Source organism: Ceratotherium simum, unplaced genomic scaffold (genome assembly GCF_057802395.1).
Source record: "Ceratotherium simum simum isolate JZ-2026a unplaced genomic scaffold, ASM5780239v1 HiC_scaffold_45, whole genome shotgun sequence".
NCBI lineage: Eukaryota > Metazoa > Chordata > Mammalia > Perissodactyla > Rhinocerotidae > Ceratotherium > Ceratotherium simum.
In genome coordinates this window covers 232145-358943 of record NW_028261261.1, presented here as the reverse complement: position 1 = coordinate 358943, position 126799 = coordinate 232145, and the positions used below count along the sequence as shown (strand labels likewise).

Sequence of the window (126799 nt, the reverse complement as noted above, 5' to 3'; positions counted from 1 at the left end):
ACAAAATAACTAAACAGACAGACTGCCCCTGTTTGATTTAGTCTTAGTGGGAGGAAAGAGATAATAAATGGCAAAGGATGTATAACATGCCATGTAGAAATCACTGCTGTGATGAACAATAAGGCAGAGAGTGAAAGTTTGAGCTTCAGCACATTTTCAAATTACTTGTGTTTGTGTGTGTGTGTGTGAGCGCTCATGTGTGTTGCCTGGATGGGAAGAGTTGCTTCCTCCTGCGGGGTTGGAGGAGCCTCCTATGCCTTGGGAAATGTCCTCCATGTGCACTTAATATGCACTTTGTTATCCATGTGTATTAGTCAGGATTCTCTAGAGAAATAGAACCATAGAATATATATAAACATATAGAAGTGGAGATTTATTGTAGGAATTGGCTCACAAGGTTATGGAGTTGAGAAGTCCCACAATCTGCCATCTGCAAGCTGGAGAACAAGAAAAACCAGTGATATAATTCAGTCAAAGTCTGAAGGCCTGACAGCCAAGACCTTTGATGTCCAAGTGCAGGAAAAGATGGATATCCCAGGTCAGGAAGAGACAGTGGACTCAGCCTTTCTTTGCTTTTTGTTCTATTGAGCCCTCAACAGATTAGATGATGCCCACCCACACTAGTGAGGGTGGGTTTGTTTATGTAGACCATGGAATCAAATGCTAATCTCTTCCAGAAACCTCCTCACAGACACACCCAGAAATAATGCTTCACAGTCCAGCTGGGCACCCCTGCAGCCAGTCAAGCTGACACCTAAAATTAACCATCACATCATGGCTTTATCCAACCAAGACCAACAGAGATATCACAATGTGACCTATGTCATTTCAATTTTCCAGAACACATGTTAAAGAAAGTAAATACAAACAGATGAAACTGGATTTTATAACAGTTTTATTTAACCCAAGAAATCTAAATATTATCATTTCAAAAGCTAGTCCACATCAGTACAAAGAACAAGATACTCTGGTTTTATGCTCCCTCTGTCTTACTGTTGAGTTTTAATGAATACTGGCTCCTCATATAACTTAATATGATCCAATTTATAATTTTCTCCTATCTATTTTAGCTTTATTGTATCAAAAGGAAATCATTTTCTCCTTATTGTCAAACTGCTCTGCTATCTCTTTTTTAAAAAATTAAAGCTATATATTGTGTTTATGTTAGAAATGAAATTAAAAAATTAAGTAATTAAGAAGGAATTGATTCCAGCAAAAGGCTGGTTTACTAAAACGGAAGACTGTTCTAGAGCAAATCTTCCAAGAAAACCACTGGGTCAATGACATTGGAAAACTCAGGGTAGAATTAGAATACACAAGGGATGTGATTAAAAGGGGAGTAGTGAGAATGTGGAGAGGAATTGATATCAGAAGTGAAAATACACAAGCATGTTTCAAGTTGATGAAAGACATCAATCCACAGATTCAATTAATTCAACATTCCCTAAGCAGAGTGCATACACAGGAAATATTAATGAACTAAACTATGGTCTAAAAACCAAAGTTAATGTAAAGGATTTTAGGGACTATAGATGCCAAATAAGCAAGAAAAAGGCCAATTGGTGATTTCTAACCATAAATAAAATAAGATAGACATGAACAGAGCAGGATTTTTTAAATGCTAAAAGAAATCTCATGTCAAACCAGAATTCTACATCCAGCAGCAACAGTGCCCCAAATAAAGATGTCCTAGAAAAACTTAAAGTGAAACTTTTGATTATCAGCAGCCTTGAATTAGACAAAATACTAGAGTGAGTTATCACACCCAAAGGAATATAATCTCAGGTAGAAAACTAGGAAAGGAGGAAGGACTGAAGAGGAAAGGAAAGGATAATTAATAGATAAATATAAATGAATTTTATTTTTTGAAGTAATTCTAGAAATCTCTCATGGAGATTAAAATATATGTAGAATAAAATGCATGAAAACAGTAATACGTCAGGAAGATTAAAAATAGAATTGAAAGTGTTTAAGTTATTAGCATTTGGGGGAGGTGGTAAAAGTAATTATTCTCTTTAGACTGTATTAAGGATTCAGGATTTAGCCATTCGTGCAATTAAACAAAGATTTCTATATGATTCAACTAATAAGTTTATAGAGGAAATAATGGAATAATAAAAGAGTTAAGTCAACATCAGTGAAGTAAAGAGAGTAAAGGAACGTTAATTATTCAGGTCAAAGGGAAGGGAAAGAGTAAGACGGTTGAAATAATTACAAGTTTACTGGTAATTACCTGAGATGTAAATGCACAAAGTACTAATTTATTTTTAATGGCTGTGTGATCTATTCTAGAGACTTATTAATAAATATTTTGGACATTCTTTTATTGATAAATGTTTAGATATTCTCTATTTTTTCCTATTAAAACATAAGTTGTATGGACATTTTTGTACATATAAACTTCCATTTCTATTTTTACTGAAAATATCTATAGTGGAAGACAAAGGAAATATTAAAATGTTGATAGAAACTGCAAATATCACCTCCCCACACAACTGTATTAAATTTTTTCATATACCAACAGTATCTGACAGTGTCAATAACCCAACATTTCTCTGCTTAGGTATAAAGCTTTAGGAATCGTTCAAATCCCATTGATAAGAGACAGGAAGTCTCCTCTGGATTATCCACTGATTGGATTATCCACTCCCTTCCTCCATAAAAGGGGAATCAGAGGCAGAACTCACTGCATTTTCCAGCATTCCACGGGCTGTCTGCACATCAGGAGTGGGGTCAGCAGAACAACTCTGCAGCCATGGAGGAACCTGCATCAGCCTGTTTTCCAAGCCAGCCTATTCTGGTGAGTGTGGAATCCATATGGACAGCAAGAGTGTCCATTTGTACACTTTGTCCTTCTGTGAAACCTCTTTAAGTGAGCAGGCAGTAGCTGTTACTACAAGAAGATACCTTATTGAAAGTTGTTTCCCAGGTGTCAATGTTTGTTAAGTAATGTTCAAGGTATTGTACTTATTTGTATAGAGAGCTTTCTTGGGATAATAGGCCAGACCTTTGTTTTGTTTTGTTTTTACCCAACAACATCACTGGGATGTGGAAGTAGTATTCGGCTCTGCACTGTGTACATTGTTCCCTTCTCTGGAAAAATTTTTACCCACAATGTGATTGGTCTTTTTTAAAAAATATTCAGTTCTGTGCGCAAATATCACCTCATCAGTTAGTCCTTCCCTAACCTCTTCATCATCAATAATTGTAGGTGGGCTGGGCCCGTGGTGTAGGGGTTAAGTTTGCGCACTCTGCTGCTGGCAACCTGGGTTTGGATCCCGAGCGCGCACCAAGGCCCCACTTGCCAGGCCATGCTGTGGTGGCGTCCCAGATAAAGTTGAGGAAGATGGGCACAGATGATGGCACAGGGCTAGTTTTCCTCAGCGAAAAAAAAAAAAGAGATGGATTGGCATGGATGTTAGCTCAGGGCTGATGTTCCTCACAAAAAAATAAATTAATAAAATAATTGTAGGTAATTTCCTTCCCCCTTTATCCCTCCTTACTGTTCTTCCTCCAACTCTCCCTCCGTCTCTCCGTCTCTGCATAGCCCTTACTGTTTATCACAGGATCTAATTATACCTAACACTATATTAGACATTCATTAGTCTCTTCATTAACTCATTCCTCTCACTAAGCATCAAATAAACAGAGGCAGTCATGTTTTTAAGTTAAATTCTGGATCATGAGTTTTAGTATATAACTTGGCTTATAATAGGTGCTCTATAAATGGGAGGATCAAATAATTTTCCCTCCAAACTGGGACATGTTGGAGAGTAAAAGGGATGGTATTAATAATTATGGCAGGACAATAGGAATGAAGTGAGATTTATGACTTCACTTTTAAAAAGTATCTGAAGACAGAAATGAGTGATTGTAAAGGAAAGTTGCACTGATTAGCTTTACATTTCAAATAGATTATTGTGACTAGAGTTTTATAATGGATTACAGAGAGAAAGGATTTGCAATCGTAGTGATAATTTATTGCAGTATATCACAAAAGAGATTATATGCTTGTATAATTGTAGTTGAGGGAATTTGTTTGAAAACTTTAGAAAGTTTCTTTTGGAGTTTGAATAATTTCTTTCGATAAATATATTGAGTGTCTTCTAAGGGCAAAGCAATGAGTGAATACGGCAGTGTAACACATTACAGTCCACATTAGTCTTCAGTTCATGGAGTATCCAATTTAGTGAGAAAAACACTATGAGAGAAATAGATGATAATACACATACAATTAAAAATTTAAAAAATTAACAGAGAGAAAATGTGATATTAATTTTGATGGCTGGATCAGGAAAGGTCACTCTGTGGAAATGTATTTTGTAGGAATCTGAAACGTGCTCAGGAATTATTCAAAAGTGGAGAATATTTAGCTGGATTTAGGAGGGTGGATGGATGGTTCATTGATGTACGAGTGTTGGGTGGCAGGGTGTCCAGAATGACACTTAGGTGTAGACAGGATATTAGCACCAACAAGTGAGATTAGGGGACCCTGAGATATGGATCATTATTTGGAGAACTGGTTGGATCAACTTGGTACCTGCTCATTGCAAGCTGGTCATTGAGTTAGCACTGATGTGGTGAGTGGGCAGATGGGTATTTGGGTCTCAGGGTTGAAGCCAGATCTGTCTGATTCTATGGGCATTTCGAGTTCATTAATGGTATGTGAAGCCAGGGAAATTGATGGGCTGGCCTAGAAGAGGGTGTGGATGTGTAACAAATGTGAGAGCAGGATTGACTTCTAAGAAGCATCAATTGTGTTAAGTCAGATGGTGGAGACCAGATTAACAGGGAGGAGTAGGAGCAGAGAGGAAGAGTCAGGGGAGGAAAAATGGTTATTTACAGTGGATAGAACTGTGGGATGGGAATATGGCGTGTGTGAGTTATTTACGTATGTACAGGAGAATATTTGAGTGAAGATGGGACATGGGTGTGCAAGTGAAGTGAGCATCAAATTGTTGAGAGGAACATGATTTCATTAGAGATGAGGCACTAAATTACTATGCTCTGGGCACACAAGCATCTAAAAATAGTCCTTTCTGTCCGTGACTCATATCAGTTTGGCGTCCCAGAATCTAGTTCTCAGTGTGTGGTGCCTGTGCCGGCAGCATCAGCATCATCCGGGAACACTTAGAAGTGCAAATTCTTGGCCATCCGCAGGCCTACTTGGGTTGAGGTCCAGCAATCTGTGTTTTAACAACCCTCCAGACGATTGTGATGCACAGGGTAGTTTGAGAGATATTTCTCCAAATACAAGAGGGTGGAAGATCCAAATGAGGTGAGAAAATTCTCCATGACTGGCAGTCTGCATCCCACATTTTATTCAAATTTCACATTTCATTTTGTTTTCAAAGGGAAAGCTCAAAAGAAATATGATTCCCCAGACCGCAGAGAAGAAAAGACAGGTCCATTTAGCCAAGACCAAGCGGAGACATCGGGAAAGGTCTGCACTTCCTATAAGACTCACCAGCTGCATTTTCAAGAGGCCAGTTACAAGGATAACTTCCCACCCTGGCAATAAGGTCAGGTACAGTCAACGGGAGGAGACCTTGCAGAAGCCCCAGCAAGTCTGGGCATACAGGAGACTGCAGGGACTCCAGGCCTGCAGCAGTGAAGGAGAACTTTTAAGTACTTTTGATATCACAAATACCTTAAATATAATTGCACCAGGTGGTCCAGGTGAATCCCTGGGCTGTGCTGGTGCTGGGTCTCTAAACCCCAGCCTCAAGCCAACGGGCACACAGTCTTCAGACTGGGCAGAGACGATACCAGGAGTGGGTCTCGGTCTCCCCCACCCACTCTACAGACAGCCCGTAACTTATGGGGACATCCGCAGACAGAGTCAGAAAGTGAAAAAAGCAAGGGAGAGACTGGCTGAGGCCCTGAGGGCAGCCAGGTTTGCCAGGGAGGCAGAGAGAGCAAGGAGCCAAGAATGATGTTCTGAGACCTGATGGAAAATAGGAGAAGGTCATGCTGAAGAAGCCAAGAAGTGTGGCCCTGGGGAAGTGGTTCCCCATGAACAGGCCCTGTTTTTAACTCGCCTCATTTAACGTCAACCTCACTTCTTGCTCTGGACTGTGATGCTTTGTCATTTTATGATTGTACTTTATTAAACTCTTTTGAGAGACATAAATGTGTAGAGTAGACTGTTGTGTGGGTGAGAGATCGTGTTTCATGTGACAGGAAAGAAGATCTTTACTTGTCCTTGTATACTGCAATTTCTGCTTACCATGATACTTATTCACTTCTATATTAAAGGTAATTTGGCCTAAGGGATCATTTAGTGTTTTTAGTTATATTTTTTTAGAATACTTGCACTCAGGAAAAGATGATACCTATTGTAAAGAGCTTATTTTTTAACGTTAAATTAATTTGATTCCATAAAAGTCTTACTTTACTAAGCGTGATTTTATATCTCATTCTAACATAAGTTGTATCCTTTTTTGTCCCAAATACTAACTCAAATATAAGACATTTTTATATAATTTAAGTAGTCCTTAGACTACCTGTTACAGCCTTATCTGTTACCTAAAATTACCTCGGTGATTTTTTAAAATAGAGTTCACCTTAGATTCTTAACAAGGAAAATGTTGTTTGGGAGCATTTAGCACTGAGAGAATCTTGGCAGCAGGCTTGCTGCCTTCGCGTTGACACTAGGTCCTGAGTCGACGAAACTTGTCCACCTGCTCACAGAGTAGGGCACATCGTAATTATTCAACAAATATGTGATGAACAATATTTGGTGGAAAAAAGGGTCAAGTTACAGTAGTCAGATGGTAGGACTCTTACTGGGTCAGGAGGGGAAAGGACTGATGTGGTTTTGGAAGGATCTGGAATTTTCTGGACTTTCTTGAAGACCTTTGATAGAGCAGTCTTAGCAGTCATGGGGAAGGAAGCCTATTTCAGAGGGTCAAAGAGTGACTGAGAAACGGAAGGGCAGAGAGGGAGTGGAGGTGGACAGCTGTGCTTTGTGCCTCCTGACAACGGCCTCTGGATTTAACACAGTGATGGCTCCCTCCCAGAGCACACAGCTTGGTGTGGGGCTGACTCCTCCCTAGGACTAGGGTGTTCTAACTCCTCAGTGTGAGCTAATCTGCATATTCCAAACCACCCCAGATGTCCTAGGACAGGGGGTGTCAGATGGCCCTCTCTGACCCTACAAGATACAGGCATAGGACCCTTTATGGAACAGGAAGAGGATCCGGGTATACACGGGGTTCTTACCTGTCAGACCTGGAGTTATGGGGAGTGGAGCTGAGTGAGGTCACAGCGTAGGAGCCGCTGACAGGGTCTGAGTCCACCTGGGAGGAGAGCAGAGTAGGGATGGGCATGGGGGACGGTCAGGACAAGACCTGCCTCCTCATTTGTATGCTGCATCTGTGTGCTTGGTCACAATCTACTCCTCAAGTCTCATTAACATGAGCTGATTTCTTCCCTCATTGCATCTTTTCTTCCATTGTACATTCTGTTAAATTGTTTTAGGTTAACGTCAGTTGGGTTTTTGCTCTCATACCTTTAAATTATTCCTGACGAATTAGTAGATGTAGACCATGATTTCAGTGAGTTACATTGAAAAATGAAGGTGTTCACATGTGATAATTGCAGACCTGAGAAATTTAAATGATGGCATCGGGTGTGGTCCATGATCTTCAGGACATCCATATGAGCCATGTGACAATCAGAATTTTTAAGACAAGGTACCATTAGGTTTTGATGGTTTGAGTGAGAACAAAGAGGAGCCCTACAATTGATTCACAGTTTATCAACAGCAGAGAATCCTCCCTCACCTCTTACAGCTCCTGGTGGTACCTGCTTCCCTGTCTTGTGGCAGCAGATCTCCAATCTCTGCCTACGTCTTTCACGTGATCTTCTTCCCTCCACGTCTCTGTGTCCTCTCTTCTTCTTATAAGGACACCAGTCGTTGAATTGAGGGCCCCCCCTAAATCCAGGATGAGTTCATCTGCGGATCTTTAATCACATCTGCAAAGACCCTGTTTCCAAATAAGGTCACATTCTAAGGTTCCGGGTGAACTTGAATCTTTGGGAGACGTTATTCAACCGACTACCTCATCTACCCTCAAGTTGAGGTTGGGAGCTGGCTCAGGCAGATCTGAATATTAACAATATTAGAGGAGTTGTGTTCACCAACATATTGGAGTTGTTTTCCTCAAAAGTACTTGATTCAATGTAATAAACTTAAAAATCATAATTATTTGAAATCGTGATGGTGATTCTTAAATCATATGGAAAAGAAAGTTTACAAAATGAAAGAAGAATTTTTGAGAACCAACCACCAAACAAAATAAACAAGATTGAGAAAAAGGACAAAGTGACATATCAAAACATTTCCCTAGTTCCGTTAAGAAAATCGGCAAATTAACGTACTCACAGAACCAGTCTCTCCACTGAAGCAACCATTCAGTTGAACGAAACTTGACAGAATCAAGTGTTTCAGAAATCGGAAATATAATGAAAAACTTACAGCATCCAGAGGAGTGATTAATGAAGGAAAATGGGGCTGAAGTTGGGTAAGAAAGCATTGTGGTGTTTTTGGTTAATGCCTACCCGCTGCCATTCCCTTGTACCGCGGAGGATGTGAGGATGGGAGGAAAGATACCTTGCACGGCTCCCTCATGCCAGATGACAAATACTAACCTGCTTCTTCAAATAGGGTGATTGTGTGACCGGGTGGTAGTGATCTGTCTTTTGGGTCCCTGAGGGACCAGTGCAGAAGGTGACAGGTATTTCTCCCCCTCAGGCTGGAGGGAGTTTCCAGGTGGTGTAATTGTCTGATGAAACATTTAAAGGTCAATGCTACTGGTAGATGTCTGGGCGAGGGATGATGGCTGGGGCAGGAGAGAGACATGAAAATCTGGAAAGGAGGCATCTGAGTAGGAAGTTTATTGGGGAATCAAGGCTTAGAACGGCCACTGCATGTACCAGGGAAGCAGAGTGCAATGTGCACGCCCAGGATTGCATGTGTGCTCAGAGAAATACTGAGAAGTCCTGGGCTTGCACCTCTGGCAGATCTGTGGGCTCCATGAAGGTGAAGTCTAAGGAAGAGCTACAGGGGGCCCAGCTGCAAAGACTGGAGATATTTTGGGGCCGGCCCAGTGGCGCAGGCAGTTAAGTGCACGCGCTCTGCTTTGGCGGCTCAGGGTTCGCAGGTTCAGATCCCAGGCGCACACCGATGCATCACTTGTCAAGCTATGTTGTGGCGGTGTCCCATATAAAGCAGAGGAAGATGGTCAGGGATGTTAGCCCAGGGTCAGTCTTCCTCAGCAAAAAAAAAAAAGAGGATTATTGGCAATGGATGTTAGCTCAGGGCTGAACTTCCTCACACACACACAAAAAAGACTGGAGATATTTTAATTTTTTCTTTTTTTAAAATGTGTTCTTTTGGATCCTTGCATTTAAAGAAATCTCTGTCAGGTCTCTAGCTGATTGTTAAGACAACTGAAAAGAGATTTCAGTGACCACACACATCAAAGAACACAGCCTTTGCAAAAATAGTTTGAAAAGTCACTAAACAAAAGGATGACTGCAGCTCATAAAAAGCCACAACAGCAAAACCTGGAGAGAGAGAAGAATCTGATTCTCACAAAGACCACATTCTAATACACAAAATGTCCAGTTACCACTACAAAATTACAAATGATATGAAGCTGGAGGAAAGTATACCCGGTTGACAGAAGTTTTTTCTTGAGGACGCCCAGGCATTGGACTCATGAGACAAAGACTTTAAAACAACTCTCTTATATATGCTCAAAAGGTAGTTGTGTTCTATAAAGTCACGATGAACACTGAACTATTGCTTCTAGGGGAATGTAGGGGAACTAGTGTGCCCTTTAAGAGCCACGTGTCTTGTCTGGGCTACATGCCAGCACTCATGATGATCACAATCCTGGGCTTGGCCGACCCAGCTGTTTCTCATGGGACAGTTAGCTCAAAGGCCGTCATGGTCTGAGGGAACATGGAGGCCCTCTGGGGGGAGCTCTGGTCCTTGGAATGCAGGTCGTACATGGACAGTCCCCCTCGGCAAGCACGCAGCCTTTGTTCCTCTGCCTGCTTAAGCAAGCTTCTCTCGGGGGCAGGAGCAGGTGCACACTTCCGTCCAGCCGGCCAACACTGGACGTTCCCTTTAAGTAATTCCCAATAAACCCACGTGTCTCACTCACCATCTTTGGGTCTTTTCTTCAGTCTCTCTGCAACCTATCCCACACTGCTCACCCAACTGGGCTTGTGGCCAAACTGGGAATCACTGGATTAGGATCCTGCAAGTCTCTAGTTACAGCATTTTCATCAACTAATCCATACATAGCTTTGTGTTGTGTGTGTTTCTGTTTAAAAACACCCCATTTGATATGTATTAATGATCCATTAACATTGAACCCAGGGCCAACAGCACTACAACTCATGCCTGAATGAAGCTTATCTAACACACGCATTTTCTCTGTAAGTCACGTCACAGCCCCCTTGCACTTAAGAACACTAGACACCAGCACCTCAGCACTATGCCTGGGGGCCAATGTAAACAGTGAAGGCACAAAAGCACAAAAATGTGACACACGTGGCACTAAATAGACCATGACGATGACATGTTTGTGGTCTGAGAGCTGAAACTAGAAGGGAGAGCGTTGCCTTGTTTGACATGAGCTGGGAAGGAGCGTGCAGATGACTCAAATTTTTCACTGCTCTGTGCATGTCTGCGAATGGCCTAGGACATCCCACCAGTATTGATTTGGGGATTGCAAATAAATTTTAGCAAGTAGGTGAATTCTCAGATATAGTCTTTGTGAATGATGACGATCAACTGTACACACATACACACACACACACACACACACACACACAGAATCTCAAGTGCCTGTGTGTATCCACCACACAACATAAGCAATAAAAACGTGACAGACACATGGGAAGCTCTCTGTGGATCCTCCCCTGAGAGGATTGTGATGCTGAATTTGGGGTGTTTTTACATGGGGAAATCACAGTTTTTCCAGGACACTGCACCTCCTTCTGGCTCTGCTGAAACGAGCAGCTGCATCCGTTCTTTAGTCTGGAGGTCCCCACTCCCCAGAGATGCTGATTCGCTTGACCTGGGGTGTGGCCTGAGCATCACATTTTTAAAAATTTCCAGCTCACTCTACTGTGTATTCCTTGCTGAGAACCACTGATTACTCGAGCCGTCTTGCCACAAACCCTGGAGAACACACAGGAATGTTGTATTAATCATATCTTTTTATTCTGTATTTTTGATGCTTTGGCGTCTTGGGGACTTGCTCGGAGAGACTGCTCCTCCCAGGACTAGCTAATTCCTAGAGACAGCAAACAACTGACCTGTGAGTGCACCTTTCATGTGCAAACCAACCAATGCAGAGCCCACACCTCAACCCTCTCCTTCATGGAGCTCTTATACTCATGGCCACTGTCCACTTACTAGATCACCCAGGGGCCAGGTACCAGACAACTAGGGACAGTGCCTACACCCCAGAGTCTGCTGAAGTGATTTACACTAGACAATCCTAAGCCTGCTAACCCTGCCTCACCCATTTTTTCCGTGGAAACCAGAATAAAGGCTGTTGCTCACGTTTTCCTCTCTCTCCCTCTGCCTCCTGACTGACCCTGGTGCCTCCCCATGTGACCCCCACGGCATGGTGTGCCACCTCCTCTTGGGAACCGTAAGAAATAGGGTATCTTCTCAATGGTAATCATCTCCTTACCTGTTGGCCTCACCATACCTGAATAATAATAAACCTACATTTTAAAACAGATTCCTTGGGAGCTGGCCCTGTGGTCGAGTGGTTAAGTTCAGCATGCTCTGCTTCAGCAGTCGAGTCTCAGTTCCAGGGTGTGGACCTACACCACTCATCAGTCATGCTGTGGCAGCAACCCACATACAAAATAGAGGAAAACTGGCACAGATGTTAGCTCAGGGCAAATCTTCCCAGCAATAAAAGAAAAAAGAAAAGAAGAGAAGAGAGGAGAAAAGAAAAGAAAAGAAAAGAACCACTTAAATATGAATAAAATAAAACAGACCTCTTCTCCCATTCTTCTCATGCAGAACTCTCCATGGTTTTCAATGGTCTGGTGCTTTTCAGTCATCCATGCAAATATTCCCTCCTCCATTCCTGTGGTCAGTTAAGAACTGAGCATAATTGTTTTCTCATGCTCTGCTGGGGCAAATGTTAGATGTAGGGCACCTGACTCCCACTGCTGTTAATATTCTCTGCAGTTGAAAGAGGAAGCCAGAAGAGGCCTCCCCTGGGACCTCCATCCCTTGACAATTAGCTCGTCACTGCTCGGGTGGAGAAGGTGCTGGTAGGCTAACCAGGGCGTGACACATTCCAGGGAGGTGTCCTCAGGAGTCATTGTGAGATGGGGAGAGCTGATGGGCATCTCTCACTGGGTCTGCTCATGGCCCTGGATCCACAGACTTAAGAGCAAGGGAAAGGACCTACAGAAGATATGTGTCTCTCGCCTTTGTCTTGTGCAAACAGGATGCATAGCACTGTGCAAATCTAGGGTCTGTTTTTCCAGCCTGTAGACCAAGTATCTGGATATTTCACATCATCTTTCTACTTTAAGTCCACAGCAGTGTGTGTGTTTGGTGAGGCAGGCTCTCCAGATATGATGGAACCAGTGCTACCCCTGTGAGTTTCCTCGCACAAATGTGTATGCAGGTGTTGCTGGTATCAGCAGGTGAGTTTCGGGCAGGAGTGGTGGTGAGAGACTGAGTCTTCTTCTTTTCTTTTTGTTTTGGAACCCAAAACTCTCTGTATTTATGTAAATCTTCTCTCGAAACTTTCAAACACACGATGTTTTCTATCAATTTAATTTTCTTGAAGAAACCTCTATTGGAGCCTTCTGACCTGCTTCAGGCTGAACTAGCTGACAGCTGCCATCCTAGGATCCCCCTTCACCATTATCCTATAGATTCCATTTTGGGTTGAATCCTCTGTTTCCTATAGTCTGTATTTTCTCTTTATGTTTATGCCCCATTGAGGTGGCACACGTGCTCCCTGAGAAAGAGTCAATGGAGACACACTTTTTGAAAATACCATCAGGTCTAAAGATGTCTTTATTCTTTTTGTGTGTGTGTGTGAGGAAGATCAGCCTTGAGCTAACATCCATGCTAATCCTCCTCTTTTTGCTGAGGAAGACTGGCTCTGAGATAACATCTGTTGTCAATCCTCCTCCCTTTTTTTTTTTTCCCAAAGCCCCAGAAGATAGTTGTACATCATAGTTGCACATCCTTCTAGTTGCTGTATGTGGGACGTGGCATCAGCATGGCCGGAGAAGCAGTGCGTTGGTGCACGTCCAGGATCCGAACATGGGCCGCCAGTAGCAGAGCACATGCACTTAACCACTAAGCCATGGGGCCGGCCCAAAAGATGTCTTTATTCTATTCTCACACTTAAATGGTTATTTGACCAGCTATAGAATCCTGGGTTGGAATTAATTTTCCTTGAGCATTTTGAAGAGATCACTCCATTGCCTTCTAGTATTTTTTGTTCCTGTTGAAAAGTTCCAGGGCATTCTTATTTTTGAGTTTTGTAGGAAAGGTGTTTTATCTCTCTGGAAGCTTATAGGATATATTATTTTTGTCTACTCTGCTGAGCAATTTTCAATCTTGAAATTCACAACTTCCATTCTGGAAAATTTTCTTGCATTATTTCTTTGAATTTTTCTGTTTTTTTCTTCTCATATTTCCATACATCTGAAATGCCTGTTGTTTCTTTGTTGGGCCATCTGTGATGATTCTTTGACTTATTCATCATTTTTCTACTATTTTTCTCTTTGTTCTTTTGTGATGTCTTCCTAAATTTTATATTTCAACACTTCTATTGAGTTTTTCATGTCTCCTATCATTAAAAACATTCTAAAAGATTTTTTTTGTTATTTAAAGTAAAGATAAAATCCTTTGTTTCATGGATATTATCTTTGTAGTTATATCTCTGAGTTCTATTCAGTTATATTTCTAATATTACTAAGAATTTCTTTTTAATTTCTTCTTCCCTCAAAGTCTGTTTCCTCCAAAGTGCCTTTATTTTCAGAATGACTGTTTCGGTCTCTGTCCCTTGTATGAGATGTTTTTGGTTAATTGGGTAAAAGAGTTGATGGGAAGCTCTATGCACATGTGTTAGCCTGTTGACTTGGTTTTCTATTTAGGGTGACCTGGCTGGGCTGTTTCCTTGGGGATTCCGTAGTGGTAGCTTTTTCTTTCTTTTTGGGACTGGTTGATTCTCAGAGAAGAATCTCTTATATAGATGTCAGTTCATTGGGTAACCCCCTGAAAGGCTGGAATGTTGGACAAATTCTCCAATTCTTTCCCTCCTCAAGGAGAAGCCAGGACTGGGGGTTTTTAGCTCACTTGCCTTGTGCTGACATGGGGAAAGGTCTATGGCCGGGGAGTGCACACTAGTCTAAACCATCACCTTTGTTCTCAGTGGCTCCCAACCTGGGCCACTTTCCCATCAGTGCTCAGACTCAGGCAAGACAGAAACCAGTCCTTCAGGCAGCCCCTCAAAATGCTAGAATATGGGATGTGTAGTACAGCGCTTTCCTTCCTTTCTCAGGGAGAATCTGGGAGCTGGGGGTTTCCTCCTGGATTGTGTGGTGCTATGATGGGGGAGGAATTATGGTGAGATGGTGTCGTGTATTTTCCTGCTGGCTTCAATGCAGCTGATCTCATGCTCAGCTGAGGTGCAGGAGCCTTTCAACTGGTCTCTGGATTTCACAAAGGGAAATAATCCATGTATTGTTAAATCAGTATGTCCATGTTGGGGAAAGAAGTCTGGGGCTTCCCATTCCACCATTTTGCTTACATTATCCCTGCTCTCTTCGTATAAGGTCATGAGTCATATTGGATTAGATCCCATCCGAATGACCTCATTTTCACGTAATTACCTCTTTAATGACTCTATCTGTAAATACAGCTGGGTTCTCTGCTCCTGCGGGGTTAAAATTTCAACATATGAATTTTGAAGAGATATAACTCAGCCTACAACAATGCTACAACATGGATGAACCTCTAAAACATTATAATAAGTAAAAGAATTCAGACAAAAGAGGTCACATACTGTATGATTCTATTTATATGAAATATCCACCATAGGTAAATCTGTGGGTACAGACGGCAGATAGGTGGCTGCCAGATGCCGGGGGATTGATAATGGGAGTTAGCTACTTAATAAATATAGAGTCTTCTTTGGGGTGATGGAAAATTTTGGGAACTAGATAAAGGTTATGATTGCACAACCTTGTGAATATACTAAATACCATGGAATTATACACTTTAAAATGGTTAATTTTATGTTAGGTGTATTTCGCGTCACATGAATTTGTGAATTTGATGTTATGTGAAAGTGAGTGTGGTTGTGTGTTTATATGTATGTAAAGCGAGAAAGCCATGTGGCAAAAGAGTAACAATTAGTTAAGGGTACATGGTTGTTCCTTCCACTTTTCTGTAGGTTTAAAAGTTTTCATGTAAAAAGTTAGAAACCCTGAGAAAAGACTTGGTGTTATTTTTTTCAGCCATTTCCATCATTTTACGCTTATCTTTTCCAAAGGCTAATGGTGATGACTTGTCAGCATAAAAGAGGAAATTAAGTAAATTCTAAAAAAACAACTAAAAGTGAGTGATTAAAGAAAAACACAGGTATATTCCACAGACTATCTCCCTGTTTAAACTTTTCCTAGTAGAATGCAAAAATGTCTTGTTAATGCCCAAACTTCATAAAATGTGTCTGTCTCTCAATATAATGTTTTCTGGCCCATAGTTACAGAGGAAAAGTTGACATTGACACCAAGCTAAGTACAAGACTTTAAACAAAACAGTGTATAGAAAAAGTGTCCCAAGTGGTAACAAAGGAGAGTGTGCGTCTCAGGTATTACTGGTGCCGAGAGGTTATGACAACATCACACTCAATGTGAGTCATTCTCTGCTGTTATGTGCTTGTCATGAACTTGTTTCCTCAAGGACCGTCTACATTTTGACAAAAGCAAAGGTTAGTGTTGTCCAATGATTCCCCCAAAAGTTGAGAGAGTGAAGAAAATCTTGGAAAAGGAAGCAATGGAAAAGAAATATGACTTCACACTGTTAATAGCTCTGTTCATTTCTCAGTCAACAGGAAGCAATGTTTTAAGTATGTCATATCCCAGCATGATAGCTTGTTACTGATACGTAAGCATTTCACTGGTTTTAGCTATATTTCAGGAGATTGGTTGAGAGTTTGGGGTTGATGTAAAATACAACTTTTCCCATTTAAATAATGGAATATAGGGTTCCAATAGACAGTTTTGTGTGCATCTGCTTTTCAAGAGTGGACAACTGACATTAAGCAGGAGATACCTGTATTGAGAAAACGTTAGTGTGGATGGAACATGGAAATGGCAAAATTATGAAGGTGGTATGCAAGGACAAATATTTGAGGCACACACCAAGACTACTAACAATTTCTTTTTCATCTTTATTTTTCTTCATCTGTTCCTTAGAACAACATGACTCAGCCACAAATAACTTGAATCATGGCTTGTTCTATCCATTCCTACACCCTTCCATCCACCCACCTGCCTATCCACCCATCCATCCATCTTTGATGCAAGTCAACATGCTAGGTGTTGAGGATCCAAGATCCCCTGCCCAATTCTCCATATCCTGATTTCTCTTTCCAAACTCCTGTCTGTTCCATCCCTGTCTGTTCAACAAACATTGAAGTGTCCAGGTACCTTGGGTAACAGTTACACAGAAATGAATAATAGCAGGATACTTCCTGTCCAGGATCTCATGGTCTATGGCAGTGCTATGTAAAGTGTGGTCCATGAGCTCTTATTGGCCCTTGAGGGGGAAATGACTTTGGGATGGACTGTCAATCAACAGCATCACTAACCTTTAGTTCAACTGACATTTCTTCCAGAACAAGACTTTCTCAACAAAGGAAGCAGTGTGTGGAATAACTTTCTGGTACAAGCTCTTTATCTCCATGCAGACTATCCCAACTGCTTTGAGTCCTGGTCTAGAATCTGCTTGGAAAGAAGATTTCATGATGAATGTCAAATCCAATTTGTAAGCTCTGGCTGTATGGCGTGCTAGGTTGGGAAGCTCCATCTAAGGTCAGAGGTAGAAAACAATGAGATCAATGACTAACATCTGCCATGCACTTGGGAGTAGAGAGTGGTGGCATGGTACAAGGAATTTGCTAATAGTTACTACTATAAATAAAGTCCTTAGCATATGTCACTTGTTCCTGCTTCTGTCTTGGTTACACCTTGTTGCCACCTGTCTGACTCAGCTTTGGTTTGAGCAGAGCTCTGGGTAAATCACTCTGCTTTGGCCTTGCCTGTGACTTTCTGCAGAGGGCAACTTTGTTGAGGATAGCCTGGCTCTCTGGTCTCTGCCCTTTCCTTTGGCTCTGGTTGTGGACACATAATAAGTTCATGGGCACTAGAGTCATCTATCTCTAGACCATTGCATCTCCTGAGACTTGCAGGCTCCTCAAGAATGGAAGATGAAGAAATGTCTCAAGCCAGTGAAGCTGCCTCCTAGCTGTTCCACCACCATCACTGCCTCATTATTTAACTCAGAAGAAGTCTCCTGGACATCAGAATTGGTTTTGTTTTTGAGCATGGGTCCATTTGCAATAATGGATTCCCTCATCTCCTCTTCCTAATTGGATCTAAACAAAAAGACTTGGATGTTTGTCGCATTCAATTATCCACATCAGTGCTGCTCATCCTTCTGTGGTTGTGAGATGAGTAAATGTTATTCCATGATCCTCCAGCGACAATCCAAACATAAAGGGCTCTAGGCTCCCATTGCAACCAATTTTCTCTCCAGCAGAAAGGTAGACCCAGAGGGGTTTCTGATGCAACAGCTCTCCCTGGAGCTTCCATACCCAGGCGATGACAACTATCTCTGCACAGACAGAGGCAGCACTGGTTAAGCCCAGGATGCTGGAATCCAGGGAGGTTTTATCTGAGACTGTCTTGGAATGAGGGGGTTGACATGCTCATGGGGTGTTGAGAAAGGTCCCTCACTCCACACACAGACCATGGTAAGTGGGGGAAAGACCTTGGAACCCAGCCTTGTGGAGATCTTGGGCGTCTAGGCATGATTGAGAGACTAGACATTCATGGCAGGATGAATCCAAAGAACTGCTCATGTTGTTTCCCACAAACGTGCTGAGTTGAGTCTGAGTTGTGCTTGTTCTTTCCCTGTCTGTCTTCATCGCTGTGAACCCAAGAAGGCCAGGCCTCTAGACAGCAGGAAGTCATCTATGTTGATGTTCAATCCATCTTGAAGGTCAACCCATGCTGACCTTCCATAAAAGCTGTTGGAAGCAGCCAGGCATGGGCACGTGACCTTGGTCATGAGGCTGGTACCAGAACAAACTTTCTAGCATGGGTTGGGGGCACCTTCAGCTCACCTTCTGAGGACTGGCCATCCACAACTGTGATCCCCTAGGGGAGTTCTCAGTTCTGGCCTCCTGGGCAGAAGAGCTGAGCATTAACTCCAGGAAAGAAGCAACATCCAGTGTTGAGAGAACTTATGATTTGGAATCAGACAGATGGGAGTTCAAATCCTAGTCTGCCCTCTTAGTAGCTGTGTGACTTTAGGTAAGTCACATCCACTCTCTCAGCCAATTTGTCATTAAAATTAGTTCCAACCAAAATAGTGTTTCCCTTGCAGAATATATTCATTCAACAACTGTTTATTGAGTGAGCTCTGCTGTGGATCCTTAAGCTGTGCTAATGGATTGTGAGGCTTAAATAAATAATATAAATGACAGTGTCCTGCAAAATGTCATTTGATTATTAAGATGATCAAGGGTCCATTTCATGCCTGGCCATCGTGGAGAGATGTGAGAGTTTTACTGGCAACAAGAAGGGAAATAATGCTGGTGTCTTCACCCTGGTCACTCAGTGTCAACAAAGGGGTCCTCAGACCCAAATTTTGGCATCCTTAATGAAAATGGGGAAAGAAAGAGGTAAAACCACACTTGGAAAGTTGCTGAAGGGGCTTCTCTTCAACCCAAATGAGAAGTATTGATTTAGGAGTCACAGTGTGATAATCCAGCCCGGATTCAAGTGAGTCATGGCTAACTCTGCCAGCTCTGGCTGTGTGACTGGCAGGGCAGGGGTTGGGGAGGTTGGGTGGGTGGAAACATCTTTTCCAAAAGAGGTCTTGGGGGGGAAAGAGTTTGACAAAAGCTCATGACACTAGGGGACCACAACCAGAATTGCTAGCCTCTGAGGAACTGCTGGTTAGAGATTCCAAATATCCAGGGCTTTGCATTTTTTAAAAGATGCATCAAGAACAGTGGGACCCTCTGGGCACCTTGGAAGGAAAGGTGAGTTTGAGGGCTCACAGGACAGAGTGTGTGCGTGTGTGTGTGTAAAAACTCCTGAAATATATATTACAGTGTTTTTTTTTTTTTGGAGGCGGGGTGTAGAATGCCAAGATAAAAATAGGGACTTTGAAATCAAATCCCTATTTGTTCAAATCTTGGCTCTATTACTTCCTTGCTGGGTGATACTGGATAAGTCTCTATGCTTCTCTCAACCTCTATCTTATCCAAAAAAAAAAAAAAAACACCACATATAAATAACAATACATACAGGCACTCTTTTATTTTATTGTGATAAAACATACATAACACAATTTACCATTTTAACCACTTCTAAGTGCACTGTTCATGGCATTAAGTGTATTCACATTGTTGTGCAACCATCTCCACCATCCATCTCCAGGACTTGAGGATTAAAGCATTAAGCACGTAAAACAGCCAGATGACTGCTACACAGTCAGCACTCAGTCAGTGTCAGCTCCTTTCAGGGTGAGGACATGTGAGTGGACAGAGCAAGATCAGATTTATTTGGACACTTAAATAGCCCTGGACAGGAGTCTGCAGTAGAAGCCCTTTACCAGCTGGGGTACTGGTGACTGGGGGGATTGATTGGCTATAAGTTGACTGAAAGGTGTGAGTAGGCTCATTCTACTTCCTGGGGACATTTGGCCATGTGTGGAGGCATTTTTGGTTTTCCTGACTAGATGGTGAGAGGGAAGTGCTGCTGGCATCAAGTAGGTTGAGGCCAGGGATGCTGCTAAACTTCATGCAATGCACAGGACAGCTCCCCACAACAGAGAATTATCTGTCCACAAATAATGCCAAGGTGGAAAAACCCTGTTGTAAGCCAGTGGGGTTGGGAATGAGTGAATTTTTAAAGACTCTGCTAAGGGATCTCAGAGGCCAGAGAAGGAGCAGGTGGGTTTCTACCCAGTAAGGACAAGGGCATCACAGAGCAGCACTCATGAGGATGAACTGGACAAGGTCAGGCTTGACCATGGAAGGGGTCATGATGTTGAATAATAATAACAGGAGTCGACATTGACAAGAATGTCCTATGTGCCTGGCACCATGCTAAGTGCAGATCATCCAGCCAGAGCTCTTTAATGCTTTCCCCTTCCAGAGAATTGTGCACTCTTTAAGTGCACAATTTATTGAGCACTTGCTGTGTGGCAGGTACTAAGCTCTTAACATTCATGCTTTGATATAATCTTTACAACAATGCCTGTGACCCAAATTATCACCATCCATTTTATGGATGAAAAAACTGAGGTTGAGTAGCTGCTCAAGGTCATGTTGATACAAAGTATTTGAGCTGGGATCCAAGCTCCTGGGTACACTCTCCTAACCACCAATCCATATAGCTCATGTGATCTATTTCTTCTGCTTGGAACAACTTTCCCTCCCCTAGCTGCCTGGAAAATTCCTACTTGATCTTCAAAACTCAGTTCCAATGCCTCCTCCTCTGTGAAGTCTTCCCTGTCCCCACCCCAGGCAGAGTTTGATTCTCTGGGTACCCAAAGCATCAAGCATGTGTCTCTATTACATTTCTGATTAGACTATTCTGAAACTATGTGAACAATGCTTGTTTTCCCTCTCAAACTCTGAATTCTATAATCACAGAACTAACTTATCTTACTTCCTTACATCATGGACTGACTTTGGAAAATGCTGCCAATGAGGCAGCCCATTCCATTTTTGTTTGGATATCACTGTTAGAAAGTTCTTCATTAGGGTGAACCGCACAGCCAGCCTCACTAAAATCCACTTCCAGGTAGCAGGAAGCAGTTGGTTCTAGGGCATCAGTAGCCCGGGGTCGGGGCCGCCTCCGCCGAGCCGCGCCGCCGGATTTGCAGCGGCCGAGGCCGCGCGCCCCTCCGGGGGCTGATTCAAGGAGCCTCCCGGGCGGGGGCTGCGACCCGAGGGCCACGGGCGTGGAAGAAAAGGACACGCCCCCAGCGCCCCTCGGGCGGCCACTTCGGAGCATGACCCTCGCGGGCCAGCGCCGCGCGCTCTGATCCGTCGGGACCCCAGCCATGGGCGCCGGGGGCGGGCGGGGGGCGGCGCCGCGCCGCTGCTGGTGGCCGTGGCCGCGCTGCTGTTGGGCGCCGCGGGCCACCTGTACCCCGGAGAGGGTGAGTCTGGGGTCCGGGAGTGGGCGGGGAGTCGTGCGGTGGGGAGGCGATCCCTCGCCAAAATGGAGCCCCAGCTGTGGACCAAGAGCCCTCCCGGGTGGGGAGGCGGGTGGCCGGGGCGGTCACTCTGGTCCCGCTGGGGGCGGGAAGCCGCTGACCTTGGTCTTTGCCCGCCTGGGCTCACGTCTCCGCGCCCCGTGTGCCGGCCCCGGGCTGGAGCAACCTTGCGCCAGTGCCTGCTCTGCCGCGGGCGCCTCTCCGGAGCGCGCCTCGGACCCGTGCCTGGCTCTCTCCGACCCCAAGTCGCTCCGGAGAGGGGACACACATCCTCTCTGGGTCGCCTCCGAGAAGTGGGGTCCCTGGGTCCGGGCGGCCACGGACAGCCAAATGCGCGGGGCGCACACGGTTAGGAGCCAGAGTCGAGGGTGACAGACCAGGGGGGTCCCTTGGGGTCGCTGCTGCTAGGTGACGCTGCCCGGGGCGGGGAACTGTAGAATCCCTCCATTCCCTTCCTGGGATCGAGGCCCGTGGCTACCCCGGACTTCAGGTCCATGTTTACACTTTGGGATTCTGTTTCCAGATGTCCGGAGGCAAACTCCGGCGCCTTGGGAACAGCACAGTTATAGTAGCAGAAGGAGTGGACGTTTTTATCATGATTATTATAGTGGGTGTCACCGAATGCCACGGGCTGCGCCATCCTATCTCTCTGGACCCTCAGAATGGCCCCTAAAGGCTGATGCTGTTGTTCGCCCATTTCATAAAGGAGTAAACTGAGGCTCAGAGAGGACGCATAACTTATTGCCCCAAGTCAGTGCCAGAGGGAGGGCTGGAACCTCTCTGTGTGGTGCCCGCCCAAGGCTCTGGACTGCTGCCGGGGCTCCTTGCTAACCTCCCCCTCCAGCTTCGCCCGTCATGAAGCGGTCTTTTGCCGTCAGACTTGGGAGGTCTCTAACCTTGGATGAGCCTCTCATATGCCCTAACCCCATGGGCCTCCCTCCTGCGTGTCCCTGTGTGGCAGCAGACAGAGGCCAACCCCAACCCCAGCATGCTTCTGGGGCTTGACAGCAGGCCTTTCTGGTTGTGGGACAAGGACTGAAGAATTGTTTAAGAGAAGATGGCTGGAGATTCCCACCGTGGTGTCTGAGGCTGTGCTTTAAAAATATCTGTTGGGTTACTTCAGATTTCTCCATAAAAGGAAATCAGTCATGATGAGGAAGGGGTTGGGGAGGAAAGGAAGAGACTCCTTGAGTTCCCTGATGGTGAGTGAGGTGTGGGAGAAAGCATACACAGGCTCAGGAGTTGAAAACCAGGTTTGCTGAGCACCTCTGCCAATTACGCAATGTCTTGATGCCCCCGTATGCCTGGTGTACAGTGAGCGCTCAATGAAGGAAGGATGGCAATTGGTTTAGGTTCTTGTTAAGAAAATCCAAGACAAGTTGTCAGACCTACACCAGGCTTTGTGGTTGTGTGTGTGTATGCATTTGTGTACGTGTGGTTCCCTGTTCCTCTGTTCCTTGTGGATTTGGTAATTAATTGTGGATTTACACCTGGGCTTCCAGGAGTGAACAGATGGATTTACCACTTCGTTACACATTTACAGTTCCCACAAGGGCAGAGGCTTATGTGTATTTCATTCACTGCGACATTTCTAGAGCCTAGAACGGTGCCTGGCACATAGTAGGCATCTGGTAAATATTTCTTCTTGATTCAACTCTTTTCCTTCATGTCCTCACCAGTCCTCCAAGCCACTGCTCCTTTATTCTCCAGATAATACCTAACTAACAAGAATAAAAGGAAACACTCAGTGGGAGCTGTGCCATATGCTTTGCATATATAATCTCAGTTAATTCTCACCATGACCCTATGAGGTAGAGTCTGCCCTCCCTTTTTGTAGGCGAGCAACTTGACCTGGTTACAGAGCTGGAATTAGAGCCCCAGCTTGTCTGGCTGCAGAGCACTGGCTTCTCAATAAAAGGTTGTTCATTGGGGTCCCAGCCTCCCCATCCCTACCCTGCGGTAATGGTTAACAAAATCCTATCAAATACATAAGATGTGAGGCCCCTCAGAGGTTTGGAGAGGGGCGAGAAAGTTTACAGATCATTAATCTCTTACATTAACTGACACGACATTTTGGCGGGGCTGGGCGGTGGAGGGAGATCAATGTGATTTTTCAGGAATGAAGGACTCTTTCTTGGAGATGTTGTATGGGATGTTCCACCCTGGTTCATTCTCCTGTGGCGTCTCTGTTGCTTTGCTGAAGAGGGCAATGGCTTTCCCCACCATTTCTCCTTGGATTGGCTGGCTCTGGCCTGAGATTACTTGGGCGTGGGGTGGGGGGATTGCAAAGCCAGAGAGTGAAGGCAGTGTGGGATTAATTAAAATGAAAACCCACAGAGTTTTAGGGGGGTCCAGTGAGTTGAATAATTGACGTATGAGATGCTCGCTTCCAGAGCCCCCTCATTTCTCAGATCCCCCTCATTTCTGGAGGATGGCATGAGATGTTTCTCTTGTGTGTTCTCTTGTGTGTCCTGGGACCTTTGGAGCAGAACTTCTGCCTGCTCAGTCACCTCCCTGGGGTTACTCCTAACCTCTGCTTCTCTCCTGGAGACTTGCCATTCATCCCTGCCCCACTGACTTATGGAGGTTATGGGGTTGAGCCCCCTGGGGTCTCCACCTCACCCAACTCCATCGTTGACTTCCATTCTTTTTTTTTTTAACAGTTTTATTTATTTATTTATTTTTTGGTGAGGAAGATCAGCCCTGAGCTAACAGCCGTGCTAATCCTCCTCTTTTTGCTGAGGAAGACCAGCTCTGAGCTAACATCTATTGCCAGTCCTCCTCCTTTTTTTTTCCCCCAAAGCCCCAGTAGATAGTTGTATGTCATAGTTGCACATCCTTCTAGTTGCTGTTGACTTCCATTCTTAATTTGGTTTAGAGCAGAACCTCTCAGGCTCGGTGCTCCTGGCATTTGGGGTTGGATACTTCTTGGTTGTGGGGGGCTATCCTGTGCATTGGAGGATGTTGAGTAGCATCCCTGGTCTCTACCCACTAAGATGCCAGTGGCCCCTCCCCTCTCCAAGTCATGACAACCAACAGTGTCTCCAGACATTGCTAGCGGTCCCCAGTTGAGAACCACTGCATTCGGGGAGATAACTTTTTCCCTGTCTAGAACTCCTACCCAGCTGGGTCTCTGCTCCCTCCTCTCTGTTCGGGGATGTCCATGCACCCAGAAGCCTTTCTCTTTTCAGCCTATAAACACTAAGTACTCTCCCAAACCCCATTACCCACCACTCCCCTCCAGCCTTCTCCTGCCAAGCCTCCCCCTGGCAGGTCCTCACCACCCTCGATCTCTCACCTTTCACTCACTGCTCTGCCCATAGCAACTGGCTTGTGTCTCCATCACTTCACCAATGGCTCTAATGAAGGTAATCCCTCACCTCCCAGCTGCGTCTCTGCAGCCTCACCCTAGTTGACCTCTTTGAGTTTGCCACTGCCCACTTCCTCCCACTGGAAGGCGCAGTCTCCTGGCAAGTTTTCACCATGCCTGGCTTCCTCCTGGTCCTCTCTCTTCCCTTCCTCTGTTCCCTTCCTGGGCTAAGATGTTAGCTCTGTCTTTCATAGAGGACCAATCCCTACTCTGACCCTCTCTTGGCCCACTTTTTTATTTACACACAGTCAACCTCCTTCATCTAGAACAGGGGCCAGCAAACCACAGCCAGTGGGCCAAACCCTGCCCACCCATGCCTATTTTTGTAAATAAAGTTTTATTGGCACGCAGCCACACTCTTTCCTTTATGCATCATCCGTGGCTGCTTTTCTGCTCTAACATTGGAGTTAAATAGTTGCGATCACTCGACCCCCAAAATATTTATACTTTGGCCCTTTCCAGAGAAAGCTGGCTGACTCCTGATTTAGAGCAAACTCCTTGAGGATCATGACGACATGCCTGATAGCTTGCGTGGTCCCTGGTATAACATGCATGAATCAAGTTAAATGAAATGCCCAGGGATGTTGCGTTTTCCCCTTTACAGAGAAAGCCATATTAAAGAAATTTCTACTATTTGCTGTGCTGAATATATGGGTTCCGATGGTGAGAAAATAACAGTGATGTTCCCTCATAAACTGTGTGTGTGATCTTAGGATTTATTTATTTAAACTGACATCTTGACATTGAATGAGGATTCCTTGCCGTTGGTCCTGTCTAGAACCCAAAAGAAAGTGGTGTCTGCTAGGAAATTTTCTCTCAAGATCCCCTTGTGTTAATTTCTATTAAGAATACATCAGAGATGGCTCGGTTTATGTTTTGTGATTGGTCTTTATGTTTTGTTAAGTTAAAATAACAAGTAATGCATTTTCATTGCAAAAAAAAAATTACAAAAATATAGAGAGGGAAAAACAAAAGTTCTCCTGCAACAATTTATACCTAAAACCATTTCATTTCTATCCTGGGAGGTGACTGTGCTATCAGTTTGTCTTTTAAAAAAATTTTTACTTTTTAGACCATACAGTGAAATTGAATTTTTTGGTGCACAGTTTTATGAATTTTAACCCATGCATAGAGTCGTGTGGCCATCCCCACAATTAGGACACAGAACAGTCCCATCACTGCCCAAGCCCTCTCTGGACGCCCCTTAATTATTAGACCATCCCCACCCCTAATCCCTGGCAACACCGATCTGTTCTCCATTCCTAGTTTTCCCTCTAGACTTTAAAAAATATCTTATAATTGGATTAATATTCTTAAAATTGAAGTGTTTAATTTAAGCACTCATACGATCCTCATTATTCACGGATTCCATATTTGCGAACTCGCCTAGTCGCTAAAATTTATTTGTGACTCCAAAATCAACACTCCAACCACTTTTGTGGTCTTTCCTGGACATGCGCAGAGCAGCAAAGAACTCGAATCGCCCACCAGCACGTTCCCAGCTGAGGGCAGACACGGCCGTGCTTTGCCGTCTTGTGAAGGCTGGTGTCTTGTGAATTCCACAATCCTCAAGGATGAAAACAAGTGTCCTTTTTCGCGATATATTGAGTGCCATGTTTTCTGCTGTTTAAAATGGCCTCTGCCCATTGCTGAAGTGCCCATCTGGTGTTAGTACAAGAATAATGCCAAGAAGGCTGTAAGGCAGGTGCCTCATGGAGAAAGTAAGTGTGTTAGATAAGCTTCGCTCAGCCACGAGCTAGTGCTTGGTGCTGCTGATCGTGACTTCCAAGTTAATGAATCAACAATGTATGACGTAAGGTATCCTAAAACAGAAACACACATAAGACAGGCTTATGTATTGATCAAGTGATGAAAGTATTGTGGCCAGAGGGTTGCAGGAACCTAACCCTGTATTCCCGCTGGGGACAGTGGTGCAGTATTTTCTAATTCAGTGTTTGAGGAGACTTTATAGAACATAACTACTGCAAACAATGAGAATCAGCTGCCCGTAGTTTCCTATCACTGTGGTTTAAAAGTTGTGAATTTGGGTTTGTCAGTGCCCGCGTAGAATCCTTTGGAATGCATTCGCCCTGTTTTTCCTATTTTCATCTGTGCACAAGTCCTTGGTTACCTCTTGGAAAGTTCATGAGATGGCACCAAACCCCTGGCTCGTGTTTCAAGGAGGGGTCTCTCATGTTTTGCTGACCCTAGGGGCCAGGGGGTGCCCTCTGGCCTTCGGGACTTTAGAAGCGTATTTTGCTCCCAGCAGAGCAAGATTTGCTGTTCTGTATCCAGTCTGCCCAGTGCAGACTGGATATGAGTTCCTGTTGGAGGTCAAGGCAGACTTGGGGGGATTAAAATTTGGTTTCCAATCTGGGGTTTTCTTCCAATCCATCAAGGTGAGGGTGTCACATCACGGTTTACGTAGAAGCCTCTGCTGTGTGTTCAGGAATAGCAGCCTGCTACCAGGAGACTCTTGCTTCTCTCCTGTGCCTTTGTGGAAAGGTGGAAAACACAGGTGCTTTCCAAAAACTGCATTTGTCGACAGTGCAGAAACAAGGGTTGGACCCAAAAGGATAAAGAGAGTAGGGCTACAGTTGTTTTCTGACAGCTTTTCTATGATTTCTTGTCGCCAGTCTGTTTTCAAAGATGTATCCTGTTTCCCTGCAGAAGATCAGAAAAGGGGTGAGTTCTGAGATGTTCCTTCCCCGATTACATCCAGTTGCATTGTATCAAAGTCACATGCTACTTTTTTCTTTTTACAAAGTGTCTTTCCATCTTGCAAGACTCCTCTTGGTTTTTGTTTTTACTGTGTCTTCTGTGGCACTCTGCGTCTCTGTGTGTGTACATGAGGAGGTGGGACTCCATAGATGGCACGGAAGCCCCTTATGATCCTGTGATTTGATGTGCAATGTCCTGAGGGTTACAAAACTATGGACTCGACTGGGGGAATTAACCTAGAGGTTCCAGAGCTTTCAGACAGGCTTATAGAAGGTGTGGGTGTCAGGGTGGCTGTGGGTCTTTGGTCCTCTCTCTAGTTCCCCATCCTTAAATGTTGGGTTCTCCAGAACCTCCCCCTTTCCATCCATTTCTCCTCTCGGTTGCCCTGACTTCTCCGGCTGTATCACCTGTTGTCACACTTCCACCAGGATCCACCCCTCTTCCCAAGCTCCAGACCCACATCTTCCCAAAGCCCACCGGACCCACATCCGGGAGAATCTCAAAGTCCTCACAGACTCAACATGCCCCAAACTGAGCCAGTTCTCTGTGCCACCCCAAACTGGTCCTATCTCAGTCTCTCCACGTTCGCTAGCAACTGCCCCTCACTGCTCCCTCCTCTCCTCCACCTTCCTGGGGACCAAGTCCCGATGATGCTAATTCCCTACTGTCCCTACGGCCTCGCTCCTTTTCTTGTACCCATCTCCTCAATCAGCTCCCAGGCCATGCCATATATAGGGATGGTTCCAGCATGCCCCATTCAGTATCGTCTCCACTCTGCTGCCCAATGGGTTTTTCTACTTCCTACTTTGGTCCTTCTGCAGATGCCAGCTAACTCCCTTCCCCTGGCATCTGAGCCTGGCCGCAGCTGTGTGCAGTCGCACTTCTCCAAGCTCATGGCTGCAATTCCTTAGGGTTCCCTCTTCTTCATGCCTCTGCATTTTTGCATGTGCTTCCTGTGCCCCAAGCACACTTCTTCCCCCCTTTTGCCCGTGGATGCCTGCTTTTTCCTCACAGAACCAGGTCAGAGGCTTCCTTCCTTCCCTCTCTGGCTTCATCATCCGTGCCTTCTCCTCTTTCAATACAGACTGGCTGTATCCTTCTGGGTCCCCTGCGTTTGTATCCATTGGAGATGTGTTCTAGTGGATCGTTGGCTACATGGATAAATGAAATCACGCTCCAAGTGTGGGTCGGGGAAGGCATATTTGATGGCATATTTGTGAAAGCAGGAAGCGAAGTCTCACCCAGCGTGGGCAGGTCCTAGAGGGGATGGGATGGCTTGAAGTTAGGAGCAGAAAGTTTGGCTGGAAAAGAACTGCTGTGGACTGAATTGCGCCCCCCCATTCATATGTTGAAACGCTAGCCCCCAAGGTGACTGTATTTGGAGATGGAGCTTTTAGGAGATAATTAAGGTTAAATGAGGTCATCAGAGTAGGGCCCTAATCCAACAGGATTGGTGGCCTTGTAAGAAGAGAGAGATCTTTCTCCGTGCACGCACCAAGGAAATAGCATGTGAGGGCACAGGGAGAAGGCAGCCGTCTGCAAGCCAGGAAGAGAGCCCTCATGAGAAACCGACCATGTGGCACCTTGATCTTGGACTTCTAGCCTCCAGAACTGTGAGAAATAGATGTCCGTTGTTTACCACCCAGTCTATGATATTTTGTTGTGGCCGCCTGAGCTGATTAAGACAAGAACTGAGATCAGAATTGGCTTTGAAACACAGCAGCTAGGGACCCTGACAGATAAAACAGATGTGGGTCCAGCTTTCTTTGAAATTCCCGGGGGCCAGTCCACCGTGCTTATGGGGTTCCTTCTAGTGACAATCCACAGCCCCAAAGAAGGCATCTGATGGTGTTGATCCTGGGGAAAAGTGCTTAGTGGAATGGGTGGGGCTGAAGCCTGGGGGCTGGCAGGGGTCCTGCTGGAGAGGTGGGCTGGGTTGGGTAGATGGTATGTCTGTCCTACTCGAGTCCCCTCCACATCCTTGGGGACTTTGTTTAAAATGCAGATTCTTGGGTCTGGATCCCAGAGATATTGATTCATTTGGTCTAAAGCTAGCCCCCCTCCCCGTGATTCTGATGCTGATGGTCCACAGAACACACTTTGAGAATGCGTGTGTGATGGCTAAGGGCACGGGTACTGGTGTCCTAGGGACCTGTGTGTGATAGGCTGAATTATGTCCCCGCAAAATTCATGTGTTGGAGTCCTAACCCCCAGCACCTCAGAATGTGACTGTCTTTGGAGACGGGCCTTTAAAAAATTAAGTTAAAATGAGGTCATTAGGGTGGGCCCTGATCCAACGTGACTGGTGTCCTTATAAGAAGAGGAGATTAGGACACAGACACGCACAGATGGAAGACCATGTGAGGACACGGGGAGAAGACGGCTGTCTGCAAGCCAAAGAGAGGCACCTCAGAAGGAACCAACCCTGCCGACGCCTTGATCTTGGACTTCTAGCCTCCAGAATAGGGAGAAAATAAATGCCTATTGCGTAAGCCACACAGTCTGTGGTTCTGTGTTATGGCAGCCCGAGCAAACTAATACACTGGGTTCAAATCCCAGGTCTGTCTCATCCTTGCTCTGTGAACTTGAGGAGGACACGGTCCTCTCTGAGCCTCTCTTTCCTTCCTCTTCTAGAAAGTCTGTCTTGGTGACATGCATACAGTGTTTTGCCTGTTGCCTGTGCCCCAGCCTTGTGCACTCCCACCCCTCAGGGTATTTACTGCCCCTCTGTGTCCAGCAATTTCCGGTGGAGTCCGTTTCATCCTCTACGGCTGTCTTTTCTTCCTGATGTGGCTTTCTTGTGGTTACCCACTCGAATCCTGTTTTTTCGAGCTCATCTCCTCTGGCAGATCCGAGGTCTGTAGAATTTGTGGGTCTCTTCTGGCTTTTTAATGTCCCTGCCTTGTGAACATCACGGGTCAGGCGTCTGCCTTTCTCACCCGAGGAGAGAGAACCCCACGGGGACACCTTCGGTTACATCTTTCCCAGGGCTTTCTTTGACTTTCTCATCTCCCACAGCTCCTTGCTGGCTCTTGGTTTGTTCAAAAGATCCGCTTGGTACACCCTCCAAGATTGATGACATTGTGCCAAGGTTCCAGAAAGATTATGGTCTGGATGGTGAAGGTCCCATCATGGACCTCTTTTACCTCTGGGCCACAGATTACACTATTTTCTTCCTCTGTTCTCCATCTTTGATGGTCAACTGTTCTCACCTGCATCCCTCTGTTCTCAAGTACCCAAGCATTCACCTCAGGGCCCCTGTCCCTACTTGACTGACCTCTATGGAGGCAGGAGGAACCTCCTTTCTACTCGACTATCATCCCTTCATCTGGGCTGAAGACCCAGTCTCCTCAGGTCTCCTCTCTGTGGGCTATTACTTCTCTCACCAACATTTTTATTGAGAATTTTCAGGGAAATGCGTCAGCCTCCCACCTCCCATCCATCCATACACCTCCCTCAAGCCAAACCCCTCCACCAGCCACACTGGCTCCTTCCTTTCACGAGGCTCCTGGAAAGAATATCCTGCAGCCTCACTTCCTCACCTCTTATTCATCTTTATTTCCCTTTAATTTTTTTCTGACTTTTTGATTATGTGATCCGGTCCCAGATCCAAAATTCACAGCTCTGAAGGGTGCTGGCGGTGAAATTCTTTTTCTCTTCTTGTCTTTTGCCTACTCATTTCCTCTCCCCAGAAACCACCAGTGTTGCACTTTTTTCTTTTTGGTGCATGTTTACCCTCCTAGAAAATAGCGTTTGCATATTTAAGCTAATATGTATATCTATTGCCTGCCCCCCATTTTTACATAAGTAATAGCATATCACACAGACTTATCATCTTGCACTTTACTATTAACAACATATCCTGGAGATCTTTCCATATCACCCATTAGGAACTTGTTCTTTTTTATAGCTGCATAGTATTCCACTGCATCAGATGTCAGGGAAACTATGGCCCATGGGCCAAGTCTTTGTACCTGCTTTTGTACAGCCCCAGAGCTCAGGATGGTGTTCACATTTTTAAATGGTTGGACAAAAATTCCAATTATTATATCATGACACATGACAATTATATGGAATTCAAATTTCAGTGTCTCTAAATAAAGTTTTATTGGAGCACAACCATGCTGTGTTGTCATGGTTTTAGTGCTACAAAGATAGAGTTGCGACTGAGACTGTATTACCCACAAAATGGAAAATATTTGCTATCTGGCCCTTCCTAGGAGAAGTTTGCTGACCCCTGCATTATATCATTGGTTCTTGGACCTCAGCCTGCATCAAGATCTGCTGGAGGGTGTGGTAAAATGCAGATTCCTGGGCCCCATTCCCAGAGTTTCCAATCCAGGAGGATCAGAATGTCTAACAGGTTCTCAGGAGATGCTGATAATGCCGGTCCAGGGACCACCCCTTTGAGAACCACTGCATCACGTGGATGAACCGTAATTGATTTAACTGATCCCCTTTTGATGAACAGCTATGTTGCTTCTGGTCTTGGGCCATTATGGACAGTGCTGTATTGAATGACTCAGCATCAGAGTCGTATTGCATGTGTGAACCTACTTGTAGCAGATTTCCAGAACAGGAATATCTGGGTGCTGTAGGGCTTCAACCTTGCCTATCTTGATAGTCCCCATGCCCAGCATGATGCCTGGCACATCGGGATGCTCAGCACACATTTGTTGAATGAATAAAGGAGTGATTTCCACATGGCTGACTTGCTGGTTCCAGATCCCGCGTTAGCATCCAGGTCTCCCGATGCTGCCACCTGCCGCAGCTCCTCCATTTCTCCTTTTTTGCAGAAGTCGATTTTAAGAGCCACTCTTACAGGCAGATGCAGAATCTTAAGGGTGTCTGATACCTCGGTGTGCCCAAGTTCTAATTTCTGAAGGTAATAAATCTGAGAATTGGTCCTACATATCTCAGAGTGGAGAATTAACAGGCACATGGGTCCAGACCGCAGTCCTCATCCATTCTTCACAGCTTTTGATCATGCAATTGTCATAATTTTCAGTGAGGAAACCGTGGCACCCAGAGACTGAGGGTGTGGCCCAGCATTACGCAGCTGGCAGGTGCCAGCTCTGGAGTAGGAAGCCAGATCTGTTGGGTTGCTAGTGTGCCCCAAAATTGGTACAGGTAGTGGCCTGACACCCGAACTCAAGGCTTGGTGGCGCTGGACCCCTGAATTTTGGAGGACGTGGTGTTAAGGCTAGAAAGAATGCAGAATGGAACATGTGGCCCCAGACTAGGTCACCAGGGAGCGTTTGAAGAATGCTGAGGCTAAGGAATGAGTACATTCACGAGTGAAAGCAGAAAGTATGAAATTCTTAGCATTGTAAAGGAGTTTCAGAATCTTCTAGATACCTCTTTCCTGCCCCTCACACTCCTCTTTTGCTGCTTTCATAGTGGAGAGAAAACCAGGAGGGAGGAAACACTTTCCAAGACATCTCTCATGCTAGCCTTCTCTCCTTCTGGAAGATTCTCAGATTCCTCTGGTCGAGGGAGAAATTCTAGACCAGCATTGTCCAATAGAACGTTCTGCTTTGACGGAAATGTTCTATATCTTGCTATCCAATATGGCGGCCACTGACCACATGGGGCTCTTGAAATTGTGGCCAGCGCAACTGATTTTTACTTTACTTTAATTTAATTAATTTAAGTGTGAATGTAAAGTTTCATTTAACTTCAGTTCATTTAAATGTTTAAAAAAATCAGTGCTTGATTCTGTTATTGGAAAACTCTTTATTCTGTTTGGAACAACTTGGGGATATGAATCTACATTTCCAATGATTCATGTTATGAAATCTGCATAGACAGACAGAGTATTTCTGATGAAAATTTAGCATCTGAATTGAGACACGCTTCAAGTGTAAAACACATGGCATTTCGGAGGCACAGTGGTAAAAAAAATCTTGTAGAGTATCTCATTAATAATTTTTTGGTATTGCTTCCATGTTGAAGTGAAATTTTTGGATCCATTGGATTAAATAAAATGTATTTCATTTCCTCTGTTTCTTTTTATCTTTTTAGAGAAAATTTAAAATGCCATCTGTGACTCACATTATACTCATATCAGATAGCGCTTGCTCTAGACCCTACAAACCCTGGTGACCCACAGTGACAAGCTATAGTTTGTCATCGCCCTTGACCTTACAACAAAGTAGGCAGAACTGAATAATTCTTTTATTTATTTATTTATTTGGTGAGGAAGATCAGCCCCGAGTTAACATCTGTTGCCAATCCTCCTCTTTTTGCTGAGGAAGATTGGCCCTGGGCTAACATCTGTGATCATCTTCCTCTACTTTGTGTGTGGAATGCCCGCCACAGCATGGCTTGATAAGCGGTGTGTAGGTCTGCGCCCGGGATACGAACCCACAAAACCCGGGCTGCTGAAGCGGAGCACGTGAACTTAACCACTACGCTACCAGGCCGGCCCCAGAATAATTCTTATTGCACTGTTTGTGGAGGTTTTAGTAGTGGCGTCACCTCCTCTGGGAAGCCCTCCTTGATTGTTCCAGACTGAGTCAAAAAGCTTGTTTTTATGATCTCTTCTAACCCCTTGATGGGTGGATATTTGCTGAAAAGTTTCTTTTTGTAAGGTGCACTCACTCGATTCTTCGTTGGGCATCTATCTGAAAGAACGCAGATGGTAAAACTGAAACCTAGCATTAAAGCATAGAATTGCATTTGACCGCCAGGTTGTATCCTAGCACCACCACTTAAAACTCAGCTTGTGTGAGTCGCAATTTGATCATCACAAAATAGGCATGAAACTGGCATCTCCTCTAGGCGTTCTTCTTAGAACTCAGCGAGAGAACGTGAGTGCCAGAGAATGGACCAAGTGCTTTACGTAGTAGGTGTTCAGAAAATATTAGCTGTGTCAACGAGGTCCCCCTCCTCCCTCTCCTTCTCATCATCCTTCCCTACCTGTGTGTAGAGCGGCTATTAGCCAGGTGCCACTTATTAAGAACTTGAAGCATCCTTTGGTTCCCACCCAGAGATACTAAAAGCCAGCAGAAGCCTCTACCTCTATTTTTGGCACCATTTCTAACATCCTCTGGGTATTTTCTGTCCCAACAGTATTGCTCTATTGTCTTAGACTTATAGGGACACATATGGCTTTAATGAGTTGAGTTAGATTCATTGGAGATTTAAAAAAAAAAGCAATTCTTCATTGTCCCCTACTATTACCATCGTTAATTTTTTATAACAACTTTATTGAGATATAATTCAATACCGTACAATTCGCCCATTTAAAGTTTACAATTCACTGGTTCTTAGGACATTCACAGGGTTGTGCAACCATCACTACAATCAATTTTAGAACATGTTCATCACCCTCAAAAGAAATCTTGTCCTTCAGCCATCACTCTCATTACCCCTCCCCCAGCCCCTGGCAACCACTAATCTGTTTTTTGTCTCTGGATTTGTCTGTTCTGCACATTTCATGTAAGTGGAATCATACCACATGTGGTCTTTTGTGTCTGGCTTCTTTCACCAAGCATGTTTTCAAGATTCATCCATGTTGTAGCATGTATCGATACTTCATTCCTTCTGATGGCTGAATAATATTCCATCATATGGATGTGCCACATTTTGCCTATCCATTCATCAGTTGATGGACACTTGGGTGGTTTCCACTTTTTGGCTATTATGAATCATGCTGCTATGGGCATTCATATACAAGTTTCCGTGTGTATGTATGTTTTCATTTCTCTTGGGTATCTACCTCGGAGTAGGATTGCTGGGTCAGATGGTAACTCTTTGCTTAGCCTTTTGAGGACCTGCCAGACTATTTTCCACAGCAGCTGCACCATTTTCCATTTCCACCAGTAATGTGTCAGGGTTCCAATGTCTCTACTCCTCGCCAACACTTGTTATTGTCTGTGGTTATGATTGTAGCCACCCTAGTGGGGGTGAAGTGGTACCTCATTGTGGTTTGGATTTGCATTTTCCTAATGTCCGACAGCTGGTTAATCTCTGAACGCACCTTCATATCTGATTTTGGTCCTGCCATAGCCTGGGGAGGATGGCGGGCAGGTGTTGATTGCATTTGCACCAATTTCGTGTGTGTGTGTGTGTGTGTGTGTGTGTGAAATATAGAGTGTTAAGGTCAAACTTGAGAAGTACAGAGCTGTGGCCAAATCTAAGCCCTATGTTGCCAGATGAAAGACAGGACATCCAGTTATCAGAATTTCATATCAATAACGAACAATTTTTAAGGATAAGTATGTCCCAAACTTATCCTAAAAAAGTACGGGTTGCTTATCTGAAATTCAAATCTAACTGGGCGTCCTGCATTTTTATTTGCCAAATCTGGTGACCCTGCCTGTCACTGGTGGGCCGTGTGTCCTCGGGTGATTGGCTTTGCCTCTGGGAGGTCCAGTTATCTCATCTGTAGGGTGGGGATGGGGCTTACCGGGAGGCATCAATGGCGTGGTTCCTGTGGAGACCTCTGTCTGTGGACGCTGTGGATGTGACTATGGCCGGAAGCCTCAGACCGGGCTTTGGGTGGCATGAGCGTGTGGGAACGGAACTGGCATCCCAGTCCCCTCAAAGCTGCTCCCAGCTTCCCAGTGAGTGTGTGTGCGTTTTCCCCTGATTGAGTCTAATCTGTACGGAATGTGACCCAGGAACATTGCTGCTTTGTTTGCTGTGCTGTTTTCTCTCTAATTTGTGCTTCTTTTGCAAGTTATTCTCAGGGTGGATTTTTAAGAGGCTTTACTACTATTCTTTAGAACAACCTGTTTGCCTCAAAGATGCTGGGGGAAGGGTTAGTGTCTTGGAATAAAAGAAGTGGGGGTTGCAAACTGAGCCTTCCATTCCAGGTGCTGAGGGCTGTGGTGTGTGTGTGTTTTGACAAGGAGAAGCTGCCTAAAGATTTTGATTTTGATGAACGTTAACTGAGTGTAAGGGACACAGGAGAAGGGAAAGATCCAAATATGTATACGGAGGAAAGGAAATCAGAGGAGGCTTCCTGGAGGAGGCGGCATTCGAACTGGATCTTGAAGGATGGTGGACTGGATTTAGAAAGAATGAGCTAAGGCATAAAGGGCTTTGACGGCCAATGGGGCTATGGCTACCCTGTCCGGTACAGTAGCCATTAGCCACGTGTGTCTATTTCCATTGAAATTAACTCAAGTGAAATGAAACATTCAGTCCCTCAGGCTTATTTGTCACATTTCAAGTGCTCGAGAGCCACAAATGGCTGGTGGCTTCCACTGTGGACGGCACAGGTACAGAACATTTCCATCATTGTGGAAAGTTCTGTTGGACAGTCTTGCTGTAGAACAAGAATCGCCAAGCAACACCCCTAGGGCAAAACTCCAGTTCACCTCACCGCCTGTTTTTGTAAATAAAGCTTTATTGGAACACAGCCACAGACACTCATTCACATATTGTCTCTGGCTGCTTTCCAGCTACAAGGGCAGAGTGGAGTCGCCTCGATGGAGACCATCTGACCACAAAGCTGAAAATATTTACTATCTGAGCCTTTATAGAAAATGGTTGCCCACCTCCGGTCTGGGGAAATGAAGGCACAGAGCCTGAGGATGGCTGTGATATTTTTTGGGAGAAATAAACAACAATAAGATAGTTGACATTAATTGAGCACCTACTGTAGTTGACATTAATTGAGCACCTACTGTGTACCAGGCTCTGTTTGAGTGCCTGCATGATTTCACTCACTCCTCCTCATAGGTCATGTTAGAGGGGAGGACACAGCCTCAGAGTTGTACGAGAGGTGTGGGCAAGCCTGTTTAGCATGGTGAAGGGGATGGAGAAGCGGAACCCCAAAGGCTGTGAAAGAGAAGTGCAGGGTCATGGGGAGCCATGGAGGGTGTCAGAGCCCGGAAGGGACCACCTTCAGGAGAATGGGCACGCAGGGTGTTTGTGCTGGGGAGCTCAGACTTGCTGGGAAGCCCTTGTCACACCCAGATAAAAGGTAATTAGGCCTTGGCTGTCTGCCTGGAAGGAAGGTGGGTTGGGAAGGAGAGTCAGTGAAGTGGGAGAATGGACCAAACATTCAGCTCTCCTGGCCCCACTTCTGATGTGGGCACCTTGATCCCCATAAATCCATTTCCTGAGGATCTCCAACGCTGACTCACTGGGGATGGCTCCCCTTTCTCCCGCCCCTGCCGCATTACTCAATCCCCTGTGATCCCAGTGTCTCCATTGCATCATATTTGATGTGCTGATTTTAAAGCTTCTAACAGGTACTGCCAAAGGAATTACTTTCTTTGCCTTTCGAAAGTAATGACTTAGGCACGGACACTCTACAGAGAAAGCCACTCATCAGGGCTGGCTATAGAATTTGTGGAGCCCAGTGCAGAATGAAAATGTGGGGCCGGTTGCTTAAAAATGATTAAGGATTTCAAGACTTACGGAAGAGCGTTAAGCCAAGTCCCCTTCTGAGTGAGCGTGGGACTCAGGTCGCACGTCCACGAAGCTGGCCCTGCCACTAATTCTTATAACCCATTCACGGTGTGTTTGCTCACCTGCCTTGCTTCCTCCTTGTTTTCACTTTAGTGTGCCCCGGCATGGATATCCGGAACAACCTCACGAGGCTGCACGAGTTGGCCAACGGCTCCGTCATTGAAGGACATTTGCAGATACTGTTGATGTTTAAAACGAGGCCTGAGGATTTCCGAGACCTCAGTTTCCCCAAACTCATCATGATCACTGATTACTTGCTGCTTTTCCGGGTCTACGGGCTGGAGAGCCTGAAGGACCTGTTCCCTAACCTCACGGTTATCCGGGGCTCACGCCTCTTCTTCAACTACACGCTGGTCATCTTTGAGATGGTTCACCTGAAGGAGCTTGGCCTCTACAGCTTGATGAACATCACGCGGGGCTCCGTCCGCATCGAGAAGAACAATGAACTCTGCTCCCTGGCCACCATCGACTGGTCGCGCATTCTGGATTCTGTGGAAGATAATTACATCGTGCTGAACAAGGATGACAATGAGGAGTGTGGGGACATTTGTCCAGGCACTGCCAAGGGCAAGACCAACTGCCCTGCCACCGTCATCAACGGGCAGTTTGTCGAGCGGTGCTGGACTCACAGCCACTGCCAGAAAGGTACGCTGGGGTGTGAAGGGCTCTTAGCCATTTCTCATATTTATTAGAGAGACACTAGAGGCATTCACTAGACCAGGAGGTGGCAAAACTTTTCCTGCAAAGCCTCAGGTATTAAACACTTTAGTCTTTGCAGGCTATATGATCTCTGTTGCAACTGAGCATTGCCATTGTAGCAGGAAAGGCAGCCACAGGCAACACAGAAATGAGTGAACATGGCTGTGTTTCAATAAAACTTTATTTACAAAGCCAAGTGGTGGGCCAGATTTTGCCAACTCCTGTGCTAGACAGTTGAATGTTCCTCTTGCTTGAGAGACAGGTAGGAGTGGATGGGTATGGACTTTGTTGTAGAGAAATAAGTTTGTTTCTTATCTGATTGTAGAAGTAAGATTGATCATGGTAGATGTTTGGAAAAAGGAATGTGTAAAGGAAAAAAGCAAAACAGTAATTTTTTCTTCCACAATTATTGGGAGTACTTCCTTCTAGTGGTTCTGTTGCATCTTAATTTACTTAACTTTCCCTGTGGTTGGCCATTTAGATTATTTCCAGTTTTCACAAAGAGAGGGAGGAACATTTTTGGGTCAAAGCTTTCTCGAGCATTTGTTTCTCTAGGTCTTGCTTTTCCAGAAGTGAAATTTCTGGGTCAAAGGTTCTTGATGCCCTTGCCAAATGGCTTTCCGGAAATGTTGTACCAACGGGCTCTCCTCCTAGCTTTGGCCAAGAGGGAGCACCTTGGCAGCTTCGAGTGTTGTTTGAAAAATCTTTCAGAATTTACTGGAGGGCGGAGCTGATGTGTCGTCACTGTTTCTGTTTGTATTTCTTTGATTGCTATCGGGGTTGAACCTTTTAAAACATGTTTGTTTATCATTTGGCTTTTCTCTTCCTGTTCATATCCTTTGTCTGTTTATCTTTTAGTACCTTAGTGGTTTTTGAAATATTCATCTGTATACAGTTACCATAGGTGAAGGCATCTAACCCTCTGCCAATTACATCCTCTGACATTTTTGTTCAGTGGTGAAAATGCTCTGAATATCAGTTGCAGAGAAACTTAAAACGTTCATGGAGTTCCGAGCTGCATTTTTGCTTGCCTCTCATGTGACTTATGCTGAGAAAGTCCCTTCCTAGCCATAGAACCAATATTTCTTTCCAAATTTTCTATTTCAATTTTAATTATTATCATTTTTTTGTGTGTGTGAGGAGGACTAGCCCTGCCTGAGCTAACATCCGTTGCCAATCCTCCTCTTTTTGCTGAGGAAGACTGGCCCTGGGCTAACATCCGTACCCATCTTCCTCCACTTTATATGGGACGCCGCCACAGCATGGCCTGACAAGCGGTGCGTCGGTGCGCAACCGGGATCGGAACCTGCAAACCCCGGGCCGCCGAACTGGAGAGCGCGCACTTAACCACTACACCACCGGACCGGCCCCTAATTATTATCGTTTTTTAAAAACACATTCGTCATGGACATTTGGAAGCTATTTGTGTGCACGATTCAAAGGAGTATCCATTTTTCTCCAAATAACTAGTTGGAGTCTTGCACCATTTAGCGCAGAAATCTACTCCTTTGTCATTGATTTCGGGTCTGTTTCTGGGTATCCGTGTCTGTCTCTCTTTGCACCAGGGCTGTGACTGGTCTAATCACTGGAGTTTTATAATGTTTTGATATCTAGTAAGGCAAGTTCCACACACACGCTCGTGACTTGTTTATTGTGTTGTCGACTCTTTCACATGTTGTGGAATTCCCTGGGGAGAATTAGTGAACATGAGATTGGGGTGGGAGAGAGTGTGTGGGTGGTTTAAGGGTTGTATCACAAAAGATAGGGGAAGGGAGAAAGGAGGGTCTTCTCACCTGAGCCCAAATCTACTGGGAAGCCATACGGGGTGAGTTCCAAATAGAATCCATGCAATTGTCGGGGAGGACTTCATCGGAGCCCCAGGGAGGAGCCCTTCCATGGCGCAGATGTTGGATGGTAGGAAACAGGAGGTGAGAGAGTTGAGAGAGTGGAGACCACACCTCTTTGGAGAGGCTGGGTAGTGAAGGTAAAGAGAACCTGATTGTTTGTGGATGGGGAGGGGATGATGCTTATTATGTTGTGGAAAAATCTAGAGCATGTTGGTAGGCCAGGGACAGAGAGAAACTAAACCACACCAAGACGGAGGGTCAAGGTTGGGGCAAAGTCTTAGTGGAAGTAGAGAGACCACCTGTGGGTTTGGAATTATGTGGAAGAACAAGGAAACTTCTGACGTGAGGGTGGGGTGATTAAGCTGGGTGGCAGTGACGATCTAGGTGAATTTCCAGATGGGGTTGTCATTCACTGATGGTGAGAGGAGGAGAGACTGTGTAGGATCTACTACGTTATGAGGGCGTGTAGCTCCCAGGGGAGCTCTGTTATCCTTGTTTTAGAAACCAGAGAGGTTACTTAACTGGCCTAAGGCCACACAGCTAATAAAAGACAGCTGGGGTTGGAGCCAAGTCTGAGACACAAATAAAGCGTGTGTGTGTGTTTTGGGAGGAGTGTCTCCTCTGTTTAGGAACTGGAGAGCCATTCCTGGCTGGGGCACCAAGGAAAACAGTGAACGCTCTCTTATTCCAGGGCTGAGTTCTCCAAATTTAGATGCTTGTTTGAAATGCTCCGGGCTCACGCGTCTTGAGATACAATTTAAGATGTTCCTCTGTGGATTTATTTCTGTATTCGTTTTTGTCAAAGTGTGGAGGACGGTATTATCTGCAGAAATGTCCCCGATATTTCCAGCAGGTTTTAAAAAAAAATCTTTTGCTCCTGAGAACGGGGCTGGTTTTTCCAGCCTGGGGGTTTCGTCACTGTGGGAAGGTGCGGCTCCGCGTGTATGGCTGTGACGGACACCTGCCAGGCTTCCGGGTTCCTGGCATCTGGCATCTGGCATCTGGCCTCGATTTCAGCTGCTCTTGGTTCGTAATCAGTGGTCAGGTGAAGCGTTGTCTTGTCCTGGTAACAGATGTCCAGAAACGATTGTTCCTTGAACTGACGCTTTTGTCTGTTGAGTGCAACTCAGCTTTGGTTTTTCTTTTTTCCTCAATTTCTTTTATGGTGGAAAAATACAAGTGACATAAAATTGACCATCCTAATCATTTTAAGTGCACAGCTCAGTGGCATTAAGCACATTCACATTGTTTTGCAACCATCACCACTGTCCATCTCCAGAACTTTCCATCTTCCCAAACTGAAACTCTGTCCTCATTAAACACTGACATCCCCTCCCCCTCCCCCAGCCCCTGGCCCCTCCCGCCTACATTCTGTCTCTATGGATAGGACTCCTCTAGAGACCTCCTATGAGTGGGATCACACAGTATTTGTCTTTTTGTAACTGGCTTCTTTCACTTAGCCTGATGCCCTCAAGGTTCATCTACATTGTAGCGTGAGTGAGAATTTCCTTCCTCTTTAAGGCTGAATAATATTCTGTTGTATGGATGGACCACATTGTGTATCCATAGATGGACACTTGGGTTGCTTCCACATTTTAGCTATTGTGAATAATGCCACCATGAACATGTGTGTGCATCTCCGACTTTCTAAATGCTTATGTTCCCTTGTTGCTGTGGCTTTAGAAGGCTTATTTAACATTGTATGGGATTTTTTTTTAACATAAAACAGACTGAAATGAGCCTTTCGAGGATACTCTGCTATCTTAGTAGACAGATCCAGACCTGCAAAAACTACCTGTCAACTCCTCCATTCCCCTGGAATCCCCTCAAGTGCTTCCTCAAGCATCCATAGCCATTGTCTTTTTCTTGCATGATTGCTGGGTTCCAGAAGCTTCCGGGGTCCAGTCAGCATTTGGGATGAAGGTGTTGGGCTGGCCTCTGGACCCAGTTTCAACATTCTCTACAAAGTCCCTTCTTCCACCTGTCACCCATGCAGTGATGCTTTTGGCAGAGAGAGCAAAGGAAGATTCTCAGTGGTTAAGGTAATGAAAAGGAAGATGCTTCCTTTTAGGAAATGCTTCCTCTCCATCACTTTGTCCACAGATTTGGGGTGAAGATGCCAGGAGAGGCCAAATGCCAGGAGCCCTGGATGGGCAGAGAGGAGATGGAGTCTATGTGAGCGGGGTCATGGAATAGCATTTATCAACGGGCCTACGATGTGTTGGGCATTGGAGTTCTGGGGTCACAAGAGGGACCAGCTCCTGCCACCAGGAGAGGACCTCCTGGTGGCAAATAAATCTGTGACTAAGTACACTTTGGGGGGGGCAGTTAGAAGAGGGAGATCTCTGTGGGTGAAAGCTTGGGTTGAAGCCCTAAACTAGTCTTCGGAGTCAGAGAATATCTCCCCCAAATCGGCGTGTCATTAAGACCCCAAATGTCGACCTCACTGGACCCGTTTCCAAGTGGTTACAAGAATTGTTTGGACTCCAGCAGGACTGTCTTGGAGTCCTGTTTGGCCGTTCACTGGTTAGGACCTGGATCAAGCCTCAGTTTCTCGATCTGAAAAATGGGGATAATTGTGGGACCTGCTTGTGAGGGTTGTGGTTTGGGGGTTATGAGACAGTGTGTGTGGGGGGCACTTAGCCCAGCTCCTGGCACTCTATGAGTGTTCTGGAAGCTTCTCATAAGTGCTGTGGGTCCACGACCCTCTCTGGACAGATGAGCCGCTGGGTGAATACCTGCCAAGGCTTGGCTCCATTTCTGATTTTGGTCTTGGGGCAGGCAGAGGAAAGCCCACCATGTGACCTGCTGATGAGAGGTGGGTGCTGGGCCTACAGACCCACAGGGAAGACCATTCTGCTCACCTGTTGCCTTCAGATGCTCTAGAGACCACCAGCTCTGGAGCTTTGGGGGGGACCAGAAACCCCAGGGCTTGCTTGACCAGCTGCTGTGGCCAAACCCACTGGCATTTATTTTCTGGGAGGCCACCCCAGCTGCTCACTGCCAGTCAGAGGGGTGCGTGAGGCTGGGGCATGCCAGGTGCCAGCAAACTGGCTGGCGATGCCACATACAGACATCAGCAAGAAAGTAGGAGCAGGAGGCAGAAGGAGGCAAGTGTCTCCTCCCTGAGTTTGCCTTTCCATCTGTGTTTCAGATTCTCTGAAAGTTGGGGTGCCCTCTTTATATTAAATGTTAAATGCTTAAATGCACGCACAGTCACACTCTGGAAGGGTTTATTTTTCAGCAGAGGTTTTAGCTTCCTAGTGAAACTTTTTTTTCTTCTTCCATTTCTTTAACTCTGCCTCTGATAATCAGAATCATCTTGGCAGCAAATGGTTATTTTGTGCCAGACACTGTTCTAAGCGCTTTGCTTCTGACACTGCATGGAGTCCTCCCAGCCATTTCTTCTTACAGATGAGGCCCCGAGAGGTTAACCCAATTCTCCCAGGTCACATTGCCAGTAAATAGTAGAGATGGGATTCAAACCCAAAACGTGGGTATTCTGGCTCAGAATCTGAGCTCTTAACCATTGAACCATTGTGCTTTCCTGTGTTCATTGTGGAAAGTCGAAGTGCAGACAACAAAGAGATGGGGGAGGATCCCTTAGAATTTGCCCCTGCCAACACTCTGGCTCCCTACTCTCTCTCTTTTTTTTTTTTTTGAGGAAGATCAGCCCTGAGTTAACATCCATGCTAATCCTCCTCTTTTTGCTGAGGAAGACCTGCTCTGAGCTGACATCTATTGCCAATCTTCCTCCTTTTTTTTTCCCCAAAGCCCCAGTAGATAGTTGTATGTCATAGCTGCACATCCTTCTAGTTGCTGTATGTGGGACGTGGCCTCAGCATGGCCGGAGAAGCGGTGCGTCGGTGCGCGCCCGGGATCCGAACCCGGGCCGCCAGCAGCGGAGCGCGCGCACTTAACCACTAAGCCACGGGGCCGGCCCTGGCTGCCTACTCTTATGGCCCTCCTCATCTGTCTTAAATTCACTACCTCTTCCATCAGGCAGTTCTCTTGAATACAGGGACGGTGGCATTTCTTGCATCCCCAGCACCTGTCATGTAGATAAACAATGGTGTCTTTGACAGGTCATTTCTAGCTAGTGTTTATTGAGCGCTTACCCTGTACCAGGCTCTGTGCTAAGAATTCGACCGGTGCTGCCTCATGGAATCCACACCACAGCCTGTGAGAAGATGTTACTCCCATTTCACAGAAGGAGACACTGAGGCTTAGATAGGAATTAAGAAACTTACTCTAGGAGACCTTGTTGGGAAATGCTTTGACCTCAAGTTTGTCTGGTAAAGCCCTTCATCAGAAGTCAGCAAAGCATGACCTACTGGTGATTTTTGTATGGCCTGGGAGTTAAGAATGCTTTTTATACTTTAAAAAAAGCTAGATGAGGGGCCGGCCCCGTGGTGTAGTGGTAAAGTTCGTGCGCTCCGCTTGGGTGGCCAGGGGTTCGCAGGTTCGGATCCCGGGCCCAGACCTGTGTGCCACTTATCAAGCCATGCTGTGGCGGCGTCCCATATGAAGTGGAGGAAGATGGGCACAGACGTTAGCCCAGGGCCAGTCTTCCTCAGAAAAAGAGGAGGGTTGGCAATGGATGTTAGCTCAGGGCTGATCTTCCTCACCGCCCCCCCCCAAAAAAAAGCTGGGGGAACAAGTCTAAAGGATACTATTTTGTGAGAGGTGGAAATGATAGGAAATTAACATTTCAGTGTCCCTAAATAAAGTATCAGTGGAATGCGGCCGTGCTCATTCATTTATTCGTTTACGTATTGCCCATGCCTGCTTTTTAGTGCTGTAAGGAGAGAGCTGAGTAGTTGCGACAGACTGCGTGATCCTTCATTAAAAAAAATTGGCTGACCCCTATTCTTGGCTGCATACCTTATAAAGATGAGGGGGCCATTTGGGGGTAGAAGCTGTTTCCAGTGGAATTGGAAGCATCCCAGCACCAAGCCAGTATAATCTCTCTGCCCCTTGTTGGCAGCGAGGGAGGGGGTTACAAAGTATGAGATGTCGTCCTTGCTGCTCTGGAGCTCCTGGTTTGGCTGGGGAGGTAAAAGGCAGGAGGGAATTCACCACACAAAACAGCCCATCCAGGAGGAGACATCATGAGGCAAAGTAGGCACCCCCTGTCCCTCCCAAATGAGTCATCGGACCTGTGGTTCTAGACATGTTTGGGGCTGAAGCACATGGAAATCACGATGTTCTCTAGATAACACGGCAGAATATTGATAAATAAATTCCTTCGTGCCTATGTCACTGTAGTCCATGCAGAAAATAGGAAAGTCTAGCCTGTGCACACGAGTATTGAATAATAATAATAATAATAATAATAAAAGATGATAGATGGTGTAGCATGAAACGGCCATTTGAGTTTTTTGTTCATATTTATTCCTTTTTGTTTTGTCAAAGATCTTTAAAAAAATCTAGGAGAGAATTAAAAGCACCATACTGAAACAATTCCGTGATCATCGTAAGTTCTTTATCGCTGCGATCGTTGGAATTTTTTAATTGATCTTTTACTTTTGAAGATGATTGGATTTTCTATAGCAGGAAAAACAACTATGCTAGAGAGTATGTTTCTGAGCTCTCCCCAGCTCGCCCAAATTGATGTTAAATTGCCATTGGCATTTGTGGAAGGAGAGAGATGTTCCGGATTGGAGTGGTTAAAAAGATGAGGTTTGGTTTGGATGTTGAATAATGCTTGGAAAGAGAGTAAGAGGGGAGGGTGTTCTAGATGGGTGGAATGGCAATGACAAAGGCACAGAGGTCTTTTGTGGGCAAGAGTAGGGAGGCTGCCTCGTGTTTCGAAGGGAGGCTTGGCCCATCATGCGCTCTGAATGCCACACGTTTTCCTGCAGGTGCAATGGAGAGATCATGAAGGTTACATTGGGGCTGTGTACAGGATGGGCTGTTTCCACTGCTATTGAGTGGCCAGCTGTGCTGAGCCAGGCATGTTGCTGGGACCCCAAAGTCCGTGCCGAGTTGGGGGGAAAGTCAAAGAAATAATCATATGCTTACAAGCCAGGTAGCCAGGAAGTGTTTTGGTATGCTCAAAGATGCACTGAAGAAAGGTAGACCAGTTGGCCGTATGAGCATACACCTCTTTAGTAATGATAATGCAAACCTATAGTTCTGTCAGGTGTCTGGCTTCTTGGAGGGGGCTTAGGGATACCAATTTACCTACCTTTTCTCCTAGAGAAATAAATCGGCCCAATCCTTTGGAATAAGGTGGCATAGAATTAAATACATAATTATGCAAAGGTGGCTCCCCTGATGGTAACTGGTCTGATGAGTTTTTCTTTTTCTCCCTCCTACTTGATGAAATTCATTGACCAGTTATATCCCACCGTGTCACCAGACCCTTTGTCAGAATTCAGATCTGTTCTTTATGACTGAACACTTGAAATGCCCCAGGGAGATCCTGGGGACCTCGGCTCCTGTCAGGCTGGGAAGTCACGTGCTCCCTGTGGTCAGTTCTCTCTGCACGCACCTGTGCCTGATAGAACGTTCTTTCCCAGTAAAGAGAACTGATGCGGGTGCTGCGATTTCAAAATTGCATCCCTTATCTCCTCTCTCTCTCCTCTCTTTCCCCTCTCTCTATCTTGGGCTTAGAGTCTGTGCTAGCTCAGACTACATGGCTGCTCACACTTAGAGATAAATAATGTCGACAGTGGGAAATGAAAGAATTGCTTTCCTTTGGGCCCCCCTTTCCTGTCATGGGTGGGGCCACATGAGTAGCAGCACATCGGGCTACTTTCTTCCAATTCCGTGTTTGGGAAGTGGATCAAGATCTCCCAAGCCAGCCCTAAGCCACAGGACACAGAGGCAGGGGATGGAGTCAGGTAATGAAATTGGCACTGGGAGGCACGTGGGAGACAAACCCCACAATCATCGAGTGTCTGGAGGGTTTTGGGTGAGGAAGATTGGTCCTGAGCTAATATCTGTTGCCAGTCTTCCCCTTTTTTGCTGAGGAAGACTGGCCTTGAGCTAACATCTGTGCCCATCTTCCTCTATTTTTTTGTATGTGGGACGCTCCCTCAGCATGGCTTGATAAGCGGTGTGTATGTCCGCAGCCAGGATCTGAACCGTCGAACCCCGGGCTGCTGAAGCAGAGCGCATGAACTTAACTGCTGCGCCACCGGGCCGGCCCCGAGGGTTGACCTTTTTATTATAGAAGTTCTTTGCTTCTTGTTTGAGAGTCTTGGGTCTTTAAAGACTCTCAGGCTCATTGGCTGCAGTCTAGGGAGGGCTTTGTCTACGGAGTGTTTCCATTTGCTCAGCTATGAAGGAAACCGTTCTTGTTGGAAGATCTGATAAAGGCAGGGTTTCAAGCGTCGATACCTGGCCCTGTTGGCACAGATGGGCGCAGCACCGGCGTTGTTTATCGAGTACCTGCAATGCTTGTCCGTGGGCTCACGGGACTCCTGTCACAGGCTGCCTCATTAGTGGTGATGAGGGTAAGGTTTCCACATATGCAAAGAAATTGGATATCAGAGCAGGAGGTACGCAAAGCGAGACAGGCTTGATCTGAAGCATTCAAGATTTCTCTTCTTTAAAACAACGTTTTTTTTTTTTTAAAGAACACGTAAGATTTGCCATCAGTGACATTTAGCACATTCACAGGACTGTGCAATCATCACCACTATCTGGTTCCAGAACATTTCATCACCCCACAAAGAAACATTGTGCCCGTTCGCAGCCACTTCCCATTCCCTGCTCCCGCCATTCTCTGGCAACCGTTAATCTACTTTCTATCTCTGTGGCTTTACCTATTCTGGATGTTTCGTATAAATGGCATCATACGATATGTGACTTTTATGTCTTGCTTCTTTCACTATGCATGATTTCAAGGTTCATCCACCTTGTAGCGTGTATCAGGACTTCATTTCTTTTTCTTGCTGAATGACATTCCATTGTGTGGACAGACTGTGTCCAGTTTATCCATCTACCAATTGATGGACATATGAGTTGTTTCCACCGTTTGGCTGTTGTGAGCAGCGCTGCCACAGCATTCCTGTCCAAGCTTTAGTTTGAACACCTATTTTCAATTCTCTCGAGGGATTATACCTCGGAGTGGAATTGCTGGGTCATTTGGATTTTCCATGTTTAACTCACCGAGTGAAGGTTTCTTTTTCTTTTCTCCTTTTTTGCTTTTGGTTTTACTGTTTTAAAAACCATTTTATCATCAAAGAAAACACAGATGCAGAAAACCACACAAAAGAAATGTGTAGCCTCATGAATTACTCTAAGGTGAACAACCTTATAACCCCCCACCCTGGTTGAGAAATAGCACTTTGCCAGCATCCCCACCTCCGGACGCCCTTCCGTGGACCCCATCCCAGTCAGAGCCCCCTCCCTCCCCCCAAAATGAGAACTGTCCTGTCTTTTGTACTGGTCACTTCCTCCTTTCTGTATGGTTTTATCACTCAAGTGTGAATCTCCCGACAATATAGTTTAGCCTTGCCCATTAAAAAAAAATGGCACGTCTCTTTGGATCTACAGCGATGAGTCTCAAGTGGGGGCGATTCTGCCCTCCGGGGGACATTGGGCAATGTCCGGAGACATTTCTGGTTGTCACAACTTGGGGGGAGGTGCTACTGGCGTAGAGCGGGTAGAGGCCAGAGATGTTGCTCAAAATCCTGCAATGCAGAGAAAGCTCTTACCACCCAGAATGATCCGGTTCCCAGTGTCGATGGTGTCAGGGTGAGAAACCCTAGTCTACAGGTTGTCCCTATATCCTTTTTTTTTCCCTTACACTCTCCCTGTTGGAGAGCTGGGCTGCTGGGCTGGGGGCGCGTCCCCCAGTCTGAGTGTTGCTGACTGCACTCTCATGGCACAGCTCAGCCTGGCCCTCTCCGCTGGACCCGAACCACCAGACTCAGGTTCTGTCCCTTCAGTGGACTTTATTTAACATGTACCACCCCCACCCCAGCACTGTTTGCAATAAGCCATTTTCAAAGGTGGTCATTCTGGCTGCCTCTTCCCTTGAGCATGACTGTGGATGATGTGTACTCTTTGATCATTTTTTTCTTTTTTGAAATCCGAAAATTTTGTTATGCCGTCAGACGATGCTCATCGGCCTCCCTTCATTAGTTTATGATAAACAAGGCACAGACTGAACTTTGTAACAAAACTTTGTGTTCTTTACGAAGGCGAGTTTTGCTAAGAAAATTATTTTTATAAGCCAGCGAGGTATGAGGGTCATTTGCAAAGGAATTTTACAAGGGCGAGAAAAAAAAAACAAGTTGATCTTAGGATTCCTGGTTGGGCGGAGGCCAGAGTGGACAGAAGACCTCGAGACACGTGTCAGAAGGAAAACAATAGATGGATCCAAGAAAGGAAAGATGTTCCACGTGGGGATGAGTTTGATGAAGGAAAAAAAGTTGGAGAATTGTCTTAAAGACGCCCATGTGGTTCAGAGGAGGGCATAATTCTTCACGGGCTTCCTTCACAGTTTTGAAAGGGACTCACAAGCCTGGTGAACTGCTTCACTTGATTTTGGGACTTCTGGCTGTTGGAAGCATTGTATTTACAAGTGTCTCCTGTTGGGGATTGCAAATAACAGCAACGGGCATTTGGTAGAATGAAAAATAGAAGTTGGGGGAGGTGAGAAGGTGAAGGACACCTTGGCACGTTGGCCCTGAGGTCTTGGGAGGAGGGATAAAGGAAGCTAAAGCAGACCCAGGTCATAAGAGTTACAAATTTAGAATCCAAGAAATTAGAAAAATGATACTGATCATTTTCCCCTTGACCCGCAGTGTGAATGTTGCCAACACAGAGGCGAACAAATTTCTGTTTTTCTCGACTCTTCGAAGGAGATCTTGAAAAGGGTCTAGCCAGCCAGGAATGGTCAATGAGTATCAGTTCTTTAGGACCTGTTCTTGCTAACGGAATAAGTGTCAAAGGCATGGGTTGTCTAATTAAATAAAATTAAACATTTGTTTCTTGGTCGCATTCACTACATTTAGACAATGCAGACCTAGAGCATGTCCGTCATCGCAGAAAGGTCTCTTGGGCAGGAGCTGTTCTGGAGCATTTCACTTCGTGGTTAAAGGTAACTCTGGAGTCAGACCTGGATTTGAATCCTGTATCTGCTGTGTGACGTTGGACAGGTGGTCTAGCGCTTCTCTGCCTCCATTTCCTCATTATAGATGAGGAACCAGTCTCAAAGATTTTTCCTCAACTTTTAACTGATATCCCCTCTTTTGATTAAAATAAAAATCCCATTCCTCTTCTCTACTTTGAGTTTGATTTTTTCGCCTTAAATATAAACTGTAACTGATGCTTTTTTTCAACCTCTGTAACCCTTTGAGAGTCCCTGGAACAGAGGAAGGAGTGGCTTGGGAAAGTTGGACATAACAAAGGGGCTATTATAGGTACTTCTGAGAGAGAAGAGGAACAAGGAAGGGGTAGGTGTGTTGACAGGGGCTGAGAGTGTCATCATGTCTGTGGGTGACCAAGAATGAGGAATGTGTCAGCTCCTTCCTGGCCCCTCTTCTCTGGGGAACAGGGAACAGAGTGCTTTCAACGCAAGCAGAATAGAATGGGTGTGGTAGAGAGGAAGGAGACTTAAGATGGGGAAGAGACCCTCAGGGAGGGAGGGAACCTCAGTTTGTTTGTCTTCCTGGCTCAGCATTGAGCATCTCAGTCAACTCATGGTTACTGCTAATGGGAATCTACTCAGATTAACTTAAACCACAGGGGGGCGCTTTATTGGGAGGACATAGGGTCTTCTCTTGGCAATTGTATCAGTTATCTTTTGCTGTGTAACAGACCACCCCAAAACATAATTTTTACACTATTGTCATTTATTTCACTCATGGTTCTGTGGGTTAGCTGGGCAGGTTTTCTGGGCCGACCCACCACTTGACCACAGACACAGGCTCAGCTCTCTCCCATGTGTGGGATTGGTTGGTGGGGTGGCTGGTGGCTGGGTGATCTAGCATGGCCTCACTCGCATGCTGGTGGTTGGTGCTGGCTGTCCGCTGAGATGGTGTGGTTTTCCTCCCTGTGGCCCCTCATCCTGCAGTAGGCTAGCTTGGACTTGGATCCGTGACGGTCTCCAGGTTCTGAGTGCGTCAAAGAGTGCATCCAAGAGATCAATCCCCAGTGCACAAGGGCTTCTCAAGTCTCTGTTTGCATCATGTATGCTAGTGTCCCATTGGTCAGAGCAAGTCACATGGCTAAGACCGGCTTGAAGGAAGAGAGGATATAGCCTCCACGTGTTGATTGGAGGGGCAGAATCTGTGGCCATTTTTGCCATCCACCACAGAACCCCAGGGTGGGAAACACAAGGGGGCTCATGAAACATTTTAGCCAGGACTTAGAGCTCCAGCAAACACCCACAACTGTGGACGGTGTAACTGAGAACCTAAATCGCTTTTCCCGAGCAGTTATTTAATTTCCTGAATTCCAGTTGTTGAATAATCAATTCCCTTTTCAATGACTCGATGTTTTCTTTATCATTTATTAAATTCAACCCAAAACCATGGTCTGCTTCTGGGACGTCAATTCTATTTTATTCATCTGTGCCTATTCTTACCCCTGTACCATACTGATTTCATTATTATAGATTTAGAACATGTTTTATTAATGATAGATCCAGTTTTTTCCTATTACACTTTTGCAAAGTGTTTAGTTTTCTTGTTAAGCTTAAGAATCTCCAAATCTACGTTCTCCAGCACACATAAAACCCCTTGAGATTTTCATGAAAAAATTGTATTGAATCTGTAAATTAATTTGAGAAATCAATACCTTAATCTTTTTCTTTTCTGTACCAGTGTGTGATTAGTTTCTCCATTTGTTCAAATATTTTCATATTGTGCTTTTTAAAAATATTTATCCCACATATTTCTTGCTGCAATGATTCCTGATTGCTCTGTCACACAATTTTGGTTGTTAGTCGTTGCTAGTAAATAAGCATATTTATCTTGAATTCAGATCCATTAGTGAAATTGATTAGTAGATTTTTGTTAATTCATTGCATGCAATTTTATCCTCTGCAAACTTTGGTCATTTTTTTGATCCTGTCTAAATGTTGCACTTCTCATTTCAGTTTTAAATCTTATGCTGTTGACTAGGGCTTCAAGACTGATATTAAATATTTAACAATGGTATTACCCAACATCCATATTTAATAGATTTCCTAATATAAAATCATCCTTGCTTTCCTGCAGTAAACCCTACTTGGTTGTGATGAATTATTCTTTGAGCATAATGTTGAATTTGATTTGCTAGGTTTGCTTTATTTTGTTTTTTTGGACTTTTGCCATGCGTTCGTGAGTGAAATTGTGCTGTGTTTTTAGTCTGTTCTATTTTGCAATCTCTTCATCAGGTTTTATTATCTAATATTCTAGCCACATAAAATGAACTAGGCAAGTTTCCATTTTAAATGTTTTAGAATTATGGCATCAGGACTAACACTTCCTTGAAAAACCGATTATTTGTTGGAAAAATCATATGGTGCTATAACTTTTGGGGGAAGTAATTCTTTGATAACTTTTAAAAAATTTCATACTAAGTTGTTAGAGAATTCAGCTTAAAAATTTTTTTTAACCTCTGGTAAGGTCTTTTGAGTCGACTTTTGTGATTTGTAGTTTTTTTTAGCAATCATTTCATTGAGATTTTCAGATTTAATAGCATGCTATTATGCTTGCTATAATCTTATTTGTATATTCTCCTTTATGGCTGTTTAGATTTGCCACTTTTGCTTATTTTTTTCCTCAGAAAAGCAGATCTTGGATTTATTGATCAATTCCTTTTTTCCCACAGTGTATTAGTTACTGTTATAATCTTAGTTCTTTTCATTTTTAGGTTATTTTAGATTATTAGTTTTAGATTATTCTGCTTTTGGCTTTTGCATTTTTTTTTCCTGGTGTGAAATGTTTAGATGATTCACCAGCTACCTAAATCCTTTTTGAAATAAATTGGGGAATGAATGAATGAATGAAGAATTTAATACCATTCTTTTAACACAATTAAGGCTTTTGTCTGTGTGTGTGTGTGTGTGTGTGAGGAAGGTTAGCCCTGAGCTAACATCTGTTGCCAATCTTCCTCTTTTTGCTGAGGAAGATTGGCCCTGGGTTAACATCCATGCCCATTTTCCTCTACCTTATATGGGATGCTGCCACAGCATGGCTTGATAAGTGGTGCACTGGTCTGCACCCGGGATCCACACCTACCAATCCCGGGCCGCTGAAGCGGAGCACGTGAACTTAACCACTATGCCACTAGGCCGGCCCTACAATTAAGGCTTTCAAGGCCATGAATTCACCCCTGAACACAGCTTTGGATGCCCTTCCAGGTTTTGGCTATATAACATTCTTGTTTTCATTGTTTTCTCAAGAGTTTGTGAAGATAATTTTGACTTGTTATTTTTGATAATCGTTATCATGAAAGCCACTATTGAATGCTTACTATGTTTCAATCACTTTATATAAATTATCTCATTTAATCTTCACAACCACCCCAGGAATTATCCTTATTTTACCACCTGTTTTAGCGACAGATGAAACCAAGCTCTTAGAGAGGTTAAGTGACTTGCCCAAGGTCACACAGATAATGGGGCAGGGGTGGGACTAGAGTTTAGACCTTGGTCTGTTTTGATTCTAAAGCATGTGCCTTTTTTGACTACGCTACACTGCCTCTCCAGTTGAGTGAGTTTTAATCACTAGTTGTTAGGGTTTAAAAAATATTAACTTTTCATTCTAATGGGTTGTCTAAATCTTGAGTTGATGGGGTTTAAAGAAAAATTAACTTCTCGTGACCTGTAGAGTTTCTGCATTTTATAATGCCTTGTGGCCTCTTGTAGCTGAGTGACTGTTTGATGGGCTTCTGTAAATGTTGCATGGAAGCTAGAAGAGTCGGCAAATTTAGAGTCAGAGCTCAGAATCTACAGTTCTGCAAAGAAGAATTTCCCCTGGGACCCACGTGCACGTGGAGTGTGACAATGAAGACTTAACTTTCTCTGCCCTACCAGAGTTAGGAATTGTTTCTGGAGAGTTCTTATTCTATGCTCCCTCTGTTATCCCTCTGCCCTGCCTCCTAGGACAGCTGGAACTAGTTTTTTCCAAACGCACTTTCTCTCTCCTTCCCTCATCATGTGCTTATGGTTTTGTGATGCTGGCTTGAAAGAGCGAGGGCTGGGCCAGGGCTGAACTTGACCTGTGGGCTGACCTGCCGTTTTGGCCTTCATTTCTATTTCTGGATCTTGGTCTCAGCCCGAGGATGCTGCAAGTAACTGTGGCTTGCTGTGGTGTAACTCAGTCAAACCTTTCCTTTAAAATGGTCTGTGATTCATCTTTATTTTTATGGGGCTGTATCACGTTAGAACTATTACAGTAGGAGTTTTTGTTTGAAATCTAATAAAGGTTTTAATCTGCCATCTGGAGTCTGTGTTCCTTACACTTTTTTATTGTTCATGACTAAGAGTGGTGTTGGCGGGTGGGGGGGATGGGTTTGGCGATAGTATTAACATCCGCCCAGAGGGATCAGGTCCATAAACCAAAACCTTGTTTACTCTGTCTTGGCTGCAGCCAGAGGCTCAGAGTGTGGTGCTGATCCTTTTTCTTTTTTTGGACCCAAACCTTTTATGTTTAATAGCTTCTGAGATGCACAACATGCAAATGTTTTCAGTGTCACAATTTTTCATCATAAGTTTTGTCTTAACAGAGAATCATAGATAGGTTTGAACAATGTTTTTGTTGTTGTTGTTGAGGAAGATTCTCCCTGAGCTAACATCTGTGCCAATCTTCCTCTATTTCGTATGTGGGTTGCTGCCACAGCATGGCCGCCATCAAGTGGTGTAGGTCTGCTCCCGGGAACCAAACCCGGGCCGCTGAAGCAGAGCACACTGAACTTAATCACTGGGCCATGGGGCTGGCCCCTAAACAATTTTTTAAATTAAATATTGAACACAGAAAGAAGAACAAAGTGGATAAGGACTATTTGTTTTCTAAAGTAATTAACAATGAGAAAATTGTTAATTTTTACTTACACTGGTAGTGAATAAAAGTCACCAGTTTTTCCGACATCTTTCCTCCAAATTAATAATGTCAGACTTTCTAGTTTGGGTCAGAGTGGAGGGTATGGAAGGATATGTCACTGTGGTCTTAACATGATTTTCTTGATCCCTCAGAAAGTTGTTCACCTGTTAATATGTTTATCGACCATTCATATTGTCTTCTGTAGTGCCTTCTTTTTTAAAGGTAATGAGTTCAGGGTGGGTTTCTCAACCTCAACACTACTGACATTTTGGGCTGAATCTCTTGTTCGCCCTGGAGAGGAATTCTCTGTATACACGTGTGTGTGGATGCCACACACATCTGCCTGCCCCCCTTTTGCACAAACACACTTTCTTCACTCCTCTGCACCTTGGCTCTCTCCCTTAATAACAATGTTTGGAAGCTGTCTGAATCATTTTCTTCTGTGGCCACATTCATTTGTAATGTATTTATCCAGTCTGCAATCAGTGGACATTTTCAGCCCTCTGTTATTATAAACGGGGAAGCGGTTGACTGTCCTCCTACTTGAAATGCACAGGAGTTTTGTTTTGGGGGTGCAGTCCCTGAGTGCTGAGAGCATCGCAGACCTTGCTGTTGAATTGAAGGAGGATGGATGAAGTGGTACACAAAGATGGGTGTGGTGCAGAACATTCTGTATTTTAACCTGTAAGATATTCACATCCTATTTTTATCCTCAAACCCACATGGGGCTTTTCTGGAGTGAAATACACGACTTTTACAGAGTTGATCTCAATATTTGCATACATTTAAGAGCGGAAGCCGGAGGTTTCAAGTAAATGTCTGGCCTATGCAGGCTGCTGGGGGTGAGATGTGAGTTTTACATCCATCGCTGTCTGCAAGCCATGCTTGGAGGAATTTTTAAGCCTTAATTTATTATTAAGGTGATGCCCAGGCGCATGCTGAGACCCACACGGGCCTCAGCTGGGTTATGCGTCCAAGCTCCAGGGATGGGCCATTCCCCTCAACGCTCCCACCTGGTCTCACCCATTTTTGAGGTTGTACAGTCAGCCCTGCTCTAATGCTCATTTGAAGACTCAACACAATGGCAGGACAAGGGAACAATTTGAGCACGATGCAAATTTTGCATGATCTTGTCTCCAAGAAACAGTAGGTGAACCCAACTCAGAAAACTGCCCCCAGCAGAACCAAGCTGTGTACACATCCACGAGACAGGTGCAGGCCTGTCAAAGCTCTGCCTCCCTCAGACCCCCTCGTGGGCTATGAGCTGCCACTATCCACCTCTGGGGTTCCGACTTTCCATCGATTTCGGACAACCCTGCCTCCACCTCCTCACAATCACTCACACGCTGCAACCCTCTGACACCCACTTCCACACAAGCAAACTTCGGGCCCTTTTCAAGGTCAGGCCCCTTATTTTTTGTGTGTGTGTGAGGAAGACCAGCCCTGAGCTAATATCCGTTGCCAAACCTCTTTTTGCTGAGGAAGATTGGCCCTGGGCTGACATCCGTGCCCATCTTCCTCCACTTTATACGTGGGACGCCGCCATAGCATGGCTTGATAAGTGGTGCGTACGTCCGCCCCTGGGATCCAAACCTGCAAACCCCGGGCTGCTGAAGTGGAGCGTGTGAACTTAACCACTATACCACCGGGCCAGCCCTGGCCTGGTGCTTTTTAAGGAAAAGATTTTTACTGCGTGGTTATTCTGTGCCAGGATCGAGGCACGGAATGAACCTTGTAGCAACTCTACAAAGTAGGTGCCCTGATGATCTTCCATTTTACAAAAGGGGAAACTGAGGCTGAGAGAAGCTAAGACACTTGCCCAAGAGCTCAGAGTCCAGGATTGGCAGATTCCACCTGGGATCTTATTCTCTGGCCTTAGTTTCTAACCACTGGCATGCCCCACCCTAAATGGAATACCAAGTGAGATGTAAAGACACTGCTACCTCACATCCGTCCGTTAGACCATCCTCGCTCAGCTTGGCAGCTGCCTCCTCCGTCTCTCTTGGAGGAGCCTCTGGCTCCGGCACCAGTGGGCCAGCGCTTATCTCGGCCACCCCCTCTCCACCCATGTTTCCATGCCTCTGGCTCTTGGTTTCTCACACGTGTGAGAATTGTCCTCTGAAGCCAGTCAAAGTCCCGACGCTTGTGTGCGTGCTTGTGTGCACGCGGGTGACCCCCTTTTTCTAATGCAAAGTTTCTATTTGGGTATCTGCTGTTTAATTTTCCAAGGTTGTTTTTTTTTTTGGGTTGCTAGGGAAAAGTGCGTTAAATTTTATCTTTGCATCCTGTGGAACTCTTTGTGAATAATGGGTGGCCCAGGGTGAGGATTACCAAGGAAACATATAGGAAGGAAATTCACAGGGAATGTCTGTGAGGACCAAGACACACCTTGATCTTCAAAGTGGGAAACTCGAGGTGGGAGTAGGGATTAGAATGTGCCCGAGAGGGCCAAACTCGAAGTTCCTCCTGGAGGCCACACAAGGGTTACGTGGCACAGGATCAGTGACATCTCAGAGGGGGTTGTCATCTTTGCTGTAGACCAGTTCCAGGAAGCAGAAGTTTGTGAGCCAAACCAGCTGGTTTTCTGGGGGTACCAAGGCAGGAAGGGAGGGGGGGCTGGTCTTCATCAGAAATCCCTTTCACGTCCAAGGCCGAGATCCTTAACAAGTCTTCTTTCTCCTTGAGGTGGAGAGACATAACTGGGTGGACCCATGTTTTAAATGTTGAGATTGTAGCTTTATTTCTCTGCATGAGAATGTCTTTCTTTCTGACCTCTTTGTGCCCCATCCAGCTTTCTCTCGGCTTCTGTGTGTGCCTGAAGGGACTCAGCTGCATCTCTCGCTTTTGAGTCTTACTCATTTTTGTTTGAGCCCAAAGTCGCTCAAGGCCCAATTCTCAACCTTTCTCAGCATTCCATAATCACAGGCCTTGGGGAGGAATGCACCCAATAGCCCTCCAATTATGGTTTCCTTAGGAGGCTATTAAATCTTGATTTCTGAGAGGAAAATTGGGCATCTTGTGTTTTCCCTTTCAGTCCTGCTACTGTGGAGGAGCTCTTCTGGAAACTTCCAAAGGTCATTTAGGTATGATCAGAAAGTGTGGTTATTTTACGATATAGTTGGGCTTTAGAAAGAGCACGTCGCGTGTTTTATTTAGGTCCCTGGGCTATTCTTTTAGGCTGTTTCCTTTAGTGGAAGAGGTGAGAATGGGGTTGATGGGAGCATGGAGAGATCGTGGATTTGGATCCGAGTGGACACGCAGGAGTGTCCAGCTGGGCCCTGTCTGTACTCGGTCGTGGGAATCCTGGAAGGCAGGGACAGCCCTTGTCTCCCGTGCATCTGTCTCCCGTGCCGGGCCTGGGGCTACCTGGCACAGAGTGAGTATCTATTTGCATTTGTTGAATTGAATGGAACACAGTGACAGCTGGATGTCCAGGATCAGCCATCAGTTCAGGGTCACCAGCGATACCAAGTCTCAATCTGCGCGCCCTCCCTCATACCTGGCAGGTTTGAGAGCAACACGCAGAAGTGGGGATGAACACAGTCTCCCCAAGAATGCCTCAAGGGGAAGGAAAGGAAAGTTTCTTGGGGGCACGCTTTCAATTTGGTCATTTAAGCCATCCAACATTCCCCCAACCCCCTTGCCCTAGCATGTAGGAGGTTATTATTGCTATTTTGTGGAGGAGTCTAAGGCTGAGATGAGACACTTGAAATTGTTGCTGGTGCTGTGCTGAGCATATTTTGTGCGTTATCCCATCTGATCCTCATGACAGCCCAAGATACTATTACCGTCTCCGTGTACACATGGGGAAACTGAGGCACAGAAAGCGGAATCACGTGACCAGGAAGTGGATGGGTTTACTCCAAGCTCAGGTCTGCCTGACTTCCTATGTCTTTGCATTCTACACTCTGGTGATTTGAAGCCGTGGATCTCAGGTCTGAAGGCAGAGACCTGAGAGCAGATTTGGACAATGCAGAGTCTCTTCGAGCCCATCATACTGTCCGTATCCCAGCCTTGGTGGCTGAGGGGGTGGGATGCTAGCCCGGTTGTCCCTATGTCCCAGTTTGATGGAGAGGGCAGCTGGGGGGACTCAGATAAGGCAGAGGGTTCAGCCAGCAGAGGGCATCTGCCCCTCTGGCTGTTCAATGCAGGAAAGAAGCACTTTAGCTTTTACAGAATAACCTTCTGAGGAAATTAACAGGCCAGGCATGTTACAGCGGCCTGTGAACTTGCTTGGAGTATCAGTACAATTTGTAACTAAATGTTCTTGATTTGTAACTAAATGTTCTTGTGCTGCTGAGCTGAGTTCTGTCTGTTTCCCCAGGAGGCAGTGGAACGTGTTTGTTCTATTCACCAGCTTGTGTCCAGACCTTAGGATGGTGCCTGCCATTCAGTGGGAGCTCAGATCTGCTGACTGGGGGTACTAGAAGGAAGATTGGCAAGAGGATGTGTTTTGCAGCCTAGTAAACTTTTTAATTAAGAAACGAAGAGTTCGTAGTCTGAGAGCCTGTCCGTAAAGGTTGAAGGGGTTTCTAGGGCATCTCCAGGGAGCAGAAAACAATCCACCTGTGAATAAATACGGGCCGGAGAGTGAGGGTGTGGATGTTGTTGATCCTGGTGGGGAAACAATTCCTCCGTGGTTGTAGTGTGCATGTAAGAGAGGCTTTTTTTTACCAATTAGCTTTCTTTCTGTCAGGAGACTTAGTTTGGGTGTTGAAATGCTACACATCTTTCTTAGATCTCTGTTAGCTGACACCCACCGCATCCAGTGTGATGGGGGAAGCATTTGCATGGTCTTATTTTCTTCATGCATTTTCTCCAAGTGTGTGCTGGGGCTCAGCAGCGTAAATAGAGGTAGAGCCAGGAAGTTCCAGGTGTATGGGCTTTTTGCTCAGGTAGACGGAGGGCTCTGCAAAGTGTATCCGAACAGCCAGTGAAGTCTGAGGATCCAGTGGCAAAGGGGCAAACTCATTCTTTTCTCTAGTCGAAATAAACATGGGCAGGAACTGGGTTTCCCCGCTTATCAGAGAACTTTGTCTTTTTCTAGTAGAATAGCAGTGTCTGAGGGGTTCACATAAGAGTGTCCCAAGAAGAGCCACGGGGCTCCTGGCACAGAGATGACTCGTGGAGCTTCTCATCTCTTTGGAAAATAAAGCAGCCAGACTGGCTTTAGTAACCAACTCAGTAAGGAAACAAGCCAAATGTTGTCTCCCTTTGGTCACGATGGAATTTGCAATGGGTGTATTTTCATTCCGACGAATGATTCTATTTCATGGTGTCTCTGCAGAAATTCAGTGCATTGTGCTGTTTACTTTCGTCCTTCAGGAATTGAGGACATTTTGTCCATTGACTGTCACTGTGCCTAAACTCTGCTAGCTCGTGGGTGTAGCAGTTCCCAGGAAACTGGCTTCCATCGACCTGTACGCATTCAAGACCACTGCGTATTTGTTATTGAAAAGCCATCGGTTATGTGGGCGGGCCTTTTTATGGTCGAGATTGTCCCCAGGGAAACCCTTCTTGCAATTCAGAGCTTTCCCAGCAACAGATTTCAAACTCTGACATTCTCCTTTCTGACTCCCTTGTTCCCATGGACGCCGTGGTTTCCCCTCTTTCTTTCTCTTCCCCACCACTAGAAGATGCTTACACCTAATTCCAAAAGTGACACAGAACAACGAAACACGTGTGTAAATATGAACAGAGAAAAATATGCAAGGAATTCAAAGCCCAAGGCATTACTAGGGCGAAAAGGAAAGAGGTTTTGCATTGCGTGAAGGGACAATCCTTAATGAGGGTCAACTAGCATAGAACCAGACTTGAGACAGCAAATTGTAGGAAATACAAAGAGAATTGAGAAACCTCGGAGGAGACTCAAACACAGCCTTGAGCATGTAGATAAACCTCAATTAGGCAACCGGGAGTTTGAATAATATGGTTAATAAGATCGTGGTAACAGATATGGACTGAACTTTGTACTCTGAAAACAATATGCATCTTAAAATGCTCTTGGATTATTTAGAAAAATTAATCATCTGTTAAATCTCAAAAAAAAAAACAAACCCAAACTCCAATACATTTCAAAAAAGTAGACATTGCACTGGCCCTAATTTCTTGCTGTAAGTAAATGTAACTGGAAATTAATTTTTAAAAGCTTAACCAAACAAGCATGCAAGACAAACTCCTACCATGTGACAATTAAAAACAAAACATAACTCATAACTTTGGTCAATGACCATCTCAACACAGCAAGGATAGACTCTTAGAAGACAGTGGAGATGTGGCTGCAGAGACAAATGCAGAGCTTTAACGATTATCTAGAGAAATCACAAAGATGAGACAATGAATAATGAAACAAATCTATACAGGAAGAAGGACATAATAAACTAGCAGGGACTAACTGATTCAAAAACAAATAGAACTAACAAATTCAAGAGCTGGATCTGTTAGATCTGCAATGCCCAGTAAGGTAGCCACTAGCCACAGGAAAATTAATTCAGTTTCTCAGTCACACTAGTCAGATTTCCAGCACTCGTTGGCTACATGTGGCTAGTGATTACTGAACTGGACAGCACAGATAGAATTTTTCTGTCAACGCAGAAAGTTTATAGCACAATGCTGTTTCAGAAGAAAGTTTCTATAAAGTAGTGTAATTAAGAAAAAGGGGGAGTGAGAACAAATATTATATATAAAATTACTGAAAATGGAGATGTAATTTAAAATCCACTAAAAATCATAAAGACAGCTCTGGTAATACTTTTGGAAATATTATTAAAATAACTTCACTTACTGATTGAAGGGCCTATTTTATGCAGATTAGTCATTACCTTTTGGAAGAAATTAAGGCTGTGAATTTGCCCACGAGAACAGCTATGCCTGCATCTCATAAGTGTTGCTCTCTCGCCATCATTAATTTCTAAGTAGCCTGTAAAACTTACATGGGCTCAATAAGCAGAAAACCAGAGTAGGCTGAAACTCGACAACTTTTAAAAAGTTATTGCTGTAGTTAATTGCCTAAAATGTGTATGTATTACAGACATAAATGAGGGGAAACTTAAAAAAAGTCCACAAAAAACAAACAAACAGGGGTCCATGCACCTTAGCAAGAGTGATTTGCAGGAGCAGGCTGGGGTGATTTGAGGAGTGACTTAGCAACCACAAACACAATGCAGAAGCCCTGACATCTTGGATTCCACACCTCAAACCCAAATGTTTTGAGCACCTAGCTTTCCTGTCTGTAGTTCCTCTCGTGAGTCGGGTCCACCTGCCCAAGGTGGAAACTTGGGAGGCATCCAGGAGATAAGTCCACCTCCCTGATGGCTTCAGACGCCAGCCTCTTCCTCTGTGTTCCTTCTGCCCTCGCCTTCCTCAGCTATCCACCAGAGAGCCAGTAAATTGGCCCCCAAACGTGGATCTGTCTGGTGGTGACCATTCTGCTTGAAGCTCTTCTTTGGCTCCTCTGGTGGCATCAAGTCCAAGCCCCTCAGCTCCGTATCCTCCTGTCTGGCCTGATCTCCCATGCCTCTTCCCCTGTACTTTGCCCTTCATCAACTCTGAACTGTTTATGGTTCCCTGAAGGCAGCCCTGATGATTCATGCATTTGCATGCGCTGTCCCTCTCCTGCTGGGATAAAGCCAGTCACCAGATCCACCCCCCCTTTTTTTCCTATGAGCTTTATTGTGCGCCTACTGTGTACATGGTTGCAGTAATAAGACAGATAAGGTCCTCTCCTTTACGGGGCTTCCTTGTCTCTTGTGTATCCTGGGAGAGCAGAGACAGTGTCTCCATCCATTTCTGCATCTCAGTGCCTAGAAGGGGCCAGATCCGGTCGGCCAGGGTGGGGAACAGGTGAATAAAACCCACAGTGTAACCCTGATGCCACACCCAGTCCCAGTATCCCTGGGAGCCCCAGGTTCGAGTTTTGGCCCTGCTGCTTGCTCACTGTGCTGGCATTAGCAAAGCAGCCCTTCTGTGCCTCACTCTCCCCATCTGTAATGGAGATGGTTGTTTGAATTATTATTCAAATAAGAGCTTATTAACTGATATGGGTTGAACGTTGTGTTCTGCAGACGGAATATACATTTTAAAGTGTATTCCTGGGGGAGGAGGAGGCGATAGAATGAAGTCCATTCTCTGCCTCAGTTTACTGGAATTGCAAATACACGTGGAGCACAGAGGTTTGATGTCTTCAAATGCAGGGGGAATATTGGCTGGAGGGCACCCCAAAAAGTAGCTTGTACGTTTTCTTAAGAATGTACTTTCCGAGTACGGTGCTTGGTGTTCTGGGCGAGTGGTAGGTGGAAACTTTGGGGGCAAGGTCCGAGAGCGCACCCCCTAATTTGGGGGATTTTGCTGTGTGACCCAGGCGAACCGCTGCCCCTCTCTGGGCCCCTCCCGAGTGAGGCCTGGGGTCAGGGCGCCCCTCGGCCGTCCCGGGCGCTGCCACGCGGTGACCCGATCTCCTCCCGGGCACACGCCCAGCTCCGCGCGCGGCCCACGCCGCCCGGTGGGCGCTCCGGGCGGCCCGCGCCCTCGGCCTCTCCTTGTCTCCACTGTTCCCAGCCCCGTCCTTGCAGGCGCGCCCCGCAGGGTCTGCAGCCTCGAGAGGCCCTCCCCCGGGGCCCCCGGCGCGCACCGCCCGGCGGCGGTCACCGCCCGAGCGCCAGGCCGGCGAGCGGAGCCCCGCGCGCCCGGGGGCGGGGCCAGCGCCCGGCAGCACGCCCGCCCATTGGCTGAGCGCGAGGGCGGTGCTGCGGCCGCCGCCACCGCCCGGCCCGGATTCCGCGGAGCGGAGCGCGCCGCGGGCTTTGTGCGGCGCGGATGCCCCTGGCTCCGGGGCGGGCGGGGGCGGGGGATCACCGCCCGCCCCGGGCCCGCCACCCGCCCCAACTCACAATACTGACACAGAGGCCTGGAACCGACCAATCCCGAGCCTGCCTTAGCGGGGAGGCCCCCTTGGGACTCCGCCCCCTTCCTGGCCTGCGCGCGCCGTATATCTCTGAAGAGATGCGCAAGTCGATGCCAAACGCATCTGGAAAGCGAATCCCTCGCGCGCTTGGGGGCCGCATCGTCAGAGAAGGGGAGAGGGAGCTCGCTTCCCTGCTTCAAGGACATGAGGTCCTGCGGTCGCCGCTTCTCGGGGAGCGCAGAGTCGAAAGGGCGTCTGTTGACCACCCAGCTCAAAAGTTCACCCCCTGCCTCCCAGCCCATCATTAAATCATTTACTAGATTCCAAAGGGAGGAATTTCCAGGCAACATGCTGCCTGCGCCCCAGCGCTGGGGACTCGAACCCCCGCCATCGGGGTCTGGAGCGGGCATGGGAGAGAGTCTTTGAATGGAAACAAAGTAAATTATTTTAAGGAGTTTATAAAATTCACACTTGCAGGGAGAGCCACGGGGCTCTGTGGTGAATGTGTCTGCCCACCCATGACGCAACTGTTCCGTTTGGAAATTTGTGGAAAGCAGTAATTTTTGGAATAATAAATCTTGAGGTTTTTTTTTTTCTAAACTACAGGCTTTGGAAAGGAATGTAACAAAATGTTATTAACATATGTCGTGCTATGGAAACATTTAATAGTGCGGTTTTGGGGGGGTTTGTTTTGTTCTTACCACGTAGATTCTTAATTAAGAAAAACTAAACTGGTTTGAACTTAGAAAGGCAAAGAAAAAAAAAACGTGGCTGTGTTTTTGTACGCATGTCATTTACAAGGCGGCGCTGCGTGCCTTTGTCTCCCACCATTCCAGCTTTTAACCTTGTTTTGGAGAAATTGGTAACCTTTATTTTGATGTACGAGTTTACAAGAGAAGTTGCAAGTATCGCACCTGGAGGCATTAGTTGTTTACATTTTAACCTATTTCTTTTATTATCTTTCTAATGTACTTATGTACACACATTATATACATATTAAGTTTTTTTCTGAACCATGTGAGTTAGTTGCAGGCATATTGCCCCTTTGTCCTTAATTCTTCACTGGGTATTTTCTAAGAACAAGAAAATTCTCTTATACAACCACAGTTCAATGACCAAAATCAGGAAATTAGCACTGATGCAATATTTTAATCCATAGTTTCGTATGTAAATCTCATCGGTTGTCCCAATGTTGTTCATCAGTATTAGTATTTTTTTCCTGGCCCAGCTGCTAATCTAAGATCACACTTGGTATTTGGTTGATTTGACTGTTGATTTTGTAATAAGGCAAAAATGAGGTTAAGAGAACTTTTATAAAAGCCCTTAAATGATAAGAGGTGTATTTGGGTGTGAAACTATTTAATTGATCAATAGCGTTTATGCATTGCGTAGCAGAGGCTTTTTAAAAATGTGTTTTCAAATATATGTCAGTTTTAAACGGGTGGACACATACATAGTAAAAAATTAAAAATCAAATTGTGCTGATATGTAAGGATACTGCTATGCACCCTCCACACCATCCTCATCTCTCTCCTGAAAGGCAGTCATGGGGCACATTTCTTGTGGCCCTTCCAGAGGGACGTATGTTCCATTTTTTTCTCTTCTCCTCATTTTAAGATATAATTTACATACAGCAGAATTCACCCTTTTGGGAGTAAAGTTCTGTGAGTTTTGACTGATATATACAGATGTGTAACCACCATCACAGTTGAAATATAGAATAGTTCCTTCATCCCCCGAAATTCCCCTGTGCCCCTTTGCAGTCAGTCTTTTCCCAGTTGCAGCCCCTGGTGACCACTGATGTGTCCTCTGTCCCTATAGTTTTGCCTTTTCCAGAATGTCACATAAATGGAATCATACAGTGTGTAGCTTTTAAGACAGGCTTTTTACATTCAATACAAAGCATTTGAAATTCATCCACATTGTTGTGGATGTCAGCACTTCCTTCTTTTTTGATTGCTCAGTGGTGTTCATTGTATGGAGGTACAATGTTTATCTGTTCCCTAGTCGAGGGACATTTGGGCTGTTTCCAGGTTGGGGTGATTATGAATATAACCACTATAAACATTCCCGTACAGACCTTTGTGTGAATATATGTTTTCTCCCATTTCACCTGGGTGAACCCCTAGGTTGTGTGGTAAGGATAAGAAATATATATTTAACTTTATAAGAAACTACCAAACTGTCTTCCAAAGGGGTGTCCCATTTTGCATTCCCACTATATATGTCACTTTCCTCTTTCTAGAAATGAGTTGTATTCTTTAGATACTGCTGCACGCCTTGCTTGTGTCACGTAATGCTATCTTGGAAGTCACTCCAACATCAGAATGCATGGAGCCACCTCCTTTTTTACAGCTGCATACTATGCCTTAATCCACAGTAATTTATTTACACAGTCTCCTGCTCTGGATCTTTAGGATATTTCCGATCTTTTGCCATTATAAACTCAACTGGTTGATGTCCTGCAGGGTGAAGAATATCCATGTCCAGGTGTCTATGTGTGCATATGCTGTCGTGTCTTCGGGGTAAATCCTAGAAGCAGAGATAGTGGGTGAAATTGTGTTTGCCTTTGAAGCATCTCCCTTAAACAAGTTGGCCTCTCCATAGATGTCTTTCTAGAGAATGCATCATTAGGTGGGGGATCATTGCTCTTGCTTCAGAGGCTCCAACCAGAGGATCTTGATGTAGCTGCCTCCTTCCCGCTCCACTGATTTATTTAGAGCTCAGTTTCCAGTCTTCTCAGCAGGGTATAGAAAAAGCCACTCAAGGGGAAAGTTTCAGGAAGGTAGTGGCTGCTTCTGCTGGTGTACCCAGAGGCCAGGGGCTTTTGGCAACTTTAGGGAAGATCGGGAGGAAATTGGGGCCAGCAGCCCAAGCAACTTGGGGTGTGAACAGGGGCAGATGGACAGACAAGGAACTTGTGTGTTTGGAGGGAGAAGGACTGGCGTTTGCTGCCTCTGCGAGGTCTAGGAAGATGTTCCTTACACACACAGCATGCACCTGTCCTGGGATGGTCAGCAGCTCCCGAACTGCTTGGCATTTTCTCGAAAAGGCTACCATCCTCTCTGGCAGAAGCATCCTGGGGGGTGGTGGCCCTCTGGGACTGGGCTGCAGGGACTCATTTAGTGTCTATTAGTTAGTAGGACCGAGGGCACAGGGAGAGGAAAGTCAGCCCCCTCCTCCATCGGGGCCAGTTTTTCATCTTGCACAACACGTGTTCTTCATAATTCAGCGGGGGGAGGGGGAGGAGGCGTTGGTGGTGGTGGTGGGAAGGCCACCCTGATCGGCATTTCTACTAAATAAGATAAAGTACTTGGAAACAGTGGGGACACCCAGAGCTGGCTTGTCGTTATCAAAGTATAGTCTTCAAAAATTAAAAACACCATTCTTATGCCAAAACAAAAAAAAACCAAAGAAACAACCCTGCAAAAGAACACCTGTCAACACATTTATTTTAACCCTTAAGTGAGGGAACCAGCAGCAGGGTGTTAGAGCCAAAGCATTTGTCATCAGTGAAACAAGATTGCACAGTTAGACACGGAGAGGCTTAATGTCCTACGGGGCAATAAACCTGTCATTTTGGGGAGGTTGTTTCTTCTGTTGGATAAAAATGATTTACAGCGTATCTGTCTATAAGTTGACACCTGGCTTCCCACAGCCTGCACTTTAATAGAAATAATAAAACAATCACAGGTACATTTCACTGGGTGAGGGGTTGGCCAACCAGGCAGCCCGTCACCTGCTTGCTTTTTTTTTTTTATTGTAAGGAGGATTAGCCATGAGCTAATATCTGATGCCAATCTTCCTCTTTTTTTGCTGAGGAAGACTGGTCCTGGACTAACATCCATGCCCATCTTCCTCTATTTTATATGGGACGCCGCCACAGCATGGCTTGACAAGCCGTGTGTTGATGCGCGCCTGGGATCCGAACCCGTGAACGCTGGGCCGCCGAAGCGGAGCGCGTGCACTTAACCGCTGCGCCACCAGGCTGGCCCCCTGTCACCTGCTTTTTTAAATAAAGTTTTATTGGGCACAGCTGCGCCTGTGCCCCTGTACCTTCTCTGGGTGGTGGGGGAGTGGGGGTGCTGCTTTCTCGAGACAGGGACAGAATGGACTAATTCCCTGTGATGGAGACCGTGTGGCCCTGCGCTCTGTGACCCTCTGCAGAAAAAGTCTGCCAGCTCCTGTGCGGGAAAATGAAGTAATTCCCAAGTGGGTCCTTTTCGACAGGGCTCCAACATAAGATTGAAAAGTCCTGCAGTCAAGCTCTGGCCTTGTTTGCGAGTGTTGGATGATTTTTCCTAGCATTGTTGAGGCCGGAAGGCTTATGTGTTTGGGAAGTGTTTGTTAGCACTTTGCTGGCATCTCTTTTGAACTTAAGGGCTGACCCTCAGACGCAGCTCCAGCCCAGGAGATAGGCCCCTTCCTGCTCTCTCCTGTGAGCTCCCGGAGGGTGGGGTCTTTGTGGGTCCTAGACAGTTGTTGTCAGCCTTGGATATTGCTTCCTGCCATTGAGAGTCCAAGAGATCCCTGTAGACAGATCATTAAGAATGATGATAAAATAATAATACCCACAGTAGCTCACTGATATCAGACCTACAATGTGTCTGTCAATGAATCCAGTGCGTTAACCTCATCATCCCTTTTAGTTGTGAGGAGGAGTTAAGGGACGGTTATCACCCCCATTTTACAGAAAAGAAAACCGAGGCTGCCGTTGGTTCTTTAAGGAAGTCTTTACCGCGTGTCTATGGGGTGGCAGACGCTGCGTCACCAAAGCTGAATGCAAGTCCTTCCTTGACTGCGTGGACCCTGCATATGGCCGTGTCATTTTAGACCCAGGAATGTTGGATTCAGGGCCAGAAGATCAAGGGTCCAGTTCTGGCCCTGCTGCTCCTCAGCTGAGCCAATCTTCTTGCCTCTGTGGAATGAAGATAATGTGACTTACCCCCGTCCCTGCTGGGGTCATTGTTAGAATTGAGTAAGAAGCTAATGGGTGGTATGTAAACCCTAAAAGATCTACACAGACATTGGTGGGTTAACCCCATCCTGCTCCTATGACAGCTGCTTCCTTCTTTCTGGATCCATGTAGAAAATCAGAATATGCACTTATGCATAGATGCTCCACATCTTGCGTGTAATTTTTCAGAGCGTTATGGAGCTCCTGCAACTGGAGGTTCTTGGACGACTTCTTGAGCCACTGGTTAAAAATTAGGGCCTTGGAACTGCTCCAAAGTCCTACCTTTTGCCTCTCCTTTGTCTAATCGGACATGTGTCTCCTGAGCTCCTGCTGGATGCAAGGGTCTGTCTTAGGAGTCGGTGTCATTGGAGCCAGTGCAGTGAATGGAGCAGACATGGCCCTGCCCACTAAGCTCCCCTCTACTTAGACAGTCCACAACCACCTAGATCGTTTTCAAGAGTGATAAGCGCTATAAGGAAAATGTAATAAGCTAATGTGTTAGAAAATGGTTTGTGAAGGAGGGAGTGACTTCCAGTGGGGAGGTCATAGAGGGGCTTTCTAAGGAGTTGAGACCTGAAGGACAAGAAGGAGCCAGTCACGGGAGGATAAGGAGTAGGGCGCTTCAGCCAGTCAGCACAGCAGATGCAAAGGTCCTGAGGTAGGACTGAGCCTGGGTGTATGAGGGACAGAAAGGAGGCCAGAGTGGCTGCTGCCTGTGGCTGAGAGGACTCAGAGAAGCCAGTAGGCACTAGACCCCATGGGACCTGTGGGCCCTGGCAAAGAGTTTATTTTTATTCTCTAAGCTTCTGCTGTCCAACTCAAGAACCAGTAGTCACCTGTGGCTATTAAAATTAAAATTGAAATACAATTAAAAGTTTGGTTCCCCACCCGTGTGCACTCTTGGTAGGAATGTAAAATGGTGTAGCCACTGTGGAAAACAGTATGGTGGGTCTTCAAAAATTAAAAGTAGAATTATCGTATGATTCAACAAGTCCACTTCTGGGTATATACATAGAATAATTGAAAGCAGGGTCTTGCAAAGATACTTGCACACCCATGTTCATAACATTGCTCACAATAACCAAGAGGTTGAAATAACCCAAGTGTCCATTGACAGATGAATGGATAAACAGAATGTGGTCCATCCATACAATGGAATATTATTCAGCCTTAAAAAGGAAGGAAATTCTGACACCTGCTACAACATGGATGAAGCTTGAGGACATTATGCTCCGTGAAATAAGCCAGACACAAAAAGACAAATACTGTATGATTCCACTCATCTAAGGAACCTAGAGGAGTCAAATTCATAGAGACAGAAAGTAGATAGTGGAGCCAGGGGCTGTGGGAGGGGGTGGGGGGTCAGTGTTGGAATGGGGACAGAGTTCCAGTTTGGGAAGAGGAGAAAGTTCTGGAGACGGATGGTGGTGATGGTTGCACAACACTGTGAATGTGCTTAATGCCGCTGAGCATTAACCACTTAAAAATGGTTGTGATGGTAAATTTTATGCTATTTTGCCACAGTTAAAAACAAATCGGTTCCTCAATTGCGCTAACCACACTCAACAGCCACAGGGGAGAAGTGGCTACCGTGTTGGACAGCGCAGATCGAGAACATTTCCGTCATCGTAGAAAGTTCCCTCAGACAGTGCTGCTCATATGTGAATGCAGCTTCAGGGGCCACTTCTGTTCCCTAGGTCGGGTTGGTGGGGTCCATTAGGGGCCGGAATGTTCACTGCAGCAATCAAAGAGCCTGAGGTTTTGGGGTGAATAATACTCCCCAGCTTCCAAACTGTGTTTCAAACCACGCAGAGAGTAAGCAAGGAAAGCACCTGCGAGAAAAGGCTCTGCCGTGGCTGAGGTCTGTTCAGTCTCTCGGAAGCAATCTGTCCGTGGACGTATTTGCAGAGAGCCTGGGAAGGGAGGGTTGGTCATCGAGGCTCAGACCAGATGCCGAGGCTCCAAAATCAAGGGGTAATTAGGAAGCGATGAGTAGTGAGACACTGGGAGAAAGGGGGACGTGTGACAAGCTGCCAGAGGAAGCCAGGATGGAGTCCAGCCTGCAATGGACAAGTTCAATTGCATCAAACAAGAAACTCTCTCCAGCCACAAAATCTATGCACAGCCTCTGCACCTCCATCCGCAGAACCTTCTCTTTCCTTCCCCTTCATTGTTTCCTTCAGGCTTCAGCAGAAATGTCGCTTCTTACTTCTAGCACAATGCTCGTTGCAAATGCAATTACATATTTATGTGTTTAACTAATATGCGTCCTCCATTAGACCATGTGCTCCCGAAGGCAGAGTCTGAGGCTGTGGTGGCTGCAGTATCGAGATCAGTGCAAGCAGATGTCTGTTGAAGCAATAAATACCGTTTGAGCAATTTGTTTAACCTTCTTGAGTCTCCGTTTCCCCATTTGTAGAATGGAGACAGAAGAGATAATAACGTATCTGTTTATACCAGCACTGCAGCTGCGGGCTGGAGTCACCTTGCTAGAGCCGATGGTGAAATTTTTAGGAAATTTGCGAGCTGGGTTGTTAAGCTGCTATTAAAAATTAAATGGTATAAACTTACAGTTAAATTATGTTAAAAACAAGGTAATAGAGGCCGGCCTGGTGGTGTAGTGGTTAAATTCAATGTGATCCACTTCAGTGGCCCAGGGTTCACGGGTTCAGATCCCAGGCACGGACCTACACCACTCATCGGCCATGCTATGGTGGCGACCCACACATAAAATAGAGGAAGATTGGCACAGATGTTAGCTCAGGGCCAATCTTCCTCACCAAAAAAATAAAAAATAAAAAAATCACCACCAACAACAAAAACAAGGTAATAAATATACAACACTCACTGCTTCCTAATTATCTCACTACATTTTTCTATTATTTATGCGTCTGAGGTTATTTGTTACTATTGTATCTATATGGTGGAAGCACTATTAATGCTGTGTTACAATGTATCTCTTACAGGCTCCATGTTAGCTTGAAATGGACCATGGTGGGAGTATTTACACCATGGCAAATGGCAAATGCTACAAGTCAGAGGCTCCCCGCCCCTCTCCCTGTGACAGCTGTTAAATATTTACAGCCCCCCGCTGGTTTGTGGGATGAAATGAGTTAATAGTTGTGCCTGGCACGTGGCAAGTGCTGCAGAAATGAGGCGATTATTGTTGTTATTTTGTTTGGCTCTCACTCTCTGATCCAGAATTGCCGACTGTGCAGACAGGAATTGGGCAAAGCCGTTGACCAGCTTTTTTCTTTCTCTCTGCAGTTTGCCCGACCATCTGTAAGTCGCATGGCTGCACCGCTGACGGCCTCTGCTGCCACAGCGAGTGCTTGGGCAACTGCTCTGAGCCCGACGACCCCACCAAGTGCGTGGCCTGCCGAAACTTCTACCTGGACGGCAGGTGCGTGGAGACCTGCCCGCCCCTGTACTATCACTTCCAAGACTGGCGCTGCGTGAACTTCAGCTTCTGCCAGGACCTGCACAACACTTGCAAGAATTCACGGAGGCAGGGCTGCCACCAGTACGTCATTCACAACAACAAGTGCATCCCCGAGTGTCCCTCTGGGTATATGATGAATTCCAGCAAGTGAGTCCTGGGTGTGGGTTTAGGAGGGTGGTGGGCAGCAAAGAGGGGAAGGAACATGGTGTTGGTGATGGTGGTGCCGCCTGTTAAAACTGTGTGAAAAACCAGAGTTAATTGGCTATGAGTGAGGGAGCTGCTGATGAACAGTGATAAGCCTGGGTCTGTCGGATGCCATTTCTGCCTCCTGTTTTGGTCCTGGCTTTGGAGCAGGAGTTAACAAACTTTCTCTGTATGGGATCAGAGAGTAAATATTTTTGGCATCTTGCGCACCATGTTCAAGGCTCTCTGTGGTTCGCTTTGGGAATAGAAGACAGAAAGACAGAAGTCCTTGGTTTATCCTGGAACCCTTCACGTGGACTGGACCGTCCCCACTGTTGTAGCTGCCTGACTTGTTAGAACCAAACAGAGCTCAGGTTTTTAACTTTTTCTCCGATCTGGAGCCAGACCATGTGCTGCGATTAGCCCAGAATGCAAGGAGGAAGAGCCTCGATTCCAGATTATTCTCAGGGATTTGTTGCTTTCTGAAGGACAGTGCCATCAAATCATTTCCTACTATTTGGGTGAGAAATAGCAGGGTTTTCTCTCTTTGGCGGTGAGTCAGATTTCCTACGCACATCACAGAATTTTTGTTCCCGTTGTTAGCTCCTCACATGAGCTATTTCGGTGTCTCAGGGCTGTAACCAAGTTTAAAAAATCTGTTTCCTGGTTTTTGTATTGAGGGCTTGGGAAAAAAAAAACACCCCACAAACAACACAAAGACAAATCAGAAACAGACGCACGTCGAGGGGCCTTGGGCTGATCCGCTTACGTAAAAAATCTTCCTCTTCAGGCTTGAGAATTAGCCAAGCGAGAGTGTTCTGGTGGGAAATTTTATTTCCCCAGGTGGGGAGGTTGGGAAGGAAAACAATCTTTATTTTGGTTCTTATGAGCCTCTCTTCAAGTGTTTGTGAAACCTGCAAGTACAATATGTTTTGTTTTACTCGTTTTTGATAAAACCTATCAAGTGGCTTTGTTGACCAAAAATAGACCTCTATAAATCACCTTTGCATGCCAGACAGAGATTTTTTCTTTTTTTTTTTGGCCAGTTTATCAGTAAGTTTGGGAAAATGACCCTATATTCCTTTTGACTCATTTCTATTTTTTTTTCATGTTTGAAATGAAACACGGATGTTATCATCTTCCGGTGAGATGTTTGTTTATAAGACATTGGCTTTAAATAAAAGGTAGTTTTTCCTCACCATAATTGAGACCTGAGAAATACAGCAAAGCTCCTTTGATGTTCTCTCTGATGGTGCAGTGGCCCCTAGAACTGAAACCCCAGGAAATTGACAGCAGGTCCTTGGATGCCTGGGACCTTTACTGAGTGGAAGAGGGCAATGTGAGGGATGCTAATTCCAACTTGTCATGGCAGTCTTTTACTTTGGAGGTTTAAAAGAAAAATTAATAGTTTTCCTTCTGAAGCTTTTATTTTATTTTATGGAAGACTCTAGTATGTCACATTTTCTAATAGGACCAGATATGCTTTCTTCCATTCTTGTGGCTTATCTGGGAAATCATTCTTGATGTTTTCAGAGCAGAGGTCTGGAAACGCACATGGCTTCATTCAAAGACCTCACCCTGTATGGTCACTCTGAGGTACCTGGCGGGAGCAGTGGGGTACTCTTTACTGAGATGAGGAGGACTAGATATTTGGGGTGAATGTTAAGTGTGTGGGGCATCCCTATGCCCTCCCCCTAGAATGCTCTGCCCCTTGATCTTCTTCTTGTCATCCAGGTCACAGCTTACAAGTCACTTCCTCTGAGAATCTTTCCCTGTCTGACCACCCGTCCAGCTTTGCCTTGGCACATTATTCAGTTTTAATTCTTTTCATGGCATTTACCACTAGCTCATATTTTAATTGTCAGATTATTAATTTACCCCAACTAGACCATATACTTCACAAGCGTATCAGTTAGCTCTTGCTGCATAACAAACCACCCCAGCTCTTAGCGGCTTAACATAGCACTCATTTATGGTTTCTAAATGATTTTGTGCATTGACTGGTGGCTTGTCTGGCCTGGGCTGGGTCAGCTATGGCTGGATGGTATAGGATAGCCTCTCACATCTTAGATGGGCAGCTGGGGCCTCTCTCCATGTGATTGCCCATCCCAGTAGCCAGGAAGGGTATGCCCCAATGTGCAAGTCCTTTGCAAGCCTCTGTGCATCACATCTGCTGATGTCCCACTGGCCAAAGCAAGTTACATCCTAGCCCAGATTCAATGGATGAGGAGCCCATTTCCACTTCTTGGTGAAAAGCATTGGTGGCCATTTGTAACCCCCCATGGGGAAAGTAGATTGTCTGTTTTGTTCACTCCTGTGTGTGCCTGCAGCTTAGAACAGGCATTGGCAAGGGGCCAGATAGTAAATATTTTCAGCTCCGAGGGCCATATGGTCTCTGTTTCAGCTACTCAACTCTGCCCTTATAGTGTGAGCACAGCCATAGATGATACCCGAGCCAAAGGGCGTGGTTGTGTGCTGATAAAACATTATTTACAAAAACAGATGGTCGGCTGGATTTGTTTGGACCTTAGGCTGTAGATTGCCGACTCCTGGCTTACATTCTCACCTGCCGCGTCATAAGTGCTCAGTGGATACGTGTAGATCCAACAAAAGAACCCAGCCGTTTGGTCTCCATTCTGTCTCCGCCCCAGCTGTTCTGAACCAGCTGGGTGTCCAGCAGCACGATTTGACACTGGTCCCCCCGGGGTTAGCCTCAGACCCCATCATCTACAAGACTGCCCTCACTTCAGATGCCAGCCACACTTTGGGGGACCCCAGGCCACCCACACTTCTGACCAACTCGCTGTACATTCGGGGGTTCCCACAAACCGTTTGGGTTCAATAATTTACTAGAATGACTCACAGAACTGAAAAAAAGCTATACTGTTTTGTTGTCCGAGCCTACTGATGGTAGCGCCCTCGGTTAGGAATGTCCACACCGCTGGCCCGGGCACACATCACTTATGTTGCGCTCCATGGACATTTCTCCTGCCGAGGCCCCTATTTGTGGCGGGGCCGGCTCTCATGGGTCTTATTACAATCACAGGACACATCAGCAAGAAACCATCAGGGAACTTAAAGGAACAAGATTTATTACTCAGAGATCCTGGAAGGGACACCCAGGGCCACACAGTGAGGTGATAGGTAGAGAGAGAAGGATGGAGCGTGGACCTGGGGCTGTGTCTTTATTAGGGTCCGGGGGTGGAGTATCTAGGGTTTAAGTATAAGAGTGGAAATTAGGGTGCAGGAAGGGAGCAGTGGGGTCACTCAAGTGGTCAGTTATCCAGGTCACCCAGGGCTTTCAGAAAGGGGGGCCTTCATGGGTGGGGGCTGCCTCATTCCTCATCTGGTTGTTTTGCTCATAGCTCTGTCTCACAGGCAAGATATTTATTCAAGATGGATGTCTTGGGCTGGTCCAGTGCATAGTGCTTAAGTTCCCGAGCTCAGCTTCAGCAGCCTGGGGTTCACGGGTTTGGATCCCGGGCTTGGACATACACACCACTCATCAGCCATGCTGTGGCAGCGACCCACATACAAAATAGAGGAAGATGGGCACAGATGTTAGCTCAGGGCTGATCTTCCTCACCAAAAAAAAAAAAAAAGATGGATGTCTTTTGAAATGGATGCCTCAGCAGTCAAAATCTTAATGTCAGGCACTTACACTATGTACGCTTACATTTACAGCTTTATTATGAAGGATACAGGTAGGGCGAGGTCTGAGAGAGTCCCAGACACAGAGCTTCCATGTCCTCCTGGACTCAGGGATGTCACCCTCCCAGCACATCCACGTGTTTGCCAGCCAGGAAACTCCACTGAGTTGGTGTCCAGAATTTTTATTGGGGATTCGTTACGCAGGCGAGATCTATTGAATCATTAGCCACGTGATCTAACTTCATCTCCAGCCTCCCTCCCCTCTCTGGAGGTCAGACGGCTGAAAGACCCAACCCTCTCATCACACATGTGTTCTTTCTGGTGACTAGCCCCCCATCCTGAAGCTATGTCAGACCACCACCGATCACCTCATTAGCATAACAAAGATGCTCCTATCACTCAGGAAATTCCAAGGGCTTTTGAAGCTCACCAGGAATGGGGACACAGACCAGATATGTTCTTTATTATACCACCATCAACAAGATCATTCTGAAGAAGTGCATACACAGAGGTGTGGAAATGACAGTAGCCACGAGGATACCACTAATGAAACGTGATCATCATAGTGATGACTAACAATTTTTCTTTTCTGTATGCTAAGTGCTTTAGGTGGTCTATATCATTTGGTCTTCATGCTGACTGTGGGAGTAGGTACTGTTATTATTTCCATTTCACAGATGAGGAAGCGGAGACTTGGAGAATGTAATAGTTGGGAATCTTGAGGTTTTGTGCAACAGAAACCCAATTCAAACTGGCGTAGCAAGATTGGAGTTTATTGGTGCCTGTCACCAAGAAGTTCAGGGAATTGCTTTAGGTACAGTTGTATCCAGGAGCTCAAGTGATGTACACCATCAGTTTCTTTCCATCCTTGGCTTTCTTTCTCTTTCCATTGGTTTTGTTCTTTTACCTGCTCCCTTGCCCCATGCTAGCAATATAGCAATACCCTCTTAGATACTCTGGAAGGAAGACAATTTCTCCTTCCAGAAAGTTCTGGCAAAACCCTCACTGGATGAACTTGGATATGTGGCCACCTCTGAACCCCCAGAGGGATGGAAGATGGTGTCCAGACTGGCCTGGCTCCTGTGTCCTGCCTGGACCTGGAGGGCTGTGCCAGCCAAGAACTGACCTCAGAGACCCCGTGTTGGGGAGGGCTGATTCCCAAAGGACTCCTGGGGCCTGTAAATTTGAGGACATCAGGCTGCAGCCAGGCAAAGCCAAAGTCTGCGCTTAGTCACCCTTTATCCAACGTGAGGTCGTGTCATAGCTGTGGTGACATCAAACCCCACACAGAACAGCAAACATCCTATCTCCTTGGAGTAGCCACGTGGGGGTAACAGCATCAGTTCAGCCATTGTGAGTTGGAGTGCAGGCCTGACCAGGACTCCGTAATTGCTGCATCTGGCACCTTCTCACTGCTTGGTCCTCTAGAAATTGACTGTATCTGAGATTCTCATGTCCTCTGGTCCATAGGATTCTAGCTCTTCAACATATTCTCCCAGCTGCCCTGGATTTCTTTCCTGCTTCCTCCACGTGCCTTTGAGAGTTGGCATCCTGGGCTACCAGCCTCTGCCTTCCCTCTAGTGATCTCCTCCTACCTGTGCCAAGACCTCCAGCCCTGGCTTCTCTCCTTACCCCTGAGCCTGTCTCCAGCCAGATGACCCCTAGGAACCTCAAATGCAACATGTACAAAATGGAACTCACCTCCCTGTCTCAGTTTTCCATCCTCATTTCTTGGATCTCCTCTCCATGAGATCCTGCCAACCCTATTTCAGTTAGTAAAACAACAGATATCCAGGTACCACTTTCCTGGCTGGACTGTGTATTTCACACAGATAGAGATGGAGTCATAGGAAGGAAGTCTGAAGAAGGCCATCTGGTAGTGCCATCAAAGATCAAAGTTCTTTCCATCTTTGTGCTCCTCATGGCCACAAGATGGCTGCTTCAGACCCAAACTCACATCTGTAGAACTGACAGGAAAAAGGGACAAAGGTACATGCCAATTGAGACTGTCTCTTTAAACAAACTTGCCTGGAACCTCCCACACTCTCACCATCAATGTTGATTTCTGCTTATATCTCCTTGGTCAGAACTGGGTCACGTGGCTGCCTCTAGCTGCATGGGAGGCTGGAAGTGTGATTATTTACCTTTTCCAGTCTATATAGTAGAGGAAGGCAAGGGAAAAGGGAGGCTGTGAATGGCTTTTGAGAAGCCAATACACAGAATTGTCTAGACTACCTTGAATCCCTCACCAGCTCATGTTGATTTTTCTGCCATGAAACTGCCTTTTGCTGAAGCTCAGGCCTTTCATTCAAATTGTTGCAATGATCTCCTAGCTAACTGTCCTGGAACTAGACCAGCACCGTCCAACAGAAATATAATACAAATCACATATGTGACTTTAAATGTTCTAGTAGCCACATTTTTAAAAACTTTAAGAGAAATAGGTGAAATGAATTTTAATAATGCATTTTACTTAACCCATTACATCTAAAATGTTATTTCAGCATGGTATCAATATAAAAAACTATAAAGAAGATCCTTTGCATCCTTTTTTTGTGTGCTAAGTCTTCGAAATCTGTGCTGTTTGCTTCCAATACAGTCCAGAACGGCCACATTTCAGGTAGTGGTTTCTCTATTGGACAACACAGATCTAGATGCTTCTTCTCCCATCTGTCATGTGCCAGTTGTCCACTAATAGTTCTAAGGCACAGATCTAATCAAGTTACGGAGCTGTTATAAAACCTTCAGTGGCTCCCCTCTGCCTTTCAAGGAAAGTCGCATGTTCTTGGTCTTGGTCTGGCATGCAATATACTAGAGGATTTGGCCCATTGCAGCTCTCCAGTCTTGTTCCCTGTCAACTGGTGGCCAGAGCAGGCTGCTTTGCTCTTCCCTGGGCTCAGCTCAGTGCCTCTGTGTCTTCAGTCTTTTCCCTCTCTGAAACCCGTATCTCAATCCATCACGGTCTTCCCTTCCCCACAAGACTGAGCTCAGACACCTTCCTGGCCAGGAAGACTTCCTCAACTTCCCCTGTCCCTCCCACCTTCCATTCAACACTTATTGAGTATGTGCCAAGCAAGTGGTTAGGATGGGGGATGTAGTGCTGAACAAAAGGAACTCCAGCCCTGCCATCTTGGAGACACAAACCGTTGAATGACTAGGTGTGTATGTGTGTTTCCCTAGAAACTACTCTTTCTATGCCTTGGACAACCAGAACCTAAGGCAGCTATGGGACTGGAGCAAACACAACCTCACCATCACTCAGGGGAAGCTCTTCTTCCACTATAATCCCAAACTCTGCTTGTCTGAAATTCACAAGATGGAGGAGGTTTCGGGAACCAAGGGGCGCCAGGAGAGGAATGACATCGCCCTGAAGACCAACGGGGACCAGGCGTCCTGTAAGTGGTAGTGCCCTGGTCCTTCCAGCCTGTAGACCAGATAATGTGGCTACCCTCCCCCTTGCCCCACCACACTGGCCCCCAGAGGGTCGTCACTACCCCCCAGTGAGCTAAACAACTAAGTGTGTGATAGGTTTTCTGAAATACTGAGGATAGGTGTTGTACTTATCATCTCTGTGCTTTCTGCACCAAATACAGTGCCTGATACTGGAAGATGCCACATAAGCATTGAATGAATGAATGAATGAATGACACCTCATATATGGCCTTGCCTCACATGCTATAGCACATCCTGCACTTGCTATAGCTGTGGACTGTCAGCTGACTGCATTCCTCTGACAGATTCTCTCTTGAAGGGATATCCGAGCATTGAGGTGCCAGAGCTTCCATAATATCCATAATACCCTCATGGGGAGTTGGTTTCTTATGGTGGAATGTGGTTCAAGCTGTGGCAATTCAAGGTCGGGGGGTAGCTTAAGGGCCAGCTTGCATTCCAGGCAGAGGGAATTGCTCTCTCCAAGGTGTTGTCTCTCCAAGGTATAATGATCTGCATGCCCTCCAAACTCACTTGGCATGTGTTCGTTTCCACTGGAGTTACATCTTCTGACGTGTCAGGCTTGAAAGTCCATATGCAAGGCAAAATTGTGTCAGGACAAAGATTACTCTTGAAAGTCTCTTTTCCCAATAACTGCTGGCCAGTCATCCTTCTCACGTGGGCACCAACTGCTATTATTCACTTGAGCGTCTGGCCACGTAATTGACCTGCAGTGGGGGCCCGTTTGCATGACCTGTTCTTGCCTTCCAACAGCGGGAGAGGCACGTGGGTACAAGACCTGTCAAGGGAACAGCAGATTGACATCTCCCTTCTCATGGACGCTCTTGGAAATGTCGGATCACCTGCTTTGGGCTGAAACAAATTATTTAATACTGATACTGATTTTTTTTAAACTTTCCTAGGTGAAAATGAATTACTTACATTTTCTCACATTCGGACATCTTCTGATAAGATCTTGCTGAAATGGGAGCCATATTGGCCCCCTGACTTCCGAGACCTCTTGGGGTTCATGCTCTTCTGTAAAGAGGCGTAAGTAGAAGGGTAGAGAAATGGTGCTGCAAGCTTCATGCTTGGGTGTGAGTGCTCAGATCTTCCCCTCTGGGGTAATTCTCCCTGTCCCTCCTACTCGTGGAATAAATGTAGGCTCCTTTTACGATCTCACCAGTTGATGGGGTATGAAGTCAATTTCCTGTAGCAGTATCCCATTTTGTTGCTTCTGTGTGTATCTCACCAGGCACCCTCAAGAAAAAGCCATTCACTCTACCTAGTAGATTGTGTAAAATTTATTATTTTTCTATTTTGTATTTTTTCCGATATTGGAAAAATGGTGGTAAAACATACATAACATAAAACTGACTGTTTTAATTGGGCGTAGGTATCCAGTTCAGTGGCATTAAGTACCTTCATGATGTTGTGCAACCATCACCATCATCCATCTCCAGAACTTTTTCTTCGTCCCAAACTGAAACTCTATCCCCATTAAACAACACTTAGTCATTTTGAGTATACGGCTCTGCTGAAATTTGCAAGGAAGGTAATGGAAGGGGTGATAGTATTCATGTCAGTAATAGTTCCATCTCTCGAGATTTGTTATGTTCAGACTGTGTGCCAAGAAGTCGCATTCATTCCACCACGTAATCTTATCAATAACTCTTGAGGTAGTTGCTGTCATCGTCATTCTCATCATCATCGCTATTATTATTACTGGGCAATTGAGATGTAAGGGAAGCAGTCTCTTTCTCTTTGGCTGTTCCTGTGTCATTTTTCCTTGTGGCGTAAGATGGTTGGCGAAAAGGATACAACCCCATAGGATGTGACTTCCCCGGCCGCATCTCTGCCATCTTCAGAGCGATAGTCACAAAATGGTAACCACCTTCTCCTATTTCCTCTTGAAAGCCCTTATCAGAACGTGACGGAGTTTGATGGGCAGGACGCGTGTGGCTCCAACAGCTGGACGGTGGTGGACATTGACCCGCCTCTGAGGTCCAACGACCCCAAGTCACAGAACCACCCCGGGTGGCTGATGCGGGGTCTCAAGCCCTGGACCCAGTACGCCATCTTTGTCAAGACCTTGGTCACCTTTTCTGATGAACGCCGGACATACGGGGCAAAGAGCGACATCATCTATGTCCAGACAAATGCCACGAGTAAGCGTTTCTTGTGGATGTGAGTTTGTGCATGAATGGGATGTCTTGCCTTTAGCAGGCTGACGTGGTGATGTTGTGTGAAATGCTCTTTTGTGTAATTATTGGCTTCTCAAAGAGCCGAGTGTTGAGGTTTATAATCTCAGAAGATGAGGCAGTAACGATAAGACACCTGAGGGGACTAGATATTTCCTCTTCCCATTATGGAAAATTTTCAAATATTCACAGAAGTCAAAAGAAAAAATGAGTCCCGTGAACCATTTCCCAGCTTCAATGCTGATCAGTATTTTTGCCATTTTTGTTTCACCTCTGTGTCCCTTCTCTCCTTCCCCGTTTTTTTTTTTTTTTGGCACGGGGAGCTGGAGTATTTCATAGCAATTGAATTATATTTTTATGAAGTCTAAGTCCTTCTCCTATAGCCATAGTGCTCAACTGGGGGTGATGCTGCTCCCAGGCGACATTTGAAGATGTCCGGAGACGTTTTGGTTGACTGAGGAGGTGGGGCTCCTGGCATCTGGAGGGTGGAGGCCAGGGTCCTACAAGCCCCAGGACGGCCCCCACGACAGAGAATTATCCGGCCCCAAGTGTCAGTAGTGCCGAGGGTGAGATACTGTGTCCTAGAGGATAGGGTCCAAACTTGATGAGCCAGCCTAGCTTTTTTGGCTAGTGCCCTCTCGTGTTGTATCCTCCAACAATACCAAAGGACTTATAGTTTCCAGAAACTTCCAGCATCTGGGCTTTTGTACACACTGTGTCCTCTGCCTTGAGGCCCCCAACCTCACGCCTCACCAACTCCCTCAGCCACCTCCATTCTTGAGGGGAAGGTTTTGTGGAGCCCAAAGTTGATGTGTTCTGGGGGGTTTTAGATGAGCTGCCATCTCAGTGATATGATTGAGTGGCATCCAATTGCTGAAATGTGCCCAGTGACTGGGCTCAATTTGGGGCAAATGTTAACTGGAAAACATGAGTGTATTTGTCTCTTCCACCATCCTCCCTTTCCCCAGCGTCTTTCCAGGGCCCAGGACAGAGAGAGCTTGACACATAGTTGGAGCTCCATAAATGATTGTTGCATAAATGGATGAATGAATGGCTGCATAATCTGTGGTAGGAATGGACTGTAATTTTGTAACTCATGCCCTTCCTGGGTGAGCGTTTCATGTGTCTCCAGTTTTCTCCGAGGTAAAATAACACTGCAGCGAACATCCTCATGATTTCTCTAACTGGTGTGTCCCCTCTCATGCCCACCCAACAGCTTGCACCATCCTCCTCACAGTGGACCTGTTTCCTTTCTCCTTTGCAGACCCTTCTGTCCCCCTGGATCCCATCTCCGTTTCTAACTCCTCATCCCAGATTATTCTGAAGTGGAAGCCTCCCTCTGATCCCAACGGCAACATCACCCACTACCTGGTTTTCTGGGAGAGGCAGGAGGAAGACAGTGAGCTGTACGAGTTGGATTATTGCCTCAAAGGTGAGTGCAGACAGATGTGTGGGAGCCGCCGGTTTTACGAGCACATCTGATCCACTTTGTTCCGCTCCCAGGAAACATCTCTCCCCTCCCATTTCCCAGTGTGTGTACGCACGCACACACACGCACTCCGTTCCATCTCATATGAAAACACACACGTTTCTAAACATCACATGAGTTCATGTCTGAAGACACACGTGTCAAAACCAGATACTTCTCATATCTTGGCACCATTTTCCTCTGGAATTTTCTCCTCCTCCTCCTCTCCCCTCCCCCTGGTGGGGATGAGCTGTATTAACCCATTCAAGACTTCTGTGCTCGACTAGAAACACAAACGAGCCTGTTCAGAGGTTTGACAAAGTCAGAGAAGAATTTTAGCCCCTAAATTTAGACCCTTAAATTTTAAGGATCGGAGACAGCAAGGAGCCATAATCTATTCCCTCCTGTGCTTCTCATTAAAAATTTATACTAATGACCATGTTTTTCTTCAGTCTTTAGTCTTGTTTGCTTTATGGGATTCCATCCATCTGCAGGAAAATGGAAAAATATTTGCAGCCTCGAACTAGTTTGTATAAATTAGTTTAAAATTATTTAAAAACTGGGTTTTAAAAAGCCCTATCAAACCAGAGAAACAGAAGTCATTTTTTTCTTTAGTCGTTTTCTTTGTTTGTCTGTATTTGTTTTTCTTTAGATTTTTTGAGTTAGTGATAACCTCAGCCTCTGGTCTTGGGGCTGCTGGCAAGGCGTCCATGAGGCCAGAAGCCCGAGGTCCCCTCTTGGCTGGACCTCTGAACTGCTGTAGGGCTTTGGGCAAGTCACCGGGGTTGTCCTCAGCCGCCTCCTTTTCGGGAGAAGGGGCAGGAGGCCAGATGATCTCTGGGAGCTGTCCCAGCTCTAGGATCATGTGCTATATGTATGCTGTGACCTCATCCCCTGCCTGAGCCGAGGGTTGCAAACGTGATTTATCTCCTCGGATGCTTTATATAACTCCAGAGCAAGGCTCAGCCTGGAGCTGTTTGCCCTGCCTTCGAGTCACCGAAACCACCAGCTAGAACCGCCACCAGCAGCGGGACAGTCAATGCCTGACACTTTTTTTTTTTAACTTAAAGAGCAATAACTTTTATTCTGGAAGTCTAAATCTATCATTACAATGTGACTATTTAAACATGGTTTTATTTGTAATGATCACAAAGGTTATGGAATTAAAAATAAACTTACTAAGGACAGATGTCGTGTGATCTACTCACAGGAGGTCCCTAGAGGAGTCACATCCACAGAGACAGAAAGTAGATGGTGGGGGCCAGGGGCTGGGGGAGGGGGATAGGGAGTGTTTATGGGGACACAGTTTCAGTTTGGGAAGGTGGGACAGTTCCAGGGATGGTTGCACGATAATATGAATGCACTTAATGCCTCTGAACTGGACACATAAAAATGGTTAAGATGGAAAATTTTATGTTGTGTGTATTTTACCACAATTAAAATACACACACACACACACACACTAAATAAATTGACTAACCGTGACCAGTAGTAGCTTCCTTTGGTATGACTAGTGCCTTTTTTTTCAGCTTTATTGAGGTATAATTGGCCAGGAAAATTGTAAGATATTTATAGAGTATATATTGTGGTGATTTGATACATGTATTCTTCCTATATAGTTAATTAACACATCCATCACCTCACTTATCTCTTTTTTTTTTTTTTGGTGAGAACATATAAGTTCTCCTTAATGTTTCAATTATATTTCAATTATATATAATTTCAATTATATATATTTCAATTATACAAAATTTCAATTGTATATATTTCAATTATACAAAATTTCAATTGTATATATTTCAATTATACAACACAGTCTATCACCTATATGGCTTTTTTTATTGTGGTAAAATACACATAACGTAATATTGACCATTTTAACCATTTTTGAGCGTCCAGTTCAGGGCATTAAGTACATTCACATGTTGTGCAACCATCCCCATGATCCATCTCCAGAACACTTCATCTTCTTAAACTGAAACTCTGTCCCCATTAAACACTAACTCCTCATCCCCCTCCCCCAGCCCCGGGCCCCCACCATTCTACTTTCTGTCTCTATGGATGTGACTGTCTTAGGTACCTCATTATGCTTTACTGTATAGTCACAGAAATACATGGGACACCAAGTGTCACACAGTGGATGCTAGAAAGGTAACAGGGGTCAGGAACTACGTCTGTACCTGAGCAAAAGCCCCTTCGTCTCTAGAAAATTGTCAGGAGCCCCCCTTACTAAGGAAATCCTAGTTTTTCTTCCATCCATAATGCCATCAGTATCCCCTCTAACAGTTAGGCAGCCAGGTTATTCCGTGTCTATTAATAGATTTTAAGAAGTATTTTTGAGTCTCTTGCAGGCTTTCAAAGCTGAATAAATACTTGGGCTTCCGAGTGGATACTCACCATTCACAGGAAGGTACTTAGAGCTCATTGTCTACCGAAGCCATCAAAGGGGAGAGGAAAAAGTGGAATTTCCTTTGCTCAATAGACACTAATAGGCACTGGGCACCGAGGGCTGGCGGCTGGAAAGGTGAATCGAGCGGCGTAAGGAGTAGCGTGCATCCTTATGGTTGTACCGGAATTGTGGCTGTGCTCCTGCAACAGGTAGCAGGTGCTCCCAGGGGTTGGACCTCAGGGGTCACGACACGGCCAGCCGTGGTAGTTAAAAAACGCTTCGATATTTTTAAGATCGCTACCTTGAAAAGTTGGTGTTCTTTTTTCTTTCTTTTTAAATTCCCTTTTCTGCGCATATTTGAAAATTTTCTCCCTGCAATCTCCTGTCATGTCTTTAGTTAAGGGTTTCTCTGCCTCAGCAGTGGTGTTCCGTGTGGAATTCTGCTCTGCCCTCCCATCACTATATTTATGTGGTTGATTGATTGATGGATTCATTCATTCATTCATTCATTCAGCTGTGACTTGGCTCCCCCAGTCCTTTTCTAACCCCACCTCCCACCATTCTCTCCCTCAGCGGCTTCTAGCTACATGGGGTTCTTGGTGTTTTTTGACATGCCAAGGAAGTCCCTACCTTAGGGCCTTTGCACCTGCTTTGTGCTCTGTCTCAACTGCTTTACACCGAGATATGTGCATGGCTCATTCCTTTACTTAATTTGGGACTGCTCAGTGGTCACTTTCTCCAAGACCACCCCATGAAAAATAGCATGCCCAGACAACCTCTGTTCTTTTATCCTGCCATCTGACCCATGGCGTATGTATTTATTAGTTTATTGTGTATTCCTTTCCCCTCCCCGCATCCACTAGAATGTAAATTCCATGAGGATAGGGCTATGCCTAGTTACCTTCCAATCTCCAGCTCCATGGGGTTATGGTGTCTGATGGTGCACTTTGACATATACCTTCAAGTGACACTAACCGGACCCTCCAGTGAGAGGTCTTTTTTTTTTTTGATTGAGGTAACATTGGTTATAACATTGTGTAAATTTCAGGTGTACCTCATTCTATTTCTGTACAGACTACACTGAGGTCTTATTTCTCTCAGTAGAACTTGCCTCGAGCTCTGCCCCTTGTGCCCAGCCCCTCTGAGAAGACCCCTTTGCTTTGTGTGTGGGGAGATGGGGTGGGACGGGGGAGATTTGAGCCTACTTGCTCTGTCTTTCTCCAGGGTTGAAGCTGCCCTCCCGGACCTGGTCTCCACCCTTCGAGGCTGAGGGTTCCCAGAAGCACAATCAGAATGAGTACGAGGAATCCACCAGCGAATGCTGCTCCTGCCCCAAGACCGACTCACAGATCCTGAAGGAGCTGGAGGAGTCCTCCTTCAGGAAGACGTTTGAGGACTCCCTGCACAATGTGGTTTTCGTCCCCAGGTCAGGAGTTTTCACTGGCTTGGGGTTGGGGGTCATTACTCAGGGAACAAGACTCAGAGGGGACTCAGAGGGTGGGTGGGTGGAGGAAGAGATCTTGCGATTTCAACAAAAATCTTACCAGGAAGAAGAAATAATCACCAAAAAAAAAAAAAGAGGGAAAAATTTTAAAAACTCAGCATTTGCTTTTCTACGTCTCTCAAACTCTTTACTCCAGCCTCTTGTCCCCATCCGAGTTCTGAAATGAACTCCGTTGGATTATTGAGGCACATCCTGAGATATGCCTGCCTGGCCCCATCTTGATTTATCACTGAGTCTCAAGCTCAGCGTGTTCTCTTTTTGTAATCTGTGTAACCTCATCTTTCCAGAACTTTCCATCACATCTTCAAAACCTGGAAGCTTCTCCTATTTAAATATATTGAGTTTCCTTTATGAGTGAAGGGACTTGCTGATGTATGAAACCTTCTTCTCATCCTTCTGGAACTTTCCACCACATATTCAAAACTTGGAGCCTTCTCTTCTTTGAATATGTTGAGTTTCCTTTAGTGAGTGAAGGGACTTGCTGATGTATGAAACCTTCTCATCCTTCTGGAACTTTCCACCACATATTCAAAACTTGGAGCCTTCTCTTTTTTGAATATGTTGAATTTCCGTTAGTGTGTGAAGGGACTTGCTGAGGCATGAAACCTTCTCATCCTTCCAGAACTTTCCATCACATCTTCAAAACCCGGAGACTTCTCATATTTAAATACGTTGACTTTTCTTTAATGAGTGAAGGGACCTGCTGATGTACATCTGATCTACTGAGAGGGTTTGCAGTAAAAATTACTCTAGCCTTTTCATCCATCATTGCCTTTCTTGCAAGCAGAGACCCTTAGGTAAAAGGCAAGTTTCTGTACGTCCCAGGTGATATCACCTCTCTCGGTGTCTCAGTTTACTTCTTTGTAAAATGGAGATAACAGTTCCTATCTTTTAGGGTTATGAGATCACATGAGTCATACACTATCCACATTTGGAGCTAGATCCTTCTCTGTCGTGGGGGGCCGTCCTCTGCATTGTAGGATGTTGAGCAGTATCCTTGGCCTCCACCGACTCGATGCCAGTAGCCCTGTGTGCATCATATTAGTTCATGAATCTTTACAGTAACCCACTGAAGCAGTCGCCATCCGCTTTTACGGGTCCAGAGACTGTGCTTCCTAGCTGGCGAGAGACTTGCCTCAGGTTTTGGCAGCAAGTGTGCCCTGTGGGCTTTCAGCTGCCTCCTCCCTCTCTCCCCTTAAGATTTCAGCACTCGGCTACCCAGAAACATGTGATACAATTGGCCGTTTCCAAAGTGGATGGAAACCCCAAAAGGTTTACATTGGAATAAAACAACATTCTAAAGTGGGTCTCTTCAAATGCCCACCACCGCTCCTCATCTGAGTTGACATTTCCCCAGAACATCAATATGGAATGTTTCTTTTTTCCTTTCTTTCTTGCGTTTTTCCGTCATGACTCTGAGTCCAAAAGAGCGCTAAACACTACAGCCCAGGTGTTGAGGCCGTTATTGTTTTATCCGTTAAAAACAAAACGTGCGGGATTTGGGGAAATGGCTGAGTTGGTTGTGATGTTTCAATGTCCTCAAGTCTGACATCCAAGAGGAACCCCAGATGGCGAGGTCTCTGGGGGGCATTTTCTCTGATATTTGCCCCCTCTCTTGCTGTGTTCTCCGCACCTCCTGGGGAAGATGTGGTTCAAGCAATTGGGAAAAAGTGGTCCATGGTGCTGGGCAGGGCGCCCTTGGGCTGCTCAGAAAGAATGTGGCTCCTAGGGTGTCAGAAGCCAGAGGTCTGTCTGAAGAAGTTCTGTCTGTCCTCAAAGTGGTTGGTTTTGTTTCCACAGAAAATCCTCTTCAGGCCCTGGTGCCGAGGACACTAGGTATGACTCACCTGTGGGACGGCCACGTGGCCCCTGGCGGCTGCTCAGCGCAGGGCCAGGAGGCCAGGCAGGGCAGGAAGCATGTCGTGTGCCTTCGAGACCCCAGGGGCTTCTGTGGCTGGATGCATGCAACGGGCTGCTCTGCCTAGAACGGGCGCTTCACATATTCACACGTTCACTGCCTTCACCCTGAAAGGGGATCTGGGCATGAACGCAGGGAAAAATCTTAACTAACGCACTCTTACTAAAACATAGAATCGAGGGAGTACTTTCTGGGCACCTCTGAGATGCTACACAGTTCCCTCCGTGCATCCAGTCACTAAACATTTGTTTATCAATGCCTACCGTGTGTGCAGGACTGTGCCCGGCACCCAGAGGCTAAACCACGTGCGGCAGCTAGTGAGGAAGACTGATCTGGAAGCAGAACGTTTTTATTTGGGGTGATGTGTGAGGGACCACAGATGTGAGCAGAGATATGCCCCTGAATTCCACTTAGTACAGTCAGGCATGCTTCCCTTTGACTGGTGTCTTAAAGAATTAAGGAGGAGAGGACAGGAAAAGAGAGCTGGAGGACCAATCGTGGGCTCTTGGGAGGAAATAGAGGGGAGACTGGACAGGCAGCTCGGGGCCACGCGGAGGGACTTTATTCTTTAAACAGAGCGCTTATTTATTTTCAGGCATTATGTGTGGCCCCGATCTGCCCTCTAGTGGCCATTTGGAATATAATCTTGTAGTAAAGAACACCCTGGAAATTTGAGGCGCTAGTCCAGACCAAGGTTGACATTTGGGGCCAGATCATTCTCAGTTGTGGGGACTGCCCTGTGTATTGTAGGATGTTTAGCAGCGTCCCTGGTCTCTTCTCACTGGATGCCAGTAGTACACCTGCCCCCCAAATAGTGACAACCAAAGATGACTCCAGACAGGCCAGATGTCCTCTTGGTGGCAGGGTGGGGGGCAGACTCACTCCTGGGTGAGAACCACTGGTCTAATGTGAGTTCGTGCAGTGATGAAATGCTGTGTATGTAGAGAGTGGAAGAATCAGCTGATGCTTTGTTATCGGGGGGTCTTTCTCTATGTGGTCTTTTGGGATCTGATCCTTTTGGTATACATGTATTTGGCCTGTTTGATGAGACCATTAGAAGTTTCCAGTTGTTGATATCAATTTCTCAGAGTATTTCATGAGGCACCAGTGTCTCAGTCATTTTTGGAAGGTGCATTTGTGTCTCTACAGAAATGTTCTGAATCTTGCTTATGTGGATATATCTTTGGTTTCTATCCAAGAATGTCATTAGTCTTTTCATACAAAAAGACCACAAAGAAAATCTTAATGAGTACCCCCAAAGGAGAGTTTGTTTTCTGATTACAGTGCAAGAAAAACTAAAAGCAAACTTCACAAGTTTGAACAGACAGCTCCACTTCTCGGGGGTTAAAAGTCAATCACTTAGATATCTATGTCTGTGGGGTCGAAGCAGAAATGGAGACTTTTGTTAAAGTCTACTTGGAAAAGAGTAGAAGTGTGAATATCATATACCTTAACTTGTAGAATACTGCCAAAGCTGAGCTTTGATGCAAATTAGTAGACTTGAATGATTTCATACGTTAAGAAAAAACTTAAAAATGTAAAAATATAAATGTATTAGGGAGGGAGGGAAAAATCAATATAGCTAAACTTGTAAATATCAAAGAAAAAACTATAAATAATGAGACGTAAAGAAGGTGATATAATAATAGGGTCTAAGGAAGATTTTAATATGTTGAATTCTCTGGATAGTCATGTGCTGTTCAGTTAGAAACGTTCAGTGTGGTGGGAAATTTTAACTTGCCTGAGCTGAAGCGAGGAGCAGCAGAAAAATTAAATATTTTAGTAACCTTGGAAAAAGACAAAAAAAAAAAGAAGTGTTAATTAATTTCCTCAAAACAACGGCCCTGGGCCCAGCGAGGTTTGCAGGTGAGTTCTTTCAAACTCTGAAAGAGCAACTATTTCCTGTAATATGGAAGCTTTTGCAGAGTGTAAAAATCTATAGAAATCTTCCTAGTTCATTTTCTGAAACTAACATAACACCCTTTAGCAGAACCTGACAAAGATACTACACTGAAAGAAAACCCAGGACCAGCTAATATGGGACTTCAGATCCAAATGTCCTAAATGAAACACTGGGCTGGCAATACTGTTTATTTCAGAAGTGCAAGGATGGTTTAAGATCAGGAGATTTGATAATATAATCTAATTCATCAGTAAGGAAAATCATATAATAATATCATTTGATCACATTAATTAAAAATTCCTAATTTAGAGAAACAGGAAAAAAAAAGAGATGTTTATAAAACTAGGAATGGAATACTTCTGCCACAAGATAAATATTGCCTAGGTGAAACCAATAGCCAAGCTAACATCATTCTTTATTTATTTATTTATTTATTTGTGAGGAAGATCAGCCCTGAGCTAACATCCGTGCTAATCCTCCTCTTTTTGCTGAGGAAGACCGGCTCTGAGCTAACATCTATTGCCAATCCTCCTCCTTTTTTTTTCTGCAAAGCCACTGTAGATGGTTGTGTATCATAGTTGCACATCCTTCTAGTTGCTGTATGTGGGACGCAGCCTTACCATGGCCGGAGAAGCGGTGCGTTGGTGCGCGCCCGGGATCCAAACCTGGGCCGCCAGTAGCGGAGCGCATGCACTTGACGGCTAAGCCATGGGGCCGGCCCCAAGCTAACATCATTCTTAAAACCATTCCAGTTAGAGTTGGAAGGAGCCCAGTCTCGTCATTACTAATTAACATTTCTCTGGTATCTAGCCAGATATTCTAGTGCAAGGGTGGGCAAACCATGGCAGCTGCCTGTTTTTGTCAATAAAGTTTTATTGGAATGTAACCACACTCATTTGTTTTTTACATTTTGTCTATGGCTGCTTTCAAGCTACAATGACTTGAAAGCCATTGAAAGTTGAGTAGCTGTGACAAAAGCCACATGTCCCACAAGACCCAAAATATTTACCATCTAGCACTTATGGGAAAAGTTTACTGACCCTTTTTCTAGTGTGTTCCTTGAAAATCCAAGAAAATCAACTATGAATGAATAAGAGTTCAGGAAAGTAGTTATAATATAAATAAAAAAAAATCAGTAGATATACTAGCAATAATTAAAATACAAAACAGAGGAAAAGATCCCTTTTATAATTGCCGTAAAACTTTAGTAACCCCATCTAGAGTTATCTGTAAAGGAACAAATTAAAAAATTTGCTGATGTATAAAATTTTGCAGATAAATAGGAAAGACTGTTTCAAATCATTTAAAGAAAACTCACTGGTCAACAACGAACCAGGGCAAATTGTGCAATACGGTTGATAAAGGGTTACTATCCTTGGTGAATAAACAACACAGGAGTAAGAATGAGGAAAGCACAGAGCTTCACGGAAGAATAGGATAAGGATGGACAAGTTCCAAGAGGAACGCAAAAGAACCGGTGAAGGGAAGAAGAGTTCACACTCAGCGGTACATAGAGATGCAAATAAAACAGTAGAGTGGTGCCTTAAAAAAAAATCTCTCAGGGGGGCTGGCCCGGTGGCGTAGCGGTTAAGTCCAGCATGCTCCGCTTCAGGGGCCCAGGTTCTTGGGTTCGGATCCCAGGCGCGGACCTAAACCACTTGTCAGCCATGCTGTGGCAGCATCCCACATACAAAACAGAGGAGGACTGGCACAGATGTTAGCTCAGGGCTAATCTTCCTCAAGTGGGGGGGGAAGGAAGATTGGCAACAGATGTTAGCTCAGAGCGAATCTTCCAGATAAAACAAAACAGCAACACCAAAATCCTTTTAATCCTCAGTGTTGCTGAAGTTATCCCAAGGGGCAGCTCCATGGGCTTCTGGTGAGACTACAAGTGAATAAAAAGGTTCCATGTTGCAAGTTAGGCATATGTATCAAGAGCCATAACCTAGTGATTTCTCTCCTAAGAATCTACTTTTAGGAACTAATAGGACAATCAGACAATGATCAAAGCAATATTTATAACAGCAAAAAAAAAAAAAAGGAAAACTTACGTTAAAAAAATAGGATGACTTTGTAAATTACGGCTCATTCATTAAATGGAATATTTTACAGTTTTCTGCAATGAGCATGTACTACTTTCTTAACCAAGAGGGAAAACCCTCACACTGAAAGAGAAAAAATGTAAATTCCGCCCTACTTAGGACATTATGTTTTAAGGAAAATATTTGATGAATGCTTCCAATATAACAAGTGAACGAAGTGGGTTATAAAAATGGCTTGATTCTCATCATACCCAAAGATAATTTTTCTAGAAAAAAAAAATGCCCACAGAACACAGTGGGCAGTGGAATGGCGAGTAATTTAAATTTTCTTTATACTTTTTTGGCATTTATAAATTTTTAGGCTATCAACATTTATTTCTTAAGGAGGGAAAAAGTGTGTGAGCTGCTTAGAGTTTTTTGGAGTTATTATCGTCACCAAGCTGAGTGATAAGATTCCTTTACCAGGAATTGGAGTTTAATTACTCAAATTACTTAAGCCCTAAGCGGTCTTAAGAATTGGAAAATGCGTTTCTCCTGTTTAAACTGATGATGTTGTCAGCAGCTTGGGTCATTGGGCAAATGCCATTTGGCAGGGCTTCTTGAAAAGCTAGACTCTTACACGCTTTTGGCATCTTATTTTTAACACTGACCCTGGGTGACTTCTTAATTTGCAAAATGAAAAACTGAAATCAAGCATGTTGAGGGGAAAATTGATGCGTGTCTACTATAGATGGTCCTGGAGCTCCCTCCACACCTTCTTGGGGCGGGCCTGCCCTGATACTTACGATGCTTACAAGGGCATCTTGAAAGCTGCTCTGGATCGTAATTCCTGGCAATTTGCGTTTTAATCTACATGCTCCCCTCAAATCTCACTGCACCAGTCTCATTTTAAGTCTTTTATTCTCCAGCATGCTGTTTTTTAAGGATGGTGATTGGGTGACCTTGTGTGTCCTACTGCTGTTACAGGCCATCTCGGAAACGCAGGGCCCTTGCTGACGTCGGGAATGTGACAGTGGCCGTGCCCACGGTCCCTGGTCTCCCTAACACCTCCTCGACCAGCGCGCCTACGAGCTCAGAGGAGCGCAGACCCTTCGAGAAAGTGGTCAACAAGGAGTCACTGGTCATCTCCGGCCTGGGCCACTTTACCGGCTATTGCATCGAGCTGCAGGCTTGTAACCAAGATTCCCCCGAGGAGAGGTGCAGCGTGGCAGCCTATGTCAGTGCCAGGACCATGCCCGAAGGTGGGTTGGCACATCTTTGGGCCAGGAGATCCAGGCTGATCAAGGAGAAGCCCTCCACTCTGTAGGCAGCATATATGTGCACTTAAACTTATTTGCCTTCATCATTTTTAATTTTTTCCCAGCTTTATTGAGATGCAGTTGACATACAACATTGTGTAAGTTTAAGGTGTACCACGTGTTGATTTGATACCTTTATATATTGCAATATGATGACCACCATAGCATTAGCTAATACCTCTATCACGTCACATAGTTACCATTTCTTTTTTATGGTGGGAACATTTAAGATCTACTCGCTAGCAACTTTCAAGTATATAATACAGTATGACTAACTGTAATCACCATGCTTGATCCCAGAACTTGTTCACCTTCTAACTGGAAGTTTGTGCCCTTTGACCAATATTTCCCCGTTTCCCCCACCCCCGGCCCCTGGCAACCACCATTCTACTCTCTGTTTCTATGAGTTGGGCGTTTTTAGATTCCACATATAAGCGAGATCATGCATTATTTGTTTTTCTCTATCTGACTTATTTCACATAGCATAATGGCTTCAAGGTCCATCTATGTTTGCCTTTATTATTTTTTAATTACAGAAGTCATACATAGCCATTACATAAACTTTAGAAAATACACACAAGCCATAAGAAAAATAAAGTAAAATTAAGAAATGCATATATATTGTGTATTAGGGTTCTCCAGAGCAACAGAGCCAACAAGATGTGAGATAGATAGATAGATAGATAGATAGATAGATAGATAGATAGATAGATGTGATATAGGTAGGTAGATAGATACACAGACAGACAGACATAGATATGTAGACAGTTCGTGAGGTGGGTTTCATTTGTCCACTCTCTGACGAGGGAAATGGGGCACAGGAAAGTTATATAACCAGCTGAAGGTCCAGGGGTCAGGTCCCTGCCTCTAACCACTTGCTTCCTACAGCCAAGGCAGATGATATTGTTGGCCCCGTGACCCATGAACTCTTTGAGAACAACGTTGTTCACTTGATGTGGCAGGAGCCAAAAGAACCCAATGGTCTGATCGTGCTGTATGAAGTGAGTTATCGACGATATGGTGATGAGGTAAGCTCCTTGACGTGTGGGCATGCGCCTTCAATGCTGTCATTGGTATTTCCTTCCTCTTCTTCAATTCTGACCAAAATGCTTCTCTCATTAGATGCTTTGACTTTAGGGCCCAAAGCATCGATACATAACTTTCCAGGGAGATGGGTCAGAAATGTCAACCCACAAACTTATTTCTTTCTCCAGTGTCTCACGTTGCTTTTCAGCTCTGTCCTACAAGTTGGATGATGGTGGCCTGCCTTTGTGTCCCTCCTGACATGGGAGGAGACTCATTTCACTTTAGAGAGAGTTATCTGAGTCTGGGAATAAATCACTTCAAACCTTAATAAGTGACTTTTTGTTGGGTGCCTCTCTTTACTACCAGACACTGTGCAGGGTGAGGGGTGATTGCAGAGATGCACAAGAGTTGGAATCTAAGAAAACCAAAAAGTAGCTAAGCTACTCCGAGGGCTCACTGTGTGCCCCGTGCATGTTAAGCGCTTTACACACAGTATCTCATTTATTGTATTTTATCATGTCTAAGATGTGAAAGAGGCCCCGTTATTTTTACGGACTACTAAGAAAGAAAACGACACTGCCAATTCTAATTGTAAGATGGCGTTGCTTGTAAGATGCATTCCAATTGCAGAAATGTCAAAATGTGAAAATAATATGCCTCTTGGGACCGATGAAGTGCAATAAATCATCAGAATAACCCAATGAGCTTAGTACTGAGGCATCCAGAAGTTAAGTTGCATCCAAGGTCCATAAGAATAGAGTCAAGATTCAAACCCAAGACTATCTGATGATCTAATCCAGGGATTGGCATCTTTTTTCTGTAAAGGGCTAGAGAGTAATCACGTTTGGTTTGCAGCCAGATGGTCTCTGTTGTTACTCAACTCCGCCGTTGTAGTGTGAATGCCGTCATATAGATGATATATAAATGAGTGGGTGTGGTTGTGTGCCAATAAAGCTTTATTGATAAAAACAGGCAGTAGGCTGGATTTGGCCCAAGGACTGTAGTTTGCCGGGCCCTGCTCTGAGCCACGCCTGTAACCATTGTGGGGAAGCTCTCCATCCCCAGAAGGGTTTGGGGTCTTCTCCTGCCAGGAGAGGCACTGCTGGGACTTGGACCTGATTGGGGACAATTCTCCCCTCTACTGGGTGACGTCAGGCAGATAAATCAGTTCCTGTCTCTGGGTTTGACCCAGAAGGTGTACCGTGCTTGACTGAACCCTTGTCCTGCCCCAGGCATTCCTCTGAGCCCTTTACAACAATCCATTTAAACTTCATCGTCATCCTCCCAGGTGGGCTCTCGTTAGTGTTTCCATTGTGGCTGAGAGAATGGAAACTCGGGGAGCTGAGTGGACTTGCTCAGGGCCACACGCCCAGCACTCAAACCCCAAATGTTGGCTCCAGGGTCTACGATCTGCAGTTGAGGGTGATCATGTAGGTCATAGAGCATTTTCTATAAATAGCCAGAAAGTCAATATTTTCAGCTTTGGGAGCCATACAGTCAGGCTCAGGCAGAAGGATGAAATGTGAAATCATATGATATTTGTCTTCCTCTGTCTGACTTATTTTGCTTAGCATAATACCCTCAAGGTCTATCCATGTGGTTGCAAATGGCATGATTTTGTCTTTCTTATGGCTGAGTAGTATTCCATTGTATATATATACCACATCTTCTTTATACATTCATTCATTGATGGGCACTTATGTTGCTTCCAAGTCTTGGCTATTGTGAGTAGTGCTGCAATGAACATGGGGTGCATATATCTTTTTGAATTAATGTTTTCATGTTCTTTGGATAAACACCCAGCAGTGGAATAGCTGGATCATATGGTATTTCTATTTTTAATGTTTTGAAAGATCTCCATACTGTTTTCCATAGAGGCTGTACCAGTTTGCACTCCCACCAGCAGTGTATGAGAGTTCCCTTTTTTCCACATCCTCTCCAACGCTTGTTATTTCTTGCCTTGTTGATTATAGCCATTCTGACGGGTGTGAGGTGATATCTCATTGTAGTTTTGGTTTATGCTTTCCTAATAATTATGATGTTGAACATCTTTTCATGTGCCTGTTGGCCATCTGTATGTCTTCTTTGGAAAACTGTCTCTTCATATCCTCTGCCCATTGTTTGATTGGGTTGTTCAATTTTTGGTGTTCTTTATGTATTTTGGAAATTAACCCCTTATTGGATATATGATTTGCAAATATTTTCTCCCAGTTGGTGGGTTGTCTTTTCATTTTGTTGATGGTTTCCTTTGCCTTGCCGAAGCTTTTTAGTTTGATGTAGTCTCATTTGTTTATTTTTTCTTTTGTTTCCTTTGCCTAAGGAAACATGACATTCAGAAAGATGCTGCTAAGGCCGATGTCAGAGTTATTGCCTATATTTCCTTCTAGAAGTTTTATGGTTTCAGGTCTTAGATTCAAATCTTTAATCCATTTTGAGTTAATTTTTGTGTATGGTGTAAGATAATGGTCCACGTTCATTCTTTTGCATGTGGCTTGTCCAGTTTTCTCAACATCATTTATTGAAGAGACTTTCCTTTCTCTATTGTCTGTTCATTCTTGGCTCCTTTGTTGAAAATTAGCTGTCCATAGATGTGTGTTTTTATTTCTGGGCTCTCAATTCTGTTCCACTGATCTGTGTGTCTGTTTTTGTGCCAGTACCATGCTGTTTTGATTACTATTGCTTTGTAGTATATTTTGAATTCAGGGAGTGTGATGCCTCTAGCTTTGTTCTTTTTTCTCAGAATTGCTTTTGCTATTTGAGGTCTTTTGTTGTTCATACACATTTTAGGATTCTTTGTGCTACTTCTTTGAAGAATGTCATTGGGATTCTGATCGAGATTGCATTGAATCTGTAGATTGCTTTAGGTAATATGGACATTTTAACTGTGTTTATTCTTCCAATCCAGGAGCATGGAATATCTTTCCTTTTCTTTATGTCTTCTTCAGTTTCTTTCAATAATGTTTTATAGTTTTCAGTGTACACGTTTTTGTGTCAGCGTATGTTTTCAGTTCTCTTGGGTCTCTTGGAATTCCTGGGTCATCTGGTAACTCTACCTGTAACCTTTTAGGGAAATGCCACTCTTTCCCAAAGTGGCTGCACCATTTTATATTTCCACCAGCAGTGTATGAGGATTCCAGTTTCTCCACATCCTTACCAACACTTGCTCTGGTTCGTCTTTTTTTTTTGGATTCCAGTTTCTCCACATCCTCACCAACACTTGGTCTGGTTTGTCTTTTTTTTTTTTTTTGTGAGGAGATCAGCCCTGTGCTAACATCTGCCAATCCTCCTCTTTTTTTTTTTTTTTTGCTGAGGAAGACTGGCCCTGAGCTAACATCCATGCCCATCTTCCTCCACTTAATATGGGATGCCGCCACAGCATGGCTTGCCAAGCAGTGCGTCGGTGTGCGCCTGGGATCCGAACTGGTGAACCCTGGGCTGCTGCAGCGGAGCACGCGCACTTAACCGCTTGTGCCACGGGGCCAGCCCCTGGTTCATCTTTTTGATTATAACCATGCTCGTGGGTGTAAAGTGGTATCCCATTGTGGTCTTCGTTTGCATTTCCATGGTGGCTCATTTGAGCCTGAGTTTTCTGTCCTTTCCCAAACCAATGGGACTCTTAAGCTTCAGGCAGTCAAGGTCAGCCTTGGAACGGGTATTGTTGAGGATGGGAGGCAAGAGCCACTCAAGCGGAAGCCACTGCAGACCCTCCTTGATTTTATCCTTGCTGCTGTGACCAACATGTCCCCATTTGCCAGGAACTTCCCAGGTTTGAGCACTGAAGTCCTACCTACATCCTAGGAACCCCTGGGTCCCGGGTAAACCGCGACAGTTGGTTACCCAGTTGGCATTGGTCCTAACCCTAACTTCTCCCAGCTGCCTTCGATTGGCCTGCCTCTCCTGATCCTGGAGCCGGGGGTCACCAGTAGGAATCCCACCACGAATCCCCACCATAGCCTCTGCCCTGCACAGCCCGACCCCCATCCCAGACAGACCAGCCCTGTTCACCTTTTAGAGGAGCAGAGAGATGGGGGAAATGAGGAGAGAATGAGAGGTTACAGTCACCTTTTAAAAAACCTTTTTATAGACAAGACTGGTCGGTTGTCTTTACCATTTTCCTTAATTGCCTAGCGTCACTTTGATAAAGTAAAAAGTAACGTCAAACTTTTTTTTTTTATACCATTTGTGCTGTTGATTTTACAAAATTCTCTCCAGCATTTGGTGGGAGGTCATTTTTTTTTTTTTGCTAGTTTAATAGACAAAAACCTCTGGCTGCACTGCTTTTGAATCTCCCTCTCCTTGAACCTTGCGTTAGAGTCCTTTGTCCCCTCGCCACATCGCTCCCTGCCCTGGGAGAGACCCTGGCCCCAGGGGCCACGGCCTCTCCAGAAAGAGCATCGGTTTTCAATTTTCATGTGCTCATATCCTTTGCCTCAGTGTCTTTTGCAGTTTTCAGCTTTTTTTCCCCATTTGCACAAGCGTTTATGTAATTGGCTTCTTCACTCTTGATCAGGTTCTTCTTCTTGTTTCACTTTTCCTTTTGGCGTTTTTGGTATGTCTGGAGAGAGATGCATCAGGTTCTAGTTCCTTCCATCATGTTCTCTTCTCGGTCCCTACCCTTGGAGGCATCCGGGGTAAATGACTGGCGTTGGAGGGTGCATTTCCCCTTTGTCCCCGATAGCAGCTACCTTTGGTTTCTATATTTGCTTATTTATCCCTTTCTACTTGGTGACTCATTCTACTTGGAAGGACCTTTGGACTAGAGTTCCCGCCCCCGCCGCCAGCCCGGTTTGTTTTCTTGCTGTTATTGTCACATGATAAGCACGGGAGTTTTTACATTTCTTTCTCTCCCCACTCCCCCCTCAAGTTTTCCAGCCGGGTTCTCTGCATGCACTATTAGCTTGGAGCTGTTTTGGAAAGTTTTCAACAGTGGCCCGAAGCTTGCAGCTTCCCTGGTCTTATTTTCCACTGAGGCTCACGCCTCTCCTAAAAAGCTCTGGGTTTATCTCTTTTTACATGTTTATTACTGGGGTGTGTCTGTTTTCTTTCTCCCCTCTCGTTTATCACTTAGGCAGATCCCCACTTGCTAATGATGGTGAAAGAAAACAAATCAAATCAAAAGGCTGCCCCAGGGGAAGGAAGGAGTTTTTTTCATTAGTCCTTAAGATGTGAAGCCGGTGTATCTGTTTGGTTCTGACCAGGCAGACGCCAGGTGTGAGGGCAAAGCCTGAAATGCAATTTAGGCAATGTCTTGTTTCTTTCCCGCCCTCCTGGGACTTTCCGGAAGCCTAGTGAAAATATCCCATGCGATTTCAAGAAGAGTAGTATTTCACAATGCGTGTAAATTATATGAAGTCCAACTTCCAGGGCCCACAATGTTTCGTGGGCACAGAGCCCCACCGTGCATTTACAGATGTTAACGGATTCAGGATCCGTCTCTGGCTGCTTTTGCACTATGATGGCAGAGTTGAGTTGGCGACAGCGACCATCTGGGCCCTTGAAGCTGAAAATATTTACTCTCTGGCCCTTTACAGCAAAAGTTTGCCGACCTCCGCCCTAAGCCTCAGTTTCCTCGTCTCTAAAATGAGGCTGAGCCACGGGGTTGCTGTAGGAATTCAATGAAATGATCCAGGTCAACTGCCTGGCTTGTGGTTTAGGAAGAGTTGGCTGTTGTCAATAATGATAATCTCTGAGTCTGTTTCCTGTCGGTAGAGCTAAGTTTCTAGAATTCCGAGAGTCTCTAAGTTGCTGGCGCGTCGCACTCTGATTGTGCCATACTCCCTCTGTTTCATTTCTGAGCGGGATCCTGTCTTTGATATTCCTGCCCGGGATGGATGCTCCAGAATGTACGAAGCACAGCACCCCCTCCTCCTCTCTCTCTGCCCCTTGTCTTCCAGGAGCTGCACCTCTGTGTCTCTCGCAGGCATTTTGCCCTGGAGCGGGGCTGCAGGCTGCGCGGGCTGCCACCGGGGAATTACAGCGTGCGAGTGCGGGCCACCTCCCTGGCAGGCAACGGCTCCTGGACGGAAGCCACCTATTTCTACGTGACAGACTATTGTAAGTCTGCACGGCGGCCTTGACTCATTGGGTCTGTGATTGGGGCCGGGCATGGCAGAATATTTCAAAGGATGGTCGGGGAAGCTTGGAGGCTGTGCGTGCTGGCCCTGGACTTCACGTCTAGGTCCCCTGGATGCCGCTGTGTGACCAGGGCAAGGTGCATGCCCTCTCTGAGCCTACACTTCCTCATCTCATCAGTCCATGGGGATAATAACAGGATCCACCTCTGGAGGTGGAAGTTTCAATGACATCATAAATTTGAGGTGGCCAGCACAGGGCACAACTGATAGGCACATTATTAGCTCCTGTTACTAGTGTTTCGATCTTTGGTATTAGATGGGCCGTGCCCTCTATGGGAGGAGGTGAGAGCTTCTCTACTCAGCCTTGGACATGCTCTCGACGTGCAGGCAGTCAGTGCTGCTGTTGGGTGAGCTGGACACACTGTGGACAGTAGGGTGGGGAAAGGTGAGGAAGGCTGAGCTGGTCAGGGAGTGCTTCCTGGAGGTGGTGACATCTTGGCCAAGACCTGGAAGAATGTATAAGTGGGAGCAAAAGAGATAGTCAGCCTGGGACGTGGTAGGAACTTAGACACTCGAATGAGAGAACACACAAATGACTTGGAAGGAGGGGAGATTCTAGACCAGGAAGAGCCTGAGCTTGGGAAGGAGGGGTGAGATGGGCCTTCTGCTTGGCTGGCTGGATTTTCATGTACCTCATGTGGTGGGGGTGCAGAAAGTGGGAAATGATTCTTGCTGGGATGGTCTTGCGAGGGTCAGGACTTGGATGAGTATTCTGACACCAACTGTGTGTACCAGGCCACAATTCTGATAACTACCCACCCATTGGAGTTTGCAGATCCCGCAAATTTAAGAGCACAGTTCCCAATAAGACTGCCCTTGCTTAAGAAGCCAGACACAAGTTTGGGGTTTCTCCTGGCCACACACACTTCTGACCAACTGGCAACAAATTTGGTGGTTCCCATGACCCCCTCAGATTCAATCATTTGCTACAATGGCTCACAGAACTCAGGAAAGTGCTATATTACAATGACAGTTTTATTATAAAGGATAGAAGTCAAGACCACCCAAATGAAGAGAGATGTAGGGTGAGGGCCAGGGCGGTGCTGGACACAGAGCTCCTCTGTCTTCTCCCCGTGGAATCAGGACATGTCACGTCACCCTCATATTGATGTGTTCATCAACCAGGAAGCTCCTCTGAGCTTTGGTCTCCAGAGTTTTTATTGGAGTTTCATTACATAGGTGTGATTGATTGAACCACGCTCGGTCTTCCAGTGACCAGCCCCCATCCTAAGTCATCTCATCTCTTAGTATAAACTCAGGTGTGTTCCAAAGGACTCATCAATGACAAAGACACTCCTATTACTCAAGATATTTCAAGAATTTGGAGTCTCTCTCTTGAGAACCAGGAACACCATGAATAAAATTCGAAGGAAAATATCAAAGTGGGAAAATATGTGTAACATCATTGACAAAGAGTTAATATCCTTAATACAAAATGAATATATGTGTTATATGAGTAAAAGATATACGTCTTAACACAAAAATAAGCAAAGGACATAAATAGCCAATTTAAAAAGAAATATGAGGGGGCCAGCCCGGTGGTGCAAGTGGTTAAGTGCGCGCGCTCCACTGCGGCGGCCCGGGGTTCGTCAGTTCGGATCCGGGGCACACACCGACGCACTGCTTGTCGAGCCATGCTGTGGCGGCGTCCCATATGGAGTGGAGGAAGATGGGCATGGATGTTGGCTCAGGGCCGGTCTTCCTTGGAAAAAGGAGGAGGATTGGCATCAGATGTAGGCTCGGGGCTGATCTTCCTCACACACACACACAAAAAAAATATGAAAAATAGAAAACATAAGAAAAAATGTCCAACCTCACTCAAAACTACACCAAAAAAAAAAAGGGAAATTAAAGCAGTATATAATTTTTTTTTTTAAAGATTTTATTTATTTATTTTTCCCCCCAAAGCCCCAGTAGATAGTTGTGTGTCATAGCTGCACGTCCTTCTAGTTGCTGTATGTGGGACGCGGCCTCAGCATGGCCGGAGAAGCAGCGCGTCAGTGCGAGCCCGGGATCCGAACCCGGGCCGCCAGCAGTGGAGCGCGCTCACTTAACCACTAAGCCACGGGGCCGGCCCAAAGCAGTATATAATTTTTAACTTATCAAATTAGCAAGGTTTTTGTTTCTGTTTTTTAATTACAGTACGGAGTGTTGTACAAGACTCGTGCAGACACTGCACATTCTTTTTCATGGTTGGCGAGTGGTAAAATATAGTTATTTGATAATATGTATCAAAAAATCTCATAAAGGCTCCTACTATTCGAGCCAATAATTCTGGCTCTAGAAACTTATTCTAAGGAAAGGAACAGAAATGTATGAAAAAGATACATGCTCAAGGAAATCTAGCACAGCATTACTAACAATAGCAAGAAATCTGGAGAATTAAATGTTGCACACATTAGATGACTTAAAAAACATTCCTTGTTATGTAACAGGGAGGCAAGCATGCACCCCAGGTGTAAAATTTAAGGAGGTGTTCACCCTCAGGGGCTGAACCGGCCCTTGCAGGACCCAGAGCAAGAGTTCCTCTCAAATTCTGCACCCCGGATGCTTCACTTCCCTCACCCTAGTTCTGGCAGCCACTGGAATCTGAGGAATGAGCGGGAGTGTGGGGTCTGGGAAGCAGAGATGGGCGGTGCATTGTGGCTCTCAGATTCTGCCCTGAGACATGCTGAGTCCTGACCTCTTGGTGGCCTCCAGCTTCCCCACTCTTGTGGAAGAAGACAGGGGGAGGGGGACATGCAGACAGCAGCACCTGACCAGATGGTTTCCATTTCTCGTGTCCAATTCGGTCACTGAGTATTTGTGGAGACTTTCAGTGTGCCAGGAGCCACCGGAGATGGGATGAGGCAGTTTGCTGTCAATTCGGGGAGGTGCAGGAGGTCGACAAGATATCTCAGGATAGAACTGGCCACCGGAGGCAGCATGGGGCAGTGGTCAAGAACTCGCTCAGATTGCCTGTGTTCAAATCCCTGCTCCACCGTGAAACAGCTTGGGGCCTTTGGGCAAGACCCCTACCTCTCTGAGCCTCTGAGTCCCAATCTGTTAACTGGCGTTAGCCACAGTACCTCCCACCTTGGCTGGTGTGATGATTAAGTAAGATCACCCATGCAAAGCACTTCAAATACTGCCTGGTGTTTAGTCAGTGTTCAGTAAACTGCTATTTATTAAAGACCCAAAGGACCAGGTTCCTTCTCTGACTTCAGAATCCATTTTCTTCCTTGGCTTGGAAGAGTCTGAATACATGGGAATGTTAATGATTACAGACAACTCAGCTTTGCATGTGACTTTTAAAAAATAAGAGGCTGCATGGCATTTCTTCAGTGGGTTTAAAAGGGTATTTTTGGAGAGGAACCCCTAGCACACACAGGGCACTTGCCGGTGAATTTTTCATCTGCCGGAGGTGCTGTTGAAATTAAGATAGGCAGGGCCTATTAATTATTATTTTAATTAATAATTATTAATTATTTTATCATTATTTTAATTAATAATTATTATTTTAAAATTAATTAATTAATATTAATTTGCAGGGCCCAGTGCAAAACGAAAATGCAGGGCCCCTTGTTTAAAAATTATTAAGACTTTCAAGACAGTGACAGAGGAGCATTAAACCAAGAGCAGGACCCTTCTGAGTGCGGGGACCTGGGTGATGGCCTGGGTTGCATGCCTATGGAGCTGGCCCTGGGTGGGTAAGGGAGAACGCTGGCAGCCAGCAGTGGTCTGGGAGTCAGGAGGGTGCTTCCAGAATACAGACCTCTGAGCCCACTGCCCAGCCCTGTGGAGACCAGCAGAGAGAGGCTCAGGACAAGCGAGCAGGGACCAGTGTATGTGGCCCACTGTTATAGACATAGATGTGACTTTTAATGCAAACTTGGATATGAACACATTTTAATGTGAAACATGTATTTTCTTATTCTATTTTAGTAGACGTCCCATCAAATATTGCAAAAATTATCATTGGCCCCCTCATCTTCGTCTTTCTCTTCAGTGTCGTGATTGGAAGTATTTATCTCTTCCTGAGAAAGAGGTGAGTGTGGTGGTGTGCTGGTAAATGGTTAACAACTGGCTCTCCGGAAAAAAATATGCCTGGATATAGATAGAGCTACTTCTAAGTTTATTATAAATTTTACTGATATAAAGGATGTGTAGCATGCAATTTACAGATAACAATTGTAGTACACTATACAATACTCTTTATTGTCAGTTCCCTCTAGCCAGTTGATTTTCACCAAATGCTTTCATTGATTTTTTTCTCCTGAAACTTTGTATGTATAGCCAACCGATGGTTGCAAATTGACGAGCGAGTGTAGTTCCAACATGAATGTTGATTCATATTGTGTTTACATTAAAGAGTAAGACAAAAATGAAATAAGACATAAATGACAGGAATGACTTTGCTGAGTCAGGCAATAATTCTTAAATACTGAAAGAACATTTTCCCAGTTTTTTGTGCCATTTGCAATGCTGTGGCTACAGAGATGACACACGTTTAAGTTTAATCTGCCTTGTTAACATTTTTTCCATCACTTTCTCAAGCCTGGATAAACAACAGAACAGTAAGTCAATTCTTGGTTGGTAGTGCTTGCCTAATTCCATGGTGTAAATATTCCCACCATGGCCAGTTTTTAGCTACAGACATGATGTCACTGAGCGCAGAGTTGGGAAGAGGTGTAAAATCATTCTCTTGCTCTGAGTCATTTCTGCCACATGGATACAATAATATAAATAAATGAGGTAATGTAGATAGCCTCAAGAGTGTTGATCTTAGTGAAATGTAGCACCATGCTTAGGAAGTAGTGAATGTTGAATATCTGTTACCTTTGCTTTTAATTTAATTTAATTGTAAGCCTATATATTCTAATTTTGAATGATGGTTGTTTTTAACAACTGGCTTGCAAGTTTCCAGGAAATTTAACAGTTGTTTCTCACAAGCTGGGTCCAGATGGCTCCAGAATAGCACTGGGTGAGTGGCTTTTAGGTGCTGCATGGACAATCATCAATTACAGTTTATGGGGTGAGAGGTCCAATGTTGATGCACTTAAGTAGCCATCTGATGGTTTTCCACTCAAAACATAAGGGTCCCCCCATCCTCACCCCCAGTCTGTATCTAGGGTTATGTGGATGCTGCTGATAAGGGCTGCCGTTTGCCTTGGGGAGGTCTGTAGCCTCCTGTAGAGACCCATGAAGTCCTTTGAGAATCTCAAGCTGGAACCCCTCATTTTTCTCATCCAGGCAGCCAGATGGGCCGCTGGGACCTCTGTATACTTCTTCAAACCCTGAGTACTTCAGTGTCAGCGATGGTGAGTACCATCCTCCTCCCTGTGGGCAGTCAGAATCCTCTGTTTGGTTTCCTTTGCCATCACTGTCCAGTGAAAGTCAAGGGTTGACACCCCGGGAGGCTGAGACCAGCCTTCTTGTTCATTTGAGTTTGCAGACCTGCCCCTTGCTGCAGAAACCCTGTTACTGGGAGCAGTTGGATACCTGCTGTCTGGCATCTGTTTGGAAGGGCTGATCTAGCTGGTCTGGGACCTGTGGGCTGGGCTGGGAGGCAGAGAAACTGGTGCCCCAGCTGTGGGGGTGTGGAGCTGGGGGCCTGTGCCAGAGAGAGTGCTGAGTGTCAGAGCCAGAAAGCCGTGTCCAGGGTGGGAGACAGCAGGTGGGACTCAGAAGCCAAAAGGAGAGACCGGGGATAGCGGGTGGGGAAGACAAGAACAGGGACAAGTCGGGGTGGGCAGGAGACTGGGTGCATCCCAGCGACACATCTGCTGTTGGTGGTAGCTGAACATGGATGGGATGCTGATGCTGGCAGCAGGAGTGTAGGACAGACGCCCATATTTCCCTTGATTGTACCAACGGGCAGTGAGAGACCCCTGTAGATAAGGCTTGGCTGTTCCTTCAGAGGGGGAGGCTTCTGTTGCATACAAGTTTCTAAAGTGCTTCATGCAGCAAAAATGAAAAAGTGACTTTCAAGGCATGAACACCATTGCCCAGCGGGATGCTGCCTTGGGATACAGGGATGGTGTTTTTAAGGGTGCTCGGGATTTGTTTTAATCAGGTGTGATAAGATATGCAGACAGGGAAGTGACTGTCATGAAGGTAGAAGTTCGTTATATTCACAGATCCCCAGAAGCAGGAGACCAGGCACAGCACGCAGGGCCACACGGGGAAGCACCAAGGTGTGTCAGGAGGCAGAGAGAGGGGGAGAAATGAACAAGAGCCTTTATTGTGGTTTCTATGGGAAGGAACAGGTGGGGCAGGGTAAGCAGGCTTGGGATTGGCTAGTCTGAATAATTGCATCGGGCTCTGGGATGTAGGAGCTTTCCCTGGTCGTCTGGTCCCTGGCCCTGGGGTGATCAGGTCAGGGGATAGTGGCCCAGGAGGTGGTTGGGGTGTGGGCTCTGGATTGGTTGGTTTGAAAGGAACACTCACAGGCAAGACCTTTGCTGTCTCTAGGAACTGGCCACCCTGGGAGGGACAGTCCTTCCAGGGGCTTTGACGTTAAAGCATCAAAATAGAGAAACTCAGAAAGGTGGTTATTCCAGGTGGGAGTGTCTGGAGGGAACAGGAATGGAGGGAATGAATATTGATCAAGGAGCCTCCTCTCTCCGTTTGGGAATGGCGTTGTTGCTGCACATTAGAGATGGGGAAGCCCACTCAGGGCTTCTGTTGGGTCCTGTGTTAAGGGACGAGGCCAAGGATGGCTGCTCATGGCTGCCTCTCCACCCTACCATCCTGCTTCCTTTTGGTAATGTATCCATGGCTGAGGGCACAAGCGTGCCCAGTGAAAGCTGGAAATTGTAGCTCATAGGTCACTGAGCATCTGTGAGTTCATGTGGGTGCAGAGCTCTTGTCTGATCCAGTGTACTTGCATCAGCCATTGCTGACTGCATGGTCTGCTAGAGCTGCTGTCACAAAGTACCACAGACTGGGTGGCTTAGAAAACAGAATTTTATTTTCTCACAGTCCATGGAGGCTGGAGTCTGAGATCAAGGGGGTCAGCAGGGTTGGTTTCTCTTGAGGCCTCTTTCCTTGGCTTGTAGATGGCTGCCTTCTCCCTGTGTCCTCATATGGTTTCCCGTCTGCGTGGGTCTGTGTCCTAAACTCTTCTTATAAGGACACCAGTGAGATTGGATTAGGACCTTCCCTAATGACCTCATTTTAACTTGATTTCCTCTGTTAAGACCCTTTCTCCAAATACAGGCACCTTCTGAGGTTCAGGGGTTAGGACTTCAACGTATGAATTGGTGGGGGTGGAGGGGAACCAATTCAGCCCCAAACAGTTGCAGAGGAAGGCAGGAACCATTTTGGCGTTTCTTAGGAGGGCTTCATGCATCTGTCTGCGAATCATTTACTATGTAACAAACCTCCCCAAACCTAGTGGCTTAAAACAACTAACCATTTACTAGCTCATAATTTGGTGGGTCCACTACCTGGGCTGTGCTCGGCTGGGCAGTTCTTCTGGTCTCACTCACACCTGCCGATCAGCTAATGCTAGGTGGTCTTGGATGGGCTCACTCACATGTCTGGTGGTTGGCAGGCTGGGCGGTCCCCCCAACCGCTTGGCACTTTGCAGAAGCAACAGCCTCAGATGGAAAGTAGCATGATTTGGTAGTGGGGCTCTGAAATCAGACGGAAAGGATGAGGGTGCAGGCTCAGCTGACCACTTACCAGCCAGGACCCTGGACCAATTGTGGCTCCTTCCTGAACCTCTGTTGTCCCCTCCATGAGAGCAGAGACCCACGCCTGTCCTGTTCTCGGCTATGTGCCCAGTGCCCAGCACAGGTGCTGGATCACAGAAGTCACTTAATGAACATTTGTTGGGGGGCTGGGTGGGAGGTGGCCGGGGACCCCCCGAGGGATCCGTGGAAGATGCTGTGTAGATAAGTGAGGAGTAGTGTTTCCCTGCTCGGTGTATGTGCCGGACAAGTGGGAGGTGCCTCGGGAGAAGATCACCCTCCTGCGGGAGCTGGGGCAGGGCTCCTTCAGCATGGTGTATGAGGGCAACGCCAGGGACATCGTCAAGGGCGAGGCGGAGACCCGCGTGGTGGTGAAGATGGTCAACGAGTCCACCAGTCTGCGAGAGAGGATCGAGTTTCTCAACGAGGCCTCGGTCATGAAGGGCTTCACCTGCCATCATGTGGTGAGTCCTGCATTGGCCCCAGGAGCAGACAAAGGCTTCCTTGCATGTCCATTCCCCCGTCCCGCCTCCTCCATCCTTCATCCTCCTATTGCACAGAGCGTGAGGACAGCGGGTGTGGACTCCCTGCCCATCCCTACCCTGCTAAACATCCTAAAGGTGTGGGGGAGGGTCCCTCCCTTCTTCCTTCTCCAATCCCATCCTCTCCCACCTCGCCTGGAGCCAGACGTGCTGTCCCATTGCTTTCCAGAATCTTCTGTGTCTTCCTTTTTCCTGCCTCCTTTGTCCACCCTGTCCCTGCTCCCGCTCAAGTCAGCACAGACTCTTCCTGCCCTTCTGCTCCCACAGTGCTCCCTTAGGTTCTCTGAGCCTCGTGTCCCTTCATCCTTGCCCCACACATATTAACGGAGCACTTGCTCTGTGCTAAGTCCCCTCCTCATCTCTGTGACGCAGCAGTTTCCTGTCCTCGTGGAGCCGGTGGAGACAGACTCCGAACCCAACGGGCTAATTATGTAGTTCATTAGGAGAGGCTGCTATAGCAAGATGGAAAAGGGGAGCAGAGTGGAGGGATTGGGAATTCAGGAGTGGGGAAGGTGTATTTGAGCAAAGACTTATGATGTAAGAACTGAGCCTTGCGTACATGTGAGGGAACAGAATTAGGCAGAGGGAACAGTTAAGGCAAAGGCCTGGAGGTGGGAATGTGCCTTGTGTGCTCGGAGACATCGAGGAGATATCTAAGGATTTGCCTTGGTGTGTTGCTGTATGTGGGCCAGTCTGTCTGCTGTCCCCCCGCCACACTGTGAATCTTGAATTCTCCTTCCTTTCTGGCAAGGTGTTGACGCTGGCTTTTGAGTCGGACGACAGACCAGGGCTTATCACCCTCCACCGAGAACCAGGGTGCTGTGTGTGATATAGACACCAGCCAGGGAGACCTTGGTGAGTCAACATCTTCCCACAGAGGCTCACCCAAGAACCCCATGCTTGCTCTGCAGGTCCGCCTCCTGGGGGTGGTATCTAAAGGCCAGCCAACGTTGGTGGTGATGGAATTGATGGCTCATGGAGACCTGAAGAGCTACCTCCGTTCCCTGCGGCCGGAGGCTGAGGTGAGCTGCCTCGAGGTACCCGGCAGGGCATCCGCTCCCGGCTGTGGGCACTGGTGTTGCTGAACACGACCCCATGTTTCGACTTTAGAATAACCCCGGTCGCCCTCCCCCTACCCCACAAGAGATGATCCAGATGGCTGCGGAGATTGCCGACGGGATGGCATACCTGAATGCCAAGAAGTTTGTGCACCGGGACCTGGCAGCTCGAAACTGCATGGTCGCCCACGATTTTACCGTCAAAATTGGAGGTTCGTCTGGCTTTCTGCTTTGAAATGGATGGCCTGGGCCAAGTTTAATGTCTTTGATGTCGTTAAATCCTTTCCAGTAGTGTAAAGGGGCGGGACTTTGGATGGAGGCCGGATCCTCACATTGTAATAATTGCATTTGCTCATTAACACACTCATTCACTTCTTTAAGGAATATTTGTGAACCCTCTGTGTGCAAGCCTCTGTAGTAGGTGCTACAGGTGCACTGACGAATAAGTCGCCACCATTTTTCTGCCCTTATGCAGCTTGCAGCCTTTATCTGCACCGTCCAGCACAGTTACCACTAGCCACTGGTCACATGTGGCCATTTACATTTAAATTAATTTAAATTAACTGAAATAAAATAAAATACTCAGTCCGTCAGTCGTACTGGCCACATTTGAGGTGTTCAGTAGCCATCTTGAGCCATATGGGACAGTGCGGATATAAGCCGTGTTCATTATCACAGAAAGTTCTACTGGACAGAGCTGTTTCAGATGAACAGTAGAAGAGTTAACCCTTATAGAAACAAGATAATGAAGACTGGGAAAAGAGCGTTGAAGAAAGCAAAGAGTTCTATGATAGAGAGGAGAGGCCTCCCTCTGCAAGGAGGCAACATTTCAGCCAAGATGTGCAGGATTAGGAGTTGACCTGAGTGACAGCATCCTAGGAGGAGTTACAGCACATACAAAGGTCCTGAGGCTGGAAGGATGGCTGATGTATTGTGAATATAATGAGTGTAAAGGGGAGCAGAGCAGCATGAGATGTGAGATTAGGGAGAGAGAGACAGGAACCAGACTCGGAAAGGCCTTGCAAGTCCTGGTAAGTCATCCAGACGTTATCTACACAGCCAGGGCGCAGCAGGAAGTGACGTGATTCTATTTATGATCCAGAAAGACCTTATCCTACATTAGCAATGGGAAACAGGAAGTGACATGATCCTATTTATGTAGCTTCTCTTGGGCAGTGGGCTGTCAGGGTCAGCATGGAGGAAGGGTCCTGTGGGTGAGAGACGGCGGTGGGCCTTCATGGGGCTAGGGTGATGGACAGGAATAGATGGATTAGAGAGGGATGTGGAGAGAGAGTGGGCAGGACTTGCAACTGTCTTGGATGTAGAGTTTGAGGAAAGGGGTTGTTCAAAGGAGGACCTAACCCTGGGAGGCTGGGTGGCTGGGTGGTTGATGGGGCCGTTTCCAATGGGCAACAGTAGGTTGGCTGCAGAGTCAGAAGTTTGGTTTGGGATGGCTGTGAGGTCATGGGTGGGAAGGAAACACAAGCGTTTGTTCTCTCAAAACGCACGAAAGAATGTGATGGACTATTCAGGGGCTGCAGTTGAAGGCATGCTGGAGACTTCCATGCTAAATATTTTTAACATCATCCTGGGAGCGTGGACCTGTCCCCAGGGTGCGTGGCCAGCAGGAGACCAGAGACTGAAAGAAGGTTTTAAACAGCTGTCCTTGAGCTGAATACTGAATGTAGTGGGTAAGGGGACAGACTCCCCACCTTCAGCAACCTGTGTGACTTTGAGCAAGACACACACTTCATGTGTTAGCTCTTGCTGTGTAACAAACAGCCCCCAAACTTAGTGGCTTCAGCAGCGAACATTTATTTCTCATAGTTCTGTGTGTTGGCTGGATGGTTCTCCTTGTCACAGCCTCACTGCTGTGTCCGGGGCCTCTGCTGGGGCAGCTGGGAAGGCTCATCTTCCAGGAGGCTGGCTGGGGCCTGTTCATCAGGGGGTGGTTGCAACATACCCAGTAAGATGAGGGATCAAGCTCCAGTATGCGAGCGCTTTCCAGATCTGCTTGTGTGGTGTTTGCTACTGTTCCATTGCCCAAAGTAAGTCACATGGATGAGCCCAGAGTCAGCATGGCATGTGGGGGACCCCCTGAGAGTCTGGATACAGGGAGATGCACAGCAACTGGGAGCCAATTCTGCAACAGTCACCCACACTTCTCACTTTACCCTTCTCTTATTGAAGGTGATAGACCCTACCTCATATGGCCGTAGTGAGGGTCAATTGAGGTTAACATTTATCCTTCATGCTTCCTCCAGGATGTCCCTCCCATACCCACACACCCCTCTAGTTCCCCATTCTCCAAGAAATCGACCTCACTGCTAATTGGAAGTGGTGGTAGCCTGAATCGTGCCTCTGTTGGTTTGTGAAATTCAATAGGAGCCCTTTGGAAAATGGAAAATGCTTTTCTCCCCAGGAAAGAGTCTTAAGGGATTCTTCAAGCTCAGAGTGAGCAGGTGGGTGGGTGGTCTGTTTGCCCAGAGGGGCCACTCAGGCTCCTCAAACTCCTGGCCAGGTGACATCAGTGCAGCTTAGCGGGGTTCCGGGAGCCCCAGCCTGGAGTTCTGGCCCAGGCTCTGCCCCAAGTGTGTGCTGCATGACAAATGAGACCCTTGTCACCAGTGTAGTGCACAGGCGAGAGGAAGCACGTGAAAGCTTTGGTGTCTCCAAAGTACTGCACAGAAAAGGGAAGTCACACTCTTAACAGAGCTGACAGGGTTGGCGGGTGGTCTTGACTACATGTGATGAGGTCCAAGTTCTCCAGCTGCTGATCTCCAGCCTTCTTGGATGCTGCTGACCCATCTCCTGGGGCACGGTTTCATCCCCATGAAGCTGACTGTGCTGGCTGCGATTGTGCCCTCAAGGTCACTCACCCAGATTCTTACACCCCAAGCACCTCTAGAAGCCCTTGTCATACTCAGAGCCTCACAGGACACCACTGCAGGGTGCTGCTGTGGAGGCTCTGGTGGATCCACTGCGGTCAACGCTGTGGTGCCCCACCCAGTTCACCTCTTCAGAACTCAGGGGCTCACTCTTCCAGCTGCCAGGGGGGTCGTCTTCTGGGGGCTCACGACTGCAGCCCTCTCCTGGAACTTCCTAGGCTTAAGGGAGCTTCTTTGTCCAAGGTTATGCCCCCTCCCTAGGAGCAGCCACATCTGAAGACTGGCCAGTGTCTGGCACTAAGCCCTGGCCCCTGTGCCTAAATGCATGTTATGGGTTCAATCATGTCTTCCCCTGCTTCCCCCACCAAAGATATATTCAAGTCCTAACCTCCAGTACATCAGAATGTGACTTTATTTCGAAACAGCGTCATTGTCGATGTAATGAGTTCAGTTAAGGTGAGGTCATAATGGAGCAGGATGGGCCCCTAATCCAGTATGACTGGTGTCCTTATAAAAAGGGGGAATTTGGACCCAGACTCGCACACAGGGAGAAGGCCATGTGAAGAGGAAGGCAGAGATCAGGGTTATGGTTCTGTAAGCCAAGGAACACCAAAGATGGCCAACGACCACCAAAAGCTAGGAGAGAAGCAAGGAACAGATTCTCCCTCACAGCCTCAGAAGGCACCCACCCTGCCAACACCTTGATCTCAGACTTCCAGCCTCCAGAACTGTGAGATGTTGGGACCCCAGGGAGCCTGTCACTGACAGATTTAGAAATTGAATCAGAGAGGGACAGTGAGCTCCCAAAGGTCACACAGCAAGTTGCTTCATCTCAAGATGTTTGCTAGACCTATGGGTACATCTGGCATTCCAGCTTTAGGGAGAGACGAGGAACAGCCCCTGTGAGGTTTCTGAGCACAGCCCCTGCATGGCTGCCCTGAGAAATCTGGAGTGCTGAACAGTAAGTCAAAGAGGAAGGGGAAGGCAGGGTTCCCATGGTTAAGGGTATCACAGAGATCTGAGCTAGTTCACAACAAGGCTTCAAAGTTAGAGATCTGTGAATTGGTCTGTTGTTCACCAGGCAATCTTAAACAACTCCTTAAACCACCCTAAACATCAGTTTCCCCATTTTTTAAAGGAGATAATCACAAAACCTCTACTGTAGGGTTGTTGTGAGATTAGATTAAGACTGGAAAGACATTAAGCACAGAGCCTGGCACCCAGTATAAGCTCAATACACGTAAATGGCTCTATTATTATTTTTACTATTGATAAATACACATTTTCAAGCCTCAGGGAACGAGTGCCATGGTGCATGGGGTCATTCATGAACCTCACATGGTGGAATGCTTGAGATAACACTGTGTCCCACAGATGTGGGACCTGAGCCTCGGGGATGGAAGGAACATCACCAGATCCCCCTTTCTGACCTGTCACATTGGGGATAATAGGTGTGGTGGACACACTTTAGGGTGACCCCCCCCGTCAATAATTCCCACTTCCTGATGCCTACATCTTTGTATAACCCCCTCCCCTTAAGTATGGGGAGGATATGTGACTTACTTGTAACTAATCAACTGTAGAAAAGATGATCGATGCCACTGCCATGATTATGGAACACTATGTAAGAGGCCGTCTTAGCAGGCTGGAGTGAGAGATTTTACTGGTGGCCTTGGAGAGCAAACAATCCTACTGTGAACTGCCTATGAAAATGGCTACACGCAGGGAATCGTGGCAGGCCCCAGGACCTGAGGGCGGCCTCCAGCCAACAGCCAGTAAAAAGCTGCTATCATCAAGTCCTGTGATCACGAGGAAATGAATTCTGCCAACAGCCTGAATGAGCTTGGAAGCACATTCTTCCCCAGTTGAGCTTCCATATGAGAACACAGCCCGGCAGATGCCTTGATTGCAGTCTTGAGAGACCCCGAGACCTAGCTAAGTGGTGCCCAGACTCGTGGTCACAGAAATTGTGAGATAATAAATGTGTGCGTTGTTTTAAGTTGTTAAATTGGTTACACAGGAATAGAAAACTAATAAAGTAGCATAGTGACCTGATTCCCGGTATTTTGCAGATTAAGTTATTTTACATATGGCACATAGAGTGTCATTGCTAAGTGGTAGCTAATATTCATCATAGGCATCAACATCATCATGATGCTCCTGGTAGAAGGCATCCTCATATGCCAGTCTTTTTTTTTTTTTTTGATATGGATTCCAGTTTTCTTTTATTTTCTAAATTGAAGTATAGGGCCAGCCTGGTGGCACAGGGGTTAAGTGGGTGTGCTCCGCTGTGGCGGCCCGGGGTTCGCCGGTTCGGATCCCGGGCGCACACCAATGCACCGCTTGTGAAGCCATGCTGTGGCGGCATCCCATATAAAGTGGAGGAAGATGGGCACGGATGTTAGCCCAGGACCAATCTTCCTCAGCAAAAAGAGGAGGATTGGCATTGGATGTTAACTCAGGGCTGATCTTCCTCACAAATAAATAAATAAATAAATAAATTGAAGTATAATTGACATATAACATTATATTAGCTTCAGGTGTACAACATAATGATTCGATATTTGTATATATTGCAAAATTATCACTACAATAAGTCTAGTTAACATCTGTCACCATACACAGTTAAATATACAATATGGTATCATTCACTATAGTCACCATGCTGTACATTACATCCCCATGACTTATTTATTTTATAACTGGCAGTTTGTACCTTTTGACTCCATTCACCCATTTCACCCACCCTTCCCCTGACCTCTGGCAACCACTAATCTGTTCTCTGTACCTTTAAGCTTGGTTTTTGTTTTGTGTGTTTTTTAGATTCCACATATAAGTGAGATCATACGGGGCACTTATCTTTCTCTGTCTGACTTATTTCATTCAGCATAATGCCCTCAGGGTCCCTCCATGTTGTTCCAAATGGCAAGATTTCATTCTTTTTATGGCTGAGATAAATATATATATCTCACGTTATCTTTATCCATTCACCCATCGATGGATACTTAGATTGTTCCCATATCTTGGCTATTGTGAATAATGTTGCAATAAACATGGGGGTGCATGTGCCAGTCTTGCTCTTTCTTCTGTCCCCCGTCCCCCTGAGAGTGACCCAAAGGTGCAGGATGACACGTGCAAACCCCAGATCCTCTGCCTTGGGCCGTCCTAGCCCATACTCCTTAAAGATTCAGAAACAAAGCCCTGGCTAGACTTGGAAGGCCCCAATACCAACCTTTCCAGTGCCACCTTGTGGATCTGGTCTCATTTGGCAAGTTGTGTTTGTCTAGGAATTGGTTCTTGCTGTGTAACTTCTCCAAATTTGGGAGCTAAGAGTCAAACTAATCTCTCATCCTCTTTTTAATCTCTGCAGTTATCTCCCACTTTCCATTTCTTTTTTTTCCTCCTTTTTTTTTTTTGTGTGTGTGTGTGAGGAAGATCGGCCCTGAGCTAACATCTGCCAATCTTCCTCTTTTTTTTTGCCGAGGAAGACTGGCCCTGAGCTAACATCCATGCCCATCTTCCTCTACTTTATATGGGACACCACCACAGCATGGCTTGACAAGCGATGCGTCTGTGCACGCCCAGGATCCGAACCCGTAGACCCCAGGCTGCCGCAGCAGAGCGCGTGCACTTAACCGCTTGCGTCACCGGGCCGGCCCGCCACTTTCCATTTCTAATTTATTTTGGTCATTTTTTCTTCCCTCATCAGTCATGTTAGAAGTGGGATCAATTTCCTTAGTTTTTTTTTCAGAGTCAAATTTCATCTTTGATAATCCTCTCAATTGTAGCCTTTAAACTTTTTTGCTTTATGCTCTTTATTATTGCCTTCATTCTACTTGTTTATTGTATTGTTCTGTTTGTAATTTCTTAAGATGGATATTGACCTCATTTGTTTCAGGGTTTTTTTTTCTTCAGTTGTAGGCATCTAAGTTTCTACATTTCTTACTGTGAAAAAATAATTAGGTAAACTATATAGTGTGTTAGAAATGATCTGTGCTAGGAGAAAAACAGAGGAAAAGTGGATAAGGTGTGTATTAGTCTGCTTGGGCCACCATAACAAAATACCACAGAGTGTGTTGTTTAGACAACAGAAACTTATTTTCTCACAGTTCTGGAGGCTGGAGGTCCCAGACTCAGATGCTGGTGAGGGCTCTCTTCCTGGCATGCAGATGGCCGCCTTCCTCTGTGGCACCTGGTGAGAGAGAGACAGCGAGTGAGAGAGCTCTCCAGTGTCTTCCTTTTAAGGATACTAATCATATCAGATCAAGGCTCCACCATTACGACCTCGTGTAACCTTAATTACTTCCCTAGAGGCCCCACCTCCAAATACAGCCACACTAGGGGGTTAGGGCTTCAACATATGAATTTTGGGGGGACAGAAACATTCAGTCCATTACAGGGAGGATTGAGGGGGTACACTTTTAAATAAGATAATCACTTGGGGCCGGCCTGGTGGTGTAAGTGGTTAAGTGCATGTGCTCCGCTGGGCGGCCTGGGGTTCGCCGGTTCAGGTCCTGGGCGCGCACAGACGCACCACTTGGCAAGCCACGCTGTGGTGGCGTCCTATATAAAGTGGAGGAAGATGGGCATGGATGTTAGCCCAGGGCCAGTCCTCCTCGGCAAAAAGAGGAGGATTGGCAGATGTTAGCTCAGGGCTGACCTTCCTCACAAAAAAAAAAAAAAAAGATAATCACAGAAACAGTAACCATTATGATTTTCCATTGCTCAGTATGACGATCAGTGGTCACAGATGTAGTGGCTGTCATGTCTGTGATGTTTAAGAGATTTCCCTTGTTCAGAGAGAATACTTTTGTAGTTGGATTCTAGGAGATCGATTTCTTGTACTTAATGGGAGGATGAAAGAAATCAAATGCTAATTGGCTGAAATGTCTAATTGGTTATCATTGGTTTCAGAAGATGGACATACATTAGCCACCAGGGGAATCATTTTAAAAAGGGCTTGAAGGGGCCGGCCCCGTGGCTTGGCGGTTAAGTGTGCGCACTCCATTACCAGCATCCCGGGTTCAGATCTGGGTGCCCACAGACGCACCGCTTCTCCGGCCATGCTGAGGCAGCGTCCCACATACAGCAACTAGAAGGATGTGCAACTATGACATACAACTATCTACTGGGGCTTTGGGGAGAAAAAAGGAAAAAAAAGGAGGAGGATTGGCAATAGATGTTAGCTTAGGGCTGGTCTTCCTCAGCAAAAAGAGGAGGATTGGCATGGATGTTAGCTCAGGGCTGATCTTCCTCACACACAAAAAAAGGGGGGGGCTTGAAAAGCCCATGGAGGGATGAAAAGGAGATGATTCTGTGGGCCAGCGCCAACAGAGAGTTCACTGCAATCACTAACTGTCTTTGCTTTGTTGTCTGGGTTGTGAGCAATGAAAGAGGCCTGAAATGTAGGGGCTTCCCATACACTGTAACCAGTTTTCAAGGCTCCTTCCTTGACGCCATACTACGATCCGTTTCTTTTTAGGCACCCATGTCCGTTAGGACCGCCTGTTATCAGAAAAAATGCAAATTCACATTCTGCATACTGACGACTATACAGAGCAGTCTCATTTTTTGCTTTTGTTTTGTACCTATTTTGTGAAAGTCACAAGGGGAATTCTAGTACATTATCTTGGTGCACAGGGTGATAAGGGGGATGGGAATTTATTTGGCATTTTGCAGCTCTGGGTATGTGTCCTCTGGTTAGCTGACACGTATGTTAAAAGAGAAAGAAACTCCTTCCTGGGTCAGCAAACCAATTTGTACCCTAAGAAGGATCAGTGTCTACAGGTTACAAATAGAAAGTACCGCCTCACTGGTTGCTACCCTTGGTTTTAAGGGAAAAGGAACCATTTTGGTTTGTGGATTTAGGGGGGTGAAACACTACCGTCTTCAGGGCGTATTGTGGAATTAAAAATAAGGGCACTTGAGATGTTTTTACTGTTGTTAGCCTTTGGGAAAATGGATCAAAGCAGCAGAAAATCTTAATCCAAATAAACTAGAGGGACTAAAAAATCATGATGATGAGAATCCTTTCGGATTTTGTTTTGGTTCCCTCATGCTCTCTCTCTCTTTCCACAGCAGAATGGTTAAGAGTTCTGATCCTGGAGTGAGACTGTCAGATTTTGAATCCCTTACAAGCTGTGTGACCTTGGGTAAATCACTGAACCCCTTTGCGCCTTCATGTCTCAATTTCCTCATCTGTAAACAGCGTCATAGCTCAGGTCCTCCAAAAAGCAGACACCAAAACAGAATCAGAGGTGCGGATAAAAGGGAGAGGGGGCAGAGGTTGTTCTCAGTGCGGGTCTGAGAAAGTCTCTGCCAGGCTGAGGGGTGCCCCAGAGCAAATATTGCCTGATGGAGGAGTCCTGCGTTGGGCAGAAATGGCCTGGCTCTGGTACTCCCGCCAGGCTCTGTCATCCGCTGGGAAGAGCCGAGGGATGATGCGGCTTTTGGCATGAATGCTGCAGCAGGTCTGAAGATGCGGCAGGTGGAGGCTGTCAGTTTGCTGATACACAACAGGTTCTCCTGAGGGGAGATCTGAGCAGTGCCCTCCCATGACGGCCGCAAACAGGAGTAACAATATCTTCTTCACAGAGACGCTGTGAAGGTTAAATGCATTAATATCTGAAAGCCCTTAGCACAGTGCCTGGCTCTTGAAGTGTGAGTTTATATGATTTTCTATCACATTGGGGAAGTCATACATATGCCTATTTTATTCACTGTTGATCGGAAAGGAAGTTTGGATTCGGATCAAATGCTGAGCTGATGTCTTCTATTTGTTTCTCCAGGACCACTATCCATGCTTCTTCACCCTGTTCTCTGCCCCGGGAAGGCTGACCCATGTGGATTTCAACAGGCACCCCTGCCCCCTGGCTTCCAGTGGGTTCTGACAATGCTGTTTCTCCTCATCATCGGGGTGGAGACCCGGCAGGGGGGAGGGTGGAGAGAGGGAGGAGAGGGAGGGCGAAGACGTTATTCCCCCTGGCTCACTTCTTGCCCCACATTCTGTGGCTTGCAACAACAATTGCTTCTTTTCTTGCTCACGCTGCATGGCCATCGCAGGTTGGCTGTAGCTCTGCTCCATGTCGTATTCAGTCCAGGATCCAGGCTTGTGGAGAAGTTGAGGAATCGAGGGATCTTGTGGAGAAGACACAGGGGGTACTTGAAGGGACGTGTTCCATTCTGGAATACTGACCTCTGGAATTCTTTCACGTTTCTTTGTTTTTAGGAGGAAGGAGTGTAGGGTGAACTTCTTTTATATGACCCCCAACTTTTTATAGATGTTTAAATCAGGTGCTGGTAGCTTGCCTCTTCCATGCAGAAACGGTTGCTGCAGGGACAGCTGGAACAAGAGACAGGTAAGGCTGAGAGGCTCTGAAGTGGTGTAGGAAGGGTCTGTTTATATTAATCATGTTTTTTTGTTTTCTGTATTTGATGATGCTTTGACATCTTGGGGCCTTGCTGACTTGGAAGAGATGGGCCCTCCCAGGGCTAGCTAATTCCTAGCCTGCCTATGCCTTTCACATCAATCCAGAGCCCATACCCCCAGCCACCTCCTGTATCTAACTCTCACACACCACGCCAATATTCTTCTGCCCCAAATTGTCCCAGGACAACTAGGGACCACCTCTATAGCCCAGAGCCCCTGAAATTACTCAAACTAGCCAATCTGAAGACTGCTTACCCTGCCTTGCCTTTCTGATGGAAACCACAATAAAGGCTCCTGCCCTGCTTTCCCCCTCACTCTTCTCTACCTCCTGACCGACCCTGGCGCTTCCCCGTGTGGCCCTGCACAGTGGGCGTGCCCTCTCCTCTTGGGAACTCTGAGTAATAAACTCTCCTTTCAAAAGTAGTTGTCTCCGTGTCTATCATCTTACCAGACCTGATTAAACAAAACCCGGGTACATTTTAAAACACTATTACAGGCCACCACCCAGATATAGCCATTGGTCTCCTTCCAGAAAAGCCATCTGTCAGTTCTATGAGGAACTGGTGTTTTCTTTCTGGTCCTCCTACCATTTAGAGCATCAGTGCCAATTCCCAGTTTATCCTTAGAGCACAGTCCCTCAGGACCACCCACCAAATTTGGGGTAATGGCTGTAAGTGTGTAGTATTCTCTCTCTGGATTCAGTCTCAGAGATTCCAGCCTGAGGTCTATGAGTCCAGGATTGTACCAGCGAGAGAAGAGAAACCGGAGAATTGCCCAGTCTTCTGCTTATATTTCACTGGCTAGAATAAGTGACACAGCCACATCCATTGCTGGGGGCCTGGGGAGTTTCATCTCCTATAGTTGTAGGAAGGATAGGACTAGTGACTGGTGACCAATGCCTAGCACTGAGACACTTAATGTGTGACACCTATCTCCTGGAAGCCAGCAGGTGGTTCCTGAGAATAATTCTACACTTCAGAGCTAGGCTGGATCTGAGCACCTTTGTGCCTACAACCTTCCTTCCTGATTAATAAAACCTGTCCTAGCAAATGTATTTTTTTCTGGCCCATTTTTTTCTTTGTATTTATTTATTTATTTATTTATTTGTTTGTTTATTTATTTATTTATTTAGTGAGTAAGATTAGCCCTGAGCTAACATCCGTTGTTAATCCTCCTCTTTTTGCCGAGGAAGATTAGCCCTGAGCTAACATCCATTGCTAATCCTCCTCTCTTTGCCAAGGAAGATTGGCCCTGGGCTAATATCTGTGCCCATCTTCCTCTACTTTATATCGGACGCAACCACAGCATGGCCTGACAGGCTGTGTGTCAGTGCGCGCCCAGGATCTGAACCTGTGAACCCCAGGCCGCCGAAGCTGAGTGCATGCACTTAACCACTGCACCGGCCAGCCTCACTTTGTATTTAATTTTTAAGATAGCTTTAAGAGATATAATTCACATATGATACAGTTCACTCATTTAAAGTGTACAGTTCAATGATTTTCAGTATATTGATAGAGATGAGCTGCCATCACCACAGTCAAGTGTAGAATATTTTCATCATCTCAAAAAGAAGCCCCGAATCCTTTAGCTATCACCAAATAAACTATCACATTTTTTTTTCTTTTAGGTGAGGAAGATTAGCCCTGAGCTACCATCTGTTGCCAATCCTCCTCCTTTTGCTGAGGAAGATTGGCCCTGGGCTAACATCCATCTTCCCATCTTCCTTTACTTTATATGTGAGACGCTGCCACAGCATGGCCTCATGAGCCGTGTGTAGGTCCTCACCCAGGCTCTGGACCTGCGAACCCCAGGCCGCAGAAGAGGAACAGGTGAACTTAACCACTACGCCACCAGGGCTGGCCCCTAAACTACCACATTTTTGCAGGCTGACTTTTAAGTACCAACTAAATTTACCTTACATCTTCAATTAATTTATTGCTTTACATTTCTTTTGGCTTTTTACAACGACCCTTAGGCATTCAAATGCACAAATACACAAATACGAATACTACCTCAGATTAATTTTCTTCTAAAATTATGTGTGGTAGATTGCAAAAATGGCTACACGTCAGTCCTCTCCCTCCATCTGTGTGTTTTGGTAGTACCATCCCACTTTGCCACTAGGTGGGCTTGGCCTTGTAACTTGCTTTGGGCAAGGGGACATTAGGAAGTGTCCTCACTCTCAGCCCCTGGCGACCACTCCTTTACTGTCTGCACAGATTTGCTTATTCTGACCATTTCGCATACATGGAATCCTACAATATGTGGTCTTCTGTGATCAGCTTCTTTCACTCTGCCTGATGTTTTCAAGATTCATCCCCACTGTAGCAGGCATGAGTACTTGATTCCTTCTTACGGCTGAACGAGTCTCCAATGTATGGAGATGCCACATCTTGTTTATCCAGTCATCAACCGATAGGCATTGGGGTTGTTCTGGTTCATCTTTTGCTGGTCCCGCTGTCACCTTCGGTGGCCAACAATCAATATCTCCTGTCACCCTTCCTATTCATGAATGCGAATATGTAGGGTCAGAGGCTGCACCCCCAGGGGTCAGTCCCCACCGCGGACATCGGCGCCAGACTCCACGCGGCCATCACGTCCGGAGGATCCAGCCGCGGGGACACGCGCGTCCTCGTCGTGGGCGGAGGACACGCCGTTGTCCCGGCGTCCACGGCCCTTCGTGCGGGGCGCTCGGGGCAGCTCGGAAGCCTGGAAGGTCGCCCTTGTTCTCCGCCATCCTCGCTTCCGCCTCAGCAGGACCCTCTCTCCACCACCAGGGTCCCCAGTCCTCCCCAGCAGGGGCTTGGCTCGGCTCTCTCGCCAATTCTCGCCACTTTTCGGCTCACTCGGCTCTCCCTGCAGGCCTCGGCTCTTTCCATCCAACCTCGCCTCCCTCCGCCCAGTCTCGGCTCCCAGTTCCCTGCCCTCCCATCTTCGGTTCTTTCCGCCTATCTTCGGCTCCCTCCGCCCAGTCTTGGCTCCCTCCGCCTCTCCCCGCCGCTCCTCGGCTCAGTTTGTTTCGTTAGGCTCTCTCTGCCTGGGCTTGGCTTTCTCCGCTTTCGCAGCCACAGTTTGCCACTTTCTGCCTCTACCCGCCAAACTCCCGGGTCCCCTGGGCTCTCTCTGTCCCACCAGGTCCCTGGAAGACTAATCAGCAGTGACTCATGTGACCAATAACAATGCTGCAGAAATGACAGTGTGTCACATCTGAGGCTACGTCATAAAACACACTGAAGCTTCCTCCTTCATCTCTTAGATTGCTCCCTCTCTAGGGGAAGCCATCCACCATGCCATGAGGATGCTCCAGCTTGTCATGGTAGGCAGTTATGGGACTAATGGACCATCTTAAGCCCAGGAAGACTAGGTTTTAAATTTTATAAGGCCAGGTCTATTTCACGTTTATACTTATTCCTTAGGTGTATCCCTTATTATTAGGGTATGGTACTTATCGGGGTGTGGCATTTCTAGGGTCTTAGTTGAAACTCAGGGTTTTTTCCCAAGGTCACTCCACTCCGATGAGTCCACAAACCAACCTCCAATTCCCAGCGTGTGTGTCCTCTGAAATTTCTGCACAATCTTCAGCTTTCAGTAGCTATTCTCTGCTAAGCCTCCCAGCGTCTGCACGTGCACAGCTTAGATCCATTATTCAAAGACCTGACGGGAATTTTTAGGCAGATGTTTGGTGCTTCTTCTCTCTGGCTCTTTCTTCTCCATTAGAAGATCCTTTGGGTTGGCACCTGTGTTCTTTCAACCAGGACCCGCCACTTTTTGAGCATTTCCTGACTTTACGGCACCACCAGATATTCCTGGACAATCTCGTATTTTCTCTGTCATAAGCCTGGAATCAATCACTTCGCCAAGGAACCCTGGTACCCTTGACACATTTTTTTTTGTTTGTTTTTAGAGAATGGCATTTAGAAAGCAACATCTGGGAGCCACGTGTACTCATGGCTACTGGAGTGTCACTGCCTCTATGTCTTTTCTGCTGACAGAGCTTGGAAATATATGTATTACCTCATCTCATGCATACACACACATCTATGCCTGTCTGTCTGTCTATCTATCTATCTATCTATCTATCTATCTATCTATCTATCAATCATCGTCATCGTCATCTAACCATCAAAAAACCACATGTCCAAACTGATACCTCCAATTCCAATCCAACACCCAGTGTTCATTCAAGCCTTCTCTCTTTTCCTGTTGGTAACGTCTTTCTTTGACAACGAGAAACTGGCTCTCACGATCTACAGTATATTTTTTTAGTTGTTCAACCCTAGTATACACATAAACTGGTTTCAGAATTGCTAACCCATACCTTTCTGAGAAACAAATTTATGAACCAGAGCACAAGATTTCTAGACAGTTCTTTTTGTTTTCAGCCTTATAGTATCTGGTCAAAATACAGTTTTCCAAAGTAAATTGGCTTTTCTCCATGCACATCAGTGTGGTTATGTCATTCATTTGTAATACAGTCAGGTTCATTTGTTATAGTCTGTAATCCCTCTGCCACCTGGTGGATTAAGTCTTTTTTCTAACCTGTAGTAATATTCATTCTTTGGCGTGTTCCGTTCTACAGGATTTGAAAGATGCATAGAGATGTGTATCCACCATCACAGCCACGACATAGAACAGTTCCATCACTTCCAAATTCCTTTGTGCTGCTCCTTTGCATACCCCACCTTTTACCCCTGGCTACCACTGATTTGTTGTCCTTCCCTACAGTTTTGCCTTTTCCAGAATGTCATACAATGGAATCATGCAACATATGGCTTTCTGTCTCTTTCGCTTAGCAAAATGAGTTTGATGCAAATTGAGGTATAATTTACATGCAGTTTAACGTACAGATCTTAAGTGTACAGTTTAATGCATTTTGAGAAATGCATACACCTGTGTAACCTATTCCTCTATCAAGATATAGAACATTTTTCTCACCCCATAAAGTTCCTTCTTGTCGCTTCCCTGTCAATCTCAGCTACTGCCTCACCTCCCTCACCTCACACTTTGATGCAACCACTGTTCTGATTTTTTCCCTCAACAGAGATTATTTTCTGCCTGTTCTAGAAACCTATATAAATAGAATCATATAGTATTTACTCCTTTCTGTCTGGCTTCTTTTGCTTGGCATATTCCTACAAAAAATTTTAATTAATTCACAATAGA

At 45.8% G+C, this 126799-nt stretch overlaps 1 protein-coding gene and 1 pseudogene across 1 annotated transcript; both read left to right on the top strand.

The window, feature by feature from the left end:
• Positions 1–5306: 5306 nt before the first annotated feature.
• LOC147911241 (methyl-CpG-binding domain protein 3-like 3 pseudogene) lies at positions 5307–6140 on the top strand (annotated as a pseudogene).
• Positions 6141–12671: 6531 nt separating this feature from the next.
• LOC147911240 (insulin receptor-like) lies at positions 12672–111578 on the top strand. The gene is made up of 17 exons (XM_087428395.1): positions 12672–12702; positions 21353–21484; positions 38154–38705; positions 72723–73040; positions 79890–80126; positions 81084–81210; positions 82078–82328; positions 83626–83793; positions 87443–87644; positions 94552–94826; positions 95772–95911; positions 101804–101963; positions 105971–106070; positions 107276–107343; positions 109939–110183; positions 111173–111283; positions 111372–111578. Exons 1-17 carry the CDS (start codon positions 12672–12674, stop codon positions 111552–111554), a joined length of 3300 nt encoding a protein of 1099 aa, XP_087284521.1. The 3' UTR covers positions 111555–111578.
• The last annotated feature ends 15221 nt before the right edge of the window (positions 111579–126799 follow it).

What these genes read in the sequence shown, in the direction of transcription:
- LOC147911240 (XM_087428395.1), top strand. Translation starts at nt 12,672, where the DNA reads ATGTGTATGCAGGTGTTGCTGGTATCAGCAG. An exon ending in TCACAGCCACTGCCAGAAAG is followed by an intron (nt 38,706 to 72,722) that starts GTACGCTGGGGT and finishes TTCTCTCTGCAG; the next exon opens with TTTGCCCGACCATCTGTAAG. An exon ending in TATCTCTTCCTGAGAAAGAG is followed by an intron (nt 106,071 to 107,275) that starts GTGAGTGTGGTG and finishes TTTCTCATCCAG; the next exon opens with GCAGCCAGATGGGCCGCTGG.